Source organism: Arachis stenosperma, chromosome 8 (assembly GCF_014773155.1).
Source record: "Arachis stenosperma cultivar V10309 chromosome 8, arast.V10309.gnm1.PFL2, whole genome shotgun sequence".
NCBI lineage: Eukaryota > Viridiplantae > Streptophyta > Magnoliopsida > Fabales > Fabaceae > Arachis > Arachis stenosperma.
The window spans coordinates 12,496,084-12,640,262 of record NC_080384.1 but is presented as its reverse complement, the minus strand read 5'-3'; the positions used below and the strand labels follow the sequence as shown (position 1 = coordinate 12,640,262).

At 33.8% G+C, this 144,179-nt stretch overlaps 10 protein-coding genes across 11 annotated transcripts in view; 6 read left to right on the top strand and 4 right to left on the bottom strand.

Moving 5' to 3' along the window:
- Window positions 1–7,274: 7,274 nt before the first annotated feature.
- Window positions 7,275–9,939, top strand: LOC130943906 (BTB/POZ domain-containing protein At1g21780). The gene is made up of 4 exons (XM_057871992.1): window positions 7,275–7,520; window positions 7,605–7,750; window positions 8,567–8,682; window positions 9,159–9,939. The coding sequence occupies exons 1-4, from the start codon at window positions 7,402–7,404 to the stop codon at window positions 9,762–9,764; spliced, it is 987 nt and encodes a 328-aa protein (XP_057727975.1). The 5' UTR covers window positions 7,275–7,401; the 3' UTR covers window positions 9,765–9,939.
- A 14,547-nt stretch (window positions 9,940–24,486) lies between these two features.
- LOC130945408 (probable indole-3-pyruvate monooxygenase YUCCA11) lies at window positions 24,487–27,259 on the top strand. The gene is made up of 5 exons (XM_057874128.1): window positions 24,487–25,104; window positions 25,352–25,585; window positions 25,855–25,980; window positions 26,259–26,429; window positions 27,074–27,259. The coding sequence occupies exons 1-5, from the start codon at window positions 24,487–24,489 to the stop codon at window positions 27,257–27,259; spliced, it is 1,335 nt and encodes a 444-aa protein (XP_057730111.1).
- Window positions 27,260–46,460: 19,201 nt separating this feature from the next.
- Window positions 46,461–46,700, top strand: LOC130945079 (uncharacterized). The gene has a single exon (XM_057873746.1). It carries the CDS (start codon window positions 46,467–46,469, stop codon window positions 46,698–46,700), a length of 234 nt encoding a protein of 77 aa, XP_057729729.1. The 5' UTR covers window positions 46,461–46,466.
- A 3,238-nt stretch (window positions 46,701–49,938) lies between these two features.
- On the top strand, window positions 49,939–58,138 carry LOC130945407 (beta-galactosidase 16-like). Its single transcript, XM_057874126.1, has 18 exons — window positions 49,939–50,115; window positions 51,905–52,000; window positions 52,446–52,558; window positions 52,731–52,797; window positions 53,146–53,238; window positions 53,343–53,486; window positions 53,747–53,841; window positions 53,977–54,082; window positions 54,159–54,243; window positions 54,503–54,621; window positions 54,826–54,987; window positions 55,221–55,408; window positions 55,505–55,596; window positions 55,871–55,977; window positions 56,082–56,174; window positions 56,258–56,362; window positions 56,611–56,756; window positions 57,879–58,138. Exons 1-18 carry the CDS (start codon window positions 49,939–49,941, stop codon window positions 57,988–57,990), a joined length of 2,100 nt encoding a protein of 699 aa, XP_057730109.1. The 3' UTR covers window positions 57,991–58,138.
- Window positions 58,139–76,850: 18,712 nt separating this feature from the next.
- LOC130943773 (SWI/SNF complex subunit SWI3C) lies at window positions 76,851–81,582 on the top strand. The gene is made up of 9 exons (XM_057871790.1): window positions 76,851–77,123; window positions 77,235–77,792; window positions 78,167–78,702; window positions 79,050–79,413; window positions 79,489–79,566; window positions 79,937–80,060; window positions 80,406–80,470; window positions 80,574–80,758; window positions 80,938–81,582. Exons 1-9 carry the CDS (start codon window positions 77,102–77,104, stop codon window positions 81,391–81,393), a joined length of 2,388 nt encoding a protein of 795 aa, XP_057727773.1. The 5' UTR covers window positions 76,851–77,101; the 3' UTR covers window positions 81,394–81,582.
- A 443-nt stretch (window positions 81,583–82,025) lies between these two features.
- On the bottom strand, window positions 82,026–88,509 carry LOC130943774 (metal transporter Nramp7.2-like). Its single transcript, XM_057871791.1, has 13 exons — window positions 88,350–88,509; window positions 87,778–87,856; window positions 87,649–87,689; window positions 87,447–87,525; window positions 87,212–87,316; window positions 87,026–87,135; window positions 86,721–86,902; window positions 84,453–84,522; window positions 84,165–84,338; window positions 83,287–83,391; window positions 83,022–83,153; window positions 82,848–82,943; window positions 82,026–82,707 (listed from the first exon to the last, which is right to left on the bottom strand). The coding sequence occupies exons 1-13, from the start codon at window positions 88,476–88,478 to the stop codon at window positions 82,372–82,374; spliced, it is 1,638 nt and encodes a 545-aa protein (XP_057727774.1). The 5' UTR covers window positions 88,479–88,509; the 3' UTR covers window positions 82,026–82,371.
- A 16,076-nt stretch (window positions 88,510–104,585) lies between these two features.
- Window positions 104,586–105,553, bottom strand: LOC130946535 (uncharacterized). Its single transcript, XM_057875303.1, has one exon. It carries the CDS (start codon window positions 105,361–105,363, stop codon window positions 104,827–104,829), a length of 537 nt encoding a protein of 178 aa, XP_057731286.1. The 5' UTR covers window positions 105,364–105,553; the 3' UTR covers window positions 104,586–104,826.
- Window positions 105,554–106,281: 728 nt separating this feature from the next.
- LOC130946519 (replication factor C subunit 2) lies at window positions 106,282–114,120 on the bottom strand. Its single transcript, XM_057875284.1, has 14 exons — window positions 113,810–114,120; window positions 113,205–113,310; window positions 109,994–110,220; window positions 109,817–109,895; window positions 109,625–109,704; window positions 109,293–109,415; window positions 109,105–109,174; window positions 108,920–108,993; window positions 108,488–108,608; window positions 108,335–108,397; window positions 107,471–107,530; window positions 106,912–107,037; window positions 106,727–106,807; window positions 106,282–106,569 (listed from the first exon to the last, which is right to left on the bottom strand). The coding sequence occupies exons 3-14, from the start codon at window positions 110,035–110,037 to the stop codon at window positions 106,465–106,467; spliced, it is 1,026 nt and encodes a 341-aa protein (XP_057731267.1). The 5' UTR covers window positions 110,038–110,220; window positions 113,205–113,310; window positions 113,810–114,120; the 3' UTR covers window positions 106,282–106,464.
- A 24,452-nt stretch (window positions 114,121–138,572) lies between these two features.
- Window positions 138,573–142,060, top strand: LOC130944576 (cyclin-A1-1-like). Of its 2 annotated transcripts, XM_057872945.1 has the most exons (12): window positions 138,573–138,867; window positions 138,966–139,134; window positions 139,225–139,395; window positions 139,568–139,704; window positions 140,165–140,257; window positions 140,417–140,550; window positions 140,664–140,739; window positions 140,839–140,915; window positions 141,018–141,051; window positions 141,177–141,326; window positions 141,431–141,565; window positions 141,673–142,060. In XM_057872945.1, the coding sequence occupies exons 1-12, from the start codon at window positions 138,700–138,702 to the stop codon at window positions 141,733–141,735; spliced, it is 1,407 nt and encodes a 468-aa protein (XP_057728928.1). In that variant the 5' UTR covers window positions 138,573–138,699; the 3' UTR covers window positions 141,736–142,060. The 2 variants fall into 2 exon arrangements, with proteins under 2 accessions (XP_057728928.1, XP_057728927.1); XM_057872944.1 differs by having other exon boundaries at window positions 138,966–139,395.
- Window positions 142,061–142,129: 69 nt separating this feature from the next.
- LOC130944575 (uncharacterized) overlaps window positions 142,130–144,179 on the bottom strand; it is a 2,356-nt gene continuing 306 nt past the window's right edge. The window contains exon 1 of the mRNA XM_057872943.1: window positions 142,130–144,179. This exon is cut by the window's right edge and continues 306 nt beyond it. Coding sequence (XP_057728926.1) covers window positions 142,298–144,179 — 1,882 coding nt within the window. The 3' untranslated portion in view covers window positions 142,130–142,297.

Below are 144,179 nucleotides of genomic sequence, written 5' to 3'. Positions count from 1 at the left end.
AACCTTGTCAAGAAAAATCCAATGAAAAAAAATCTGACCAAAGAAAAAAGAGTACAGTCTCCCCCTTTTGTCGACATCATTTAATGTCTCGAAATCGGCACATCCCAATCTCATGTACCAATCTTTTAAAGGAGGATTTTGGGAGTGACTTTGTAAATAAATCTGCCAAATTGTCACTTGAACGGATCTGTTGGACATCAATTGTCCCTTGATTTTGAAGATCATGAGTGAAGAAGAATTTGGGAGAAATATGCTTTGTTCTATCACCTTTGATGTATCCGCCTTTAAGCTGAGCAATGCATGCTGTATTATCTTCAAACAGGATAGTTGGAGCTATCTTATGATCAATCAATCCACATGATGACAGAATATATTGAATCAAACTCCTGAGCCAAAAACACTCGCGACTAGCTTCATGTATCGCTAGTATTTCGGCATGATTAGAGAATGTTGCAACAATCGTCTGTTTCGTGGATCTCCATGATATAGCTGTACCACCATATGTGAACAGGTATCCTGTTTGAGATCTCCCTTTGTGTGGATCAGACAAGTATCCAGCATCTACATAGCCAACTAGAGTTGACTTGGATCCATATAGATAAAACAATCCCATATCAACCGTTCCATGAAGATATCGAAAGATTTGCTTGATTCCACTCCAATGTCTTCTAGTTGGAGAGGAATTATACCTTGATATTAAATTCACCGCGAATGATATGTCAGGTCGCATATTATTAGCAAGATACATTAGCACTCCAATGGCACTAAGATATGGTACTTCAGGACCAAGGATATCTTCATTTTCTTCTTTAGGACGGAATTGATCCTTTTCCACATCCAAAGACCTTACGATCATTGGGGTACTTAATGGATGTGACTTATCCATATAAAATCTCTTCGAGATATTTTCTGTGTAAGTTGTTTGATGAATAAAGATCCCTTTTTTGTATGCTCAATCTACAGGCCGAGACAAAATTTAGTCTTTCCAAGATCTTTCATCTCAAACTCTTCTTTTAGAGTTTTATAATTGTTGGAATCTCTTCAAGAGTTCCAATGATATTTAAATCATCAACGTACACAGCAATTATAATAAACTCAGATGCAGATTTCTTTATGAAAACATATGGGCAGATATCATCATTCTTGAATCCTTTTTTGGCCAGATACTCAGTAAGATGATTATACCACATTCGTTCATATTGCTTTAAATCATATAAAGATCTTTGCAATTTAACTGAGTATAACCCTTGTGACTATTCATTGGATAGTTTAGATATCTTTAGTCCTTCAGGAACTTTCATATAGATATCCCGATCTAATGAGCCGTATAAGTAGGCTGTTACCACATCCATTAAATGCATATGCAGTTTATGATATGCAGATAAAGTGACCAAATAACGTAATGTTATCACATCCACTACAGAGGAATACGTTTCTTCATAATCTATACCGGGTGCCTCTGTGAAAAACCTTGTGCTACAAGTCTAGCTTTGTAATGTACAACTTCATTTTTCTTATTTCGTTTTCTCACAAATACCCATCAGTATCCAACAGGTTTTACATCTTCTGGTGTACGGACTACAGGTCCAAAAATTTCACGTTTTGCAAATGAGTCTAATTCAGCCTTTATGGCTTCTTCCTATTTTGGCCAATCATTTCTTTGTCGATATTTTTCGACTGATCTTGGCTCAAGATCCTTACTTTCATGCATGATATTTAATGTCACATTATATACAAATATTTCATTGACAATTGTTTTATTTCGGTCCCATTTCTCTCCTGTAAAGACATAATTTATCGAGATCTCGTCATTTTCACAATTTTCAGGTACCTGAACGTCTTCTGGCGTTAAAACTATATCAGAATTTTGGACAACTGCAGGTGTCTCTACTATGTCTTTTTCAACAGGAATCGTATTTACCTCTTTTCTTTTTCGATGATTTTTGTCTTTGGAACCGACATGCCTGCCACGCTTCTGGCGTGAATTTGCTTTAGTGGCTACTTGTCCTACTAGGACATCAATTCGAATTGGGGCATTTTCCACTGGTATATAAGATTTGGTTATCCTCTTTGTATTAAAAAATGCATCAGGCAATTCATTTGCTATTCTTTGCAAATGTATAATCTTTTGAACTTCTAGTTCACATTGCCTTGATCGAGGATCTAAATACATCAATGATGATGCATTCCAATTAAGTTCCTTTTAAGGAAGCTTATTCTCTCCCCCTAATGTTGGAAATTTTGATTCATCAAAATGATAATCCGCAAACCGGGATTTAAATACATCCCCAATTTGTATCTCAAGATACCTTACTATAGATGGAGAATCATATCCAACATATATCCCCAATTTTTTTTGGGTCCCATTTTGGTGCGATTAGGTGGTGCAATGGGAACATATATCGCACACCCGAATATTCTTAAATGGAAAACATTTGGCTGCTGGCCAAATGCTATTTGTATAGGAGAGAACTGATGGTAACTCGTTGGCCTCAAACGAATAAGTGCTACGGGCATTTAAAATAGCATGCCCCAAACCGAAGTTGGGAGATTTTTTCTCATAAGCAAGGGTCTAGCAATTAATTGGAGGCGCTTAATAAGTGATTCTGCTAACCCATTTTGTGTGTGAACATGAGCTACTGGATGTTCAACACTTATTTCATTAGCCATACAATAAGCATCAAAAGCTTGAGAAGTAAATTCAGCAGCATTATCAAGACGAATTGCTTTAATTGAATTTTCTGGAAATTGTTCTTTTAATCGAATAATTTGAGCCAGTAATCTCGCAAACGCCAAGTTGCGAGAAAATAATAAGCACCCATGTGACCATCTCGAAGATGTGTCTATTAGGACCATAAAATATCTAAAAGATCTACATGGTAGATGAATAGGTCCACATATATCACCTTGAATCCTTTCTAGGAATTCAGGGGACTCAAATCCAATCTTTACTGGTGATGGCCTTAAAATTAACTTTCCCTGAAAACATGTAGCACAACAAAATTCACTAGTTTTAAGAATCTTCTGGTTCTTTAGTGAATGTCCATGGGAGCTTTCAATAATTTTTCTCATCATGATTGTTCCCAGATGACCCAATCTATCATGCCAAGTTATGAATTCATTTGAGCTAGTAAACTTCTGGTTTACAATGGCATGTGATTCAATTGCACTAATCTTGATATAATATAACCCAGATGAAAGTGAGTGCAACTTTTCTAATATAACATTTTTATTTAAATCATGAGTTATGATACATAAATACTCATAATTTCCATCATTCATTGTCTCAACATGATATCCATTTCGGCGAATATCTTTGAAACTCAACAAGTTCCTCAGAGACTTGGTAGATAATAGTGCATTATTTATTATAAATTTTGTTCCTCCAGAAAACAAAATTATAGCTCTTCCGGAGCCTTCAATCACATTGCCTGAGCCAATAATAGTATTGACATATTCTTCTTTTGGCACAAGATGGGTAAAATATATATCACTTTTGAGAATAGTGTGCGAACTTGCACTATCCGCAAGGCATACATCTTCATTACATATCATTGCCATTCTCTTCAAAGACAAATAATAATAAAATGAGTAATATGCACAGTTAAATTAAATACTTGATCGGAATAATTTTTTTAAGAAACACTGTACATAAAAATAATGTCATATACTAAAATTTTATTTTAAAACATGACACATTTAATGATTTCAAGATTCATAAACATTAATATTTCATTATTTATATACATCATATTTGAAACTTAAATACATGAAAATAAAACTTAACAATAAGTTCTTTACATTATTTATTTACATGGATACTTAACGATCCCACATATTAAACTATTCCATCATTGATCAAATGACCAATATTTTCTTCAGGATCCTCAAAGAAATCAGATACATCATAATGAGAGGTGGAATTTTTAGCATCATTTGAAACAAAATTTGTTTCCTTTCCTTTGTCATCCTTTTTCAAAGATGTTTGGTAAAGATCGACTAGGTATCTTGGGGTACGACAGGTACGTGACCAATGACCCTTTCCACCACAACGGAAATACTTATCCTCTGTTGATTTATTTTGCCTAATATTTCTTTCTTTATCCCACTTTTGGTGAGATCCTCTCTTTTAAACATAATTCATTTTCCTTCCATAATTTTTCTTGTTATTAAAACCTTGCCATTTACCTCTTTTGGGGTAATGATTTACCGCATTTACTTCAGGAAATGGGGCGACGCCAGCATGGCGCGCTTCATGATTCTTCAAAAGCAACTTATTGTTGCTTCAACAACAAGAAGGCAAGAAATTAACTCAAAATATTTTTTAAACTCTTTTTCTCGATACTGCTGCTGTAGGAGCACATTCGAGGCATGGAAGGTTGAGAAAGTTTTCTCCAACATATCATGATGAGTTATCTTTTCCCCACATAATTTCATTCGTGAGGTAATTCGAAACATTGCAGAATTATATTCATTTATGGATTTAAAATCCTATAGACACAAGTGCGTCCATTCATATCGGGCTTGAGAAAGTATCACCGTTTTTTTATGATTGTACCTTTTTTCAAGGTCTTTCCAAAGATCTGCAGGATCTTTTAATATGAGATATTCATTTTTCAATCCTTCGTCAAGATGACGACGAAGAAAAATCATGGCTTTGGTTTTATCCTTCTGGGATACATTATTTTCAGCCTTAATGGTATTTCCAAGATCCATTGAATCAAGATGGATTTCAGCATCTAATATCCATAATAAATAATTATTCCAGATATATCAAGAGCATTGAATTCAAGATGAGAGTATTTCGACATAATGGAAATTTGTTACCTGAGTCTTCCTAACAATTTGATCAGAGTTTCGTGTTGATAACGTGTTGTAAAATAAATAAATAAGGAAGATGTAATAAATATAAAAGTATAATTATATAACTCTAATAGTAACAGGGACGGACCCATGCATTGGAAAGAGGGGGCATTTGCCCCCACAAAAGTTTTTCAAAAAAACTAATACTTACACTTATATATATATATAATTTATTATATTATATTTGTTCTAAAATAAAATATAAATAATTTTTTTGTATTTTATATTTAAAAAATATTTTATTCAATTTAATTTAGTATAAAAAATAAATAATAAATAAATTCAAAAAATATTGATAATTAATTTTATTATATTAATTAATTAATTGATAATTAAATACAACTTAAATTATTAGTAATTTTTTAAAAATTATTTAAGATAAAAAATATATTATTTATATGTTAATATATTGTAATTATTTTGGTTAAAAAATTTATTTATACTATGCATAAAGATTATAATAAGTAGATTTGACAATTAAATATGAGATAATAAAAAGTAAAATAATTGTTTAAAAAATATATAAAAAATAATATTTAGTCATGTTAAAAATAAAAATAAAAAGTCATTATAAATTATTTTTTTATTATTTTGAATATTCTACTATGTGTATGAAATTATATTTTGATTATTTTAAATATTATAATAAGTGATTGTATATATATTTTTAGTTCCTATTAATATGTATAGATAATTTTTATTTAAACTTTTAAATATATCTAAACCAATTTGGATTAGTTAAGTGATAGCTTAGTCGTTCGCTTAAGTAAATATTGGGGGTTTGACTTTTATTTCGTATGTGTAGTAATTCATTACCAGCCAATTGTAGACTGTTAAATGGAACTCAAATTCATGATGAATTAGTCCTTAATTTATTGGGTATTGTAGAAAGTAAAAAAAGTCTATACCAAAATTTTATTATATTTTTGCCCCCACTACTAAATTTTTCTGGGTCCGTCACTGAATAGTAATATTCACCACAATTATTATCACAATATAATAAATATGATTAGTATATTTACTAATATTATGATAAGATATATAAATAGAGAATAAAAATTAGTAATATGAAAGAGAAAGAAGAAAGATTATTATTGCTTATGTATAAAGAGAGAGAATAGTATTTATTGTTGTATAACATCAACGGAGGCTTAACCTCCTATTTATAGGCATACAGAAGAAATATTTTCAACCTTCGTTAATTTTATTCTCCCTTAAGAATATAAGCCTCATATAGAAAATGCACATCCACGTCCTATTCTTATCACAACAAAAATATAATAGAGATACAAAAATTAAAAAAAGTTAGTAAACACTTTCATTCTTAAAATATTTTATTTTAATTTTAATATACTACCAAATTAAAAATTTTATGCATCTATTTAATTATGTATTGTAATTAAAAAAATTACATTTTACATTTCATCACATAAAATAATTATTTAAAAAATATATATATTTTAATATATCAAAACCAACTTCTATGCTTTTAATAATTGTTCTACTACTCATTATAATTTTTAAATATTAATTACATCTCATTCAATTAAAAAATTTATTTATTATAATATTTATGACATAAAATATTTTTAATATAAAATAATTATTACAAACAAATTTATTTAATAGATACAATTAAAAAGTATTATATAATATTAAAATAAAAATATTAATTAATAGATAGATATTTTTTATTTATTATAATTAATTTTTAAAGACAAAATAAGATACTAATAATTTTATTTATATTTAGAGAACTGAGATTTAGTTTGATTAATTAGTTGATTAGTTTTTAAAATTATATTATTATTGGTCGTTAATTTTTTATTGAGTTAATAAAAAATAAATTTTAACATAAATCTCAAAATAAAATTTTATAAATTTTTGTGAGAATAAAAATATAATTACATTAAAATAAATATATTAATTTATATAATATTATTACTTTTTTTTTACTTAGTGGAGGCAAATGCCCCTCCTCCTTAAACCTGGGTCCATCTCTCCCAACAATCACATAATAATTTTTAATAATATTTTAAAAAATTAATAATAATATAATAATAAAAATTAATTAAAATAAATAAATAAAAATTATTTTAAACAAAAAATATATATTAAATAATAATAATATATAAATAATATAAAAATATATAATAAATTAAATATATTATAAATAAAATTATAAACATAATAAAATAATATTATTGTATAAATTTGATTAAATTAGATTTTGAAAATAAATCTAAAATTTGATTAGTTCTATATAATTTATAAAAATAAAATAAAATAAAATAAAATTTAAATTAATGCAATTTTAATTAATTTTTAATTTAAATTAAATAATTTAATTTAAAATCGGTCCGTATATATATGAGGCACGTAGGCCATTCAGGTGACTCAGGACTCAGGAGAGTGAAACAGTATTTGTGTCTCTTTCAATTCATCATCATACACAGAGATAGGGATAGGTAAACCAACATAGCACCCCAAGTCAAACTGCTCTAGACTCAGTCTTCTTCTTCGTCTTCTCCTTTTGCCATGGCCATGGGGGATTCAAGGGTTGACACAATTGCACGCTTAGCTCAATGGAAAATCGATAACTTCGGACCCTGTTCCTACAAGAAATCTGACCCTTTCAAGGTCGGAATCTGGAACTGGTATCTAATTCTAACCTAACCTAATCACCATTTATGTTCTCTCTGTGATTATCGTAATCATCAGTTCATCCATTTGCTGATCAGGTACTTATCCATAGAGAGAAACAGGTACCTCTACATACACCTGTTTCCAGAACCTTCTCGTGTCTCCAAGGAGCAGCCACCCGTTGCTCGTTTCATTCTTCGAGTTTCCAATGCTGGCTCTTCCCGAAGGTTCTATATTTCCCCTGGTACGTACTCACTCGGTAACACAGTTTCCAAGTAATTGACTTGACTTCAGCCTCTTAATTATGTGGCTCATATGATATCTGTTCCTCTTGTTTTGTGAAAATGGTATAAAGAAAAAAGGGCTAAACTTTTTTGGTTATTTGCATGGAGATATAGATAGGGCAAATTGATTAAACTGTAGGTTCCAGGGAGTAGTATAAATTTGTAAAGTGAAGTAGGTGCAATAAACTTTGATTTTGTTCTTGGAGCAGGACATGTTTGGCAGTGAGCTTGGAAGATAATATATCCAGATCATCACCCTCCGTTGAAGCAACTATTCCTTTATTACTTTATTTGTGTGTTATAAATAAAAGGTTCCTGATTTTTGTATTCTAATATTCCACAAATTTCAGTAGAGGCAGTAATTTGTTGCATTTGACCCCAAATTGGAACTGCTTTATTGTTAATGCGACTGGAAAGTCAGAAACACATAGACAAACAGTGTTTAATTCAGTCCTATTCTGGCCCATAAATGAAGTTAGCAATGCATGACTAAAATTTTGTCGGTATCGGAATTGAGTCGGCCTAAGCCAAACCCAAAATTCTCCCAAGCCCTTATCTATGCCACATGTTATTAGTGTTGTCCTCTGGCTTAGTTTTGTTTGCATTTGATTTTGATGTCTTTCTTATTCTCTACCACTTTATTTTCCAAGAAGAAATAGGGTAATTTCATATTGCAACTCAAAAGTGTTTTTGAGATTGTAATAGCAGTTTTAGCATTGCACAATGAAGTTGAAACATAGCTTGATTCTTATTTCTTTTTGCTTTTGATGCTGCAGTCCATGAAAGGATACTTAGGACATATGATGACTTTGTCTGGCCTGTTGATACTTCATTCGTTGGTCGCTTCATTATTGATGTTGAATTTCTTGACTTGAAGATATGCCCTCTGAATGTGAGTTCCTATCCCTGAATGAATAGTTTAACAATATTTGATATTGGAGTACCTAAACAATTATATTTTCTCTTTAGAAGTACAATGGTTTCCCTTTAGGTGGTGTTTTGAAACAACTTTTAAGATAATACCTGTAATTCTATAATAGAGATACAAGTCTTGAGAATTGATTTTTAAACTAATTTTTGTACCTGCAAAAACAACACATGCTAGAGGCACAACTTTCCACTATCTTCATCCTTTCTGTCATGAGACAAGAGCCAAACACTACCTTAATATATAAGTAGCAGATGGTTTCCCTAAGATATATATATCAATGACATTCTAAATTTTGAAATCAGTAGCAACCCCTGAAGTTAGTTTGAGTTGCTTGCATAGCATATCATCCAATTCTCTATTGCTTGAATTGATCTTAACCTTTGATCTAGTTCTGGACGATTGCTGCTTAACCACTGTCCTTTTTCTTTTAAACTCAGGGTGGGGAAGCTAGTTCTATATGGCCATCCGAGGGAAAATTGCAATCCATTGCATCTCAAAGTACTCTTAGTTGCCTCTCACGCATGCTTGATGATGCTATTCATGCTGACCTAACCATTATTACAGCTGATGGTACATTGAGAGCCCACAAGGCAATCTTGTCTGCAAGTTCGCCGGTGTTCCAGAGTATGTTTCATCACAACCTGAGGGAGAAAGAGTCATCTACTATCCATATAGAAGACATGTCGCTAGAATCTTGCACGGCTCTTCTAAGATACTTGTATGGAACAATCAAGCAAGATGATTTCTGGAAACACCGGCTTGCATTGCTTGGAGCAGCCAATAAATATGACATCACCGGTCTCAAAGACGTGTGCGAAGACAGTCTGCTGGAAGATCTTAACTCCGGAAATGTTCTCGAAAGGCTCAACGAAGCTTGGCTTTATCAATTACACAAGTTAAAGAAAGGATGCTTGACCTTCTTATTTGACTTCGGAAAGATATATGATGTTAGAGATGAAGTAAACAACTTTTTTCAGCATGCTGATAGGGAGCTAATGATGGAGATGTTTCAGGAAGTGCTCACAGTTTGGAGACCGGTATAAACTAACATGGGAAATCTATTTGCCCCATGAATCTTTGTGAATATGGTAGATTATTCATTATTGTGATACAATAATCATATTTGCTCTTTACCTTAACTTTATCATTTAATAGTTGGTGTTTTTCATATAAATTGTTGATTATCACTACTTTTCTTTAATTACTCTGAAAGTTCCTATGGCCATCATTGTTCACATTCAAATATTTTCAAGTTTTCAAAATATTTACTAAATTTTTAATTGAGAACAAGTCAAGAGATCTGCTTAGCAGAAATGATGATCAAATTAACCTAATTTTAAGTTGAAACTAATGGTAAAAATAAAATGCTTAAATGAAACAGTTCTATCGCACGCGTAGTTGGCAATTCTCTTAAAAAAATGTTGGTTATTCAAATACTAATATTCTAATTACAGTTATGCTATTTGTATGTTAAAGGTTAACTACTAAATTAGTTATCCTACATATAATTAATATATAAGAAGGTATTTAAAGAAATAAAAAATAACACACCAACATAAAAGCTTATTGCACGTATTGTGGAATTATATATATATATATATATATATATATATATATATATATGTATAAATAAGAAAATATTTAGAATTATTAAACAAAATTAATATATATGTATACATAAATAAAGAAACGACTATAATTTATGAAGATTCAAATGAATTTATTCTAATTATATTACAATTAGCTCATGAATAATGTATAATGATATTATTTTAAGAAAATATCTTTATTATAATTATATCAAATCAATATTTAATGTTATTAAACTAATTATCAATCATCAATATTTTTATTCATTCTAATTATATTAATTGATATAGTTCTTGTTCATACCCTGGCCCAATAATAAAGGCACAGGATCAAGCAAAAGACCTAATCCAAAGGGTTGGACCTCACCAGTACCAGTCTTTATCCTAGGAAGTCGGTACTCACTACGACTTGTTCTAAAGAAGTCGGGCACGAGGGTTAGCTGGCAGATAAACACTCATTCAAATGAGTAACTGCCCCTAGAATCTCTCTAACCTCTTCCACGAGTCATATCCTAACCTCCCTAAGATAATGAGACGGTTAACACCCTAAAAATATGGCACTACTTCAACGGTGGTTATTGGTTCACCACTATAAATACACTGACACCCCTCAGGTATTTCTAAGTCCAATACTCTCTAGACCTGCTCACACTCTTGCTAACTTAGGCATCGGAGTGTCTTTGCAGGTACCACCCCCTCTCCTCACACGAACAAGTCGGACGGAGACCCCCGAGCTGCAGACCCATTCGGAATCCTCCTCCTTCACACATTTGGGCTAACCAACGCCATTTAGCCCATCAATCTCCGGTTACCCACCGTAACAGTTCTAATTCTCATTCATGTGCAATAATTTTATTAGTAGATTGTTGTATCTACAATAATTTATTCTATGCACAATTTTATTAGTAGATAGTTATATTTACAATAATTCATACTATAATTCTCACACATTTTAATAATGGTTCGTTAATTATATGGTTCTTTATCTTCTACTTTAATTAGTGAATAATAATAATAATAATAATAATAATAATAATAATAATAATAATAATAATAATAATATTGTATAGACACAAGATTAATTAGTTAACAAATTGAATTTTAAATATTATATTTTATTTTCTACTCATTTTATTCATTAGTTATTTTACTTTTTTACAGTAAATATTGAATGTTAAAAAAAATATTAATTACTATCTATTTTATTTATTTAGATTTATAATTAAATTTGATATAATTGTATCAAGTATCTATAATTAATAGTAACATGATACTATAACTTTAAGTTGTATAATAATATAATAAAAAAGAACATAGCAATTTATATTTGCTTCCTATATAGCAATAATATTATATATATTTATATATCTCTTCTTTTAGCTCTTTCCTAAAAATATTGACACATAATTAATGTAGATATATAATATATATACTGAGCAATTATCTCCATTAAATTAATCATAAAGGTTAATAAAAAATAATAACAAAATTTTTACTTAATTGTAGTAAGTATCTCCAGTAAAAATTAAAATGGCTCTATTAAAAAAATTATATATAGTTTGCGTATGAATGAGGTTGGGATTGGAGACTATATATTAATATCAAATATAAAAACTTATTGCATGCATTGTGTAATTAATATATATATATATATATATATATATATATATATAAGAAAATAATTATAACAAAAAAATATTTAATATATGTGATTTAAATATTTTTATGTATAATTAATATATATGTATGTATAAATAAAAAAATATTTAGAATTATTTAATAAAATTAATACATATGTAGACATAAATAAAGAAATTACTGTAATTTATGAAAATTACACATGAATTTTTTTTCAAATGAATTTATTTTAATTATATTACAATTAGCTCATGAATAATGTATAATTATATTAATTTATAAAAATATCTTTATTATAATTATATCAAATCAATATTCAATGCATCATTAAACTAATTATCAATCATCGATATTTTTATTCATTCTAATTATATTAATTGATATAGTTCTAATTCTCATTCATATGCAATAATTTTATTAGTAGATAGTTGTATCTACAATAATTAGTTGTATCCACAATTTTATTAGTAAATAGTTGTATCCATAATAATTCATGCTATAATTCTCACTCATTCTAATAATGGTTTGTTAATTATATAGCTCTTTATCTTCTGTTTCAATTAATGGATAATAATAATAATAATAATAATAATAATAATAATAATAATAATAATAATAATGTATGGACACAAGATTAATTAGTTAACAAATTGAATTTTAATTATTATGTTTTATTTTTTACTCATATTTTTATTCATTAGTTATTTTATTTTTTATATTTACAGTAAATATTGAATATAAAAAAATAATATTGATTGTTATCTATTTTATTTATTTAGAGTCATAATTAAATTTGATATAATTGTATCAAGTATTTATAATTAATAATAACATGATACTATAACTTTAAGTTGTATAATATAATAAAAAAGAATGTAGCAATTTATATCTGCTTCCTATAGAACAACAATATTATATATATTTATATATCTCTTTTTTTAGTTTTTTTCTAAAAATATTGGCACATAATTAATGTAGATAACATATATACTGAGCAATAGTATCTCTATTGAATTAATCATAAAGATTAATAAAAGATAATGGCATAACTTTTACCTAATTGTAACAAATATTTTCATTAAAAATATTAGCTAATTATTATTGTGTATAATGAGTATATATATATATATATATATATATATATATATAAGGAGTAATAGTGAATTATAACAATTATTTATTATCTAAAAAATTCATACCTCAAACATAGTTTTTTTTTATTTATTATTTTTTCAGGTGAATTCTATAGTGTAAAAAAAAAATTTTCTACACATATAAATTTGTATTGGCTTAGTAAATAATTGACAAGTGTCCTTCAAATAAAAAGACAAGGTCTATCATAGGGGTGCACATGGGCCGGGTGAAGCCGGGTTTGATAGGACCAAGACCCGACCCGAAATATGTACCGGGTCTATTTATTAGACCCGAACCCGACCCTAGACCCGATGAAACCAATACACTTTCGGGTCACAATTATACCGGGTAAAAACCGGGTGAAACCGGGCCGTTAATATTACATTACGTTAATACCTTATTGTAAGCTAACATGTAAAAATATCCAAATTTCCAAGACTCCAACCATTATTTAACATGGTAAAATTCACTTAGAAAAATATAATAAGAACCAACCCTTCTTTAAAATTAAAGCATAACCACAATCAATATTAAAGCAAAACCACAATCAATACTAATATTGTCTAATAATACCAAATATTTAAATCAATACAAATAACACAATATTATGCATTAGTCTAAAGTCTTATGCATTCTAAACATAAAACATTAACTTATAGTCTTATAATGACTAATAACACAAAATATTAAGGTTTACAATACTTAAATTCCACATAAGAATAGTCATGATTCATCACTAATAACACAAAATATTAATTGTGTATGATGACCGGGCCATCGGGCCGACTTCGGGTGACCCGAGCTATGGCCCGGACCCGACCCGAAATAATGACCGGGTCTATTTTTGAGACCCTTACCCGGCCCTAAACCCGATGAAATCACACCAAATTAGCCCCTAAAATGTTCGGGACCGGGCCGGGTCTGTGCACCCCTAGTCTATCATTTTAAATGTGAGATGCAGCTTTACCGGATGTTTTCTCTGTTGCACGTGAGAATTTTAGTATGTGTTTGGATTGATGTTGGCTAAACCAGAGTTTGAATGAAAGTGATTTTATAGAATTGATTTTGAATAAAAGTAAGTTTGTGCCAATATAATTTATGTTTGGCAATTTTTATTAAAATTTATTTTAATGAAATAAATATTGTTTGGATAATATTAGGTAAAATCACTTTTAGATAAATAATTAATTAATTATAAAAAAAATATAATATTAAATTATAATATTATTTTTTAAGTATATTTAATTTTTTTAATATTTTTTAGTATTTTTTTATATAATATTTTTGTATAGTACTCTATTTTAGTATATTATAATTTTTTACTATTATAATAAAAATTAATATTTATTTATAAAATAAAAAATAATATATAAAAATAAACAATTTTATAAGTATTTTTATAATAAAGTTAATATTTATTTATTAAATTAAAAATAATATACAAAATAACATATTTTAGTATTTTTTTTAAGTATTCTTAATTATCTTATTTTTATTATTATTTTAGGTTTTAAATTTTTATTAGTTATATTTTTATTATTATTTATAATTAATTTTTTATTTAATTTATCATTTTTAATAGAAATAATAATACATATTATAAAAAATTAGAATAATAAATATTGTACAAAAATTAGAATAATTGTTTTAATGCTCTTAGTATTCTGTTATTTTAAAAAAATTAATGAGAAAACCAATAATGACTAGCAACAAAACTAAACGTATGTTGAATGAACGCATAAGTTATAATTTTTGGCTTTAAGTGAACGGTTTTTGGATGCAAAATCACGACTGCATTCAGAGAAGAAAAATTGTCAAACATCAAAGAATAGGTGTTCAAAACACTTAAACATACTTTTATTATCTCCGACGTATTTGTCGAACACACCCTTAATAATTTGGCTGATTAATTATATTTAAAATGGTTAATTATTTTAACATGATAGTGTTGTGTACTATTTGTTTTCGTATTTGGATGATTTTACAAGGAGAAATATAAAATGAAAGCTTGAGTTTATAAGTTTATGAATTTATAATACTATGCATACTATTCACTCATTTAACACGTAACATTCATTATTATTGCAGTGGAAAATAAAATTGAATCTTCTCTATTTTTTTCTATTGATATTATTAATTGTTAATTATATTTTTTATTTCATAATATATTTTTTTTTATATTTTTTCAGTTTTATTTAAAATTGTATAATAAAAAATTATACTTTATCATATTTATTTAAAAAAATAAAAAATTTATTCCTCAAGTATAATTACTATTTTTACTAGTGATCCTTCTATGATCATTAACTCCCATATATTTTTTATTTTTATAAAAATTATTTAAGTAGATGGGTTGATTTTATTAATTATTCTCTTTAAAAAGAGTAATTTTTATTATCTTAGATTTTATAAATTTGGAAAAAAAAAAACTGAAAACTAATTTTGATTAGCTACTATTCGTTTAACTTTATTATAAAATAAAGTTAAAGAATAAATTTCCCTTTATTTGAAACAAATTATAGAGAAAAAAATGATTGTATTACTATTATGGACAAATCACTTAATTAAGCTATGGTGAGAAAAATTTTACACAAATTCACCAAACCAAAATCTGGTTCATGAATCAACCAATGCACGTTTATATGTAGTTCGAATCAGCTCAATTTGAATTCCATTTACATATCATTCGAATCACCTTGATTCGAATTATACACACACGCACACACACTAATTCGAATCAACCTGATTCGAATTACACATAATAATTCGAATCAGGGTGATTCGAACTACACTCACGCAGGCGTTTTCAAGTAATTTGAATTTGACTGATTCGAATTATTCATGGTATAATTCGAATTACGCTGTTAAAAAATTAATAATTTGTTAAAAAAATTTATTAAAAATTAATAATTTAAAAATTAAAAAATATATATATTTTATTTCATACATTAAAAAAAATGCTAACAAAATATTTAATTACAAGACTTCCTTAAAATATTAATGAGTTATCAATTTAAATTCCATACAATACTCTTTTGTCCATTTTTAATAGCTCATGAATATTTTTTAAATAAATTTATTTAAATTATACTATAAAAAAATATGTTATCCTATGCAAAAAAATTTAAACAAAATGGCTTAAAAAATGTTAGGAGTACTATAAAAATTTGTAATGTTCTAATGACTTAGGTAAATACATGCATGTACTCAAATTTTAAATAAAATACTCTACATAGTCAATAATAATTTAGAAATGAAAGAAAATATTTTATTCTATACAAAACAATTAAAAAATATATTTTATTCTATACAAAATAATTTAAAAAAATTGTTTAAAAGATATTATGAGTACTATAAAAATTTGTAAATTCTAGTGATTTAGGTAAATACATGATAAAAATATATTTTCTTTAATTTCTAAATTATTATTGACTATGTAGAGTATTTCTTTAATGTCCTAAGTCATTAGGACATTACAAATTTTTATAGTACTCTTAACATCTTTTAAGCCATTTTTAAATTATTTTGCATAGAATAAAATATTTTTTTGTGGTATAATTTAAATAAAAATTTAAAAAAATATTCATAATAATTTTTTAATAAAATTATTTAAATTATATGGTGAGATATTACATGATTCGAATTACGCATGGGAAGTTCGAATCACTCTAATTCAAATTATATGGTGAGCAATTCGAATTCTATACAATACTCTTCTGCCCATTCTTGATAGCTCATGAATATTTTTTAATAAATTTATTAAGATTATACTACAAAAAATATTTTATTTTATACAAAATAATTTAAAAAATGGCTTAAAAGATGTTAGAAGTACTATAAAAAAACTCGAGAAGTTTGCGTTTGCCTTAATAGTGGCATCTCAAAGGCTACGACCTTACTTTCAAGCTCATACAATAAGAGTTAGAACAAACCAACCCATGAAGCAAATTCTTCAAAAAATAGACATTGCGGGTAGAATGGTTCAATGGGCTATAGAACAATCCGAGTTCGACCTAAGGTATGAAACTCGGACAGCAATTAAAGCCCAAAGCCTAACCGACTTCATGGCAGAATACACAGGAGATCAAGAGGAGGCCTCCAAAACTTGGGAATTGTATGTGGATGGTTCTTCCAACAAAATCGTAAGCGGGACAGGCATAATACTAGTCAACCAAGAGGAAAACCAAATAGAAGTCTCCCTGAAGTTTGAATTCCCGGTCTCCAATAACCAGGCAGAATATGAAGCCTTGATTGCCGGGTTGAAGTTAGCCGAAGAAGTTGGTGCAACCAAAGTAGTGGTCTTCAGCGAATCTCAAGTAGTGACTTCTCAAATCAATGGAGAGTATCAGACTAAAGACCCAAATATGAAAAGGTACTTAGAAAAAATTTTGGAGTATCTTAGGCGATTCTCAGAAATCGAGGTCAGATATATAACTCGGGATCTTAACAGCAGAGCAGACGCCCTCTCCAAATTAACAAGTACTAAGCCAGGAGGGAATAATAGAAGCCTAATCCAGAAAACTCTCTAAGATACCCTCTGTCACAAAAACAGAGGCTAAACAAGATGTCCTGGAGGTATCTGGGTTGGAACTCGGGTGGATGACCCTTTTTATCGAATACATAAAATTTGACATCCTACCCAAAGAGAAAAAAAAGGCCAAGAAAATTCAGAGGGAGGCACAAAACTACACCTTGGTGAAAAATATCCTCTATAAAAGAGGAAATATCCACACCATTGTTGAAGTGCATCCTGACCTCAAAGACAACAGAAGTTTTAGAGGAGGTGCACAATGGTATCTGCGAGAACCATCTCGGAGCAAGGTCTTTGGCCAGAAAAGTCATCCGAGCCGGGTTCTATTGGCCGACCTTGCAGAAGAATGACACCGAGTTTGTGAAGAAGTGTCAACCATGTCAAATGCATGCTAACTTCCATGTCGCTCCCCCTGAGGAACTCATTAGCATAACTTCTCCATGGCCTTTTGCAAAATGGGGATTAGATCTACTCGGACCTTTTCCCCAAGCGTCTGGAAAAGTAAAATACCTCATAGTGGGAGTAGACTACTTCACAAAATGGATTGAAGCAGAACCTTTGGCCACCATTACAGCTCAGAGAAGTCGAAAATTCCTCTACAAGAATATCATTACCAAGTATGGAATTCCCCACTCCATCACCACAGATAATGGTACCCAGTTCACCGACTCTACATTCAGAAACTTGGTAGCCAGTATGAAGATCAAGCATCAGTTCACCTTAGTTGAACACCCACAAACAAATGGGCAAGCTGAGACAGCCAACAGAGTCATACTAGCTGGATTAAAGAAAAGACTACAAGATGCAAAGTGGGCTTGGGCCGAAGGACTCCCCCAAGTATTATGGGCATATCGAACTACACCTCAGTTTGCCACGGGAGAAACACCCTTTCGACTTGCTTATGGCTTAGAAACCATGATACCAGTTGAAGTCAACGAGCAAAGTCCAAGGGTGAGGTTCTATGATGAGGTCGGGAATCTCCAAGCATATAAAGAAGAACTCAAACTACTCCCTGAAGTCCAAGAACAGGCCCAAATAAGGGAAGCAACGCTAAAACAAAGGATGACAAACAGATACAACAAGAAAGTCATTTGAAGAAGCTTCACCTCCGACGACTTGGTCCTAGTTAGGAATGATATCGGCGTTAACAAGTCGGGTGAGAGAAAACTCGCTGCTAATTGGAAAGGGCCATATAAGATAAGTGAAGTTCTCGGAAAGGGGTATTACAAGGTATCCAACTTAAGCGAAGCCGAGCTCCCACGATCGTGGCATGCTTGCAACATGAGGAGGTATTATAGCTAGAAGCGAACTCCACTCCTTGATGTACTTTTTTTCCCGACTTCATGGTTTTTTCCCAAAGAGGATTTTCCTGAAGGGGGTTTTAACGAGGCATCAAAGTGGGGACTAAGGGCTAATAGTCTTAAAAATCCCTTAGTAGCTAAGTCAACTTTTATAAAAGTTACCTCCATCAATCAATAAAGATTTTATTCTATCTCTTTATAATTCCATTATTACCATCCTCATTCTACGAAACACACCGATTTAAGCTCGAAAAATTGTGAAAATTCCATGACCGACCTAGGTGGTCGGCAGAATGAAATGATGAGGTACAAGTCGGTGTAAAGAGGTTATGTAAGACGATCATGATAAACTCGGAAACAAGTGACGCACTAGTCGGAAAACCCAAGAAAAAGAGAAATGCATCGCAAAAACAACCTAAGTTACGAAAACAATTCAATAAGCAAAAAATGAATATGTAAGAAATACAAAAGAGATAGGAAAAGCCCCCAAGGGCAGAAGCGAAGGCTTTCTCAAAATTTCAAAAAAGATTTTTTCAGCAAACGAAATCGTCTAAATTAGACAAAACCGCCTAAACGACAAAAGCTTTTTTTCCACAAACGGTTTTAAAACCTCGAAAAGACAAAAGCGTCAAAATAATTCACAAAACATGCATAATCAAAATATTTTGTTAATGACCCTATAAAGGATCAAAATGTCAGAAACCGACACCACACAAGCAAATAAAATAAATTGTTCAAAAAGGGCCCACAAGCTGGGCCCTAATAGCTGAAGTCACTGAGAAGGAAGATTGGAGTCATCAAGGGGAATAGAGCTCAGATCTGCTACAGATGTCGGAGGGGTCGGAGCGATCTCTTCAGCAGCGGAAGTTGGAGCTTCAGAAGAACTCGGTAGGATTCCCTCCTGCTGCTCCTCACAAGGAGGAGACTCAACAATCCTTTGCCCATGAGTCTTCAGCTCGAAATCAGTCTCAGGGCGAGGAGGAGAAACAATCACCCCATCAACAACCACCTTATCAGGATGGAGAGGTGAAAGGTCTAAATCGAGAGCAATGACTCTGATATGTTCCTTAAACACCCTCCAAGCCTCCTCCGAGCTCTCAACAATTGAATCCTCCAGCTCCTGATAGGCCTCCCGATTCAACTCCAGCTGCCTTTGAAGATCAATATTTTCATAAAAAATCCTAACATAATTTTGCTCCACCTTTTTCTTCAAACCCTCCGCCATGGCACACTGACCATTAGCTTCTTCTCTTTCTCCTGAAGCTGGGCCAACTCCTCCTTTAGCTAGGCATTCTCCCCTTGAATCCTCTTCTCTTCTTCTTGATACAGGACAATTCTCCCTTGAAGGTCCTCTACAGGACAATCCATAGCAATTTGGCTATGAGGAAAGATATGCTTCTGAACGAACTTCAGACCATCAAAGTTGGCTTCCCTAAAAAGGGAAGAACCCGTCTCCGAGGTGATACGTTTCTTTTTCTCGAGTTCGGAAGGAGGTCAGACTGGGGGGACAGGGGGAGGAGGAGGAAGAGGAGAAGCAGAGGCAGAGGTTACCAAAATTAGGCGAGAGGAGGTCCCCGAGTCATGAAGGGGAGGAGGAACGCCAGTAGCTCCGACCTTTGCAGCGTCAGCTCGAGCACGAGGCTTCCTCTTGGCCTCCTGAACCTTTTGATGGGTAGCGCTATATCCACTCTTCACTATTTCTGAAAGAAGGAAATAAAAATTTGCTTACAAATCGGAAAGGAAAACATTACAAGTTGGAATTCTTCAAAAACAACCACAAAAGAAACCAAAACTACCTAGCTCGGATTGGATGAAACTCGGAGGACCAAGGAGAAATTTCTTGGTATCTAGGTTGGGAGCTCTCCCTCAAACCTCTCAGAAAAACCCCACAATGGCCTCCTCAACCTCGTCCAAATCATCCAGGCTATACTTTTAAACAGGGGAAGCCTCCAACTAGTACAAAGAAAATCGAGGATAATTGTTCTCATCTAGGAAAAAGGGATGGTGGCCCTCTACAGCTTGGAACTTGAAGAAAACATTTTTGAAGTCGTGGAAGGATTCGTCAAAGATGGAAAAAACTTTCTGACCTTGAATGGCCCGGAAAGACACCCACTGCTGTTTGTTTTGTTTGTTAGAAGCACTAAAAGGTTTGGTCAAATGGAAGAGGGTAGAAAAAGATTTTCAAAGAGATCAGAAAATTGAGCTCTTGCTTGAGAAGTTGATAGATTCTCATAAAACTCCAAGAGTTGGGGTGAAGCTGGGTAGGTGCAACTCGGCAATGAGACAAAACGTCCATTTCAAACTTAGAAAAAGGGAAAGAAACCCCTAAGCGGGTGAAAAGACAGTCGTACATAAAGAAAAAATGGGAACCAGAATCAACAACCTTCCCACAATAAACTCGGTCCTCAGGATCTGGGACCACTAACTCATACTTAGGCTCATCAGCATCAAGACTACAAATCCTATGATGGGTGCAAAGCTCAGTAATGAAATCGGTATCTACTAAAGGCTTCTCAATGAGCACAGAATCATTTACCCATTTCAAAAGGGTCTCAGGAATACGAGAAGACATTTTTTTCGATAAAAAGGAAGTAGGTATAAAAGCAATAAGACCTACAAAGAAAAATAAAATCATCAAAAACATGGCTCTCAAAGACAAGGGAGTCTCTTTCAAAAGCAAACAAGAAAAAAAGAGCCACCAAGCAGCAGCAACAATATCTAACAAACATGCAAAAATCCTAAAGCCTCGCATCACAAACAAAGGAGTGGTAAAGGCATGAAATTTGCCACAAACTCACAAACGTACCAAACAGAAATAAAGAAAGCACTACACAAATGACAGAGAAAAGATAGATAAGAACTAACCTTTCCTGTAAAATCAAAGAGAGACAGTCGCGACGGCAGAAAACAACGAAGCACCCGAGCACGAAAAGACCAAAAGGGTTTTTTTTAGAAAGAATGAGGGTGTAGGCAAGAAACTTCAAAGAGAAGATGAAAGAAAACAAAGAAAGAAGATGGAAAAGTATTTATAAACATGTCAGGGGAACAACGGTAAAATAACGCAATCATTAAAGAAATGCATCGTTACCAATGTAACTGCTCCCGCGCATAAATACGAAACCCCAAACAGACGCGATGTTTGATTAGACACAACGGTAGAGAAAATTGAAAACACGTCGGTTTTTAAAATCACATCAGTTTCTGACTTGATCGAACCCAAGTTCAATTAATACTCGAATCCCACTCATGGCCAAGAGATCGGACTCGAGTAGGGGCATTGTTCATACCCTGGCCCAATACTGTAGTCCAGGATCCAAGTAAGCCAAAAAGGCCCAACCTAGAGATGGGCCTTCACCACTTACCCGACCTCATCGAAAGAGGTCGGGCTCGACATAGGCTCCTCCCCAAAGAGGTCGGGCTCGACATGAGCTGGCAGATAACACTTATTCAAATAAGTAACTGCCCCCCTAAAATCTCTCATCCACTTTCAGAAGTAATATCTCAACAACCCTAAGATAAAGAGATGGTTATCCATCTTTAGAAGTGGAACTACTCCAACGGTGGTTATTGGATCACCACTATAAATACACTGATACACTCAGGTAACACTAAGTTCCAATACTCTAAAAACCTGCTTACCCCCTTGCTAACTTAGGCATCGGAGTCTCTTTGTAGGTACCACCCCCTACTCTTTTATATACTCAACTCGGACGGCGGCTCCCAGGTGCAAACCAAGTCGGAGACCCCCTTTCATTAATGTTTGGGCCAACCCTTCAAGTCCAATCCAGCTATTTCGGTTACCCACGTAACAATAATCATATATGGGTAAAATTAGATGTGAAATATGATGATACGACACATTATGATATATTTAATCTTTCAAATGGTTTAGCTTAAAATGAATATTAATGAATGAATATAGATAAATGAAAGAGAATTGAGGGTGAAACAGTGTCATGGAAATTTGAGTAAAGAAGAATAAAAAAAAATTAAAACAGTGAAAAAGAAACAGAAATTAAAAAAAGTCAATATGAATTACCCTTATCCTAATAAAAAAATTATAAAATAAAAAAAAAGACGCTAGGGGGAGGGGAGAAAGGGAAAGGACGCGAGGGAGGGGGGAAGGGGAAGGGGGAAGGGGGACGGCGCCGGCGAAGTTTGGAGCCACCGTCGCCATCGTCGTCGCGAGCCAGGGAGAGAGCTTTTACTTTTGCACTGTCACGTTCTCGCCGCTGCACCTCCCCGCTTCTACTTCTTGCTTCGGCCTCTGTTTCTGCTTCAGCCTCTGCTTCTTGCTTTGGCTTCTGCTTCTTGTTTTGGCATCTTCTTTTTGCTTCTGCTTGAGCTTTTACTTGAGCTTCTACTTCTACTTCTTCTGCTTTTGGGTCTGCTTCTGCTTCTACTTCTGATCTAATTTTGATTTGTTATTTTGTGATTTCATTGTTGATGTGTGTTGATTTGGTTGTTGAATTTGATATTGTTGTTTTTGGATTTGTATAATGTGTTATTGTTGGTGTTCTTGAATGTGATTATTAGTATTTGATAGGAGTAAGGGAGGTGGTGGTGGTAGAGTAAGAGAGGTGGTGGTGGTGGTGGAGGGTATTTTCTTCTGTAAAAAGTTAAAATGACGATTTTAATACGAAATAAAACGTTAAGGACGATTCTAAATAAAAAATTATGTTGGGAACGGTTTCGATTCTGACCCTAAACATTAGGGACCAAAATAATACTTATCCCTTAAATATACATACATTAAAAAATGATATTGACATTCTCAAATTTAATATTAATTATCACTCCTCTTTAGTCCAAAGAACAATCAATGCTGCCAACGAGTTATAGCTCAAATGACATAATCTCTTCATTTTCACTTAAAAATCTCGAATTCGAATCTCACTCCTAATTAAAAAAAAAAATCAATGCTTTCCCTTCCTTTAGTAGGCATCAAGGAGGGGACGGAAAAAAGGTATTTGAGAGGGGATAAACAAATAGCTAGGTGTTTCGGATAGAAATGTTGCATGGTTAAGTATTTTTTTAAGGTTTAAGTCTAAAAATATATATTAAATTATTAATTAATTTTTTTATGAAAAAATAAAATTTAAGCTCTTAAATATTTGTGTAACATTTTTTAAAGTTAAAAAAATTAATTTTTTATTAATAATAACTTTAAAATGTATAACCTTAAAACACATATTAATTAAATCATCTTAAATTATATATTACTTTTATTGTATAGAATGTTATGTATAAAAATTAAAAAATATTATATATATTACCTATATATAATGTTTCATATATTTTAAATATATATTTTATATTTTAATTTTAATTTTATAACTGATTTTTAATTTTAGATAATAAAAATAATTCTTATCCAAAAATTACTTGACTAACCAATAATCAGTTACACTGTCTCCAAAATATACGCATTGCCCCATAATTAATTACAACAAAATAGACAAAAAACTATAAAAAGATCATAATAACTCATGGATGTTTTCAATAATAATAGAACTTTATAAAACTATAAAAACACCAAGAGTAAATTAATTATTAACTATAACAATCAAGCATGCAGATTATTGAAGTACCAGTTGTGATTGTAGGTGCAGGACCTGCTGGAATAGCAACCGCAGGGTGCCTCAACAAACTCAGAATCTCTAATATTGTTCTTGAAAGAGATGATTGTCCTGCTTCTCTTTGGAGAAAAAGAGCCTATGATCGTTTGAAACTACACTTAGGAAAAGAATTTTGTAGCCTTCCACATTATCCTTTTCCTTCTGACTTTCCCAAATTTATCCCTAGAATTGATTTCTTGCGCTACATTGACTCTTACATCGTGCATTTCGGCATTGCCATCAACTACAACTGCTCTGTTGACTCTGCTTTCATTGACCAAAGCAGTGGAAAGTGGAGGCTCCTTGTTACCAACAACTCTTCTAGTGCCAGTGAGATCTATGAGGCAGAGTTTCTGGTGGTTGCGAGCGGAGAGAATAGTGAAGAGTACATCCCAAACATTAAAGGGCTTGAGAGCTATCAAGGAGAGTCCATGCATTGTAGCAAGTATTTGAATGGAAGAGAAATGTACAAGAAGAATGTTTTGGTTGTTGGATGTGGCAATTCTGGCATGGAAATTGCTTATGATCTTTCAATTTGGGGTGCATATACCTCTATTGTCATCAGAAGTCAGGTAAATTGATTTTCTGCCGATAGATATATAACTATTTATATGTCTAGTTCTCTAAAAAAGATAGTTTTATAATTCTTGCAAATTAGAGTGTTAATAAATCAAATCAAAATATACATGAGCTACTTAATTATGTAAATTCTTGTGCTTGCAATCAAATTACATGCATTGTATCTGTTCTAATATATGAATCCTATATAGTTCAAAATAACCAACAAAATTTAATAATGAGTGTATGCTATTCATTCAGGTACATTATTTTACTAAAGAAATGGTGTATGCGGGTATGTTGATGCTGAAACACTTTATGGTGGAAAAAGTGGACAAGATGATGGTTCTTATGAGCAAATTGAAGTATGGGAATATGTTTAAGTATGGTTTGACGAGGCCAAATGAGGGACCTTTTGCACTCAAAATAAAAGGTGGTACTACTCCTACCATTGATGTTGGTTGTGTAGAAAAAATTAAGAAGGAAAAAGTGAAGGTAATAAATACATATATACTTGTTTAATGCTAGATAATCAACTTTTTAACATCAGTCAATTTTTTAAAATTATTTTATTTATCTAAAATTTTAGACTTCAAATTATAAATATTTAATCTTAAATATTAAGTTATAATCTAAACATTAAAGTCAGTTAATGTTGTTTAAGTAAAATTTAATTTTTTATACTTTTTAATTAATTAATTATAATTTATAAATTGATTTGCTAATTAACAATATTAGTTATTCTTGTCTTGAATTAAATTTAGGTTTATCCTGGTATTTCAAGTATCAAAGAAGGTAAGGTCGTTAAATTTGTTGATGGACAACATGCTCATTTTGATGTAATCATCTTTGCTATTGGATACAAAACCAATGTGCTGAAGTGGCTTAAGGTGCGTATATTTGTATTTTTATTTCGGAAAAAATATAGTATTTCTTAAAGAAACAAATCTATTCAATGGATAGTCGGTATAGTAGTCTCAAATTCAATTTTAAATTACCAAAATATTTTATAACAGAAAAAAACAAAATAAAATCAATTAGAATTTTTTTATTTAATATTTATTAAAAATAAATTTTGACTTTATTTTTTGTCTTTCTAACATTATTGTTTGGATTAATGTATTTAATAAATATATTTGTGTAATTAATTGTGTTACATTTTTGGCAGGATTACAAGAATCTATTCAATGAGAACGGAATGCCAAAACCAAATTACCCAAATCATTGGAAAGGAGAACATGGAATTTACAGTGCTGGATTTTCAAAAAGAGGATTAGAAGGTATCTCATTTGATGCGATGAAAATAGCAAATGATATCAACTTCATTTTGACTTCAAGGGTCAATCAAATTACATTTTAGTGCTATTTTACAGTGATACATGCAAGTTGATCGATTGATTGAAATAAGGTGAAAACTCAGCTGCAGTCGATTTCATGTGAACTTGATAGTTGAGAGCAGTTAAATGATTTAATTGATTTGACTAAATTTTCATCTAACGATTCTTAGTTATTATTTTGTCAATTTTTAGCAAATCGAAAGTGGTTCGGTATCTAATGGTCTGGGGGCGAAACCTACTCCTCTTTGGGAGTACCAATTTTTCAAAGTGCATCAAAGACCTTTCGATCGGACAAAAACTTATGAAAATATGAAAACAAAAAATAAGACTTTGAAAATAAATTGACTGAATTTAAAATGATTTACATTGAAATTAAATAAAGCAATAAAATTCCTTCGTTTAGATTAAAGGACTTTTAAAACTAAAATTAAAGTACTGAAACATAAAATTGAACAAGGAAAATAAATGTTTCTTGAAAGATAAATTTGTAAGGAAAGTAAAGTTTGCAAAAAATGTAAATAAAAAGTAAAAATAAGTGGAAGGAATCCTACAGAAAATTGACTCAGAGCAGACTCAGAAATTCGCTGGGATGTGAGTGTGTATGAGTAATTTCTAAAGTGTAACTCCTACATTCATTAATTCAAAGGTAACTGTTTCCGCTTCTTTTGCTGGACAAAAGGCAACATTCAAATGCAACCCTCAAACCTTGGGACCTTCGATTCAGCCCATTGATAAGCTTGTTGACTGGTCATTACAAAGTCTTGCTCGATCTTCTTTGCCCAAAGGGCTCTCTTTCGATGTTGACTTTTCTTCGAAGACATATGCTTATTGACTCTTCGAATGCTCCCTTTTTCGAAACAAATTATTTTCGACTAACAAATTGCCTCCTAGGATTAATGCGTTATTTTCGATATCATCTTAGAATAATAACGCTTAATCCTAACATGCTCTTATTATATCATCATAAGGCATTAATCAATCATAAATGAAATTCACTTTCCTTCATTTACTCGCACCCATCTGACACATTTCCCACTATTCTTAATTTCTCTCTCCATTACTTCGCCTTTTCTAGAAAGTTACCCAATTTCAAATTTTCAACTTCCTCATATGAAACGGTAAAACACCTTTTTTGATACGTGCTTCAAATGTTCGTGATATGAAGAGTTCAAGCGTTATTTAGAAGATATTAGTTTATATTTTTAGAGTGTTTTACTTTAATTTGATATATTTTAATTTTGTTTATTTAATTACTAGATTGGGCCTTATGCTTATGGGCTTTAGATTTTCTCTGTTTTAAATAATAAAAGGTTATAAATACCTCCTTAGCTATTGTAGTCATAATACATAATGATTTAGAGGTTTGAACATCCCTTTTTTGGTTTCGTGATGAAACCATGGTGTGGACAATTGAGGTTGATGAGTCCATCTCTTGTTGCATCGGGAAATTGAGTAGAACATTGAGGAGTCCCTTCGATTCAATTCCCAAACTATGGCGTTGACAAGTTAGGTTGAAGAGTCCCTTTCTTGTTACGTCAAAAAATTAGATAGAAAGTAGAGTGATTCTCTTTCTATTCAATTTCAGTCTAACCTTTTTGTTTCTATTCAATTTTGATGTATCTTTTTTACTCAGTTTGAATCTTTATCTTCTAGTTTATTTTTTATTCTTTATCATTTGGTATCAATTATAAAGAAATAAAAGGATAAACAAGACAAGAATTGAAATTGAATAGAAAAGATAAATTGCAATTGAAATAAAAACAAAAAAGATAGGTTGAAATTGAATAGAAAGAGAATCACTCTACTTTCTATCCAATTTCTTGATGCAGCATGAAAGGGACTCTTCAACCTAACTTGTCAATGCCATAGTTTGGGAATTGAATCGAAGGGACTCCTCAACATTCTACTCAATTCCCCGATTCAACAAGAGAGGGACTCCACAACCTCAATTGTCCACACCATGGTTTATCACGAAACCAAAAAAGGGTGGGTTTTCAAACCTCTAAATCATTCTGTATTATGACTACAATAGCTAAGGAGGTATTTATAACCTCTTATTAGTTAAAACAAAGAAAACCTAAAGCCCATAAGCATAAGGCACAATCTAATAATTAAATAAACAAAATCAAAATATATCAAACTAAATTAAAACATTCTAAAAATGTAAACTAATATCTTCTAAATTATGCTTGAACTCTTCATATCATGAACATTTGAAGCACGTATCATGAACAAGTCGAGGCATACTCTGCCTTGGATAGTGAAAGGGTTCAACTCTATTCTGAACCTCAAGAACTTTTAGCACCTTTCCTTCCATCAATCACTTGAAAATGTCCTTCCCAATTACGGGACCATTTGCCAAGAAATTTTAATTTTTTTTCAATTGGCAATATAAATTTTAACACCAGATCTCCCATACTAAAAGACTTCTCTTTCATTCGACGATTATAATTTTAAGCAATGTTATCCCTCTGACGAACCATATTCTCAAGTGCTAGAATACGTTCTTGACTAAATCATTTAGTTCATCATACATTGCGTTCCAATAATCTTTGATTGGCAAATCATCTTGCCTCAATATCCTTATCGTACTAAGATTAATTTCTACTGGCAAAATTGCATCATGACCATATACTAACTTATAAGGAGAAGTACCTGTTGTACCTCTTGGTGAATTTCAATAAGTCCACCATACCTAACTCAATGTTTCATGTCAAGTTCGAGGTTTACGACCAATTTTCTTCTTAATCAAATTGATCAATATTTTGTTTGCTGCCTCGACTTGCCCATTAGCTTGTGCATAATATGGAGTTGAAGTAACCATATTAATATTTCTCAAAGCTACAAAATTATTAATACGTTGACCAGTAAACATAGTTCCCTGATCAGTGCTTAGAGTTTGGGGAATCCCAAATCGATGAATTATATACTCCTCGATGAAGTCCATAATTTCATTTTGCCCAGCCTCCACTAAAGGAACAGCTTCAACCCACTTCGTGAAATAATCAATTGCCACATTACTCCAATCAGATCCAAATCCCAACCTCAAAAAGGCCATGGCTTAATAATAGAATGTAATTCAGAAGTTGGGATCTGTTGTATCACTCCATGTCGTTGACATTCTTGACATGCTCTCGCATAATCGATGCAGTCTTTAATCATAGATGGCCAATAAATATGATTTCTTCGAAGTACCCACTTCATTTTTATTCCAACCTGATGGGCACCACACATACCTCTATGAACCTCTTCCAAAGCGATATCTTTATCTGATTGACTTAAACATCTAGAAAAACTTCCATTAATGCCTTTTCTATACAACTCATAAGCCATTAATACAAAATTTATTGCTTTTAACTTTACTTTCCTATCAAATCGAATACTAGGATATTTTAAAAATTCAGTAATCAACTTTCTCCAATCATCATCATCATCCCATTTATCTAAGGTCAAAGCCTCTCTTTCATCAATGGGCACCAAAATTTGACGAACCCTTGCCAACCTTTCTAGCATTTCCGAGAATACTTTGTATCTTGATGCAATTTGGGTCAACTCATTAGTGATTTAATTATGAATCCTTGGAATATGAACCAATGATACTCTCCAAAAACATGCGAGCAACTCCCATGCTATCGATACATACTTTTGTAAATTCTCATTATTGCATTTGAATTCTTTTGATAACTGCTTTAAAACCAATTGGGAATCTCCAAATATTTGAATATCTAAAGCCCCTTTACCAACCAAAAATTCGAGACCCAAAACTAAAGCCTCATATTCAGCCATGTTATTCGAACAAGGATATTTCAATTCGAAGAAAAACTCTAATGAAATACCTTCCGGTGAGATAATTAAAATTCCTATTCCAATACCTTCCTTATGCTTCGAGCCATCGAAATATAACTTCCAACAATAAACTAGCATATCGATCATATTTGCCCCTTAGTCATTGGGATTATTCGAATGTTTCACTAAAATTCACAATGACCTGGCCTTTTATAGCCCTAGCTGGAATATATTGTAAATCAACTTCTGTCAAAGTCAACATCAATTTCCCTAATCGGCCTTTTAGCATAGGATATGATAACATGTATTTAACTAAGTCAATTTGTGCAATCACATTCACGATTTTTGCAACCATATAGCACTTTAATTTCGTGCAAGCATAATATAGAGATAAACACAATTTTTCAATGGGTGAATATCTTATTTCGATATCAGTTAAACACCCTACTAAGGTAATAAATAGCTCGTTCATGTCCTTCCTCATCATCCTGAGCCAACATACATCCAATAGTATTCATTGATGCCGCAATATATAATTTCAAAGGCTTACAAGGACGAACAGTCGCCATTACTAGCGCGTTGGACAAATAAGCTTTAATTGACTCGAAAGCCTCCTGGTGCTCCTCTGTCCATATAAACTGTGTTTCATCTTTAAGTTTTACTAGAGGTGCAAAAAGTTCGTGTTCGATTTGAAAGGTTTGATATAAACCTTCTAAGATAATTAACCTTTCCAAGAAAAGATTGCACTTCCTTTTTTGAAGTAGCATTGTTCAAATCTCAAAAATCAATACATACTCTCAATTTTTCATTCTTCTTCATTACTGGAACAATGTTCGAGACCCATTTCACGTAACGTGTGTAAGAACTCGCGTTTTCACGTAAAACCGTTTTAATAAAATAATTTTAGTGTCCGGAGTAGATTCAAAAATTTAGAAGTTTTAATTTGAAAATAAAAATGTGAAATTTAATTTCAGTGACTTTTTTTGAGTTGGCCAAAAAATGTACCTTTTCGAAAAGATTTTTGTAAAAATGCGTACTAGCGCTTAAGCTGACAGTACCGGCTCTAGACTGTCAAGTACCACGTATTTTGGAAAATAATATTTTGAAAATTGATTTATTATTTTGAAAGGAGAAAAATAATTTAGAATCGAAGACCGGATGCTAATCTTAAAGGTTTTGGCCCAAAGTGGGCCAAACGGACTAAAAACGCTAACAAATTGAACCGGACCCAAATCGGGCCCAAGGTCCAACATATATAAGCTCACTTAATGAGTTTTTCAGCTCATTCATGTCCTCATTTGATGAGAGGGGCGCTGATGAGAAGAGAGAAGAGAGGAGAGGGATGACACTATTCACCTCCATCTTCCGGGAGCCATAACTTTTGATCCGGAGTTTCGATTGACGAGCCGTTTGTGACCACGCGAAGCTCTTGATGAGCTCTACATTTCTATCTAAGAAAATCTAGTAAGATTTCTCTCTTCATATCCCAGTTTCCAGCCCTAGATTCTGCGCATTTTCATGTATAGTTTATGAGTAGATTTTGTGATTTTGGTTGTTTAGGTGATCTCTAGTAGCGAGTAAATATTCAATTTTACCCCAAATCACGTTGGGTAAGGTAAGGTTTCGCTAAACCCTTGTGTTTAGTTGTTTTGTGTACCTTAGGTTTTGATTTTGGTGATGTATGTGTTGTTAGTTTGAGCTTTGGTATTGGTTGAAATTGGTTGAGGCTTTGGATTAAGGTTGGTGGCTTCATTTTGGTGTTTGGTGCATTTGAAAATCGGCCAAGGTATGGTTTCGGTTTTCTTTATGTAATATGTAATGTTTATGGACACGTAGGCTTGTTGACCCTGAGATAGGATTAAATGTTGTTGGTGTATAAATAAATATATGTGGACTAATGTTAATTATTGGTAATATTTGGATTATTGTGGTTGATGATGATTATTGGGTGTTGTTGGTATTTAATGATTATAAAGGTTGATGAGGAATGTGTGATTTATTGGTGTTGATGAAGGATTGATGATTATTGAGATTGATGAGGATTTGTAGTGATTATTCATATTGTTGATGGTTGATATTGATTATGAGTGTTATGATGGTTGTTGATGTTGAGAAAATTGAGGATGAATGTTGATATTTGTTATGGTTGTTGAGAGTAGTTGGTATAGTTGATGATTATTGATGAGTTGTGTTGATTATGGTAAATGATGGTGTTGGTGTATGATGTGGGAATTGGGTAATGAGAATTTGTTTTAGTAGTTGAGGTTGTTGTTGATTGATTAGGATTATGAGTGTGGATTTATGATTAAGTAGGAAATTATGGATTTGGTAGTGAGATATGGTATAATGGTTGAGTAATTTAAGTGAAATTGAGGAGAATGATATGAAGAGATAATGTGTTGTGTGTGGTAGTGGTTTATGATGTTTGGGTAGGTTTTGATTTGGTTTTGAATGGAAAGTTGGTTAAAATTGAGGTTATGTGATTTTTGGGTAAAAGTGGATTTTTGGTGAACTTTTTCTGATAATAACTTTTGCCTCGATTTTCAAAATTGATTGAAATTTGTTTTAAATGAAAGATTATTTTAAGAGCTTTAAAACGATTTAAAATTTGAGGAAAATGGATTTTTGTAGAGGGAGTTATGATCATTCAAAGTTGGTATTGAAAATCTGAAATTGTGCAAAGTTGCAGAATTTCAGGATTTTCTAATATGTGCGCACGTACAGCCTTGTGCGCACGCACAACCCTGCGAAAAATTTAATATGTGCGGATGCACAGACCTATGCATACGCACAGACAGGGGAAAAGGCTCTGGTAGCAGCGCTAACACAGCTTGTGCGCGCACACATCAATGAAGAATTACGACCTGTGCGGACGCACAGCCCTGTGCACACGCACAAGTCGGGAAGGGACGTCTGTTAGGGGGCGCTCGCACAGTTTGTACGAGTGAACAGACTTTATAAATTTTAGTACCGGTGCGTACGCACACCCCTGTGCGTAGGGGTGTTCGCGGTGCGGTTTGGTTTGGTTTTTGAGGGAAAAGTCATCCGATTCGATCGTCTAATTAAACTGCGGTTCGGTTTGGTTCGGTTTTTTTGTCAAGGCCATCTGAACCAAACTAAACCAATTAAAATTGGTTTGGTTTAGTTTGGTTTGTTCAGTTTTTTCAATCAATTAAAAAAATACTACCATACTATTTCGCAAAGTCATAACATTGAAATCGACAAACACAAATACACAATAGCTAACAAAGTCTTGATCTAATGAAATTTAACGACAAAAGAATTCAAATACGACAATTAAAGAAGTTTAATAGTTCAACAGTCAATGCAATTAAAAATAAAAAAAATTGTCATTAAAAGATAACAAAGTTATGATGTCTTCTTCAACAAAACAGCTAAACTTCTTAATGCAAACCAAGCTGAAATAAAAAAAACAGTTACATAATAGATAGCATCTTCTTAACCAGGAAAAGAAAAGAAAGACAAAAGTGGAAAGCATTGTTGATTATAGAGGGAAGAAGAAAGCAAAGCATAACCACATAAGAAAACATATAAAAATAAATAAATAAGCACCTTTTTTTGTTCTAGTCCTTTAATTTTGCACACCAGTTCATATAGTTCCCTTATGTTCGTGAGAGAACAGAAAAGCAATAATCAGAACTACGTTGGTCTAACATTTCAATTATCACATTATGCCAAGTTAGAACCAAAGTAGATGGCCTTGAAAAACATGCTAATAAGAAAGAATAGAAGAACTTTATATATAATAGCAAATCGTGTTCTTTACTTGCAATAGGCTATCAAGTAATGTGAGTGTTCCAATGTCTTCCTCACATAAAAATACTCAATAGTATTTTTTCTTTTTAGATAAAAGATGAATATCATTGACATAGTAATGCCAATGTGTATTACATATGCTTTTAAAATTGAATAGGTGTCATACTTTAATAGATTCGATACTCATCTGTACTTACTACTCAGTGCAGCATAACCACAAAACCAACAAGACAACCCCATATGAAATCAATTGGTACCTTTTTCCTTAATTTTACAGTTGACACACTGTTATCTCTGGCATCAGTCAACTTTAAAATGAGTGGGTAAACCTCAACACTATATTGCTTATGTGTAGCATCCTGCGAGATCAACTTCCTCGGTAATGCTGGTCCACCTTTATACCTAGACCATGGTAGATAGAAATCTGTTACATATTCTACAAATCAAACAGTAGTGACCATCAGATGACACAATTGAAATATAACCTTAACCATCCAAGTTCCAGTACTTTTCCATTTATATGTTACCTTCAATCTAACATTATCAAGATCTAGAACCTCCAACACTTGATAAATCATACTAAATCACTTCAAAACTCAAAAGTAATTCAGTAATTCAACAAAACAGCAAAACAAAACAAGACTCAAACTTTCATCAATTCAACAGAACAACACAAACCAGAAGCAGTTTCAGTAATTCAACAAAACAAACAAAACACCAATTTCAGTAAAGTTACATACCTGACTCGGTGGCTCAGGCTCCATATCTGACTTGATACGGTGCTCTGTGTCCACTGGTTGGTCCTGGCCTACTGGTGCGATTTGTAAGTTGCGAGGGACTGAGGGTGGTGGTGGGTGCGACTTACAAGGGTGGTGCCGACCTGCTGGGCACTGGGCGCTGGCTGTGTGTTGCAGTGCTGGGCTGCTCTGTCTGCGAGGATGTCCTGGGTGGGAGCAGCGGAAGGGCTGCGCTGGGAGGAAGGTGACGGTGGCTGCGAGGTGGTGGAAGGAGGTCTCTCACCGACGATGGGAGTTGCAGAGAGCGAGGCTGTGAGACCTAGGGAGTAGGGAGAGAGGGGCTAGGGTTCGTTTGGGAGTGGGGCTTGGGGGAATGGCCAAATGGGGGTTACTGGATTGGGTTTAGGTTTCGTGCATTTTGGGGGAGGGGGGTTTGTTTTTTTTTTTTTTTACCTTACCGGTTCGGTTCGGTTCGGTTGGAGTTTTCATTATCAAAACCGAAAACCGAACCGAACCGAACTAAAAATAGCAAAACATGTTTTTTTTTTCAGTTTTTCGATTATCGGTTTGTTTGGTTTTCGGTTTTTTCGGTTCGGTTGATCGGTTTAGTTCGGTCCGGATCGGTTTTGAACACCCCTATCTGTGCGCACACACACTTTCAAAATCTTCCTGGGCGTGCGCACGCACACCCCTGTGCGGACACACACGCCATGTTTCATAATTTTAAACTTTGTTTTCAACTATTTCGCCTTTCCAACAAGGTTGTAAACTTCTATAACACCATTTTAAGGCTTTTGGGCTTAGAATTGAGTATGGGAATAAAGGAAATAGGCTAAGAGTTTTAGTTGATGATTATATTAAAAAGTTAGAGAACGGAGGTTTAGGTTTTTGATGTATTGATGTTGACTTTGGTTGAAGAGAAGGAAGAGTAGTGAACTTGGTGATCACTGATGACGAATTGCGAATCTAAGGAACTAATGAGTTCGGAATGGAAATGGTGAATGGCTAAGGTTGATGAAATGAGTATGAGTGGAAGTGTGTTATGAGGAGTGGCCTCTGAGATTGAATATGTAATTATGCTATGCATTGTTCTCCGTCGTACGGGTTGTGACAGAATCCCGCTTACATTCGGATGTGAGAGTTGAAGTTGGGCTTCTCACTCATACTTTTCGCAACCAGAAAAAGGTGGTAGGGCACATCCCCTCGAAATATTTCCCTCTGAAAGGAGAATGTGGTAGGGCACTTATCCCTCGGAATTATTCCTCCTGGAAATGCGACTTCTCTCTGATTGCAAGGTGGTAGGGCACTAACACACGGAATCATGCGACAACCAGAGGAAGGTGGTAGGACACGTTCCCTCGGAATATTTCCTTCTGAAAAGAGAAGGTGGTAGGGCACTCTCCCGCAGAATTTTCCTCCTTATGCGCAATAGAGAGACTGGTCCGGGAGTTTTCGACCGGATTTGCCATCGAGTTTGGCATAATAACTGACATGTGATATCACAGCTAATAGGGCAGACATTCATCATGTGCATCTTCTATCTGCTTGCTTTCTTTATTTACTTGAGTTTGTTTAATTGTATAACATGCTTACTTGCTTCTTGAATTACTTGTTGTATATGAATATTATCTATGTTTTACTTGCTTGCACTAATTGTGATTGTCTGGTGCTGAGGAGGTTAGGTAGGCGGTGGCGATGAGATCACACGGAGGGTAGGTTGGCGAGGACTGTGGGATACAGCGGTGTGACTAGGTTAGTTAGAATTCTCCTAAGTTTAGATAACCCGGCTTATGGTTTAAGTTCTTTATTTATTTATTTTTGTTCTAAGCTTGAAAATTAGTATGTGATGTGAAGTTCTAGGATTGTCTTTGGCGTCTCGGCGCCTTACATCTTACATCATTGGGCACTGTTACCATACTGAGAACCTCCGGTTCTCATTCCATACTTTGTTGTTGTTTTTCAGATGCAGGTTGTAATCTACTTCGGTGAGATTGCGAACATAGTGACAGAGCGGAGTATGGTTCTTCCTTGGTTTAATTTATTTTACTTTGATATAGTTACTCTCAAATCTTTTGTATTTTATCTTAATGGCCTTAGAGGTTTACTTGAGAGATAGGTTGTATAAGCTATTTTAATTCTAAACTCTGTATCTATCTAATTATAATTAGTCAGCTTAAACTCCGCAAGCTGCGGCTTGTTCTCTATGATTATTTATTCTTATATTTATATATGTTTTATTATCTTATACTTATACCTTGTATCTTATGCGTTAGTTTCGTGTGAATGTCTCACGCTTTTGTAATTCTGTAATTTGAGCTTAATCCTTCATCAGGCTTCTAGATTATACTATTCTTTCTATATATATATGTATGTATGTATAAGCCTTAGAACTGTCGTAACCTCTGATTAACCGTTGCTTTACGGCTAGAGGTAAAGCTTAGGGTAGTTGGGGTGTTACAACGTGCAGTTCAAATAAACTTTGCTTTAATCAAACACTCGATTTCTTCTTTAATCTTTTGATTAATTTTAAGAGCAAATCATCGAGGCGATTGCTTTACTAGTCGAGCAAATGGTTTTAGTGCTAATCGATGTTGAACAAGAGAACTATAACAATCTCACTATCAGAATGTCACTCTTCCGACTGCGCCACTCTGATAGCTCGGATATTACGACGACTCAAAATATATTTAATAGTAAGATAGGAGCTTGGCTAAAACTTAAAACCATATAACCTTTCGAAAGTCTTTTAGTTGAAAACATAAATACATACTTACCAAACCATATACAACACTTAACAAGAATATGTATATATATTTATATAATATTGACTTACAAGCATTACATAATACAAATCATATCCCTCTTACAAAAAGTGTAAAGATAAAGGCGAGGGAAAAACATAATATCTAAAATAATACAATACATCATATAAACAAAAACGAAATAAACTCTTCGTGACTTCTTCGTCCATACCCTGAAAAGGAAACACCTGTAGGGGAGTGAGAACATCGTCCTCGCTGGTTCTCACTATACGGTTACAGAATTGCTATAATAAGATACGTAAAATAAAATTATTTTCATAATACAGTGGCCGTTGTTTGCCTTATGTATCGTTTCAAAAACCAAAGATTTACATTCAAAACTCAAAAATCCTTTTTAAAAGAGAAAATCTGTTTATTCTTCAAAATCCAAAACTTTTTCTTGTTGTATCAAATATTAAAAGTTTCCAATATAGTATGAATAAGCAAATTGCTCCAAGTATAGGTTCATTAAGTCTATGCTGAACCAATTTGATCTTTCATACAAGACTAGACTTCAAACATAAACCAATTATGGCCTCGGGCCCAGCACATAACCAAACACAACCTCAGGCCCAAACAACACAATCAATATCCAATCCACCATAATTCAACCAATTTCAGTCACAAACACAAGTAGAGAGGTTCAAACACAATCAAAGCAGTTACATCAAGTATAGCAATTAGCAGTTAAATATAATTATTCACATAAGCAAACCACTTACAATATGCATGCCCAAATAATGTCAAATAGTTTCATATGATGAATGTTTATCCTATTGGCTGTGATATCACATTGTTGGTTCAATTTCCAACCCGACACATCCTTTCGGATGTAGCCCTTCCTGCCATGCCAGGGATATAGTGCCCTGCACACTATCATATCATGCGCATCTCAGGGATATAGTGCCCAGCTTACTCTTGCGGCAGAGAATCTGCCACGCCAGGGATATAGTGCCCTGCACACTCATGCGATAGGAAAGGTTATCAATCATAATTTCATCCCATAGATACAGTGCCCAGCACACTCCTACCGCAGAGAATCTGCCACGTCAGGGATATAGTGCCCTGCATACTCTTGTGCCTTACAGATCGCACCTCAATCAAAACCAAGTTCATCTTTATCCAATTTCAAAATCATTCTTGGCTCATTTTCTTTCAAAAACAAAACGTACTCAGTTCACATCTTGCCAAGAGTCACCTTTTCTCGAATCAATTTTGTTTAAAACTAAACCACTTTTGGTAATATTCTCCGAAACTCCAAACAACTTCAAAATCATATCAAATGTAAATCTCTTCCAAAAGTCATCAAAGTCATTCATTCTAAATCAGGATTTGGTAATCAAATTTAACACCAGAGTCTCAAAACTTTAGGGGAGAACAACCTATCTCAATTCCTTAAAATTTATTGAAAACCCTTAAAATTATAGCTTTTTGGTTTAAGTAAATAAAAATAGAATTTAATTTAAAACCGAATCATATAAATCACAAATCCTAAACCCAATTCAAAACTAATCATTTAAAACAAAACCAATCCATTTAAATCAAATCACTTTCAGGTTCTCTCTTAAAACCAATTTTCCGACTTCTTCTAAAACGTCACAAACGGAAATTATTCACTCAAAGTATTATTTCCTTTAAATAATTCAATTCAAAACATAATTCATTATTTTCTTAAATAATTAAAGTGAAATAATATAATTCTTAAATTCTTAATTTTCTAAATAACAGTTTAAACAAAGTCTCAGATTTTATAGAAATTTCGACAGCATCTCCCCTAAAACTTAGACTTTGCCACCCTTTTCGGGTCTGATGAGCGGATACTTTATACGCTTTTTGATATCATTTTCATATAGTTTTTGTTATGTTTTATTTAAGTTTTATTATATTTTCATAGTTTTTAGTGTAAAATTTAGATTTTTGGATTCTACTATGAGTTGTTATATTTTATGGTGATTTCAGGTATTTTCTGGCTGAAATTTGAGAGTTTTGACAAAGTCTTATTCAGAGGCAAGGAAAGCGTAGCAGATGCTGTCAGGATCTGACCTCTGTGCATTCAAGCAAGCATTTCTGGAGCGACAGATATTCAAATGGAGCGTTCTCAATGGCTATAGAAAGCTAACATCCAGGGCTTTTCATTAATATATAATAGTCAATACTTGTCTTTAGAGATGAAGGCCTAAAACTGGCGTTCAACGCCAGCCATTTACCCTCCTTCTTGGTGTTGGACGCCCAAAAGGGAGCAGCTAGCGTCCAACGCCCAAAGGGGAGTCCAAAGGGGGCGTTCAACGCCCAAGTGCCCTACTAGCACGAGAAGACACCCTTAGCTCAGCCCAAACACTCACCAAGTGGGTTCCAAAAGTGGATTTTCGTACTGCAAGCTTAAGCCTATCATATTTCTGTAATCCTTAGTTATTAGATTAGTATATAAAGGAGAATATCACTTTTGTTTTAGAATCTTCAACCACCATAGAATATTTTTTCATATTTTCGAGTTTCATTGTACAGTATGAGCCACTAAACCTCTTAAGTTAAGCTTAGGAGCTCTGCTGAGTTTTATGGATTAATAAAAGCACTATTGTTCTATTTCAATTCGTGTTTGATTCTCTCCTAAGATGTATCTTCATTCTTCAACCTTATGAATAAGTTGAACCATCACAAGTTATCTCTATTCTACATGGGTTCAGCGAGCGTCTTTCATTGGATATCAATGAACCACTAGCTTGAGGATACATCTCTTAGACGGCTAATCCATGACTTCGTTGGGGTCTTCTCGAGATATCAGTTCAGCAGAGGTATGGGGAGATTAGGGTCTTTGTAGTAAATGCTAGAACCAAGGCGCAACATTCTCTGATTTGGAAGATTCGACCTTGTCTGTGGTGTTTTGAGTAAGATCACCAAGGGGGTGAACTGCAGGAGCTTCACCCTCATTCAGAATGGATGCGGACTAAACCTGGTGTTTAGCCTGGAGGAAGATTGGCGGCCTCTCAACCGGCGTTGATCACATACAGCTTGCCATAGAAAAAATCATTCACAATTGGAGTAGACAGTAAGAAAGTTTTGATCCAGAAAAACAAAGCATCTTCGAAACATTAACCATCTTCTTATTATTAGATTCACAATTACTGAGTAACGTTATCTTTATTTTACTTTTATGCATTTAAACAACTACACAATTTTTCTATCCGCCTAACTAAGATTCACAAGATAACCACTGTTTGATCTAAGCTGACAATCTTCATGGGATTGACCCTGACTCACCTCAGGTATTACTTTGACGACCCAGTGCACTTGCTGGTTCAGTTGTGCGAAGTTAAATTCCGCGCATCAAGTTTATGGCGCCGTTGCCAGGGATTGTTCGTGTTTGAACAAACTAACGGATTATCTTGTTGCTTATATTAGGTATTATTTTAAATTTTATTTGAGTATTTTATTTTCTTTTTAAAAAAATGAAAAATTTTTCAAAAATCTTTTCCTCTCTTTATTAATTTTTATCTTTTGTTTGAGTCTTTTGTTCTTGTTCTTGTTAGAGTTCAAACTTTCTTGAGTCTTTTTCCAAAAATTTTCAAAAATAGTGTCTTTTGTTTGAGTCTAGTGTCAAATCTTAAGTTTGGTGTCCATTGTGTGTTCTTTAATTGCTTTGAATTTTTCGAGTTTGTTTTTGGTGTTCTTCTTAGTCTTCAAGTTGTTCTAGTTTTTCTTCTTGTTTTAATCTTTAAAATTTTAAGTTTGGTGTCTTTAGGTGTTTTTCTTTAAAATTTTCAAAACTTAGTGTCTTTAGATCTAAAAATTTTAAGTTTGGTGTCATTTAGTTGTTTTTCTCTTTCTTCATTAATTCAAAAAAATCATAAAAATATCTTTTCTATTTTTAATCATTTTCAAAAATTTCAAAAGATTTCAAATTTTAATTTCAAAATAATTATCTTATCTTATCTTAGTTTCAAAGATATGGATTGCCTTCGTCGTTCTCCTCTGGTCGCGTTCATCTTCTCATTTTTTCTTTTAATCTGGTTACGTTACATTTATCTTCTTCCAATTCTTCTTCATTTTCTCCTTCGATCTGCACTTCTAAATCAAAACAATGAATGACTCAACTTCAAATAAGTTGAATGAGAGCGATTTGGATTATTCTTCTTAAACAAATCAAACTGACGAAGTTTGAATTATTCAATTTTGAATCGAATTGAATGGAATGCAATTTCTAATTTGAATTTATTTGAATAGACGGAGGTGTACTGAATTGAATAATTGAAGTGAATTGATAATCTGTAAACTATAGACAGGACTGTTTGAATTTGATTTTATATAATAGATTATGTTTCGTTCACTCAGTACTATACAATTATTTCACCATGAGTACGATGTTCGGTTCATTATGCAGAAAGCTGTTTGAATTTGATTTTATATAATGGATTATGTTTCGTTCACTCAATACTATACAATTATTTCACCATGAGTACATGTTTGGTTCATTATGCAGAAAGATGTTCGAATTTGAATTTATATAGTGGAAAATGTTCCATTTATTTAGTACTATACAATTGTTTCACTATAATAACATGTTCGGTTCATTTCTGTTCTGCACAATTCAAAACTCTTTCTCCTCACCTTCTACTGCTTCTTCACCATAGAGAGAAGGAGGACAAGATAAAAAAATACAACAGCAACAACAATAAAAGAATGACGATAATGAGAAAACACGTGAAGAAGAAGGAATGTAAAAAAGAAGGAGGAGAATGAGGAGGAGGAGGAACACGAAGAAGAAGACGAAGAAGAAGACGCTCCGTGCGTAAACGAGCATGAGAAAAAGTAAGAGAAGAAGCGTTGGGTAAGAGCGGTTTCACATGTGTTGGTCGCGTGTATTATTTCACATTTTATTTAATGGTATTGGATTTTTTTAGTGTTAGACCAACTTAGATGAACTAGAATACAAAATTACATGGATGTATAGCATGATATATATATATATATATATATATATATATATATATATATATATATATATATATAATATACACACACACACACACACACAACTAGAAAATTAGTTATTACAGACAGATATTTCCGACGGATTTTATCCCACGGAAATACAGATGGAATTTCAGAGGGATTTTTTTTGTTGAAAAACAAAAAAAAATGAATTAGCATAAATTACAGACAGAAAACAAAATCCATCGATAATTCTGTCGGTAAAATTAATTTTTTTCATAGAAAATGATTACAGATGAAAAATCCGTCTATAATTAAATAAACAAAACGCTGTCCTTTAGTAAATTATTATAGACAGAAAAATCTGCCTGTAATTTAAAATTTTGCCATCGAAAACATGGAGCTAACCCTAACTTACACCCTAGTCTCTCGAGCTCCATTCACCCTCCACACAAGTGAAGAACTTCTTCCTCTCTCCGTCCACGCTCTCTCCGTCCATGCTCTCTCACCGTCCACGAGCTTCTTTCACCGCTGCCGCCGCCGCTTGCGTCACACAATCTCATCACTGACCTCAGCAACGGCCATTTGCTGGTTATCCTCATCCACCGGTTCAGGAATCACTGCACTGATCCTTCAGGGAAGATCTCTGCCTCTGGTGGTCGCAGAGGTAGTCGCGTCGTCGTCGTTCTCACCGCTCTGGGCCCATCCGCCTCCTTCATGCACGGTGTCATCTCCCTCCAACTTTGCCGACGGCGATTCAACCCCTCCGCTGCTACTCCACCGCCCTGGATGGCAACTTCCTCCTCAGCTCGGCCCGAGCCGTTTCCTTCAAATGCGCCAAATATAGATCTAGGTGTTCTTCTCTTGTGTGTTCTGGAATGAGAGGTAATTTTGATTGCAGTTTTTGGAATTGAATTTTGGAATCCTGCTCGAACTGAAATTGCTCTTGATTATACTGGTTGAAATTCAAAATTGAAAACTAATTCTTCTTCTTCAACCAAATCTGTTGCTTCTTCTTCGTTTTCTGCATAAATAGACAAAGATGAATGCTGAATTATTGCTCGATCTGCCAGCTCTGTTGATTTTGTTTGTTGTTGAGGTTAAAATGTAAAATTGAAATCTGATGAGTCTCTTTCTTCTCCTTTGATGTGAACTTCTTCTGTAAGTTTTGGATTCCTTGCTGATTCTGAAGCTTTTGCTGTTGTAGACTCTAATTTTGCAATTTTATATTCTGAATCTGAATTCCAAAATTGGAGATGTGATTATTGAATTTTTTGCTGCTAGCTTTGCTAAATTGTTGCTGAGTAGTGAAAATTCTGCATTTGATTTGGCCTGAATCTGGAAAATTGGAGGCTCCTGGAGTCGTTAATGATCGTTGATTTGGCTGTGGTTACTGTTCTAAGGTCGTATAATGAGACTGCATTTTTGGTTAGTCAAAATTATCCTATCACCATCTTCAATTAAGCTCTGTCATATAAGCTCTGGCCCTGTTATTGTTTCTAGACTAGTATGATTTTCCCTTTAATTCATGAAACAAGTTTGGGAAGGACATGAATTTCAGTACCAAGATGAACTTGCCAAATTGGCGGTGTCTCTAGAATGTTTCTTTAGGTTCATGTGCTGGCTCAAACTTCAAGAGATACCAAAGAGACCTTGCTCAAAGTCACAAGGATACTTAGTGCTGTTAGGAAGCTGCCCTTAGCTAGAACTGAAAGCACAACTGGTTCGGCTTCTGACTTGGATTCTATGCCTCTAGAATCAGATGTGTGTGGCACTCTACCACTGTAGCTGAATGATGAAAAGGAGAGGAAACTTGATTCTATTGAGGAATCCACCGAATTAGAGTGCCTTGCTAAGCCAATCTTGGAAGATATTGCCAGCCTTGTGCAGAAGGGTAGCCAAGTAAGTTTCTATATTCTTCTGCCATTTATCTTCAAGTGAACAATCAATTTAATTAAAAGCCACAGCTGAATTTGATATCATGTCCCTCAAATTGAAGCTCACAAAGCTTTAAGTTTGCAAGTTCTGACAAATTAAACCTTTAACAATGACAAACATGAGTGGATGAATGGCAGGGCAAAATGATTTTGTTTAGCTGAGCTTTTGAAGACGAGCAGTGGAATAATGTTCATAGCCACTGAACTTAAAAACTAATTTAACTAGAAGAAAGCTAAGGGACTTCTGTTTTGTAGGATTTGATAAATATATATGTTTCTTATACACATTTCTTTTATGATCCTTTTTAAATTGACAAGTTAAAATACAGGAAGGGACCAAAATAATATATATATATATATATATATATATATATATATATATATTATATATATATATATATATATATATATGACTGACTTTTGAGAAAGTTCTCTTATGAAGGGACCAATATATATGCAGGCAGAGGCAGAAATACATAAAGGGCATCAAGACTTGCAAAGCAAGCATGAAGGAAGTGGGAGACTGAAAAGCATCATTGAGTTTTTTGGCAGTAGAATGGACTTTACAGTTAGTGATTCCATTGTATTCAATGAAAATAATTTGATTGCTGAAGATATCTCTAAACTAGAAGATGCGTTTAAGCAGCTATTGTCATTTTTCAGGTTTGTATATTTTTAGCTTTATCTTGTTCATGTTGAGCCAAAGATTCATTGCTGTGTTGTCACTTGAAAGATTTTTTTTCAGTACCACCCCACTGCCTCAGAAGGGCCCTACTTAATTGAATTGCTACTCATTTTTCATTATGTTACTCATCACTTGATTTTATTTGTATATGATGGTAAACGAAGTTGTTTAAGTCCAGAAATCTGTCTAGAAATTTGAAATGTTTTGATGGTGTCCTTCTTTCATTTTTTTAACACTTCATTTTTGTTCTAATGAGTCTTGTACTTTATAATCACAACGCTTTCATAGTTCTATGGTTCTTAATTGGTAGTTGCCTGATGGTTTCCTTGATTATATATATTGGTGCTTTGTAATTCCTAAGGGGAAATTATACAGGAGAACTAAAATATATATTATTGCCATTTGTGTTGGTAATAAGCTACATAAATATTTGATCATAATGAATCTGAGATATTTACAATTTGAGGCTACTGCTTCATCACCAGTCTGCAGTTGATGCTGATCAATTGGAAGGGTCTGTGACATCTCTATCAAATTTGGATGATTCTGATTCTTCTAAATATCTAGTTCGGAATAAGAAGGTTCAAGAATCCTTGGAAAACTTAAAGGAGGAGGCAGTTGTTCCTAAAAGGTTATTTCAAGAGATTTCCGATGTCACATTCACTTTTGTTCGTTGCATTTGTTAGCAGATCTCTAATGGAGCTTGTAGCTTATAGCCTTTAGCTTTATCTTTGTGTTATTTGATCGGTGTTCCTTTTGCTGTGTTGTGTTATGTGTGAACTCTGATCTACATGACTTAACATATTTTAGTTGATTATCGTGTTTTAGTTGATTTCCTTTGTTATGATGAATTATGGTTCCTTTTTGTCCATGTATATATATCAGTTGCATTAATTGCCATTTTAGGTTAATAGAGACAATGCAATTGAAAGAACTGCTAATGTCAGAGTAGTTATATGCTGTAGAAATAGAATCAATGCTTTACAATGGCGTGGTCTTCATTTTTAGTTGCTAGAGCATAGTTTTTCAATGATTTGTCAAGCTGAAGCATCAACTACTCATTGTTCTTCTGACTTTCACATCCTTAATGATTTATTATCAATTGTTTGTTCTATTTGTGTTTCGATAGTTTTGGTCTAATTTAAGAATAATATGGATCCCTTGTCTTTCGGAACTTACTAGGACCCTTATACTGAGACAGTTTATGTGAAGGAACTTGAGGGGTGGTCAATACTAGCCTCTGCAAGAAAGCTTTGTATGATAGAAGTTGTCTAAGTCATTTATCATTTCACACTTGTGGCAATAGTTAAGCCACACATGAAAGAGCTAGTGCAAATGATTTGAAGTTATTTCTAAGTTTCTTATGATTTCTTTGCAGTGCAGGGAAATGGGTTTGTGGACATTACTTGAGGGGTTCCTGCTTCTTGCAAATGCACTAGCGATACTAAATGAGGACCGATTTCTGGCACCTAGAGGATGGGGCTTATCTGATTTTTCAAGTGGCAGGACAAAATCTTTCAAAGGCCAGCTCATAGGTCTTATTTACGCAACTCAGTACCTAAGAGTTCCTCTCATACTTCTCAACTCCATCTGCATCATTTTGAAATTTATTTCTGGATAATAAGATCTTTATATGGTAAATCTTTAAGATAATAAGATCTTTATATGGTAAATCTTTAAAATGGATTAAGCTTATGCGATATCTACTGTCTATTCTATATCAATGCTCTACACAGTGGAATAAAACTTGATTGTGCTTGTTCATATTGCATCAAATCAATAATTTTTAAATATATTGTTTTTTTCATTAGGACATTATGCGTGACTGAAACTTAATGCTCTATGATCACTGACGGAAATGCAACATCATTTTCAGCTATCAAGAAGAGGATGGAGAAGGATATTGATGAAGTTGGAAAGATTGCACATGGTGTCAAAACAAAAATAGAAGCTATAAACAGAGATGTAATGAGACAAAGATAATGACTTGATGTTTTAGTAGATTTTAGTCCTGAAATTTCAAACATGAGGAATTTTTTATATGGTCTTGTTATTTGCATAACTTAGTATAGTTGAACAATACATTGAGTTTATGTTTTGAATTATAGTTGATGTATCAACACACTTTGATGTATGGTTGTTACTTATTATTATAGTTGATGATCAATACATTTTGTTTATGTTTTGAATTATATTGACTTGCTTGTTTATAGTACTTTTCTTTTAGTTTGATAATACGATAAATTTATTTATTTTTTGAAATATTATAAATATTCGAATACAAATTAGATAAGAAATTTGTATTAAATTTATATTTATTTTGTATGAAAACAAGCTTATTTTGTAATTAGAAAAATAAAAAAAAATTATTTTACCTTACTGACGGATTTACAGATGGATTTTCTGTCTGTAATCAGAGTATGAGATGATTTTCCAAAGTTCAAATTACAGACGGAAAATCTGTCTAAAAATCCGTCTGAAAATCTGTCTGTAATTACAGATGAAAAATCTGTCTAAAAATCCGTCTGTAATTACAGATGAAAAATCTGTCGAAAAGTTCGTCGCCTTCGAAAAATGGATAGAGAATTTACAGAGAAAAAATCCGTCGGTAACTAGTAAAAATCCATCGGTAATTTTTCGACGGAAAAAAATCCGTCGGTAAATAATTTTCGACGGGACTTTTACAGAGAGACAAAATCCGTCGGTAATTTCATCGATAACCAAAAACCCATCTGTAATAAAGACTAAATCTGTCTGTATTAAATCATTTTTTAGTTGTGATATATGAGAACCTAGTCAAGATATAATGGAAATTAAATTATGAAAATTGAGATTTTGAATAATAAATAGGGTTGTAAGAAAAATGTAATAGTGATTTCGAATTAATTTATTTAGATTTGTCCATTTAAGAGAATAATAATATAGGTGTTTATCTGATTTAATTTACAATATCTCTATTTTAGCCATTTTATCTATAATTACACCATTGCATATTATTTGCATTATAACACGTCAATTTTTATTAATCACATATGAATATGTAATATAACGTAACTATGAGTTTGTATTTTTTTAGTAATTATTAAAAAATATTTATAAAAAAATATAGTATAGAATAATAAAATATGAGTAATGATTAGGATGCCTAATTTATCATCTTAATACTTAAATGAATAAGAATTTAAATATATATGTTATTTTCATAAAATATTAAAAAGATAAAAAATAAAAAATTATTTATTTATAAATTAGGAAAATAACTAGAAGGATGAATTAAGATTTTTAATGATTTTTATATAAATTAAATAAATTAGTAAAAAATATAAACTTAAAAAATACTAATAAAAATATAAATTGAATAGATATTTTTTATACATCACATAGTAGGTGTATATACTAGTATATAATAAAAAATAATTTCGCCTAATAGTAGTCAAGTTGTTCCCAATTTAAAAAAAAAATCAGTTGTCACCTTAACCCAAAAAACAAAAGGACAATCGGATAATGTCTCGATTCTCGAAAGAGTGATAATTTGATAAATAATTTTCAAAATATTGATATTTCAATGAAAAAGCTAAATAAGAGATATAAAAAAAATAATACTACACGTCTAAGTCTTTTTATTAATTAAGTCTAACTAAATTGGTTTAATATAATAAAAATTAGTTATGATTAATGAGCATAACGGCCCTATTGTTCCGATGGGGAGAAGAACCTATGATTAGCTTTTCCGGAAATTTCCAAACGAACAATTTCAACGAAATCTTTTAATTTCTTATTTTACTATGTTCAACTCTATGTATTCCTCTATCCGTAGAGTACATCAAATGTACAGAAATGGCTCTAACAGAGTTTCTGTTAGGCTGTTATCAGCAGATCGATTAAACATATGCAAATTGTATACCACTTAATTACCTTATTTCCTCGATGAGGAAATAAGAATATTAAGGAACCCCCGGCTATTGGTAAAAGTACAACTATTGTTAACCAAGGAAAAATGTGGTATTTTCTCAGATTTTGCACGTGTGATACATGTTCCCTCTATTTCTCCAAGCAAAACTCTTCGCATCGCAATGTCTATTGTATCAGCTTGGCCTTTCATAAGTGGAGACAGAATAAAGCGTCCATAATTAACATCATTTTAAATCTTATTTAGTTCATAAAAAACCTTAAATGTTTAGTATTACTTTATAAAAAAAGATCAAACCAATAAATATATCAATTTTTTAATATATGTTTTATACATGTATAATTTAATTTTTTTAATATATATTTTACAATTTTGATTACTCATTATTTTCATATACACATGAGATAGATATCTGATTTTCGAAATCATTTAAGTTTCAAAAGGAATAATGCATTTATAGTTGAATATTGAATAAATGATTGATCAGCATTAATTTCAATTTTGAATGTTAATCGCGTGATTATTGAGGTTTTCTTTTTAAAAGGAGAAAAAAAGGTTCACTTTCAAAACAAAAGGATTAAAATTTGGATCCAAAAATTAAATGTCCTCTAAGCAGCAATTAAATTCATGAATCTTTTTCATTAAGATCTATATAACATAGTAACGTAACCTTATTATCTATGTATATATATAGTAGTAAAATATTTTTTTATTGTTCACATCTCACAGTATCCTCCAATTCGATAATTCTATCGCGAATCTGAACTCTATTTAATTAAGAAAATGAAATACAGAAAGAAATAATAAAGAAATGGATACGTAAATCTAGGCATGGATGAAGAACAAGTAACATAGAACAAGTGTTGATAATATAAGAGTGATATATAGAGAGTCTCTCTCCGAATATTTTGTATACTCTTTGACTCTCATACAATACATAACACTCAGCATGATGTTGAACCCATCGTCGTGCTTCTTCTTCTCCTCTCTTCTCCTCCTTCTAACGGCGGCAGCGTTTGTCACCGTCCTCGCCACCGTCACCTATGATGGCAGATCCTTAATCATTGATGGCCAACATAGAATCTTATTCTCCGGTTCTATTCACTATCCTCGCAGCACTCCTGAGGTACCTACACATACCTTCATTCTTTTTGTTATTTAGATTATTTTTCATTAGCAATAATGTAGACTCAATTCTTTTGAATACGTATTTACATTATGTTTATAACTTTATATACATAGACAAATGATATTTATACGTTTAAATAAGTTTTCATTTTGTATTGCTGTGTGTTTTTCAAAGAAAGCATTGATTTACATTTTGTTCTTGCAAGCCTTATTAATATGTTCGATCTTGTCTAAATAATGTGAGATTCTAATACATTAATAATTATTATTCTTCTATGTTATCATCGTATTATTAAAATTTATTAATTTAATAGATTTGATTTTACTCTAAGAAAGAAAAATTGAGTTGCGAAATACTTATATAGAGTATGATTATTGATCATATATTTTCAACTAGTATGATACATCAAATAAACTAAGATTATACATTTATCTTTAGGCTATTTGAGATTGTAATAGAACATTATATCACTTATTATAAGTTTAGTATATATATCTACTAGTATAAGACATTTATGTATGTAAATACTTAATTTCTTAACTACAATAATATATATAGTGGCATCTGTTGTATATTATGTGCATAGTTTTCACATGGGGTTGGTGGCCCATGAGAAAGAGGTTGATCTCCATAAAATTATTCTGAACTTTGATCTTTGATCCACACTATTAAGCTTTATTTTTTTAATTCAATAATATTTAAAAGATAATAAAAAAATAATTTAAATAGTCTAAAATTATTTTATTTAATATTTATTAGATATCGCTAAAATAATTACATAATTTTAGATATAATTAATATATAATTACGAATATTATTATGTCTATAAAATTATAATTATTATGTTACATAAAATAATTTTAGATATTTTCTACTCCTTATCATTAATTATCATTTTTAATTTAGTTGACCACTATGATGTGAGTTATTAATTGTGAGTTATTTTCTACATGTTTACATTTATATCTCCAGCCATTTTAATGTTTGAGTCAAGCTTATATTGTTAACAATTGCTTGTTCAAATAAAAGTGACATACTAGACAAGAGCTTGATATCATGTTCCTCTTTTTTATTTATATTTATATTTACTTATTTTTGGTTGGGTGAGAACCTAGCTTTTAAATAACTATTTTAATTAAAATATATTTAATTAATTTTTCATTCTTTTTACTCTATTTATTTCAAAATAATTATCGACTAATTTGGTATAAAAAAAACTAATTAATGTCTTTAAATATCAATCGTACTCTTATATACACTGATTTATTTTTTTAAAATAAATCAAGTTAATCAAAGTGATAATATTTTAAAATAAATAGAAGAACTTAAACTGAATATGGATATCTTTAAATGTGTTTAGTTATTCAAATTATTATTGATATTAATTAATTTTTTAACTAGAAACGTCCAATGAAATCCATGTGTTTGCGATAAAATACATGTATCAATACAGCTCATATCACTAATCATGTTTTAATCATTACAACTAAAAAGGAGACAATTCAGACAAATGTCTTTCATACTTTGTACCAATTTTGATTATGTTCAGATTTTTTTGACAATATCAATCAATTTTTTAATTTTAAATTCTAAACTCTTAAATTTTAAATTCTAAATTTTAAATATTAAAATTCTCTAAAAATGAAAGTTAAAAAAAATTACAATAAAAAATTGCCTAATTAAACAAACTAAAAGATAGTTCTTTATATTCTTTTTTAGAAAAAAAATTGATTGGATGTTGTGCAAGAGCACACAAAAATTGTTAATTTGTTGTCAATTTTAATAGATGTGGCCTGATTTAATCACAAAAGCTAAAGAAGGAGGGTTAGATGTCATACAAACTTACGTCTTTTGGAACCTTCATGAGCCTCAACAAGGACAGGTAACCTATAAGGCTATAACTAATAACTAAACTAGTGTTCATTATATTTACATATAGAATTAATTATGGTATAATTATTCTTTCGGTTCTTATAGTTTTATTAAATTTTCAATTAGGTCTTTATATATTTTTTCTTTTCGATTGATTTTCTATACTATATCAGATTTTGTAATTAAATCTCTACTGTGATAAAAGTGTTAGAATTAATAGAATATTCTATTAAATAAAACAAATATGTCTAACACTTGACTGAATATTCTATATAGTTTAACAGAATATTTTATTAATTTTAACGTTTTTGTCACGGTAGGAACTTAGTTACAAAATCTAATGTGATATAGAAATTTAATTGAAAATTCAATGAAACTATAAGAACTCATAAAGTAATTAAACCATTAATTATTTATTTTATTTTATGACTTTGTTTTGGCACTTGAATTTGCAGTACAACTTTAGTGGAAGACGTGACTTAGTGAGATTCATTAAGGAAATTCAAGCACAAGGCTTATATGTAACCCTTCGAATTGGACCCTACATTGAGAGTGAATGGACTTATGGGTTAGACCCCTTTTCAAGCTAATATTACTTACCAACAAATTATATTTTTTTAAAATATATATTAACTGGATCTAATGAACTCTTAGCAAAATAATAATCATAATAATAAGTACTTGTAATAATTAAGCATATTAAAGAAATTGCTTAATTACTTCTGATTTTGTGGCTGCAGGGGTCTACCATTGTGGTTACATGACATTCCGGGTATTACTTTTAGAACTGATAACAATCAATATAAGGTATTATATATAGTTCTTTAGTTTTTATGAATTATAATGGTAAAAATTTAGGTGCAATTAATTTCATGTAAAGTTAATAATGGAGAGTTGTTAGATAATAAAAATTTAGTCAAATATATTAAATCATTTAACAATTTTTGTTATCAATTTCATATAAAGTCAACTGTAATTGAGTTTTTACCGTTATACGAGTGGTGGTTTATATCTTCAATATTTAACTGATAATAACTTTTTTATTTAAACTTCATATTGGTGTTGACTGTTGACTTAATGCATAGAACATTTTTGTTATAGTAATAGAAGCACTACTCTGACATTCATAATAAGTATTTAAATTGGGAATGACAGTTTCACATGCAAAGGTTCGCTGCCAAAATAGTCAACCTGATGAAATCAGCCAATCTTTATGCTTCTCAAGGAGGGCCTATAATACTTTCTCAGGTTCAAATCATTCTAAGTCAACTACAACAACTTCTTGCTAATTATAAACACATACTTTAGTAGTATTATACTATTGTTAATCCAAATTGTTGATATAATTGTAGATTGAAAATGAATATGGGAATGTTGAAAAGGCTTTTCATGAGCAAGGAAGCTCCTATATTCGTTGGGCTGCTCAAATGGCCGTTGGACTCAATACTGGGGTGCCTTGGGTTATGTGCAAACAAGATGATGCCCCTGATCCAATGGTTAGTACTCTATTTAAAAGACTATTTAATTTGGTAAAAATTCGCATCCACTTGTTTTTATATGAAGCTAATATTTGAGAATTATTAGATAATTTGACAAGTTTAACTAAATTATCATCTAACAGCATTTAACTATGAACTTCACATAAAAACCAGTTAATTTTTTAAAACAAATTCGACACAAATGCTATAGGCACAAGAGTTTCCTTTTTTTTTGGGATTATTATAAACATTTATTAATTAAGTACATTTATCCGCAGATAAATGCTTGCAATGGCATGAAGTGTGGGACAACATTTAAGGGTCCAAACTCTCCTAACAAGCCTTCTATATGGACAGAGAATTGGACTAGTTTGTATGTTTCTCTTGCTGAATTCTTCATTGTAATTCACATATCATTTTTGTTTTTATTTTTTTTATGGAAGTAAATTTGATACTATCCAAGTCTCTAACTAGATTAATGCTATTAATTTCATATCGAAATTTGAAGTTATCAAGCCTTTGGAGAAAAGCCATATCTAAGATCAGCAGAAGACATTGCATATAATGTTGCTCTGTTCATTGCTAAGAAAGGAAGCTATGTCAATTACTACATGGTATCCCACTTGTTACCACTAATACCTTTGCTGCAAATTTTTGTTTACTCAAGCAACATGTATGAATTTCATGCAGTACCATGGAGGAACCAATTTTGACAGAACGGCATCTGCTTATATAATAACGGCTTATTATGATGAAGCTCCATTGGATGAATATGGTAAGTGCAAAACTCTTTTCACCAATGGCAAGTTAAGCTTTGTCATGTCGACGAAAGCTATTGTTAGAGATATAACTATTAATGTTGTCTTCTCCTATCAGCTTAAACTTTTGGAATGACTGATTTCATAATATAGTATCAGAGCTCTATGTCCGAAAGGTCTAGAGTTCGATTCTTGGTGAATTCAAAAATAAAAAAAATAGCATAAGACAAATAAAAGAGAAAATCGGTTAACTTCCATGCCTACTATGTTATGCAGGATTGGTTAGGCAACCAAAGTGGGGTCATCTAAAGGAGCTACATGCTGCAATCAAGTCATGTTCAGACACTTTACTAAATGGAACTCAAAGCATAATCACTTTGGGTTCCCAGCAACAAGTAGGGAATTTAATACTACAATTCCTGTGTATATTTTAGACTTCTACTCTCTTGGTTATTTTTTATCTATCACTGTCACATTTTGCTACATCATTGAATCAATATCTTTGAATATAAATAACATGGAACAAAAAGAATGCATGACATACCTTTGAAAGCTTGAATCTTTCAAACAAAATCATTTATTATACCCTTCCTTTTCAGGCTTATGTTTTCAGAAGGAGCTCAAAGGAATGTGCTTCCTTCCTGGAAAATAGTGGTGGAAAGGAATCCACAGTCAAATTTCAGAACATTCCATATGTATTGCCCCCAAGATCAATCAGCATTCTACCAGATTGCAAGAAAGTAACCTTCAATTCAGGCAAGGTAAAGAAAATAGTGCTCAACAATGAACTAATCCATGTGATCTCTTTTTATTTGTCACTGTGAGAATGACAAATAAAACTGACTGATGAAAGAGAACAAAAGAAGTATCAATTCCAGTTATTTTAAGAAAGTGCTTCTACTAGTTCATTTCTATCTTACCTTTGACCATTGTTCTTTGCATTAATTCAATGAAGTGAGAGAAATTTCTCATTCTTTCTATGTTGCTTTTGAAGGTAAGCACACAAAACAATGCCAGAGTGAGAGCAATGATACCACAGTTAAAGTTCAATACAGCTGAAAGATGGAAAGTATATACAGAAGCCATCCCTAACTTTGATGATACAAAATTAAGAGCAAATAAACTATTAGACCAAATCAGCACAGTGAAAGATACATCTGATTACTTGTGGTACACTTTTAGGTAAATAGCAACATAATAGTAAGTGATAAATGCTTGCAATTAAACATGTCTACAATGTTCTCTACTAAGATGTTTGTTCACTCCTTGTTTGTGTAGGTTTAATGACAAAGCTCCTATTGTTCAATCCTTGCTTAGAGTATTAAGTCAAGGGCATGTTTTGCATGCATTCATCAATGGAGTTTTAGTAGGTAAGCTCTAAACAGCGAATGTTATTGTTTCTTTTATTGACTAATTCACCGTGGATCGGAACTCTATTTAAAAGTTTGTCGTTGGCCAATGGGTTGATACATATACAAGGCGGGATTCGAACCCCCGAGACTTGCTTAAGCATACTAGTGAACTAACCACTAGACCCAAATACAAAGACTAAAATGCCCCTATCGTCATCAATTGTCATTGTCAGCTGCTAGTACAAGCGATTTTATGAGACTAACCTTTTGTAATCTATGTAATCATCTCTAGGCTCTGGACATGGGACACTTGACAGTAGATCTTTCGTCACAGAATGCAAAGTAAATCTGACAAATGGGATGAACGTCTCCTTACTAAGTGCAACTGTTGGAATGCCTGTAACTGTCTTAACTTTTTCATACTTCTGTTCTATACATTCATCATCATCAACCAAGAAAGATGTTTGATTGACATGAAAATGTGCATTCATTTCTGCATGAAGGCTTCAGGAGCATATCTAGAGAGCAAGGTTGCTGGTTTGCGTTCAGTAAAAGTTCAAGGCAGAGATTTCACTAATCAAGCATGGGGATATCAGGTGATTATCCATATGCTACTATAAAGATGTTGAGTTAAATTTCTCCACATGGTGCATGCTAATGTTAAGTATTTTCAATGAAGGTTGGCCTGCAAGGAGAGAAACTGCAAATTTATACAGATATTGGATCAAGTAAAGTTCAGTGGGAAAATTTTCAAAGTTCTGTGAAACCACTGACATGGTACCAGGTATAGTTTAATAATTTTTTAAACTAAAGGGTTCGCTAAATTTTTACTCAACTTCCAAAGAGCATAACTGCTCGGCATTAAGCTATAAATATTCCACTTATTTTACATAAGACATAGTACAGACTCATTTATCATCTACTGAAACCGATCTATCAGTAGATGATGAATGAGTTTGCACATTGTCTAATGTAAAATGAGTGCACATAGCATAACATAACATAACTAATTTTATTTTTTCCCTGGTGCAGACTACATTTGATGCACCAGCAGGCAAAGATCCTGTAGTGCTTAACCTTGGTTCTATGGGAAAGGGATTAGCTTGGGTTAATGGCCAAGGTATTGGTCGATATTGGTTATCTTTTCACACAGAAAACGGGGATCCTTCACAAACATGGTAAGCTGCTATGCCACACTTCTTTATTTTTCCCTCCTCATGTTCCTATATTCCAATATTACTTGTTACATAAATGCATATATATAAAAGGAGGGATTACAATAGAACATAATTGTTTTATTTATTCAAAGCACAAAAGATGACACCATCTCAATTCATCAAACATGTAGATTTTTCTATAAGTGCCCTCTGTCTACTGTCTAGTATTTAACTTTCCGCTCTCCATCTCAATTTATGGAGAAAGATATTCAAAAGTCGGGAAAATTGTAAACTGATAAAGTAATAAGTTAATCATAGTTGAATTTGTAATTTTTATCACGTGTGAATCCCATTATTTTAATTTAAGGGGATTAGCCGCTCCCTTCACGTTAATTTGGTAAAGTTTTTACGAGAAAATACTCATTTTAGTCTTTAATGTTACATTTGAGGCTCAATTTAGTTATTAAAATTTTAATTGGCTCAATTTAGTCCTTAAATTTTTCAAATTTTAATCACATTAGTCCCTGCGGATAGTTTCCGTGACAGAGTCAATTGAAAACTTTAGGGACTAAATTAAGGCAATAAAAACTTCAAAGACTAAATTGAAGCTTGAGTGTAATTTCAGGGACTAAATTGAGTATTTTCTCTATTTTTACTTTTCAATAGTAATTTATAAAAGCTAGCTTTTAAAAGATAATTTTTTAAAAGTTGTATCATCTATGTTTGGTAAGTTAAATTGAAGATAATTTTCAATAAATACAAGCAACAACAAGTGTGTTTGGTAAAATAACTTTTAAAATTAAAAAATACTATAATAAACAGTAATGTATGAATTAAATTTGAATATTAATTAATGGATAAAATTATATTAGATTTTTTAATTTTAATAAGCATAAACTATCTTTAAAAAGTTTTACTTTATGTGCTTCTCCTATCTTTTAAAACTATAAACACAAGCATATAGTACTTTTGATTTATCAAATATAAAATAAAAATTTTGTATTTTTAAAACTTTACTAAACCAAGCCTTTCTCATTTTAAGGAGCTTGATCCACTATTTATAAAGGTATTTGTAAAATTATATAACATAATTAGCCCATTTATTGGATGTTAAGCTTGTATTTACTAACTTTTTTCATTCAGGTATCATATACCACGATCCCTCCTAAAATCTACTGGGAATCTACTAGTTCTATTTGAAGAAGAAACTGGGAACCCACTGGAAATTAGTCTAGACACAGTTATATATAAGTGAAAGATCACACAGCATGAGAAAAAGAGGAATGGTCTTCCTTTAATCATAGTTATTATATAGGAAACAGCAGATATCATAGGATGTCCTACTTCAGGGAGAGTGCAAATACGGATATAGATATAATTATATATAATATATATACATTTGCGTGGCCCAAATTTAGATATTTATCCCACAAATTTGATTATGTGAAAATGCAACCATTCTCTTGCAAGCTGAAACACTTGAAATTCTTAAATAGTTTAGCATAAATGAGAGCTATAAAAAAAAGCTAAGGTTTTACACATAAGATTAAAATGTATTTAGTACTTGATAATGATTAAAATAATACAATTAGTAAGTAGTCATGAGAGAATATCAGAATTCAAGAATAGCAATTTACGATACATGAAGCATGGTCTTACTTGTAGCACTATTTGAAGCACAATATATGTGCTGAAGAAAACATAATAGTTCCTATTACTTATCCCATACCAAGCAACAATGAAAAAAGTTTTACTACCGCTTAAACTTCGTTTGGTAAAATTTTTACTTTTAAAAAATAATTTATAAAAATTAATTTTTAAAAAAGAATTTTTTAAAAATTATAACATCTATGTTTCATAAATAAATTAAAATGACTTTTAATAAGTACAAATAATAATAAGTATATTTGATAAAATAACTTTTAAAATTTAAAAATATTATAATAGACATGAATGTAAAAATTAAATTTAAATATTAATTAATGAATGAGATTATATTAGATTTTTTAATTTTAATAAGAGTAATGCTAAATAACCAAAATATTATAGACAATAAATAAAAATACATGATCAATAATATTTACACCTATAAGAGAATGTGAATCACTCTCTGAATTTAATTGACACAATTAATTACTTTCTATAACTATCTTTTCTCATTTAATTACACTAAAAGTCAATTCTAAATTTAATATGAATTAAATCTCAAAATTTCATTATTATTACATTCATAATTCTATAAATTTTTCAAATAAAAATTTTAAATTTTGATATTTTTAATCCTAAAAAAAGTTCAAATCACCTCAACACATTTTATAAAAAATAAAAATAGCTTATATTTGATAGGTCTCTATTTATTAAAAACATCCAAAATTATTAGTTTTTAACCTACAAAATAAAATAATAAATTAACACAAATTCATTAATTATAGATATTATGTGTTTAAAATTATAGATGTTATACATATAAAATTATTATGGATTTTAAATTAGAAAATTTTAATAATTTCTACTATACAACTTATATTTTACATATAGACTATTAGAAAATAATAATTGAAATATAAAGAAAAATTAAGAAATAAATTTTTAAAAATAATTATTAACTCATTATATTAAAATCAATAAATAAGCATACATATAAATATTAAATAAAAATATTAAAATAATTAAATTATGATTTATTAGTGCACATATGAAATAATAATTTAAAAAATACAATAAGATACATAGTCTGAAATTTGGTAATATTAATTATAAAAATTTATTAATTATAGACATCATATGTATGAAATTATGAATGTTATGAGTATGAAATTATGGATGTTATTAATATGAAATTATGGATATTATATGTATGAATTTATGGATGTTATAGGTAAATTTGTCAATTGAATAAATTAATTTAAATATTTGATATTTTTTAAATCCAATTATGATAAAAATTTGAAAAATTAATATGAAATTATGGATGTTATGTGTGTGAACTTATGGATGTTATAAGTAAATTTGTCAATTGAATAAATTAATTTAAGTATTTGATATTTTTTAAATCCATTTATGATAAAATTTGAAAACATTTATATTAAAAAATCAGAATAAATTATTATTCCACTTTGAAAAATACGAAACAAATATTATGTAAGTGAGACAATAAATTAGTGATTACAAAAAAATTAATTAAAATTAATAATAATTAAAATTTAGATTACTCCAATCTCTACAATATTAGGTAGATGTAGTGAAACAATATAAAAAAAATAAATTAGTGGTTACAAGTAAAAATTAATTAACATTAATGACATTCAAAATATATTATTATGATAAGTCTTTAATGCAATAGTATATATAAAAACCAAAGGATTAATCTCTATATACAAGTGTTTGGTATTTACAAGTTTTACAAGTCTGAACGAAACCCACCCATTAAACGCGCTGTTTGTTACGTGTCTTTTTAACAGAATTTTAAATCAATTCAAATCAATTGACGCACAAATATATAACTTCCATTTTTTAAAAGATTTTATTTCTTTTTTCGAGTTTCTTGCCAAATTTGTTGGATCTCTTTCATGCGTTCTCTCTTTGCTTCGTTTTTTTCGATTTTCATGGTTTCTGAAATCAAGCTTTGAAATCGTTTTGAAGATAATGGAACTTCAGAAATACACCTAAATGATTACATAAATGCACCCAAACGATTACAGAAATACACCCAAACGGTTACAGAAATACACCCAAACAGTTACAGAAAAGATTACAGAAATACACCCAAATGGTTACAGAAATACACCCAAAAGATTACAGAAATATACCCAAAAAATTTAAGAAATACACCCAAAACAGGGGGAGACAGTATATTTCTTCTTGAAATCTTTTCATGTTTTGTTAGTTAAGGATGAGGCACATGACAGAGACAATTTAGAAAAAAAAAACCTAGAAGAACAGTAAAACAGTACCTTAAATAATAATGTTTCTTCTTTATTTTGGTGATTTTTTATGGAGATTTGTATCTTTTTTTCTTGATTTCTTCTACTCTTCGCGAGAAGTTGGAATGTTTCTACAGAATCGTAGTAGTTTGTTTTGAATGTCCCTTGAATCTTGATGGTTTGTGTTTTGATTGAGGAAGAAGAGGAAGAGTGAACGTGTTGCAGAAGGGGCGCGTATTTTTTTTCTTGATGGTTTGCGTTTTGATTGAGGAAGAAGACGAAGAGTGAACGTGTTGTTGAAGGACCGCGTGTTTTTTTCTTGGACTTGGAGCAACTTGTATAGCTTGTAAGCCAAAAAGGCTTGTATGTATAGCAGGCCTCAAAACCAAATTATAAAAGGTCTCATTAATATATAATATATTTAATTAAGTCTTAAAGTAGTCCCTAAAGTTACATTTTAGGCTCAAAGTAGTCCCTAAAGTTAATAATTACCCATTTTTGTCCCTAAAATTGCACTCCGGGACCCAGAATCGTCTTTCAGGCACATTCCATCTATTTGGTGCCACCGGAAAGCTGATTTGGACTCCTCTATGACACGCTAGACACATAATGGCTAGCTGATGTGGATTAGTAAACTTTTTTGGTACAATTTGGTCCCTATATCAAAATTAAAAACCCTAATCCCCAAATTCAAAAATCACTATTTACAGTACCTTCTCTCTTCTATTCTCTTCTCTTCTCTTCTAACCTCCATTCCAAGAGTTACAAAAAGAGTCCCACGTGCTTCTAAGCTCATTAATACATGAGCTGTGATTGTACCAAAATCCATTGAGACCTATACAAAAGGTAAAAGATACATGATAAATGTAATGTTAAAAATTGGGGTCATACTACCCTCATGAAATGTAGAAGTAGGACAGCAGTAGACAAACTTACCAATACTCCTTTTCTAACATTGCCAAGAGGTTCTTAAAAGTTTTCATATGCTGCAACATAACAATGATACAAACATAAATAAGCCAGATACTAAACTAGGCTGCATGATAAGCATATAAATTCTCAAAAACAAAAAAAAGGGGTATAAAAGAGTTAGCAAGATAATCAAACATATGGAGAATGCTTACAAAGAAAAACTCAATGCATGAATCTGGTTCCACAAATGCCACTATTGAACACACTTCTGTAACCAACCAAGCCCCTGAACAAACAACAATGAAGAAGTTACTTGTTAGACTTGTTGAATGCTGTACATGATTTGATTTCATTATAAGTGTGTCGTGAAAAAAACTTATGTCTCAATTGATCACAATGTAAAAATATTTTATTACCAACCATGGGCTAAACTCCATAAGTTCAAATTACTCAGTTATATTCATAGGCTGTGATAAAGTTCTAACCCTCTACCAAAAATATGAACTTCGTTAGTAAGATACGACCAAATCTTATTTGAATCAGGCTTTATTTTTTATTCCTCCAATCTGTCAAAATTCTTCACCCTTCATTTTCTCAAAACGATGCAGCGCTTTTTCACCAAATTCATTCTGGACATGCCCAGCAGTCATTAAATTCCAAATCTCCACCTTGCATTATGGAATGCATTCGAAAATCACCCTAGCCTCCTCAACACTGCCCTTCTTGCAATAACCACAAATCATAGATGACCACACAAAATAGTTTCTTATTGGCATATGTTCAAAGATCTTCCTGTCAACTTCCATATCCCCATTCCTAGTATACCCATCAACCATCACAATCCATGTCACGCATTTTTCACCTCTTTTGGAACCTTATTGAACAACCTCCTAGTAAAGAAAAGAGAAGAGGAGAGAAGAGAGGGGTAGTGCAGAGAGTGATTTTTAAATTTGGAGATTAGGATTTTTAATTTTAATTTAAGGACTAAATTGCACCAAAAAAGTTTACTAATCCACATTAGTTAGTCGTTACATGTCCAGCGTGTTACAGAGGAATCCACATCAGCTTTCCGATAGCGCCAGATGGACGGAATGTGGAGTCCTGGAATGCAACTTCAAGGAAAAAAATGGGTAACTATTAACTTTAGGGACTACTTTAAGTATCGAGTGTAATTTCAGAGACCACTTTGAGACTTAACTTATGATATGTTACATCCTAATAGTTAGGGATATAATCTGATAAGTTAAGTGATGATAAGAGAGTGAGATAAAAAATAAAAATATAAAGAAGTTATATAAATGAAGTCAAATTAAGAAATTTTTTACTAGTTATGAATGAATTATTTTGGGATGAATTATGGTGAATATGAAATTTTTAATAAAAGTGAGAACTATTTCCATAGGAGTTGGAACTAGTTAACCAGCTTCATAAGATTTTACAACAAGTCAAATTAATAACAGAATGGATCAAGTTGCATGAAAATTTGATAAAAGAAAGACATGTACTCTACTAATTCGTTTGTACAAGTATTGTAGGAAGAAACTCTTCCCGAAGACATAACTAGTTACTGCTTCATTAAAGCTATATGGAAAGGATTGATGTCACCAAGGGTTGAATTTTTACATAATTTGACTTGATGGGAAGGTAAATACTAAAATTGTATAAACCATGTGTTATGGAATATTGATATGGACACGAGACATGACACGATACAGAATACACTGACACATGATTTTTAAAATTTATAAGACACAGGACATAAAACATAAATTAATTTTTTAATTATTTTTAATGTCTTATTTCAATTACATAAAGTATTTAAAATATTTTTTGTTTTAATAAATAATAACATATACTATTTCCAAATTTATTTCAAAAATACATGTTAAGAATAAAACCGGTCACACTAATATGTGCTGGTATTTAGATATGTCTAAGCATGTTGGAGAAATTTTTTATTTTTTGTTAAGACATGGTTGGACACAATAGACACGCGTGTCGAACGAGTGTCATGTTTGAAATATGTTCGACACACAAATATGACAACTCAACGAAGTGTCCGTGATGATTAAAATATTATACCTATTGGCAATAGAAAGGCTACAATAATTTATGTATGTGACAAATTATAATTGTTGTTTGCAATATATATAAATAAACCCTTGTCTACTGATATGACAATTATACATCAGTTATAGAGCTATAACTCGGCCACAAACATTACAGATCGGCCATTAAAAACCGCACCAAAACGTCATATATGGTTTTACTTCCTAATCAAAATACAATTACTCGGAATCACAACAGTCATTCCTCACCTCTTAATAAAAGGGAATGGTAAGAAGTTTATGAGATATAACATTTTTTGAAGAAAGAACTTATTACTCACTTGAGCGTCAGAGTGCCTTTTGCAGGTACACACCCCCTTGTTTTTGTCATTTTCAACGTATACCTCAACTTTACAAAAGAGCTTACAAACGTTCATCGGAGGACGAGCTATACATCGGCAGAACCAGGCAAGAACAATTGGCGCCCACCGTGGGGCCACGAGATAACAACCTTTTTTTCTATTGGCCCCATAATTCCCTTTTTGACCATAGTTGACCAACCTCCTCCCTCACCCTCTGAACTTCTTCGAATGGTGATCGAGCTGCAACAGGCCAATTGGCGCATGACGGAAGAAAATCAGCAAATGGCAAACTAAATAGCCGAGCTAACCAATGCTCAGATTGAGCATAATGACGGTCACACTGAACGACAAGAGGATAAAGAGGACAACTCTGATCCAACGCATGTAGGATGAGGACTTTTTATGGCACAATGATGATGAGGATGAGCTAGACAATGCTTTAGGCCCCTTTACGGCCAATGTTATGAATTTCAGACTGCCCAAAAAACTTCACCTTGCCACTCACCCTGACTCCCTACGATGGTATGAAAGATCCAAAAAATCACATCAAGAAATTTCGATCTATGATGATTGTTAACGGTGCCTCTGATCCTATTTTATGTCGTTGTTTCCCTACCTTTCTGGATGGTCCTACACTTAATTGGTTTTCTTCTTTGCATGCAGATTCCATTTCGCACTTTCAGGAGCTTGCCAAGCAATTCAAAGATTAGTTCACTACGTCTTCAATCTATCTCCACGATTCCAACTATTTGAACACTATTAAGCAAGGACAACATGAAAGTCTGAAAGACTATATTACTCATTTCACCAAAGTTGCAATGACTATTCCAGACCTCCACCCCAAGGTACATTTACATGCCATAAAAAGCGAACTATGTCCCAGAAAATTCCAAGAAACGATCACAGTTGCCAAAATAAAAACCTTGGCCGAGTTTCAAGAGAAGGCTAAAGGCCAAATGGAAATTGAGGAATTAAGACGAACAAGAAAATCTAACAGAAATTCAACCAATATAGAAGATGACAAAGGTCAAGACAATAAGAGGCCTTCTCGATTAGTGCCGCGGTATGATTCATATACACAGTTCAACACTAAACGGGAGGACATCATCAAGAAAATATTGAACTCAAAATTAATTAAACCTCCTCGGAAGGCCGAAATCTACCAAGATACAAAAAAAGATGACAAAACCAAGTACTGTACTTTCCACCAGAAGCACGGACATACATCTGACGAGTGTGTCATAGCCAAAGATTTGCTCGAATGCTTAGCTCGGCAGGGATATTTGGATAAATACATTGTAGGCTACATTCAAAAGCGAAACACCCATAACTTTGACTTATCTTCTGTAGGTCAATCTTCTCGGGACAAAGACAAAGCTCATATAGCTCAGCCTAATCAACCGTGCGGAGTGATCAACTACATCTCTGGAGGCTTCACTGTAGGCGGACAAACAAGCTCTGCTCGCATACGGAGCCATGCTCGCAGTGGAAAGCACACCTAGTGATCATCAAGCAGTACCGAACTTACCAGAAATGATTTTCCAACCATTCGATTTTAACTCAACCGAGCTTAATTTAGACGACCCAGTTGTTATCTCCCTTCAAATGGGAGATCTAATAGTTCGGAAGGTGCTACTAGACCCCAGAAGCAGTGTCGATGTCCTGTTTTATTCTACATTTCAGAAGATGAAGTTAAGCAACAACAAACTCCAACCATCAACTGGCGACCTCGTCCTTCTTCCTTAGTGTCTCTACGTCTTTATTATGTCCGCTCTTCTTCGACTTCAGATCCTCCTCTTTAGTGGCCAATTTCTTCCTCAAATCCTCTATCACTATCTCTTTCAAGTCAAGCTACTCCTTCAAACTGAACAATTCTCCACTCTTGTCCAAAAGCTTCTTATGTTGAACTTCTCGGGTACGCCCAATACTAGCCAACCACAAACTCATAACCTACAAACAAAGCTTTATATCAAAAAACTGATCAGTTTTTCAAAAACAAAACAACAAAATAAATCCTCTATACCTACAAATACTGGTCGACAGCAACATCCCCGACCTCCTCAACAAGAGCTCAGTCAAAAGGAGACTGCAGAACTTCATTAGCTACCACCATGAAAGGGAATTTTTTATCCCAAACAGAAGAACCATCATCGTCCTCGGCGAATCCATGTAGTTTCTCCTGATTCATAAAAAAAGCCGAGAGTTCCTCCAAAGGAATTCCCCCGTCCTTCTTAATAACATCATCACTGAGGTTAACCAGAGTAGTTTTTCTTCACGCGGCTGGTCGATCAACCCTCCCCCCCTCGCGTCAACCTTTTCTGGATTCGAATACGACCTTTCCTTATCCAAATTCTTCGTCTTCAACTGAGCCCTCAAGTTTGAGGCAGAAACACCAAGATACTTACCACCTGCAAATAAAACCACTAAACGTCAAACAAAAGACCAAATCTACAAGCGAAAACAGCAAATAATCACATTCTCACCAATATAGTTAATCATCGATGCCTTATCTTCTTCCCAGGGAAGCAACTCAAAAACAAATATCAGATCCCCTCTGTCAACAAATTCAATGAGATATGCTATTATGCACTCATCTTGAGGAGAAATATACTCCAGATCTAATAACTATTGTGGTTGAGAACACCAATACAAAGGAATTTTCTCACCTAAGTGCTCGTCCAAATAAAAAAGAAAATCCTCATCAACAACTTTCACTTTCAAAAATAGCTCTTTAAAGTCTTTAAACGAAGACTTATAGAGCTTAAAAACCCCAAACCCAGGAAAACTGTTCAAGTTCACCCACACTCTTTTCCAAACCGTCTTAGCTTGAAAAAGAGAGAAAAACAGTTTCAGAGATGGTTAATCTCCAAAAATTCTATCAAAATCTTAAAGCTTCTAAGGAAAGCCCATCCATTCGGATAGAGTTGAGATGGAGCACAATTAAGCTGCTTCAAAACATCACACTTGAAGCCTGTAAAGGAGAACTTCACACGCAACTCTTACCTACCTATACATATAAAAATATTCAAAATATCTTTTTCTATGAAACACTCGTTCAACCCTCGTGCATGGAAGTAACTCTACACGACACCCAACCTTCACTATCTTAGACACATCAATTTCGCCTACACTCCCCTTATCAATAAACAATGAGCCATGAATTTTAACATCCTCATTAACCTAGTCATATGAATCATCATCCTCAATTTCGGAAACACCATTTCCCTTCTTATCCCCCATTGTTACCCAAAGCAAAAAGAAAGATGGCGAAACAGCAAGTTAAACGCAAATGAAAAGAAAGCTAACCTCTTTTACTCATCATTGGCTCTTCAAATCCACGTTTTCAATAAAACCCAAAAAGCCTTAATTAAGACTTACAAGTTCCCAAAATATTTAATAAACCCACTTTCTCTTTTCAGTTCCAAAGAAATCTCAACCGTTGTTTACAAACAACAACCAACGGTAATAAAGCCACATTGAAAATCACCAATAGCTTTTAATGACAAGACACTTCATTTTCTTTTGAAAAAATTAAAACAATCACATTTATTGACAACCCCTTTTTTAATAAAACATGTTGATCTGGGGGCTCCTTACCATCATCGAAACACCGAGTTATAACTCATTCCTGAAAAGCTCAACCTGTTTCATAAAAAATACTACCAGGTGAAGCTTGGGGGCTATGATATGACCGTTATACATCGGTTATAAAGGTATAACTTGGACATGAAAGCTATAACTCGGCCACAAACATTACAGATCAGCCATTAAAAACCGCACCAAAACATCAGGTATGGTTTTACTCCCCAACCAAAATACAATTACTTGGAATCACAATGGTCATTCCTCACCTCTTAAAGGGAATGGTAAGAAGTTTATGAGATATAACACTTTTTGAAGAAAGAACTTATTACTCACTTACTTACTTGAGCGTTGGAGTGCCTTTTGTAGGTATTTACCCCCTTTTTTTCATTTCCAACGTATACCTCATCTTGACAAAAGAGCTTACAAACATTCCTCGGAGGACGAGCTATACATCGGCAGAACCAGGCAAGAATAATTGGCGCCCACCGTGGGGTCACGAGATAACAATCCTTTTTCCTATTGGGCCCAGAATTTCCTTTCTTGACCATGGCTAACCAACCTCCTCCCTCACCTTCTGAACTTCTTTGAATGGTGACCGAGCTGCAACAGGCCAATCAGCGCATGGCGGAAGAAAATCAGCAAATGAAAAACTAAATAGCCGAGCTAACCAATGCTCGGATTGAGCATAATAACGGTCACACTGAATGACAAGAGGATGAAGAGGACAACTCTGACCCAACACATATTTCTGAAACCCATCATCCAGAAGAAAACCCGCGCAATGATGACGAGGGCGAGCTGGACAATGTTGTAGGCCCCTTTATGGCCAATGTTATGAATTTTAGATTGCCCAAAAACTTCACCTTGCCACTCACCCTGACTCCCTACGATGGCATGGGATATCCGAAAAAATACATCAAGAAATTATAATATATGATGATCGTTAACGGTGCCTTTGATCCTATTTTATGCGGTTGTTTCCCTACCTTTTTAGATTGTCCTGCACTTGATTGATTTTCTTCTTTGCCTGCAGATTCCATTTCGCACTTTCAGGAGCTCGCCAAGCAATTCGAAGATCAGTTCGCTACGTCTTCAATCTATCTCCACGATTCCGACTATTTGAATACCATTAAGTAAGGGCAGCATGAAAGTCTAAAAGACTATATTACTCGCTTCACCAAAGTTGTGATGACTATTCCAGACCTCCACCCCGAGGTATATCTACATGCCATAAAAAGTGGACTACGTCCTAAAAAATTCCAAGAAACGATCCTAGTTGCCAAACTAAAAACTTTGGCCGAGTTTCGAAAGAAAGTTAAAGGCCAAATAGAAATTGAGGAATTAAGACAAGTCAGAAAATCCAACAAAAATTCAACCAATAAAAAAGATGACAAAAGTCGAGACAGCAAGAGGCCTTTTCGATTAGTTCCCTCAGTTTTAAATTTACCCGTCAATTTTCATATTTATTTTAAACTAAATATAATACTAAGACATAATTCAGTCTAATATATTTTAAACCAAATACAATATAAAAATTTAATTTAATCTCTACTTTTCAATACTTGTCTCCCAACCTCAGTTTCTCTATTTTTGTATCCTTTTCAAATGTGTTTATAAGTTTAAGACCACATATTACTGGGAAAAGTTCTATCTTATCTTAGATAACTTAAAAAAAAACAATTCTTTAAAAGCTAATAAAAAATAAATATTTTTAATAAATTTTAAAAACACTAATCATTCTTATATATTTTATATTTTAGAAAATAGTAAAGCGAGGGGAGCGCATTGGTTTTTCATTTTTCTTTTTAAGATAGATGTATTCAATTCTTTTTAATTATGAAATTTGCAAAAAAAAAAAAAATTTGGGGAGACGAATTATGACTTTTTTTTTTTAGTAACGGAGTATGAGCTGGTGTTATGCAAAGTTATGAAGTTGTAGTATGTTTCTTATTAATATGAATGCTTTATATCGGAACTTTAGATTTGGCTGGGATGAAAAAATGGACCTCTCATGACACAATGAATTCAAACTCAACAGAGAACAAATCTGAATTTCCGATTTTAGTGAGGTTAATTTTTTTATTTTCAACGTGGAACAAATCTGAATTTCCGATTTTTGTATGTGAGGTTAATTTTTTTATTTTCAATGCGAAACAAATTGATGGGTTAGTTTTGTGAGAAAAAAATAAAAAATATCAAAAAGCTCAAATCGATGAATTAAAATTGTAAAATAAAAAAATTTAAAATTTTGAAAATACAAGTACGAGGGTTCGGTTTATATATATACTCTATCGGTGGTTAGTTACTTAAATTTCATTTTCTTCAATTCACTTTCTTTTTTTTTTTTTTAGTTACCGTTTTCAGTTTGTTTTTCTCACTTTTTCTAATATGAACTACTACTCTAGTGAGGAGAAGAGCAATATTAGTTTAAAAAAATAGAAAATAGAATTATATTAAAATTATACTATAATAATCAGATTTTATTACAAACATCCAAAAAAGTAAGATTTATATGTAAAAATTTTTGTGATTTTATTATTTTTTTATATTGCCATTTGACAAACTTAAATGTATTATTTGTGAAAGAATAGATAATTACATATCAAAGAGAATATCGAGTATTTTGTATCGGTATCTGTGTCAGTTTTTGGTGAGTTCGTTCATTTTTAAACAAAGTATGTTATCAACCAGATGAGCATGCAAGGGTTATTTTTATTCTATTATAAAACTCGATTACAGGTGTCGTTTATCGAGCTGTACATTGAGTTTGAATAATTTGAAACCGATCGAAATATAGAATAGAGAGATTACAATAGTAACAATAAGGATGAGTTCGAAAACAATTAACTATGAGATTGTTGATCTAAATAAAAATGACGACGAATATGAAGATACCATAGAGACAGACGTCGCGAAGATAGCAAATACACTAACAAAGCAATATCCGTTCGAAAAGTCATTTTTCATGCGCGCGTTGGATCTGGAGGCTATGTATGCACCAAAATTTCCTAAATACATGAATACATGTATGTGATTTAGATCATTATATGATAGTTTTATAGCATAAAAATAGTTAAGTTTAGTATAAAATAGCATAATTGTTATTAAGTTCTTTATGCAATTAGTAATGACCTATTATTTTTTAGATATCTAATATAAATAGTATTATTTTGCATAGTTTACGTATTTGTTTATTTTTTGTATGTGTGATTTTCAAATTTCAAATTATATTTATATATTTAAATTCATGTATATATATATATATATATATATATATATATATATATATATATATATATATTATTTATATTATATGTTTATATATTTAGATAAATATATATTATATACTATAACTTATACATTTATATAAAACACTCATAATTAACATTAAATTAACATGACATTAAAAAAATTAATTTAACCTCTACAATAAACTAATCTCTATACTAAACTAATTAGTATAATTAATAAAATTATTTACTAAATTAATTTTAACTTAATTATCGTTATAACTAATTTTGTTACCAACAATATTCAGACAAATTATATATCTTATTTCTAAAAACACATATATAGTAAAAAATATAATTAATTAATAAGTTTACCCTGCACACATACATACATAAAAATAAAATAATTAATTATATTTTAAAATAAAATTTAATAATAATTATTTTCATGGCTTAATTATTAACATTGTGGCAATAATTAGTTCTAGTCTCTAACAAATAACATTAAAATAACTAAAAAATATAACTATTTATTTTCATTAGCATTTTAACTTTATCATTAATCTTAACGTTATCAAAAAGTTGAAATTCAAATTACTATCTATTCTATTACATATAAGTATAGTTAATAAATTAAACTAACAATTCTAATTTATATTCTCATACCAAATCTAAAATAATTAATCAAATTATCCACAAACTCTAAATTAAATTCTATTAATTTTAATTTAAAAACATTACTTAATTAAATTGTTATGACACTAACACTAAACAAAAATGAGCAAATATTCTAATATAAAATATTATCAGTAAAATTCACCAACAAACTAAATTCTAATTGCCATCATGCTCTAACGAATACAATTAATAATCAACTACCCCCACAGATTATTGTTAATAACATAAACTAACTACATATATATAATTAATATTTATCTACACACAATACATTTTAATATTATCATTTAACTATTAAAAATAACATTAAATGTATAATATTATTATTTTAATATTTATACTGAAAAAATAAAAAATATTTATATAATTAGATTAACTAAAATAATTAATAATGTAAAATTTAAGATTATCAATTTTTTAACTTTTTTGCTTCTTAGACATTGTGATTTTAATAAGGTAAGATCTGAAGTTTGGTTCAGGGAGGTTGTTTTGTTGAGGTTTATGGTGAGAGTGAAAGGAATGAGAGTGAAGAGTGAAGAGTGAAGGGATCGGGAGGGAAAGAAAAAAGAGAGAAGTCTCGTACTCCATACACTCTACAACAACCAATTACATGCGCGACACCTGGTAAATGGCACAAATCTGAGGCTCAGATTTACGAACCACTTTTTGACCGTTCGATCTTCTCTAATTCAATCCTGTTTCTTGGATTCTCGTGGCTATAACAAATATGAGGCTTAGATTTTAGAACATAATTTTGTTCGTCTGATCTCTAAAATCCTAAATCTGGCCGTCTGATTGTCGCACGCGTGTTTCCATCATATGCAAATCTGAGGGTCTGATTTAATGCAATACTGCCCTTTCGATTTGTGCTGATTTAAATTGGATCATTTAATTTGTCTTCCGTCATTTTTTACATTCACGAATAACACGCTAAATCCCAATAATAGTTAAAAGTTCCACTATTAGTGGGATTTTTTATTTAGATAAATAAAATAAATGTAATAATTATCGAAATAAATAATTTAAAAAATATTTACCGTTTTGCATTCCCAAGTCATATCTCGTTTACAGTGTAAACGAGATCTCGTTTACATTGTAAACGAGATATATAGAAGACAACCACCACAGTTATAAAAGGATGTGTAACCCTTGGTATTCCTCACAAACTTTTCCTATCCTTTTTGTGTCTCATATTTGTCACGAATACAAGGCATTAATGGGTAGTAAAAGTCCATACATAGTTGTGCTTGTTTATTCTAATTATCATATGAGAAATGGCAACAACGAGGGTGACATTTGAGTGTGAGGATTCGATATTGTTTCGCACTCAGTGTGTGAAAACGTTGTCGGATTTGAAGAATTTGATATTGAGCAAGCTCGGCGGTACACAAGCGAGGGAAATCGAAAGGGTGGCGTATAGGTTGTTGGCACCCAATGGTTAACGGAGTCTTCCGGTTTTGACTATTTCAACTTCAAGGGGACGAGCATGTGCGACTGATGTTCGACATCCATGGGAGGCTCATGGTGGAGCAGGTAATGGAGCTTTCCACAGAGGTGGGACACAGTGGTGGTGAGAGTTCTGTACACTCGATCTATGTACAGGACGACTGACCTCTCGCACCACCGCCCATTCATGTCATCATTCCAGTGAATGAGGCAGAGGAAGGCGAGGAGGAGTCGGACGAGGATTACATGGCGGACAATGTGGACAGCGACTCGTTCGATGGTGGGGATGAGGATGAGTGTGTTCCGGAGATACCTGTCCAGACTGTGGCATACCATGTCCTGCCTCCACCTCACCCAATTCCGCCGTTATCGACAGTGCCAACTCACTATCACAGTCTAGATCTGGACGCCATGCATGAGAGGACTCTGTTTCCTAGCACGGGTGAAGAGGATTACAACTTAGACGGCAGTGTAGAATTTCGGGTTCGGCCACAAGTTTAGAAGCCGAGAGGCAGTGCTTCAGGGTGTGAAGAACTACAGTATTCGTAGGAGTGCGGAGTACCAGGCGATCGAATCAGACCGGTTAAAGTACCATGTGCTGTACCGTCAAGTTGCTTCAGGCACTACAGAGCTGTTTTCCTGGTACCGTTTGTGACCTACGCATCAAACCATTCTACGATGGACACCTCCTAGTACGTGACTGCAGTATGTTCGACAAGGTATTTTGGGCTTTCCCGTCATGTGTCGAGGCCTTCAAGCATTGCAAGCCCTTTGTCTCTGTGGATGGTACGCATCTGTATGGCAGGTACGGTGGAGTGTTGCTTACTGCAGTGGCGCAAGATGGGAATAGCAACATCCTGCCTATTGCTTTTGCCATTGTGGAGTCCAAGAGCACCGAGTCATGGCCGTTCTTCCTTACTAATCTGAGACGCCACGTCACCCGACAAGACGACCTGCTGGTTATCTCCGACAGATCTCAGGCCATCAAGTCTGCGCTAAGCTTCGATGATAGTGGTTGGCATCTCCCAAGAGCCTTCCATGCTTACTGCATCAGACACATGGCTGCAAATTTCATGACTCGGTTCAAGTCAACCGAGGACAAGAGATACCTCATTAATGCTGCTTATAGTCCAAGCAAGGCTAGGTATGAGTGGTACATGGATGCCTTGAGAGGAGTCTCCCCGTCGATGGTGGACTAGTTGGGTCGTTTCAGGAAGGAGATTGGACTACAACATTGCGACAGCGGGTGGCGGTTTGGTCACATAACCACAAATCTGTCCGAGTGCATCAATGCAGTATTGAAGGGGACCCGATACTTGCTGATTTCTGTCATTGTACGCATCACGTACGAAAGATTGCAGAAGTGCCTGGCACCTGCTGCTCCCCATTGAACTGCCGTTTCACCCGATCAACGTGGTAAAACCGGACAATGTTGAAACAGACCAGTAGGACGACTAACAACCAGGTACCCCGCTCCTCCTCCTCATGGAACTAGTGCGGGCACAGGGCCTGCATCGCAGGGTCATCGTAGACTCTCCATGCAAACTGAATTAAAAATATGTCCGACATCAGTAACTATACGCTATCTATCTAACTGTCGAAAAATATATCGTAATACAATACATCAGGTATTTAAAATCACAATATAATTTATTTCATGACTAACCTCATCGAACCATAACCAGTCGATTGAAACCCTCCAATGCAGGATCCTGGCCTGATGCTGATCCTTACTCTGCTGCTGTAATCCAACCAATCTGACAGTAACAGAGATATATACGATTCGTTTAGTAACAAACCATATGAATTGACAACAATATTTAATGCAAATTCAAAAATAATATTTGGTTACCTCGCAGCTAGTGGATACTGGTAGATTCCTCTATTTGGTGGACACCACTGAAAAAATATCTGATAAATCCAACTCATAAAAAACGGAGTGTAATTGGCGATGTCCGTGACGCCACGCTGTGCCGCCAAACAGAGTGACTGGTACGTCCAGGCCCACACAAGCGAGCCCCAGGATAACGCCCTACACTCCACGAAGTCCTGGAGAAGCGATAGCCAACGTATGTGCATCAGGTTGTTGGACCTGTCTGTCAACAGATACCTTCCGATCAGTAACATAATATAGCACTTGGCGTACTATCGGAGGGTCTCCGGATCGTCGATCGGGGGCATCTGGCAGACACAATCACGCAACCACACCAGCTTCAGCGTGAAGGACTCTTTCCTCTGCGCAGCCTGCTATGCCGCCACCGGAGGCCTGGCACCAAGCAGCTGCTCCACAATGGCCCACGTCTCCGTCTGCTACCACCTACCGAAGTCACGAAGGCACCCCCAACAGGGTTCCTGTGTGCGCATAGGCCTAGGTGGTACGCCATGTCCTGCAGGGTGATAGTGATCTCACCCCACGGGAGATGAAACGTGTGCGTCTCCGGACGCCATCGCTCCACGAGTGCCGAAATAAGGGAAATTGTAAAAGTGAAGTCCTTGAGGAGCACCGCGTTGCCGAATCTGGCCTCAGTCAAATACGGGATGATGGCGTCCGATGGAGGAAGGGTATGGTTGACTCGCCAGGACAGTAGAAGGTGAGGCCTCTGCGGAATAAAAAAATTTTTAACTTATAAAGAGATAATCACAAATTTTTTTGTCTACTTAAGAACATAAAGCTACATCTACTTAAGAACATACTTCCATATTTCTAGTCTACACATGTCTCTAAATTACATACGCCAGTAGGCAAATCTTAATTAAGTCATAACAATCTTACACAAGCAAATACAGTTTTAAATTCATCCTATAGACCAATCCATAAAGCATTTTACTCAGTGCTTGTCACTACAGGACTACCCTAACAATGTCCACATACTTAGATTAACCAAACAGAACGCAATTAACCTCAAAGTTGGCCGCCCCAGCGTAATGCGACATCTCGTTCAGTCGGTTGATGTCTCCGTCGTTCCCCGCCTGGCATGCTATCACTGGGGAGAAAGAAATTGACTAAGTCAAAATAAAGCCCAGACACACGCTGTAAACGACTTATATTTATAGGCGCGGTCAGGTCTTATCTCGTTTACAGATAGCCGCGGTACAGCTGACGTGCCTTATATCGTTTACACTATAAACAAGATAAGACTAAAATATTTAATTCAGTAAATATTTTTAAATTATTTATTTTGATAATTATTATATTTATTTTATTTATTTAAATAAAAAATCCCTATTGGTGTCATATGAAAATTAAAATGGACGAATTACGAGTCCGCGGGGGTCGTTTTGTAATTTTGCAGGATCATTTTGTAATTTTCTGATGTGAATATATAACATGAAGATAAAAAGTGTATCTTCTTCATTGTTCATGGAATTTGTTCTTTGTAGCTCTAGTTCATTAGGACAAAATATTTTGCTCAATTGAGAGAAGAAAATAAAGGTTATTGTTAAATGAAATAAAAATGCAGACAATGATAGTAGTTAGAAGCAAGTTGCAAGTGTTAATTCATACTTCATTATATTTATTTATTTTTTGGTCATGATACTTCATTATATTTCTAAATCAAACCAATGAAAATGTATTTATTTTTAAATGCAATAAATAATATATTTTTATTTAAATAAAAAAGCCATAAATTTTTGTGATAGGAAAAGGGTAAAAATGAAGTAAGATGATCAATTTTTCTCAAATTCACAAAGTAAATAAATAAATATACGCAAGGAGATATTTTCCTTTGAAGAAAAAAGGAAAAAGAAGGTGACAGAAAATGAGAAGTAGCAGCATCACGTGAATGACACCCCCGAATAGGAATGCAGCGTGTACGTCACGCGTCGACGAAAACCAGACCCACCCAAAGTTAAAACAGATCCCTTCCATCGTGCTTCTTACTACATCCTTCCATCCATCATTCCATCGTCAACACTCAACACACACAAACACACTTCTCATTTTTTTTAAAACAAAAAAAACCCAAAAACCAAACAGCCCCTAAGCACTCAAAGCAGCACCGCACCCACCCTCTCTTCTCCTCTCAGCTGAAAGAGAGAGAAGAACGCGCGATCCCGTTCAATCTCTCCATACTCTTTGCGCCAATCAACGACCCCACACTCAAATTTTTTTCCCCCTCAAACAAACACTCCCTTTCTCTCTCTCCTCTCCCCATCTCTTTCTCTCTCTTCTTTCTTGCCATGCCAGCTTCTTCTCCTTCAGGTCCCCTAAATACTCTTAAACCCTCACTTCTCTCCTCTCTCCCTCTAATTCCTCTAATTTCTATTATTATTGCAATTATTAATTTTTTCTAAATTATTTTGGTTGTTGTAGAGAACCGCACAAAATGGAGGAAGCGGAAGAGGGAATCGCAAATCAGTCGCCGCCACCAGAAGCACCAGCACCACCACGAAGACGACGACGACGAAGAAGAAGAAAACCCCAATGCCGACAACAACGAAGACCACGACGACGATTCTGAGGACCAAACCCCTAATCCCCAATCTGCTTCCCCTCACCACCACGAGATCGAGGTGCTCTCCGATCACGCCGTCCAGATTTCGCATTTCCCCACTGTTCTCAAGCGCTCCGTTAACCGCCCACACTCCTCCGTCGCCACCGTCATCGCTCTCGAGCGCGCCGCACTCGCCGGCGACTCCAAGGCCCACCAACAGCTCCACAACAGCGGCAGCATTCCGTTCCTCGAGAATGTTTCTCACGGCCAGCTCCAGGCCCTCTCCACCGTCCCGGCTGACAGCCCCTCCCTCGATCATGACCGCGATGGCGGCAGCAGCAGCTCCTCTTTTGTTATCACTCCTCCGCCAGTTTTGGAAGGACGTGGTGTTGTTAAGCGCTTTGGAAATAGGGTTCTTGTTGTTCCAATGCATTCAGGTTCTTCTCTTTCTCTATCTGTTGTTCTGCTTGCAAGCTTTATTTTTTGTATGTGTCTAAATGAAATTGGCGTTATTATAAGTTTGTAGTACTGTTTAGGGTTACCATAACTGTGCGTCACTTTACATTAATGCGTGAAGTTGGGCATGTTTTTGAGTTAATTGGCATTCTTTAAATTCTGGGTTGTATTCAAAAAGGTCAATTACTTGGTTTTGAAATGGAAAGAAATCATTTTTAGGGGCCCCCAACAGTGTTATTGCTTTTTAGCTTTTGGAGGTTTTAATCAGGTGTAGTGCTGTCCGAAAGATTATAGGACTTCCTTTTTGAAATTCGAGCACTTCTGCCTGATGTTCAATTCGGATTTCTCTGAGCAGATTGGTTTTCACCAGCCACAGTGCATCGACTAGAGAGACAAGCAGTGCCGCATTTCTTTTCTGGAAAATCACCAGGTCATAGTCCGGAGAAGTATATGGAGTGCAGGAACTATATTGTTGGGCTCTACATGGAGGACCCTGGGAAGAGGATTACTGTCTCTGATTGTCAGGGATTGTTGGTTGCAGTTGACAAAGAAGATTTAGCTCGGATTGTCCGGTTCCTTGATCATTGGGGAATCATCAATTACTGTGCTTTGGAGTCATGTCATGCGCCATTTAATGATGCATCCTTCCTGAAGGAGGAGACAAGTGGAGAAGTCCGCGTGCCCTCAGAGTTTCTAAAATCCATAGATAGTCTGATAAGTTTTGACAAGCCCAAGTGTAAGGTCAAAGCAGAAGAAATTTATTCATCATTCACAATGCACAATGCTGATGTCACTGATCTGGACAACAGGATACGGGAACATCTATCCGAAAATCATTGCCATTGTTGTTCTCGTCCTCTTCCTGCTGTACACTATCAGTCACAAAAAGAGGTAGGCTTATTGATTTAATTATGCCATAAATGTATGAAGGTCATCTGGCTCTGTCTATTGCCCCTGTCATACAGAAACATAATGGACAAAAAGAGAATAGATAAGAAGTCCATCAGTAATTTAATAAAATACTATATGATTGTGCATGAGTGTGGAAGCGTTACCATAACATCCAATTCTCGGTGCATATAGCTGCCAGAGCTAAATCCTCTGGATAAACTGAAAGTTTGTGAATTACATGTTCATTTTGGTAACCTCGTCTAAAGTCAAATCTCTAAACTAAATAGCATGCAGAGTAACTTAAACTGCACGAATCATTTGTGTGTAATTCGCATCTCATGTTACAGGTTGATATTTTACTTTGTACTGGCTGCTTTCATGATGGGAGATTTGTCGTTGGACATTCAAGTATAGATTTTGTTAGGGTGGATTCGTCCAGGGATTATGGTGAGGGAGATGGGGATAGTTGGACTGATCAAGAAACTTTGTTGCTGCTTGAAGCAATGGAGATTTACAATGAGAATTGGAATGAAATTGCCGAACATGTTGGGACCAAGTCAAAAGCACAATGCATTCTTCATTTTCTTCGTCTACCAATGGAAGATGGAAAATTGGAAAATATCAACATTCCAAGTGTGTCTTTGCCATCCAATGTGATGAATAGAAATGATAGTGGAAGAATGCACGGCTACGTAAACGGAGATTCTGCAGGTCTGTCTTATACCTTCTTTAACCTATTTTAGTGAATGATACGTGTTTGATCATTCCGTTGCTGTATTCACACAGGAACTGTCCGCCAAAGCAGAGATTCTGACAGCAGGTTTCCTTTTGCCAATTCTGGAAATCCTGTTATGGCTTTGGTAGGTGAATTCTGATTGTATGCCTAAGTTTGTTGTTTAATTAAGATGCACTTAAACATATTTACCGATTACCAACAAGACTAGGATGTGGTGTTTGTACCTCGCCTAACATCATATTTGTAACTTCTTCATCAAGTTGATTTGTAAGAGGATATTGAAGAAATGCATTGCTTCAAGTTTGCATCCTTCTCTTTGAGGGAGCAACCTGTTGATTACAGCACTTGCTTAACAAAAGTTTAAGTGGATGATGTTCTAAACTTAGTATCTATATCTGGTTAATATACCAGTATTTCACTGCAAACTACCATGTCATATATTTTGGGTTCTTTAGCTGTGACTTACACTAAGTTTTGTTGGATGCATTATATAGGTAGCCTTTTTAGCCTCTGCCGTTGGACCAAGAGTAGCTGCTGCTTGTGCTCATGCAGCATTAGCAGTATTATCAGAGGATACTTCTGGCAGCACATCGCAAATGGAAGTACAAGGACATGATAATAGGTGGATATTACTATTACAGCACATGCAATTCTGTTACATGAAGTTTTCTTGTTTGTTTTCTGTTGCATATCTTATTAATGCTTTTGTACTCTACACTGTTTTTCTTCTGTTAATATTTTTTCCCTTTTATACAACATCGTATACAGTTGAACTGAACCTTCGTAAAAAAATTTCCCGTGTAAAGGAAAGACAACTTTTTTATTAAAGTGTGTCTTCCCTGCTCAAGTACTCATGTTGTAGAGTTGTATGTGGGTAGAGGAAAACTAGTTTAAGTTGAACTATTGCTCATGGTTGCTAGTTTATGAACTGTGTACTAATGTTTTAAATATTCATTCATTCATGAAGGTCAAATTCAGAAAGTGCACATAGTAGAGATCGTGGAGAAACTGCAATTTCAAATAATCATAATGGTCGGTTATCATTGCTGCTTTTGTTTGTTGGCTTTTATGCCCCAGCACAAATTAGATTCATTAGTGTAATTTTCTTCTTGAGGAGTGCTTCTATTGATTTCAGAGGACAAGGCAAAACTTGTTGGTTCACGAGGTCAAAATGAAGGCGGGACAACACCACTATCTGTTGAGAAAGTTCAAGATGCAGCAAAGGCAGGCCTCTCTGCTGCAGCCATGAAATCTAAATTGTTTGCTGATCATGAAGAACGAGAAATCCAGAGGCTATGTGCTAGTATCGTTAGTCATCAGGTATAGCTGTTTGTTTTGACTATAGTTGGTTGACTTGGTTCAACCAAAATATCAATTTACTTGTTTGTGCATTTCTTTGAATGGCATACATCTATGTTTATGCCCTCCAGTTGTTTTATTTGTCTGAACTAGTATCTTTAGATGTTTAACCTGTGATGGTGGCTTGGTTTTATATGCAGTTGAAAAGATTGGAATTGAAGCTGAAGCAGTTTGCTGAAATTGAAACATTATTGATGAAAGAATGTGAACAAGTTGAGAGGACAAGGCAGAGATTTGCTGCTGAGCGGTCCCGTATTATATCTGCTCGTCTTGGAACTGGAGGAGCCACACCTCCACCATCAGGTGTTGGTCCTTCCATGTCTAACAGTAATGGCAACAGTAGGCCACAAATGATCTCTGCGTCTCCCTCGCAGCCCAGCATCTCGGGGTATGGCAACAACCAACCAGTTCATCCACACATGTCCTTTGCCCCGAGACCTTCTATGTTTGGTTTGGGACAAAGACTGCCCCTATCTATGATACAACAATCTCAATCACCTTCAAATGCCATGTTCAATGCCCCTAGTAATGTGCAACCCACTTCCAATCATCCATTGTTGAGGCCTGTATCAGGGACTAACTCTGGTTTAGGTTAATTAGGAGAGTAGGCATAAGTTTTGGGACCTCAGTGTTGCAATTCTATTTTGTCATTGATCTCAGCAGTGAAGAGGAAATAGGTGGATGTGTCCAAAAAAAGAAAAATAGTTATCTAAGTTCTAGATACTGTAATTGGTTGCAGTTGATTGTGAAAGTGTTGTTTAAAGAAAATAAGTAGCATTTTGATATTCCACTGTGTTTCTGCATTACAGGTACCATGAAGTTTTTATTGTCATCGGTAACATCTTTTTTGTTAGATTTTGGAAAAAAAGAAAACTACTAATTACTTGGATGAATAATTACCAGACCATGGCTCCCTGTGCTGTTGCACAATCTAGTTTCAGACTTTCAGGGACACAAGTGGTTATTTATTGTGCGGTTGTCTCAGGTACACTGTAATCTGTTATATAATTCTTGTAAATGTTCAGAATCTGTCTGCAGTTAAGTTGTAGAGAATTTAAAGCTTATCTATAATGTAGTTTGAAAATAGAAAAGCAGTTTCAAGCTACATGTTCGGGAGAGAGAAAACTAATGAAAAGAGACAATTAATGTAGTCGTACAGAGAATGCTTGTAACCAAAAGAAAAACGCAATTAAGATATTCATACAGAAAACAGTTGCAACACTAGAAGTACACAATGTAAGAACATCAGTTTTTCCTTGATCTTCAAAGGAGAAATTGTCACTACAACAGTATCACACCAGTAACTAGTTTTCTTGTATAGTTCAGCAATAACATGTAAACAATAAACTTGTAACTTAGTACTGAAGTACATATAGTTTGCACACGATGGATAAATGGGGAAGAGGGCTCTCTAATGTCTTATTGTTACAATAACCTTCAACTATGTATTTTGAGAATCCAACATTTAGATTCTCTTTCCCCATAAATGGCCTAAAAAGCAGTGTGAAGTGGTGAAGTTCTTATTGGTTGTGAATTGTGTTGCACTTGACTCATACATACATAGCTCAAGTCACTTATTCCGGTAGTGGGATATCAGCTAAATCTTCTCTGATAGGGCCATGGTTCAACTCTAACTCACCATTAGAATTCATGAACCCCTTTTCCACATGGGTTTGCATTGCTGTGTTATCCTTGGTCTCAATATATGTCTGAACAGTGTCTTTTCTGAATGTTAGGTATATAACTGAGCCGACATAGATTGCCATCAGAGGAAACACTATGATCCCAATGAACACATTTCCCACCTTTGGCAAACTATTATGAATTAGCCAATCCACGAAGGCAGTGATGAGGTAGTACACATTGATGCCTATGATTCCCAATCCTAGGATCCATGAGATGACAATTATCTGCACTAAAATTTTGTTACAAGATTTTCTTTGAAATGTTTATTAGAAATGTATTTTTTTTATTATTTCTGTCCTATATATTTAGTTGACACATCTACTATTGAAATGGTTATATTTATTAAGGGAAGAGTAAAACTCACTATCATAGAGTTCTTGTGAGGTCCCATCTTGGTACTGCTGCTACTAAACTTAAGGAGTGGAATTAAAGCAAACGGAAGCTCAAAAGAAAGTATCATCTGCAAATTTTTATGGGGGTGATGAGTGTACTGTACAATTTAAAAATTAAAAAAATAATAAGAACAAAATATACAAACCGATGCGATGACGATTAGTCGACCGGCGCCGGAGGAGCCACCAATAATGGAGACAACAAGGCTTGGTGCTATGGCAATGGTCCTAGTCATCAAGTTCCTAATCCATCTTTTCATCTTCAAGTCTAAGAAACCCTGTTGTACCACCAACAAAACAACAAAACATAATTCAGTATTATTATTCTTCTTAAAAAATTTATAAATAAGAAAAACAAAAATGAAAGTAATGATTGTTGGTATTTATTCACAAATGATTAAATTGACCCACCTGCATAATGTACTGTCCTGCATAGGTTCCAGTAATAGCGGAACTTTGTCCTGAGGCTAATAGTGCTATTGCATAAATCGTTGAGCTAGACCTTCCCAACACATTCTACATCAAATGTTCATCACACATTAATAATAATTACTGTACTTGCAGATTTTGAATTAAGGTTCTGAAAATTGATCTGGTAATTGAATCAATAAATTTGAAAGTTCAAATATTTAAAATTTTAATCAAGTTTTAATTTTGTTGAATTAATATATATTTATATTTTAAATTAGTTAATCACTAAAAAATAAAATCGGTTCAACTAATTTATTAGATTGCGTTTGTTTAAAGGTACAGAACACTAAAATAGGGAGACAGAGATACAAAATTGTATTTGGCAGATGAGATATAAATAGAAATATTGTATTTAAAGATACTGAATTAATGTATTTTGTGTTTATTTTGACAAGAAAGACTCAAAAAAGACACAGACATTAACAAGATACATACTTTATTTTTTATTTTTTCTTTTATTATTTTTGTTAATTTTTCATAATTATATTTTTTATTATTATATTTTTCGTTTCAAATTTTTTAATGAAAAAAATAGAATAAATTAGACTTTTATAATTTATTTTAATCTATCATCAAACAAAATATAAGAACACTCATTTTTATATTTCTATGTTTTGTGTCTTGTCTTATCCTATTCTCATAATTAAACACAATTTCTACTAATTATTTATTATTTTCTAATTTTAATTAGTTCGCCAACAATTGTTTGTTATCTTGAACCAAATCGGTTTAATAATAATTTGTTTTCGCTTAATCAAGTCGAACCGGCCGATTCATAGTTATTATTAAATAAAAGTAGTAAATATATAAAAAAGAACCTTGAGAAGAAAGGAAGCAGAGTTAAGGGTGAGATCGGTGCAATGATCAGTGTTTGCCGAAGAAAGATTTGAAGCTGAGCAAACAGTGCCAGACACAGAAATAACTGCAACGTTGATCAGAAATGCCACAAACAGTGCGAACCCACTCTCTATCAGAAAATATTTACACGCGTCCTACATAATAATAATAATAATATATGAGAATTAGTGTTAATGACATTTAAGTGTAACTAATTAAGTTCAATAACCTTAATATGGTTATTAGATTATTCGATCTTATTGGCTTACATTGATGCCACGAACTGTATTAGGTACTTTCCTAGACAGCACCAGAGCAGAGTGGAGGAAGAGGTTGTGCCTGCATTTTTATCACAAAAAGATAAATAAAATAAAACAATGTAAAATTGTGACTAATTTTTTTTATATAAAAAAATATTAGTATTTTTTTTATTAAAAATAGGATTATTTAGTGTAATTATATATAAGTGAATTTTGTAGGTGGATAATCAATACGTAAGATACATGTAGTGTTATTATCTTAGCAACACACAGAATATGTGTTGGACATTTTTTTTTATACTTTTATAATACTGTAATACAGTATATTCAACTAAAACACCATCTTCATCTTCATATTAAAAATAATTTCTGTAAAATTTTACTAGTAAATACTAGACGAGTTTTCAATCACTTTTCAATGTTATTTGGTTTTATAACTTATAACATCCAAAACAAAGTTTTCATCTTTATGATTGATTTTGACTTTATATCAATTACAAAATTAGGTCTGTTATAATTAATTGAAAATTTGTACTGTTAAGATTACTAATATTAAAAACTTTGTTGAAAAATAAAAATTTAAATTTTTAATGTATTTATTTTTTAAAAGCTATTATTTGATACTCTAAGTCTTTTGACAATATATGTGTGCGCTTTGAAACGAGACTACAAGTAAAGTAAAATAATGCAAAATTAAAAAATAATGGAAATTAAAAGAAGATAATAATTTAAGTTAGATAAATTATTAAAATGGTGTCTAAAGTTTATATTACTGATAAAAAAATTTTAAAAGATAATAACAATAAATAAGTTCTCGAAAAATTTAAAAACACGACGAAAAAATTAAATATTAAATATATATTGTAAAAAAAATTTAGAGATTAAATTTTGATATATTTTTTTATAATCATTAATAGAAAGTTAAGATCTTTTCATCTTTAAAATTTAGTAATTTTATGTAAAGTGATTTTTAATTTTTTTTTATTATGAATTACCACTTTTTTTAAAATAAAAAATATAGAGATTAAATTTTGTTTCAAATTTTTTTATATATCTTTTAAATATTTATTTAAATATTACTAGTGAATAAGTCGTTTGCTAAATAAATAAATAAAAGTTGGAAAGGAGATGTAATATTGCATGAACTTGTTTAGAATACTATCTTATTATTAAAGAAATATTTTTTGAATTTGCATTGATACATAAAAATATGTCACTTGTTAAAATAATTCAAATATAGTCTGCTGTATTATATATATATATATATATATATATATATTGAGTTATTATAATAAGTGTTTTTATAGTATTTATTAAATAGAAAAAAAACAATGTTATACTATCACTAAATATTATTATTTTTTATTAGTATATAATCAGGAACGGATCCAGAAATAGTATTATAGGGGGCCGATAACATATATAATATTTAAAAATTATGCAAAAATTATATAATGTAAAATTCATTACAAAAATACACTGATAAAGAATATATTTTAAAGTACAAAAAATATATATGTACTTTTTATTAACGAAGTGGTCAATTTCTCGTTTCATAAAATTCATCGATAATAGAATTTGTGTCAAATTTTTTTGCAATTTTCTTTTCAATATAATTAAAAGACAATTAGCAAGAAATTTATCTTTCATTTTGTTTCTGAATTATTCTTCACAATATTCATAGCTGAAAAAGAACTCTCAGTTGTAGTAGTTGAAACAGAGAAAATTAATACTAAATGAATCAAAAAGGACGCTCACAAAAAGAAAAAAATTTACTTTATGAAAATTGAAAAATTTTATTTAATTAAAAAATATTAATAATAATATCTTTTTATATTTTTTTAATATTGTTACTTACTTTTTAGATATTAGAAATCATTAATTTTTAAGTTAGACTGGATTTTTATTTATATTAGACTAAATACTAAATAAATTTTTAAAAAAATTAAATCATATTTAATAACTTATTACTATTAATCTTTTTTTAAAAAAGCTGGGGGCCGAGGCCTCCACTCGCCCCCTAAGTCCGTCCCTGTATATAATTAATAATAATTTATATTTATATTTATAAAAATTTTATACATAAAAATATTTATTAAAATTTTATACACATAAATTAATATAATTTATACTTATATTTTTTAAAATTTATATATATAAATTAGCAAAATTTATCTAATAAAAATAATTTAATATTTATACTAATTAAAAGATGGCTAAAAATATTAAAATTTATTGGTCCTAAGAATTTTTCGTCCTAAAACATGATGTACTTACGGCATGACAAGGGCACCTAAAAGGGCAATGGCGTCGGCAGTGGCACCTTGACCACTGAGTTTGGGAATAAACATGCCCTTTATGACACCAGACGCTGGTGGTTTCACGTAACTCATTTCTCCAAAGAAACATGCTGCCATCACAAATACCAGCGTTGATATCAGCAATTCCAACTTCCTTACCTGCCCCAATGCCCCACCAATAAAATTAAATTATGTTAGACTATAATAACTGTTATTACAATAATAATAATAATAATAATAATAATAATAATAATAAAACTATATGTATGTACGATTCATTACCCCAAATCTCTGGAGACCAAGAAGCAACAGAGTGCTGCACCCAGTCACTAGAACTCCTCCCCATACTGGGATGTGGAATAGTATGTTCAGTGCAAACGCCGTTCCAATCACTGCCACATTTATTTAATTAAGGGGAATAATTCTTCATTATAAATATTTTCAATTTTCTTGTTAATGAGTTCATACCTTCTGGAATGTCTGCGGCTATGACAGCAAGCTCAGCTAGTAACCATAAGCAGTACCTCACGAGTCTTGGATACTCCGCTTTGCATATCTCTGAAAGGTGTTTCCCTGCCCAAAATTATACTATTCAATTAAAAAACTAACTAGAGAGATCAAGACAAAGACTAATATTTAATACTAATTATGTATAATTAAACAATTTTCGTGTTAGGGACGTATGCTTATTGAATGTTGTTACCTGTGCTTACGCCAAGATTTGCAGCTAATGACTGAATAATAAGAGCAAATATCAATCCGATAAGTATCACCCACAGCAGCTGATCCAATACCACAACAAAATTTTTTTTAGCATTTTTAGTTTGTCAGTTCGTCACTTTATTCTTTTATTAGTTTTAATTAAACAAAAACAAAAGGTCATACTCCATAGGGTGTGTATATACCTCATATCGGTGATTAGCTCCAGCTTGGAGATCAGTTTCCACTGCAGAAATGAAAAAAAAAATAAATAATTAATTAATACGTACATACATACATAGATGTATGAGTTTTGGAGAGAGAAAGGAACATACAGTTTCCAGGATCAAGGTAAGCGAGAGAGACTAGAAAACCAGGCCCTATAAATGACAGAAACTTCTTCCACCCTTTTTTCTGCTTCCATGCAGTAAGTAGTTATCATCATGTAAAATTTATAGTAAAAAACTAGTAGATAATAATTTTTCTAAACAGTATAATTAGGTATTTTTTAAAGGAAAAATTCAGATGTAGCCAAAGAATCGTTAAATAATTTGACTGATTTGACTAAATTTTTATTTAACGGCTCTTAATTATTAATTTTACGTAAAATTGACTGCACTTAAATTTTTACTATTTTTTAAATATTGTCTTTTATTCGGTCTTTAAAAAAAATTAATAATTTTCTTAAAATTTTGAATAATTAGTATAAAAAAATGGATATTTAAATTAATTAAATAATTATAAATCTTTAAAAAAATCAATCAAATGCCGAATTTTAAAAAATATGTAACATCCATTTAATAATTTTTAACTATTAAGTTCACATAAAGATAATTATACATAAGTCTTCGTCAATAAATATACATGGAAAGAAATGTATGTAGTGATGTAGAGAAGGAGAACATACCTCGTGATTTGAGAAGGCATCAGCATGAATATGGAGGATATTATTGGGAGGTGTGGCATTCACGGCAACCACGCGGTTGTTACCACCACTCCCTGCTGGCTGTTGCTGCTGTCTAAGAACGCTTGCCATGACGGTCAATCCAAGTGATGAGTGAATGAAGCGGTGAATCGTATTATTTATTTATAGCTACAAACAGAATGGTTTTTAGGTGTTTTGGGTTTTACGCACACGTCAGCTTAGAGCACCCATGCATCCATCTTCATGCCTTTTTACATGCACGCCCACGTCACTTTCTTTTTTTTTTTAATTTCGTTTTCTTTAGCACCCAACTTTTCTAACACCAAGAAATATTAAAAGATCCAGATTATTATTATAAAAAAATTTAGCTCATTATTAATTAAAAAATTAGTTCTTAATCTTACACTATTCACGTAATACCGTTAAGAAACATAAAAATTAATCACAAAATGTTCTTTATTTACAAGAGTAAATATTCACATTATATTCCTAAATCACACACATCATATGGTTATAAGCACACTGCTGTCTAACTTCTCTTTTATATTTCTTATCAACTTTTCAAATGTAATCCCGATTATGTAGTATTGTAGTGTGCCCTATACACAAAATATTTAAAGTAATGTTATTTCTATTATTTTTGTGTATATTTTTTTTATATTTTTATTAATAAAAAAGATTAAAAATTATTGAACAAAAGTAAAAAAAAATTAAAAATTTTATTATTGTAAAGAAAAAATTCTATACACCGCTTATTTTTAATTTTAAAATGATTACAATACTATATTTTATGATACATTTTCTTTTTGCTTTTATAATTTTTTTGCAGTTGAGAATAATATAGAAGTAAAAATAATATATACACCAAAAAGTATTTTAAAAGTTCTCTAAAATCATTTTAATTATTCCATGTGATTAATTTTTATAACAAATTATGAATTAATTATTATTTTTAGTAAATATTAAAAATTAATTTATTTAATATTTTTAAAATTCAAAAATTAATTTATTGACTTTCTGTTCAAATTAAACAAAAATTATTAAAAAAATTAATTTAAAATATTATTCTGTAAGAAACTTAAACCTACTTTTTTATTAGTCATGAATATATATATATATATATATATATATATATATATATATATAATTTTTGATATAAAATTATATTAAATATTTTATATTTTAAAAAATATAATTTACGATTCTAATAAATTAGAATTATAATTTTTTATTTTAATAAAAATATACATAAAAATATTTTTAGAATATTATATTTATATTTAAATTATAAAAATGTTATTAATATAAAATTTTTATGTATGTCTAAATTATTTATTAATATATCTTTATTATCTGACTAAACTGTGTATCTGCGTGCGGTGCGGTGCGGTGTCTGACAGTGGTTCTTGGAGGTGGAATTTACACAATTTTTTTTCCCTGAAATCTAATATATATACTAATTTTCTTATTCCTTTATTTTTGGCTTTGCCGATTAATTTGGATACAGTTTAATTTGTTTCGGATTCTCTTTCATTCTAGATTTTGGCTCTGTATGAGTACTAGTATGATAGAATATTGTTTTGGTTTTTGTTTGTGTTTTCGATCATTTAACGTTTGCTTTCAATTTTATGTATTATTCATATATCAAAGCTCCGATTTTGATTTTTGTCTATATTTGGTTTGATGTTTATTTATATTTTTGCTTTTGTTTTATTTAAAAGTTTAATATTAATATACTGTGAATATAAAATAATTATATATATATATATATATATATATATATATATATATATATATATAAAGTTATATAATGATATGTCAATAAAAATAATTTGTTCATATTAATTACATGAATGATCGTTTAAAAAATAGATATAATTGAACGATTATTGTGTAAGTTATATTAGGATATTAAAATTATTTTTTTTATTTAAGCGTGTTGCTATCATTATTACTTTGGGTTTAAAATTAGGTAGGTTCAATTAGAGGTGTATATAGTTCCGTCTAGTTCAAAGATCAAGCATGGACTCAAATATTTTAGAGATTAGTTTAGTGTAATTTCATAGATTTAGGGTCAGATATAGGTTTTAAAATAGATCCAATCATTATTTAGAGTTGGATTTGAGTTAAGGTGAATCCAACTTCAACCGACTCATGTGTACGCTAAGAAAATTAAAAAAATATATATTTTAAATTAATTCTAATATTATGTTATATTAGTTATAAATTTATTGTTTTATTTTTTATCACACTTGTAAAATTAGAAAATAGATAAAAAAAATGTCAAATTAAAATTTATAGATAAATTCAAGTTTTAATATAAATATTAACTTTTTGATAATAATTTTTTTTTATAAATGAGTGTATTATAAATAATTTTTTTTTAATAAATTATTATTAAAGATTTAAAGGTTCCATTTTCATTTGGTTTAAATCCGGTATAATAATAATCCAAAAATATTTAAGTTTTATTGAATTTAAGACTAAATTAGAATCTAAAACATAAATTTAATATATATTTAAAATCAAATCTGAATTAAAATAAATTCGATTTTACCTTAGTCATGGACACCTCTAAATTCAATGATTCTTTCATTTATCCTGTCTAAACTGCAATTGTTTTTTGACATTTTATGATGAGAAAGCTACACTTGCATATGTTGACCACAGGAGAGAAAACCTTGTTCTGGTACTGTGATTGTGATTTCCATTCATAAAAATGTATGAAAAATAGGAATCCACAAGAAAGAATAAGTGGAAGATACCCAAGTGGTGACTAATAAACAGCATTTCTAGTTTTCTACAAGTTTTTCTATTGAGTGATTAAATTAAATTAATTAAATTAAAGAGTATATACTTAAATAGCTCTTAAGAAATTTTATATCCAATATTTTCACTTTTAAAAAAATTTTGTTACACTGAAATTTTTGAATTTTACAAAAATAATATACGTAAATTTTTACTTTAGTTAGATTTATTAATTTTATTTGGATAAATAAATCTTTAAAAATATTATGTAAGAATCTATATATCTTATTTTTAAAAAATTTAAAGACTTTAACGTATTAAAATCTTTTTAAAAACAAAAATATTTGATGCAAAATTTGTTAGTAACTTATTTAAATATATATTCTAAATTAAATGAATACAAGCAAATATTACAAAATGGAATCCACAAAAAATAAGAAGGCGGAAATACTTAAACCATGAGCAAACAATATTATTACTTTATTAGCACAAGTTATATTAAATTGAACTATTAGATTTTAAATTAAATTAAATTAAATTAAGTGGATACAAGCTAAGCATACATTACAAAATGGAATCCACAAGAAAGAACAGGTGGGAAAATTAAACTAAATCACGTGTCACATTTATATATAATTGAGTCACTCCCTGATGATACAAAAATAGCATGGATCATGTCTGAGGATCTTATTCGCTACTTTGAATTGATGAAGACACCTTTGCCGGTTACTGAATACTATTATGTCCTCACCTCCTCTTCTAAAATTAAAAAAATTATTCAAATTAATTTCTAAAATTTTTAAAATTAAATATTTTAGTTTTTTTTTTTATTTTAAAATATACAGTCTCTAATATTTATGAATACAATCTCCTTCTAATTTAATTCAAAAAAATAATATAAAATAATTTCTAAAAATATTTTAAAAATAATCTCTAAAAAATTTTTAATATTTCAAAATAATTATTTCAATTAAACATACTGTTCATATCCGGACCCAAAACTCAAGACAGGTTTAAAGCAGAGAAAGCTCAGAAGGTAATTACAGAGTATTCGGCCTCCTAAGAGGTCGGACAGAACGCTACCAAATGATTATTTTTTTTTAAAGGAGTTAAAATTAATCTCTACTATCTCTTACTTCTAAAATAAAGGTCTCAACAACCTCTGAATAAAGGGGGATGGTTATCCGTCAATAATGGTGGAACTACTCCAATGGTAATTTTTGGTTCATCACCTATAAATACACTAATACGCGTCAGGTATACTTAAGATCCAATCTAATATAAACATGCTGGAACCCTTGCTAACTTAAGCATCGGAGTGTCTTGCAGGTACCACCTCCCACCTCCTCACGAGGAATTCGGACGGCAACGTCTCAGCACAAGACAAGTTGGCCACAGCCTCACTTGGAGTCTGGACCTCACGTCCAGGCCCAAATACAACTTAGTTTCAGGTAACCCTCAAAACATTGGTGCCGTTGCCAAGGACTTGGAAGTTAACACCCCATGGTGGACAATCACTTTGAAGACGGACGTACAGCGTCCGAATCAAAACCAAAGTACCGAGAGGAAGGCAATGATGACCAAGCCATAGTGATACCCCCTAGAGAACAGAAGAATCACATGGTGAAAGCACCTCAAAAAACCTCCTCGTAGAAGAATTCATTCTGAAATTCACTACCCCGAGGATGAAAATTAAACCCATTCTACTGAACTTATGGAACTACTACACGGACATCAAAACTGACTTGAACAACTCAAACAGGAGATAGAGCAACAAAGCAAGGCAGAAAAAAATTTGAGGAAAGAAATCAAGCGACGAAGAGAGCTGGAAGAAAAGCTCTTAAAACTGGAATCCAACCTTCGAAGTAGGAATCTACGTACAGCTCGGGAAGATACCCCACTAGGAGGAGAAGACCCTTTCATTGAAGACATCATGCGGACAAAGGTTTCTAGGAACTTTAAAAATCCCGACATAAGCCTTTATGATGGAACGACCAACCCAAAACACCATTTAAGCAATTTCAAGAGTCGAATGTATTTAGATGATGCCTCAGATGCGACTCATTGCAAGGCCTTCCCAACAACCCTTACCAAGTCGGCCATGAAATGGTTTGATGGTCAACCACCTAGGTTGGTCACCAGCTTCGACGACCTCGCAAGAAAATTTCTCACCCGATTTTCAATCTAAAAAGACAAGGTCAAACATGCACCTAGTCTGCTAGGAGTCAAACAAAAATCAGATAATCCCTCAATGACTACAGGGAGAGATTCAACAAGGCGTGCCTAGAGATCCAAAATGTGCCCACTGAAACAGTAATAATGGGGCTAGTCAATAGTCTTTGAGAGCGGTCTTACTCCCAAATCATCTCAAAGCGGTATCCGACCTCTTTAAATGAAGTACAAGAGCAAGCTAAAAAGTACATTAACATGGATGAGAATGACAGGCTACAAGAACTTAGTTTTTGACAAACACAACCTTATCAAACTCGATAAAAGGAGAAAGAGCCCAAGAAGAAGGAATAACACAACTCAGAGAAACCAAGGAGGTACCACAATCACACTCTGCTGCGAGTTTCTCTTGTCGATATCTATAGGAAAATTTGCCATATCGAGAAGCTTATCCCCTCGTCCAACTAAAAATAAAAAGGGCGTGAAAGTCGCACAGAATATTATGAGTACCATAAGCTATACGGATATTCTACAAATGATTGTTATGACCTAAAAAATGTGATAGAAGAACTGGCTAGGTAAGGTCGGTTGGATAAGTATCTCATAGAAAGGTCGAACAGTAAGGGAGAAAGAAAAAGGGATGAAGAAGATACCGATCGAAGAGATCGGTCCACCTGAACTTTAGAAAGACATATCCACATGATAGCAGGTGGATTTGCCGGAGGAGGGCTCGCTAAGCCATCTCGAAAGAGACACCTAAAGGAAGTCTACTAAGTGGAGGAAGAAATCCCTGACTCACTAACCATCTCTTTCACAAAAGAAGATGCGCAGAGTATAATACCCGGGCATAACGACCCCGTGGTAATTACCATGCTACTTGCTAACGCAAATTTTCATAGGACCTTGGTGGATCAAGGATGTTCAACTGACATTCTATTCAAGCATGCTTTCGACAAATTAGGGTTGGAAGAGAAAGAACTAAAGCCCAGACACCCTTTTTGGGCTAGGAGATACGCCTATCAGACCATTGGGTTTCATTTTCCTACATAATACCTTTGGAAAAGGTATGAGATCCAAAATCTTGAACATTGACTACATCGTTGTTGATGTAGCTTCAGCCTACAACGCCCTGATAGGTTGGACAACCCTAAACTGACTAGGAGCCGTTGTCTTTACCACATGCCTCTGCATGAAATTTTTGACACAGGAAGGGATTGCTACTATCAGAGGGGATCAAAAGTTATCAAAAGTTAGCAAGAAAATGCTACAATGAAAGCTTAAATCTGCGGGATAAATGCAAAGAAGTTAACTCAATTGAACTCGGTAGAGTCCGAAGTAGAGACGACATAAGACCACAACCTGAAGGAAAGACAAAGGAAGTGCAGATCGGGGATGAAGTCAGAAAAACCACTAACATAGGGGTAAACCTAGGGACAGATTTGAAGGAAGAACTCATCAAAATTCTACATGAAAATTCCGACCTCTTCGCCTGGAAAGCGTCTGATATTTTGGAAATTGATCCTAAACTCATGACTCACAAGCTCGCAGTGTATCTTGGATCCTGACCTGTTCAGCAAAAAAGATGTAAACTCGGGCCTAAACGAACTCAAGTGGTCGAAGAACAAGTTCAAGCATTACTAGAAGCCAGGTTCATCAGGGAAGTCAAATATCCGCTATGTTTGGCAAATGTTGTGTTAGTAAAAAAGCAAAATGGGAAGTGGAGAATGTGCATCGACTACACCGAACTCGATAAAATATGTCCAAAGAATCCATACCGTCTTTCCAACATCGATGCTTTAGTAGATTCATCCTCAGGATACCAATACTTATCTTTTATGAACGCATACTTGGGATATAATCAAATCCCGATGTTCAAGTTGGATCACGAGAAGACATCGTTCGTCACTCCAAGAGCGAATTACTGTTACGTAGTCAAGCTATTTGTTCTAAAAAATGCAGGCGCCATATATCAGAGATTGATGAACAAAATGTTTGTACCTCACCTCGAAAAATTAATAGAGATATATGTAGATGACATGCTGGTGAAAACCAAAGAAGAAGCAAATCTCCTGTCTGATCTCTTACAAGTGTTTTATACGATAAGGAAGCACGTAATGAGATTGAATCCCATAAAGTGCACATTTGTAGTAGAAGCAAAAAAATTTTTGGGGTTCATGCTCACACAAAGGGGAATTGATGCCAATCCCAACAAGTGCAGAGTTATCTTAGGTATGAAAAGTACGACCTGTTTAAAAGAAGTCCAACAGTTGAATGGCCGACTTGCAGTCCTATCCAGATTTTTGGCTGGATCAACTTTAAAATCCCTACCCATTTTTTCAGTACTCAAAAAAGGATGCCAATTTGAATGGAGTCCTGAATGCAAAGATGCTTTTCAAGAGTTCAAAAACTTATTAAGTCAATCGCCTATCTTTACCCGGCCAAAAATAGGAGAAGAACTTGTATTATATTTAGCCGTCACTGATAAGGCGGTAGCTTCAACTCTGGTACAAAAAGATGAAGCCGGACAACATCCCATCTCTTTTACCAGTAAAGTCTTACAAGGACCATATTTGAGGTACCAAAGAATAGAAAAATTTGCATATGCCTTAATTTTGGAATCTAGAAGGCTCTGACCTTACTTCCAAGTACACACCATAAAGGTCCGAACTAATCACCTATGAAGCAGATCCTTCAGAAAACAGACATAGCAGGTCGGATGGTACAATGGGCCATAGAGTTGTCTGAGTTTGACCTGAAATATGAAATTTCGACAGCCGTTAAGACCCAATACCTCACCGATTTTGTGGCTGAATACACTAGTGACAAGTCTGGGACCTCCACAACCTGGAGCCTATATGTAGACGGATCATTCAATAAAATCGAGAGTGGTGCGGGCATTATCTTGGTCAACGAGGAAGGAACCCAGATAGAGCTGAACCACTAGCTACTATCATAGTCCAAAAAAAGTCAAAAATTCCTGTATAGGAATATTATTACTTGGTTTGGGGTCCCACATTCGATCACCACAGATAATGGTACTCAGTTTACCAACTCTACTTTCAGGAGCTTAGTGGTGAGTATGAAGATCAAACACCAGTTCACATTGGTAGAGCATGCCCAAGCTAATGGGCCAGTGAAGGTAGCAAATTAAGTCATATTAGTTGGTTTAAAGAAAAGGTTACAAGATGCAAAAGGAGCATGGACAGAAGAACTTTCACAAGTTCTGTGGGCTTATCAAACAACTCCTCATTTGACAACTGGGAAGACACCATTTCGACTTGTATACGGGATAGAAGCCATAATCCCCATTGAAGTCAATGAACAAAGCCCGAGGGTAAGATTTTATGATGAGATAGAAAACATCCAAGCCTAGAAAGAGGAATTCGAGCTCCTCCATGAAGTCCAAGAATAAGTTCAGATAAGAGAAGCCGCGCTAAAATAAAGAATATCGGCCAAATATAACAAGAAGGTCATTCAAAAAAGCTTCACAACAAGCGACTTGGTCTTGATAAGAAATGACATTAGGGTAACCAAGTCGGGTGAAGGGAAGCTCGCTGTTAATTGGAAAGGACCTTTCAAGATAGCTGAAGTCCTAGGAAAAGGCTACTACAAGGTGTTTGACCTAAATGGAACCAGGCTCCCAAGGTCGTGGCACGCATGCAACATGAAGAGATACTATAGCTAGAAGCGTACCTTGCTCTCTGGTGTACTCTTTTTCCTGATTTCATAGTTTTTTTTTTTTCCGAAAAGAATTTTTCTGGAAGGGGTTTTAACGAGGCATCAAAGTGAGGGCTAACGGCAAGAAAAATTATCACCCTTATTAGCAGAAGCATTTTTGTAAATTACTCTTCATTAATGATAAAGTATCTTTAAAATTTCATTGTTTATTCTATGGCATGCACCGATTTAAGCTCGAAAAAATACAAAAATCAGTTGCCTGACCTAAATGGTCGGCAAGATAAAGCGACGAGGTACAATTCGATGTAAAGAGGTTATACACGCCGATCATAAAAGCCCGTGTTTTAGGACTTCAAATCCAACTCGTCATATTCATCCCTAAGTCGGTTCACCTCCTCCTTCAAATCCAAGTTTTCTAAAAAAAAATGGGTATAACTTTCTTCTTCAAACCCTCAGCCATCGCACCTTTTCATTTTCCCGAGTTAAGGAAGTCGGATTCCAACCTAAATTTCTCTTTTCCCACTCTTTTTTTTTGTTCATAAAGAGAGGTCACCTCGGCTTGTAAAGTGGTGCATGTGCATCATGTTGTGTTTTTTTATGCTTTTTCATATCAAAAATTTAATTCATTATGCTTAATTATTGGGTATTTTTGTGATTAAGTTGTATATTTCTTTGATTTCTTTGATTTGATAAATTTTGTAGAAAATGGTGGAAAAAGAAGCATAAAGCACAAAGAAACCTTCAAGAGGTTTGTAACCTTGACCTCTTCATACTCCAACAAGAATTGCTTGAGCTACAAAGCTCCAAATGAGATGATTTCAATACCATTAGAAAATAGACTTTCAAAGCTTTCCAACCATATATGCCACTACATGATGGACACTAAATTTGAGGAAGAAAGATTATCCGAAAGTGCAAAGAGGAAGAACCCAGTGCTGGAATTAGCGCTGGAAGTGGTGCTGGGTAAACCAACGCCAATAGAAACCCTGGAGCTAGCCCTAGCATTGAGTTGGGCACTTAGTTGGGCGCTGAATAAACCAGTGCCCAGAAATGAAGCCTAGAACAAGTCCTGGCACTGGTTTGGGCGCTGATTTGGCGCTCATTTAAGCCAACGCTAGCAACCCTGCCAGGATGACCTTATCCTCTTCAAAGGAGCATAATTGAGCTATATAGGTTTAAATGATACGTTTTTGGTTGCGTTAGAAAGTAGACATTCAAATCTTTCCAAAAATATATAATAGTATGGGGTGGACATTCTATTTGGGCTTCAGAAACGGGCATTGAAATAAAAGTTGGAGTTGTCCTGGCGTTGGAAGTGGCGCTGGAAAAACCAGAACCCAAAAACCAAACGAGCGCCCAAACATAACCAGCGCCCAAATCAGCACCCATGCATGCCAAATGACCCTTGGAGCATCATTTTGGTTCAATTAAATTCATTCAAGGTCCACTACAAAATCATGCAAGCAAGCCCACAAATATCACTCAATCAAGGCCACAAGAATCATCTAGAAGTAGTTAATTTTCTGTTGATTGTAATTTATTTTCAATTTCATTTGGTAATTTAGGATAGCTATAAATAGGACCATCACACACACACACCCAAGGAAGGATTGGGGGCGGATACACACACACCATCTTGGGCACACACCACTGAGAGTGGGTCTTCGGACCCCTCCCTTCCACACTTCTCTTCTCTTCCATTTCTTTCATATCACTCTTGTAAATTTTGTGAATCTTTAATCCACATTCGAAAAAGGAGCTCTGCTGCAATTTTAATTGAATTGATATTTATTTTCTTCTCTTCTTGATTCTATCTTCATACATAGGAGAGAGTTTCGTTCTTCAAAGATCCAATTGGATCTATTAGAATTCTATGTGAACCTTGACCAAGGAATCATAGCAATTCAGTTTGACCTCTCTCCTCATAAGGAATTTGATCTTGATTTAGAGTTGATATTGTGACATGTAATTTCTCTAATATTGGGGTCTTTGAAGTAATGTGTATGAGATTAGAAATTTTGTTTTGTTTATCTAAGAGAGAGTTTCCGTTCTTCAAAGATTTAACTCCATTGGAAGAGAAATTGAATCTATTAGAATTCTATGTGAACCGAGGCCAAGGAATCATAGAAATTTAGTTTGAAACTCTCTTCTCACAATAAATTTGATTTTGGTTTGGAGTTGATACGTGACATATAATCTCTCCAAAATTGGAGTCTTATGAGTTGTGTGGCTTTGGTTTAGAAATTAAGTTTCACCTCTTTTTATGAGCATTAGATCAAGGACTTGGCATGATCATGACTAGAGAAGTTGAGTAACCAAGACCTTGGAGCTCAACTACTTATGATCCGCCATAGATCTAAATATTGCATGAACAAGAGGAAGAACAGGTTCATTGATTCAAGAGAGATCAACATCTCCAATTTCTAATGTCTTTTATCTTTAATTTCTAGCACTTTATATTTTCTGCACTTTACTTTCTTGTACTTTACATTCATGTCATTTACTTTCTACTACTTTATTGCTTTCTTTTAATTTCATGTCATTTACATTTCCTGTTTACTTATCATTCAACTATGATTGTCTAACTAGAATGATCAACTGACTATTGATTGCTTAATCATTTAATCCTCGTGGGATTGACCTCACTCTTGTGAGTTTTATTACTTGATACGACCTGATATACTTGCCGATAGTTATGTGGAATAATTTTTCTGTATCATAAAGCCTCCAAAGAATGCTAAGTAGCACCCAAAGGAGTTTTTTTCAACTCCTTCAGTAAAGCAGAGCATACCCCTGCTATCTAAATTCTCCCTCGGATCAAGACCTAGAGATGGTTTTTGATAGAAATATCATCCATGGCAATTAAGCTATGAGGAAGAATATGTCTCTCACAAAAATTCACCCCATCAAAACCAATATCATGAATACTGATACTTCCAAATTCTAAAGTTTTTTGTTTTTTGGAACTAGGTCCGAGAAGAGAGGGACAGGAGGGGTAACAACAAAAGAGGAGGAGGAGGAGGAGGAGGATGGGATACCGACTTAGATTGAGAAGAAGTATCCAAATCTAACTCGGTCAGAGAAGGAGTATCCGACCTCCCTAAATTGTGAAGTTGTAGGGCTAGAGCTCTAGTGTTCATCTTGGCCTTTTGAACTTTCTAGTAGGCCTTCGAACTACTCTTCATTTTTTCTGCACAAGAACATTGAGAGTTAGAAACAACTCGGATCAACAAACAAGTATCTACAAATAATAGCAATAACTACCTAATTTAGTACGAACATAACTCGGCTTTTCAAGATGAAACTTCTTCGTATCAAGGTTTGGAGCCCGTCCCCAAACCTCTCGGAAGAATTCTATAATAGTCTCCTCAACCTCATCAAAATCTACCAAGTTATACTTATCGACAGGAGTGGACTCTACCCAATATAATTGAAAGCGAGATTCATTATTTTCATTAAAGAAAAGCGGATGGTGACACTCAACAACCCGAACATTAAAAAAGAAGCTTTTAAAATTATGGAATGACTCGTCGAAAATAGAGAATACTTTCCGACCTTGTATAGCTCAGAAAGAAACCCATTGTTGTTTATTGGTGGAACTGAAAGGTTTTGTGAGCTAAAATAAGAAGAAAAAGATATTCAAAGAGATCGAAAAATCAAGCTCACGACTCACAAACTAATAGGTTTTCATAAAACTCCAGGAATTTGGGTGAAGTTGGGTGGGAGCCACTTCACAGAAAGAGAAGACATCGATTTCAAAATCGAAAAACGGAAAAACCACCCCAACTCGGGTAAAAAGGTAGTCATACATGAAGAGAAATTGGGGTTCCAATGTGGTAACTCAGTTAAAACATACTTGGTCTTCCGGGTTAGGAGCTTCTATTTCATACTTCTCCTAGTCATCCTTAGAGCTACAAACCCTATGGTGTCTACGAAATTCATCTACAAACACATTATCTACTACTGAAACTACAGAAAGGACCGAAATATCTATCCATTTTTACAACTTCTCGGAAATCTTGGACTACATTCTCGAGACAATTGAACGAGACATATAAAAGAGATATACCTACATTATAAAACAAAAATCATCACTACAAGTCGGAAACTCTTAACTACAATTCGAAAATAAGTAGAAGGCCTTTTTTCAGACAAAAATCAACAACAAACACAGAAGGGGCATCCTCGAAAAAAAAAAGAGTGACATTGTTTCCAAAAGCCAGACAATTTCATTTAGGGGCATCACAACACACAAAAGAGACAACAATAGTATCACAGCGGTGTAATAAACTAGAAAAAAAAAACGCAAAAGAACCAATTTCTATGAAAATGTGAAGGCCAAAAAGCTACCAAAATAGCAAGTCCAAACACAGAAATAGTAAGATCCACAAATAAGATTTTACATTTATGCAAGATTTTTTAGTTTCTAATCTAAAAAACCAGATGCAAGAAGCAGTATACAAGACAAAGAACTAACCTTTTTTCGAAGAAAGCAAGAGAAGATAAAACACAGCAAAGCAACAGATGATTCCCTTCAAAAATAAACACTCGTTCTTCAAAAGAGGAATGGAACTTCAATGTAAGAAGAGAAGATAAAAGCTTGAGAGAGAAAAGAAGTGAGTAAATCTCAGAAGAAGAGGAAACGAAAAAGAAGAATGAGAAAGAGAGAGAGGTATTTATAAGACCCAGGGGGCAAAAATGTAAAATTCCCTCCCTCATTTAAAGATATACACCGTTACCAATGTAACCACACCCAACGTGTCAAAACTGAAAGCCAACAGACGCAACGGTTGACATTTCAAAATTATGTCGGGTTTCCGACTCAAAAACGGAAACCTAAAAAAATCCGACGTGATAATCCTACTTACTAACACTTGTCCGATTTCTCACATGTTTGAGTACGACCTGAGTAAAAGATCAGACTCAAGCAGGGACACTATTCATACCCTCACCCAAAACTCAAACTAGGCCCAAAGTAGAAAAAGCCTAGAAGGCAATTACCGAGTAGCCGACCTCCTAAGAGTTGAACAGAATGCTACCAAGTGATAACTCCCTCCTGAAGGAGTTAAAACTAACCCCTACTATCTCTCACTTACTTCTAGAAGAGAGACCTCAATAACCCCTGAATAAAGGGGACGGTTATCTGCCAATAATGGTGGAACTATTCCAACGGTGGTTTTTGTTTCATCATCGATAAATATACTAACACTCCTCAGATATACTTAAGATCCAATCTAATATAAACCTGTTAGAATTCTTACTAACTTAAACATCAGAGTATCTTGCAAGTACCACCCCTAACTCCTCACGAGGAACTCGGACGGTGGTACCTCGGCGGAAGACAAGTCAGGTGCAGCCTCACTCGAAGTCTGAATCTCACGTCCAGACCCAAATACAACCCAATTTCAAATAATTCTCGAAACGCATACTAAATTTAAAAAAAAATATATATTGTGATTATTATTTAATGAAAATAAACATTAAAATTTTTTTATTTATTTTAAAATTTAAAAAACTAAAATATTTAATATTAAAAAACTCAAAATTAATTTAGATAATTACTCATAAATAAATAAACACAAACGCACACCATAGAGAATAAAATAAATTATTCAATTTTTTATATCCACGTATAAAAGGTCATTCAGGTAAACATTTATGTGCAACTGTTTTTATATAAAATTGATAGTAAAAAATCGTTAAATAACAATTTAATTAAATATGTTAAATTATCTAACAATTTTTAACTAATAATTTTACATAAAAATAACTCCATATCAATTTTCACGGGTTATTTAATTTGTATAACACACTAACTAATTCGTCACGTACAGTAATAAGTACGTATTCTGTTTTGAGAGTCACTTTCATGAGCAAAATAAAAAAACAAATCGATCTGATCAAAGATCCCATTCCCAACTGCAATGTCATTTAAATTTTATCAGTTCGATTTATAAATCCATCCATTTGTCACATATACGAAAGCAAAGTAGCAAATAATGACACTAAGAATATGATAATAATGCATGATCAGGTTGGTTGAATGTTCCCATGTCTTTGGCGATAAGTTTAATTAATGTTGATTTAGTTCATATTAAATCAGGCTTATATCATATGTATATATATGGTAACGGCCTGCAAAATGCATGTTTTTGGGTTTGGAATGACTGCTACGTTACAACTTTGTGGAGGTGCCATATTCTTAATTAAATCTCAAGCATTTTGCAGGGGGTAATGCATTATTTTATATAGTAATAATCATAATTTTATGTATTGGATATGGATATATTTACATGATGTTTTAATGGTTGACTATAACATTTCTACTCTACTACAAGTGTGTGATATCCACGGTTGTTGCAGCAAAGAAGTTGTACGACATTTACATTTTTTTTTTCTTTCTCATCAGTTTAATTTTTCTATGTTTCAATTTGTTTTGAATTTAATTTTTTTATATATTTGTCTATACTTTTTATTTTTTATTTTCTACTGATAAGTAGATGCCCAAGAGGTCAACGATCAAAAAGTCGGGTTGTTTCTTTCTATATTTTGAGTTAATTTTGACGTGATTCCATAGTTATTAAATTACCTTTTTTTTTTTCACTTGAATCCGAAAGTTTTGAGATTCCATTGATAACTAAACTCAGAAATGATTCTAAATTATTCTAAAGTCATTACATATATAACTCATACAGCTTATAGATGTGAAATTGACATTAGATTAGATCCAAATGCAACTCGTTAGTTGGTTAATGTGGGTAGTTAGAAGCCACTTATTTAAATCTACTCAAATTTTTACAAAATTATTATTCTATTTTAAGTAAGGAGATAGAATGCAGACCATCTATGGCAATTTGGTATATAAACTACTTTCAATCTCACCAATTAAGACACAACACATACATTTAGTATTTTTTTTTTCATTTAATTTTAATCTTAAATTTTCATCATCATCATATTGAGTGTGACCACACCAGTCTTTCACAACCTTACCTTTGCCAACAACTCCGCCACATACGTTAAAAAAGATGAGGCTCATTCCAAATTTATTTGGAGATTAAGATTACTACAAATTATTAAAATAGTTGACACATTTCATGTTTTAACTAGACGGAAAGGAAGATATGAATTGTGATACGTGATCTCTATTATTCAAAGAGAATATTTATACTATATATACAAAAAAATTTTATTATTTGTATAAAATATATATTAAAAATAAATTAAACACTACATATATTTATATATAAATATATAATAATTAATTTAATAGTTAATTTTTTGTGTGTATATAATATTCTTATAAAATGATATATGTTTATCATAAAAAAAAAATTTAATAATAAAATGGAATAATCAGTTAATTAACTATAATTCAAATAACAATTTTTTTATATTCATTTAAAAATCACAAATTCAAATATCATTCCTAACTTAAAAAAAAAAAAGATAATTAGAGCAACACACAAATATTACAATCTATCAAGAAGAGTTGATTTATCACTTATGAAGAGTATAAGTATAGTACTTTGAAAAAGATACACTCAATACTCATACAAGCAAAAACAAGAAAACTCTCCATCAAGTTACTATTTTTTTCCCTCTATCCAATATTATACATTTATACTTAAAAAATTGACACATCGTTTTCCTTTTTTACTTTTTTTTTTTCATATGTATTTTTTTATTCACATTATTTTTTAGTTTGACAAGCTAAATACTAATTCGTTACGAATCTAAGCTCATTTAAAAATTTATCATTGGCTAATAGATTTTACATATATAAGACAATAGGATTTAAACTCCCAACACTTGCTTAAGTAAACTAATGAATTTATCACTTGATTAAAAGGCCAAATCATTCTCAGAAAAGCCCAAACCCGGCCCATTCAGCATCGCCAACGAGTCGGGGCGAAGATGCAACCGAAGACGACGACGTCGAAACCCGAAACGGCGATAACGACTTTCTCGACGATAACGACCACCGCGAAAGCGTCTCGAGCTCCGAAACACTTTGAGATTCCTTATCGGGTTTCGCAAACCGTTTCGAACCCGCCTTCTTGCTCGACAATCTCCTTAGCAATGGCGAGAAGAAGCAACCCGCCGACACGGTTTCCGGTCGGGTAATAAGCGGCTGGTCGAACCTCCACTGTTCGGACCGTACTCTCGGACTCGACCGAAATGATCTGGTCCGCGGCTCAGCCAGGGAACATGGATATAACCCTGCCGGAGGTGGCCTGAGCTTTGGCGATGGCGGTTCCGGTGACATAACCTGTGGTTCTTGGTGGTCGTGGTGGTTATGGTAGTTATGATGGTTGTGGTGTACTGGTACACCAGGTTTTATCTCCCACTTGAATGGAACTGCACCTGGCTTTCTAAATGAACCATCTTCCACACCCATTCTATTCCAAAGAGTAAAAGAAACTTGGGATTTGTTTTTGTTTAGTGTGAGTGAGGTGCATATTTATATGGTGGACAACTAAGTTACAAGTGAGGGGCATGAGTGTGATTATTGTGTTTGTGCGAGATTGAAGGCATGGATTAGTGTGGGACTTGTTGCGGGTCCATTTTGATTTTGAGTTTGTTGACCTCCTTATGTTAACAAGGCAGCTATGTTAGAACATTACCATGTGAGTAAGCTTTATGTTCTTAGACTTTTTGCTACACATTGTAAAGGTTCTCATGGTCATGGACGTGGGTTCTTATCATGATTTCAAATGTATGGAAAAATGACGTTTCCTACTTTAAAGGACGTAATTTTCTCCGAGTTTTAGTTATTGTTTTTGTCTCTTATAAGCTAATTAAAGAGTTCATTACTAATTTGAAGGTTCAATTCAAGGTTATATGATTTCCGTCTTAGCAGCCTTAAAGGGTGGTATAGTTCATTATACTAATTTGCCTTAAAGGGTGGTATAGTTCATTATACTAATTTGCATGGGACACGATTCAAATTGGTCAACAAGAATAGACATTAAGTGGTATTAATGGAAAAGTTGGACCATGTTTAATCATTTACTGCAATAGTACAATGGGTCGCTAAGCTAAGCTAACAGTTGCAGGCGCTATTAATGTTTGAAAGTGGGGAGAACAGGAATAAATAGCAGCATCACAATTCACAATTACCTTCATTGCTGGTTAGGAGCACTAGAGCAGGCTACTAATAATATTGCCATGCAATAATCTTAGGCGTGCCCACTAATACTATGTTGAGTCCGTTCAATTGATTAGAATTTAAAAGTGTTGTAGACTTGTAGTACACTTATTCATCTCTTCCTATTATGCTAGTTGTTTAATAAACCATTTGTATGATTCAAGATACTGCATTGCAATCATTAATTTCACCAGCTGTAGCCTTAATTTTGTACACAAGGGATATCATATAATAAATGTTAGGAATGAACTATTCAAAACAAGTAAAAAACCGAGTCCAAATCTAGTTTAGTTTCATAATATAGATCCTCTAATTGACCCTTCTAGATTTAACCAGCTATCTATCATATATCTAACTCCCATAAGCAAATCCTTCCGGCACGTTACAAAAAGCTTGCATTGTAGTGCTGACTGTGTCAAGAAGCTGCAAGTATTCATCAGCACCATCAACCAGACACTGCAATTCCACGAGCAACTAGTGAGGAATCGTAAGTATCACACAATAACAATGATGCATCTGAGTAAAATTTTGAAGTTCTTACAAAGGTAACAGAAAAATATTATGTGGTATTAGTGTATAATTTCTGAAAGCAAAAGGTAATTTTGTAAGTAACCTTATCTGCTTCTCCCAGCTTCTTGGCGATTCTTGCTTTCTGTTCATCTGATATGTCATCTTCAAGAATGGCCTCAAATAACTGAGAATCAAATTGATTCGTCGAGTTAGGATTTACTGGAATAGTTAACAGTAATTAGAGTTATTGACAAAAGAGTTGTCAAAATAAACTGGCAGAAACAAGACCTGAGTTAGTATCTGAGAGGCTGGATATCCCTCTGCAATGAAATTGTTTACTTCCTTGTTGGCTGAATCAAAATTTCCACTTTTGCATGCTTTCAGAATTGCCTCCACTACCTCTGCTGGAACAACCTGATAGATTGGAATTTTAGAAATAACACAAACATCATGTTGAAATTTGAAAATTAGTTACTCCTATAGAATAGTAAACACAACAAAATATATATACACAGGAAGGCACTTCAAGCAATAGACGTAGATAACCTATGTTTCAAAAAAATGGCATGAATTGCAATTTCAGAGATGTTTGATATCAATATCAAGTCATAATCCTATTCATTTTATCCATGCTATAAAAAGAGCAAGGAAATCATTTGCTAAAAGGATCAAATCCCTTGCCCTTCGGCAAATAATTATGACAATATTAAATATCAAGGTGCATGATCAAGCTTCCATATACTATACGAAATAATACATGTAGACAACTTCAAATTAATATCTATATTTTCTTTGTATACAGAGACAGAACAAGCCAAATGAAATTAGGGCCTCTGCCACAACATACCCCAGATACTGAAATCAGGTCCTCTGAAGAAATGGAAGATCCGAATAATCGAGCCGCTGACTGCAAAATTAATAATGGGTTATTTGAGAAATAGATGCTATTTACTCAATCATGGTCATTAACGTTTCAGAGATTGATCATCACAAGAAAGCAGGAAAAAGAATGTAAAATCTTAGAACAAACAACACATCTACTTTCAAGACAGCCTTGATCTGAGAAACAAATTATCATAGCAACATTTCTGTACAGCTACATTGCATAAGAGAATTCCATTTTATTCAACAAAATTTGTTGAAGCAGGGGGAAGAAAAAAGTGGAAGAGAAACCTACAAGGAACCAATTGGAGACTCCTTTGAAAATTAGTGTTCAACAGATGAACATGGCTTCAAAGAAATGCTCATAAAACTCTCCTCTATTATCAGCCTGGTACTTGCAGTCTTTTGGACTCTCCTTATTATATCTTACCACTAAATCCTCTTATTGAGGATTATAAGTTATTATTATATAAAAACAAACATACCCATGTTTAAAATGATCTTTCATTGTAAATTACCAAAAATAATAATCTTATTTAATAATAGTTATCTATTAAATTCATGAATAATTTGATGGTTACAAGTCAGTGGTAGTGTCAAGATTGAACCATAACAAATTAAGATATAGAGATGTATACATACACAACTTATTCTGAGAAACTGGTTCCATTAAACAAATAATGAATAAAAATTAGAATAAAAACAAACATTATGGAAAATAATTAAAATAAGTGAAAAATGTTTTAATTGATTGAAGAAAATGGGAAGAGAAAAACTTACATGACTAAAGAGTAAACACAAGCTATAATAATAGGGGAACATCTCTCACCTGCAAGTATGTGATAGCCCGACGAAGATCTCCTTGAGAGATAGAACTCAAGGTTGAAAGAGCCTATGGAAGCAAATGCACATAAAGTACTTCAATAAATTTCAACATAAACTCTACGAAATCTATCACAATGAGACTACTTAGGTTCCCCACCTTAGCATCAAGATTGAGTCCTTCTTCATTGCAAATGTACAGTATTCGGTTGCTCATGATCTCTTCTGACAATGGCTTGAACCTGAATTTTGCACACCTTGAAGCCAGTGGTTCTATGATCCTACAAAAAATTTACAGTTTTTTATTATACACAATCAATGGGTCACGCATTCTAGATCAAGACACAAATTACAAAGAAGAAATATCTTAGTTTTTATGAAAGATACATTATCTAAACGGTGCATACCAACAAGAAAAAAGATCCTTGTATCATTTGAATGAAATGGGGAAAAAAGTTGATTTAAACAATAGCAGTTATGTTAAATTATATATTAATCATGGCCACATTAAGTCTCCTTGGTTCCTTGATGATGTTACATATAAAAAACCAACAAGATTAATCAGAAAATGGTAACATGGAAGATAATATACCTGCTGATGTAGTTGCATATGAAAAAGAACCGAGTAACTTTAGAGTAAGTTTCCATCGTTCGTCTCAGGGCATTCTGTGCAGCAAATTATAGGTGATGTGAAAAGTGAAACCAGTAACCACAGACACTTATGTGACAATTAAAGTTAGAAAATAAAAAAATAAAAATGTACATATGCAAACATGCCTGAGCATCTTCAGTCATTGAATCTGCCTCATCCAAGACAATAATCTTATATGGTGGACAAGGATAACCACTGAAATATCGAAACACCAAGGAAGAGTGAGGAAGGCATACACACCAAACCGACAAAATTTACCATTGTAAGAACAAGACAGCCTCAAATCTAAAGAACAAAATCAGGTATAGCATACCCCTTGCGCTGATTAGTACCAACGGCGACGGCTGCAAAATCCTTTATCTTGGTGCGAACAACATTAATCCCACGGTCATCACTTGCATTGAGCTCCAGCACCCTAGACTTGTAAAGCTCAGGCCTGTGGAAAACAAGCAATACATTACACAACATAGTTGTCACTTATCACACATTAAAGATACTGCCTTTAAACATACCAATTGACAGAACAAACAAGACCGAAATATTTTCAACAATAAAAGTTCCCTCTTCTCAGAACATAAAACCCTAAGTAACAAAACAGCAAGTACAAATAAGAAGAGCTGCTATTAGAGTAAGATAAGAGCATACCCGAAAAGCTGGTGAGCTATTGCAAGAGCAGTGGTTGTTTTTCCGGTGCCGGGGGGTCCATAGAAGAGCATGTGGGGGCACTGCAATGCAAAAATGAAAAAAAAAATAATCATAACCAATAAATGGAATTACCAGGGGTTTGACTACGTAGAAAAAAAGGGCAAATAAAAAGAAGAGGAAGAAAAGGATTACGCTTCCAGTTTCAAGAGTGTTGGTGAGGACACGAACAACTTCGTCTTGGTGAGCTACGTCTTTCACTTGTTTTGGTCGGCTGATACAAAACAAATTGAGTTTAAACAGATCAAAGTCCAATTTTTCTTTTTCTCCCACAAATTGTGGAAAAGAAGAAGAAGAAGAAGAAGTTAGTACTATTTTTCGACCCAAGGCTGAGAGGATTGCATGATTGGCGCCATTTTTTTTTTTCTCTTTCAGTGTTCTCTTCGCAGTTGGCACTCCACTCCACGGCACTCTGCTTGTTTAGCTGCTATATGTAGAGCTCTTTTCCCGCTACTTTGTCACGCGTATAAACGCACGGTTTCGTCTGCGAAACCCAACTTACTACGAATTAGCCCAAGCAAAATGGGCCACTAGCCCCTCTGAAAAACAAAAAGAAAGAACGAGAGTTATGACCAAAAAAACAAAATACACGAGAGGCCAATATTGTTTCAGTCTCTCTATTTTTTTTTTTGGTGATTATTTCAGTCTCTTTATTTAAAAATAAATAAATATATAATGACCACAATAAATAAATATACAAAATTGAAAATTCAACTCTTTTGTCCAAAAAATATAAATAACAAAAAATTATTAAATTTGGATTTATGAGTTGAATCTTAACTTTGTTTTGGAGAGAAATATTATTATTAAATCCAAATAATTAACTTTCTTTTTGGAGAGAGAGATTATTCTTGTAATGTTAATAAAAAATTATGTGCAAATAAAAAATCAGTCGTCAAATATTCTGTATATGTTTAACTCATTTTTAATATACAACTAATATAGTTGAATTTTAATGGATCAAGTATTCAATGTTAATTTAGAATGTATTTGTTATACTTCGAATATGTATATTCATCTTTATAAGGGGCAAAATTATTGTTCAAACGTTCAGTCGTCCCAATAATTACGCAAAATTGGCAAAATATGAGCGCCAAATTGGACTAATACTTGCAATCCCAGGTTTTAGTGGGAAAGGTTCGAATCCTCCACCTTTCATTTTATATTGATAATTTGTGATATGATCATGGATAAGTGCAACTGGAATTTCTATAAAGTGTAAATTACAAAATATAAATGATTACCTATACCAATTGATTCTGGAGATGATTTTGTTGAAGCAAATTAAATAAAGACAACAACAACAACAAAGTCTTGTCCCACTAAATGGGGTCGGCAAATTAAATAGAGATTAGAAAAAAAATCAAAAAGGTAAGAGAAAACACTTCTAGCATTTTACCAAAAAAAAAAAAAAAAACTTCCAGCAATAGCCAAATAAGCAATAAAAAGAGCAACATCATGATATTTGCTTATAGAAGTAATAGTGTTCGTGTGTTATGATTTACCATAATAACTCAACTACATTCTAGAGAATAACTTTAGAAATATATAAACAAGGTGGGTAACTTTTCAAAACAGTCACAATAAGAAACTCAACAAAGATAACCCTAACCTTCCTTTTAAGGAAATAATTTGTGTTATCGTTTGAGTTAAAAAATGTTCTCTTATCAAATTATAATTGATCATTGGTTTAATGTCCTAAATCATAATTAACAAAAAAAAAAACCTTGTTTTCTTGATTTAAATGTCACAGGAGATCAAGAAATAATGTTACAATTGACAATACATGAATCTTCTAGGCATTGGTTTTATGTCATCTTTTTCTTGAAGTACAATCTTTTTTGCCCAAAGGTAAAAAACCTATGAAAGACACTGAAAAATAACGCACAAACCTAGCTAGCAATCATTTGATGGGGGCATAAGAAAACTCATTCCCTTCATAGTGAAACATGGAGTTGAGCAACAACTGTTCGCTTGGGAGTTGGGTATGTTGATAAGAACCCTTGCACTCTAAAACCTAAAGTGATAGAATTTACTAATCTGGGGTGCTACATAATTATTCAGCACTAAAACATAATCCCTATCTGAACTAAAAAGTAGAGGAACCAAGAAATCAAAGAACAAGAAGCTACCAGCAAAGCAAAGGCCCTAACCCAGCCCTAAACCGATGAAATCTTATCATTTCCGGGCCACAACTATGAGACCTGACAATTTTCTTCATATAATGACAATTCTGAATTATGTTATTAAGGTCCAAATTTAGTACAACAACTGATCAAAGGAAAGCAAGCAATTTCAAGGGAAATAGCCTATAAAGATGCAGCAAATCCTTTTATACAGTGCACTTATTACAAATTGTTAGGCATTTGAAATGCTGTATGCCCAAGATCCAAAAAGGATCAAAAGATAAACCAAGAACATTACATTGTGTTTAATGAAGCTGGATCAGCGAGCCTAAATGACAAGCAAAACAGAAGCAAACTATAAGGCCTTCCTCCTTCCATTTGTCTTTTAATTACGCTCAAATGACAAGCAAATCAGAAACATACTAAGGCTCCAACATGCTAATTAGTTCATTCTTAGTAACAAGGTTTAATCACACACAAGCAAATTAAGGTTCTATTTGGGCAGAATAGAGCACAAACATAAAAGAGATATAATAGCGTTGAATTTAATTAGTTTAATCACACAATGTATCTTCATCTCAAAGAGGCAAAACCAGAACTACTCTAATAAAATCAAGGTTCTGAGAACCGGACCATCCATTGAACCGCTCTAGTCACTAGTTCACTGGTCCAACCGGTCTAACCGTGGTTCAACCGAAAAAATCATTTTAAAATAAAATAATAAATAAACATCCTAGAATATAGAAGCAGCTTGTGAGTGACTATTGAAAGAAATGCCAATTCAAATAGTACAAAGTGTGAAGATATCAGATAATACCATGATATATTGAAAGAAACCCAATAAACAACACTATAATCGCTGTTCCAAGAAGTCCTAAGAGAATGCAAAGCTAAATTAAAATAGTAAATACAGAAAGTAACATTTTAAAGAGAGATAACAAGTATATCAATACTCAATACTCTTAATTGTTATTATCCTATTCCGCAACATATGCAAGCTATAATGTACAAATACTTCATTTCTACTCAAATATCTGTACCATAGGCGTATCTGCATCATATACTATTAAATTAAACATCCTAATTGTGACTATAGTTTTGATAAAATGGCCATATTTACATATTCCTATTAGTGCAAAACAGAAGGCAAGACTAGCTAGCTTTAATTCTCTTACAAGAAACTAGTATAACTTGATAAACAACAATGATAAAGCCATGAAGAGATTCTATTAGTTCCTACTAAACAACCCAATTAGATCAAAACTAAGGGTGAATTTTCAGTATTAAGAAATCAACTGTGTGTCTTGAATCTCCAATTCAATTATGCCAGTAATCCAAAGAGTTGACTTACTATACAATGAATGAGTGCAGAAATAGATGGAAAGATGAAGAGGTACCAGAGGGCAGAAAAAGAGTTAGTTTTCTTGATCCTGCGAGTGTGAGCAGGTGCTGACGCTGCGGAAATCCTTTTGCTGGTTCAGATTGCCATTTTGCTTCTCAGCTCTGATAAAGAACATTAACAATTGAGAAAGATGATCAACACAGCAGAGCCACAAAACACAGAACAGCACACCAGAACCCAGAACCCACAGAAGCAGCACCACAGCCAGAAAATTAATAGCAGCACAAAATTAATACTACCAACAGCATTCATCATTTAGCATTCAGCAACAAAAATCATCATTCAGCAACAAACAGCATTAGATTTGATTTCCATTTTAGCATTCAGCAACAAACATTACAAAACAGAAACAAGTAATCCCTAATCACACTAAACCTGAAATCAATAAAGCTAAACAAAAATTTCAATAATGATTTGATTTCCATTTTTAGAAGCAGCAAGAAAATTTTAACAAAAATTTCAGGAATTGAAAAAAGAGCAGCAACACAAAATCAATTATTTGATTTTCCATTAATCCATTCACAATTTCACATTAAAAAATCAGCAAACAGAGCATAAAAGAAAAAGAAGAACCGAAGAAGTGAAAGCAGTGCCACTAACCTTCGACGGAGACAGGGACGGCGACTGGCGATACGACGGCGACCGTCGAGACAACGGCGACCGGCAACACAGCGGCGAGCTACTCCAACCTCGAACAGAGAAGCCAGGGAGGACGGGGACAGAGAGAGGGAGGACGCCGAGCTACAAGAGAGGGCCTGGGCTACAAGAGAGGACGCGGAGGCGCCGACAGCACGGACGGCGGCGGTACTGCGGTGGAACCGTTGCAGGGAGAATCTAGGGTTTTGGTTGGGTGATTTTGAACTTTGCTTCAGAGGGATGGTAATTCACGAATAGGGGGTGTGTCCAGGGAAGGGGGGCGAGGGAGTGAGGGTTGAACGTTGGGTTTTTTTTTTTAAATCAAAACGGCGCCGGTTATGGTCCGGTCCAACTGGCCGGTTCCGGTCGATTTTCAATAGTTTTTGAATGGTTTTTGAATGGTAACGGATTGGACCGTTTTCATTGTTGATTTTTGGTTAGATCGGTTCGACCGATCGATCCGATCCGATTTTTAAAACCATGAATAAAATAGACAGATGAACAAAGAAAATTAAAAAAATTGAATTAATCCAAATTGTTAATGGATCAAGTCATCAAGATTCAGTAATCAATAATCAATTAATCAGAAGTGAATATCTCGAAAGAGGTAGCTACCGAGACTTGGTGAGTAGAAAGCATAGCAGCAGAAGACCAGAGGAGAGCAGAGTTCAAAGGTTGCAGCCTCGCCGGAGAGAGAACACAAAGCAGCAGTCGCGCGCAGTGAAGATATGGGAGTAAAGCTGGAGAAAAAGTGGCAGCCGTTGGGAAGTTTGAGAGAGAGGTTCGAATGGGTAGAGGGTGTGTGAGACAGAGCGAGAGACAAGGAACTTTGGGAGAAGATTAAGGACTGGGTTGAATAGAGAATGGGGTGAAGAGGACAGAGGCACTCAGGCTGTGAGGCAGAGTGGCTGCGTGGTGGTGGGTGTGGCGGACTGGCAGTGAGCACAAAGAAGGAGATGAATTGGAGTTAATGGGTTGGAGACTAGGTTAAGGGCAAGGTTGCGAGCATAGTTATCAGAGACAAACCGATAATCAAGCCAGTCATATGACCGAATCATTAGGTTACTGGTTTAATCGATGAGTCATTGATTCACCCGGTTGACTCAATTATAATTAAAAATATATAAAATTAAAATCAAAAGTTAAAATACATGTCATTACAAACATATTAATAATAATAATAATAATCAAATATCAACTCTTAAACATAACTAACGATGCAAAAAGAGATAACAAACTAGTGTCTAGTACAAAATACTTTCTCACTTTAAATGAACAAGAGCCAGTGAAATATAACACAATCAGTAAATCAAATCCAAGAGGAGATCTCAAAGTCGACATCTATATCTTCATAGGATAAATTTGGAACTTGATCAACATTTTTTCTCATTTTAATTTGCATCTATATCTTCTATAACGTTGTTATTTAGTCCATTACATTTGTTATTTTTCATAAATCAATATCAAGAATAATTCATAATAGCAACTGAAAATTAAAATGTTCAAGCAATTCAACTCACAGTAATAAAAAAAACAAAAGAGCAGGGCAACAATTCAGCAATTTAGAAACAAAAGAACAGTGATGTTATCCAGCAATAAAAAATTTTCTTAGTGATATATTCAGCAACAATTCAACTCATAGCAACAAATTCAACTCATTGATAATTTACAACAAAAAATTCAACTATGATAATTTTCCAGGTGTAGTAAAAATTTAGAGCAATGAAAGACCATGAACAATGAAGAAATACCATTCCAAATTCCTAGTACTCAGCTTCGACAATTCTAAAAAACCACATATAATAATAAGAACCACCATTATAAAATTCTAATTTCACTGAAAGAACAGGGCCGAAGGAAGCTCACCTAGGACTGACAATGAAGGAAGGCAGGAAGCTGACCAACTGAGCTAACAGCCAACACAAGAAGACGACGACCTCCACCACCCAAGTGACCAGATGCTGTTTTCGTCTACTTCTGCTGCCGACAAAGCAAGCACATGGAAGGTGAAAGTGAGAGACCGAAGACGAGAGATGAGAGTGAGACTGTGAGTGACAGAACTTGAGCTTGAGAGAGAGTAACGAGACTCACGACGAGGGCTTGGAGTGGGGTGATCATCACATTCATCAAGTTAGGACATCAACAGGGAGTTGGGGGATATTAAAACGACGTCGTTTCGGTCTCAAAAAACAAAACCGTGACCCCGTCCGGATTTTGTAAACTACTTTATTGAAAACCAAGTAGGTCAATCCAAATTCCTACAAGTTCGATACTTAGCCGGTTCAATGAGTGATTCGACCGATTTGGATTTCTGGTCGAACTGGCCGGATCAAGCCAGATTTATAACTATAGTTATGAGAACCAAGTCAGTCAAGTGACTGATTTAAAGGTTCAATAGTCCAATTAGAATCAAACCGTAATTAAACAGATTTACTTAAATATAAAATAATTTTTTTCAAAATTCAATATAAAATTTTAAATATTTAAATTCAATGATTTTTAGATAAATAAAATTGAAAATTTCACCCACCAAAAAGAAATCGCATGTGAGGACTCAATTACTATATTCAGGTAAAAGATGAAAGTCTAGTACAATTGAAAATGCTAAAGCACTATTCAAGGATTACTATATTCTGCAAGACACATTTTCATTTATTAAACATTACAAGGCGTGTGACAAAAGAATCTTTATAGATTGAGAGTGTAAATTTATTAGAAATATTTTCTCTAATCTTTACAGCTTGATGTCAACGTCTTTTTTCACGGTCATTTATCTAAGGATGTTTACATATCATTGCCTCCTAGAGTGTCCTTTTCTCTGTCCAACCAGTGTTGCAAGCTATTGAATTTTCTATATGGTTTTCGCTAATCAAGTCGAATGTGGTACAAAAAATTATCCGTTCTTCCACTTTCTTTTTTATTATTATAGTTTGTTTACTAAGTTTATGAGAACTGAAGTATGTATATTCTTAATTTATGTGGATAATATTGTAATTATTGAAAATTTTTTGTCTGAAATAGCTAGCAACAAAAGTGTTTTAGATAAAAATTTTCATATTAAAAACCTGAGCACATTAAAATATTTTTTAGGAATTGAAGTTGCATATTTTATAAAAGAGATCTCTTTATCTTAGCATAAATATTGTTAGTTTATTTGGATGATATTGTAATTACAATTTTTTTTTGTCTAAAATAGCTAACATCAAACATGTTTTACATAAGAATGTTCATATTAAAAACATGAGCACATTAAAATATTTTTTAGGAATAAAAGTTGCATATTTTATAATGATGAGTTTGGAAAACTCTAAATTAATATTTGTGATGACTAAACATTATTAAAATAATTAATTACAAAATTATTAATTTAATTTTCATTTAACATATATTAATTAATAATTTTGTGTTGCAGGTTTTATAATTGGGCCAAAAATGAAATTCTGGTGCAAGCCCAATATGCTTATAAACTTTCAGCCTTGATGTTAAATTATTGTGATCATAGTGGCTGAAACAATGTGTTGTTATTGGGCCAGCAATTGTGATACAAGCCCAAATTAAAAAGTCTTGGTACAAGACCCAAAACCTGCTTGGTCCGAAATCAAAAGGAAATGGGTACAATGCATTTCTTTAACTAAATAAAACTCATTCCTTTAAACATGTTACAAGCTTCCAACGGAATCCATTTCTAATGGAATTCAAATTTCACTAAAGTGAATTTAATACTAGCATTGAAAACATGAGAGAGAATATCATTGATATGATTGATGCCATTGAAAGCTACACGCTACTCAGGGAAGTAAAAGTAACTTTTTCAATTGAATTGTTTAACTTATTTAATTGCTTTCCTTCCAAATTGTTTCTTCTCTCTCATCTCTTTCTTCATCTTGTTTCGGTCATTACCCAGCAACCATGGAAGCTACACCTACTCACCGAAAAGAAGATAGAGCAAGTATCAAGACCATCATGATGATGGCAAGAAAACATAAAAAACATAAAGTATGTTGTGGCTGAGATCTTCAACCATGAATGGTAAGATATGGTGATGAGATCTTGGCTTCTTTATACCAAAAAAAGGTAGAAGAAGATTCGGCTAGCAAGGAAGAGATCGTTGGAGGCATGGCTTGTCTCTGATTCTGCTCAACCACCACAGGAAGTAGCTAGAGTGGCGAAGTGATGGAAGAGGCAGAGATTGGAGCAGATGAAGTCATCATCATCATGAAGTATCAAGGGCCAGAAATCTATCTTAGAGAGCAAGCCAAGGATGGAGAGCTCGGATTGATGAAGAGTGATGACCAAGGAAGAACCAGAGGTATTTGCATGTTGAGTTTTGCATGGGTTACCTCCTCTCTCTTTTTGGCCGAACCGGTTTTGTGTGAAGGAAAAGAAGTTAAGCTTGGTTTCTATTTCAACTGTGAAGGCTTCTCCTCTTCTATAAAAAGGGTGAACAGTTACAGTTTGATTCAAGAAGTTAGAAGTAAGCAGTGAGAGTGCAAGGCACAAGATTCTCATAGCTACCTAAGCTTACAGATTTTCTTCTCCTTTAATGTATTCTGTTTTGTATTTTTCTGTTTAATTTTGTCATGTCTTGAGTCTCATGGAAAAAGGCAAATAGTGAGGTTTATATGAAAAAGTCATAGAGCGGAAAAAGGCAGAGAGTGCAAAATTAAAAGAAAAAGCCATAGATGTCCTTAGAGTTCCTTTGTTCATCTATGTTGTGTTTCATGATTCTGTGGGAATCTCCTTGTAAGTTGGGTTAGCACTTTACAGTTTGTAATCAGAATGATTATAGTGAAATTCCATCATTGTTGTGATGGAGACTGGATGTAGGCTGCACTGTACTTAACAGCTGAACCAGGATATATTTGTGTGTAATTCTCTCTCTCTTCTACTCTATTTCTGTTTCTACTGCACAGGAGCCAAAACCAAAAATATCTCGTGCCAAGTGACGAGACACAAATAAAAGTCTCGTGGCTAGGGACGAGACAAAAATAAAAAAGTCTCCTCAAAGACTAGAAAGTGTAATCAAGAAAAAGGGGGCTAAGATTCAACCCCCCCTTCTCTTAGCCACTGAAACCTTCATATAAAAAGAATCTCTTTATCTTAGCATAAATATTGTTTAGATTTAATACTGGTTTTGTCTATTGGGTGCGAAATCTACTTCTATGCCAATGGATAGTGCTATTAAATTGTATCAAGACAACAACCCTCTTTTGGATGATCCGTTTATTTACCGTCGTCTTGTCAGTCGCCTCATTTTTCTGACCACAACTTGACCTGACATCATGTACACCACACAACAGCTTAGTTAGTTCATGATCTCCCCTACTAAGAATCATTATGATGCTGCCATTCGGTTCCTATATACCTCAAGGTTAGTCCTATAAAGGGCATTTTCTTCCTTAGAAGCACTTCTCTTCATATTTCCGGATTCAGCGATTCTAATTGGGTCGATTGTCCGGACACTCGTCATTCTCTAACTAGTTACCCCTTTTTCGTAGGGGGTTTGTTGGTTAGTTGGAAAGTTGGAAAACCAAGAAAACAAAATACTGTGGTGCGTTCTTCTACTGAAGCAGAATATCGTCCTTTGGCCAACACTACATGTGAGCTGCAACGGATTCTTAATTTATTGGATGCCTTCCACATTACTTGTAAGGGTCCTCCAGTTCTTTATTGTGATAATTGTACACACTTCACATCGCAGCAAACTCGGTCTTCCATGAATGAACCAAATACTTGGAGGTTCATTGTCATATAGTGCGTCAATAAGCCCGGGCCGATATCATGAAACTTCTTCCCATCAATTCTTCTTGTCAATTGGTTGATATACTTACTAAACTCCTATCTCCTTAACTATTTCATCGGAACTTATCCAAGTTAAAAATTATTGACATCTTCCATCCACTAGCTTGTAGGGCATATTAAAACATAAGCAGCATTTGGCCAAATCATTGTACAAAGAATTTTGATCAGGCCAACAACAAATTTCAAAAAACTTGATTTTGTCTACTATTTTCATGGGTTAAGTATGATTTTGTTCCCTAAAGTTTAGGCCAGAAATTTTATTTGTCCCTAACTTTTTTTGCATTCGAATTCGTCCCTAAGGTTCAACTTAGTTTTAAAATCATCATTTTTCTAATTTTTGGACAAAAATACCCTTGCATAGAATCACACTTACTCTCACTTTTTTCATAGATCTACCATTTTTGCACCCTCAAATTTCAGACAATCTTAAATCAAAACAATTTCAGACAAGAACTGAATATCTATTCAATTAACAAGAAGAAGAATAGGAAAAATCAACAACAACAAGAACATTAAAGTACTAACAGAGGCTGAAGAAGAAGAATCAACAACAACAAAAACAACAACTAACAGAGACTAAAGAAGAAGAATCAGCAACAAGTAACAACAAAAAGATGATGACTCAGACCACTACCACGAGCAATGCTAGAGGCAACATGACGAGAAGAGGATGACTTCGACCACTGCTGCCAATGCATCTACCTGTCCGTGTCGCTGCCGCTAGCGTATCTCTGTTGCCAGCATCTCTGTTTCCCCGTATCGCAGCCACCAATGTATCTGTCCTACTTGTGTTGCTGCCTAGCGTCTCTGTCCACCCACGTCACTGCCACCCACTTGTCTACTCGCCTTTCTGCTCTTCTTTCTAGCCACATATTTGCTCTCCTCTTTGCTCCGATCTTTGCCACCTTCTTCTGCCGTGGGTGGTGTATTGAAGGGAGATTTCATTCGCAGGATTTACGAGTAGTAGCGGACTGAACATGCATTGAAAGGGGGAACCACACGCAAGACAATACAATAGGATGGAGTGATGGACAAAACAATATGATGAGGGTGGCACGGTTTTGAGTGCAACAGAGAGGCAAATAGTTCTTGGAGGTTTGCGTTTTTCTAGAGTCAAAGACGGAGAGAGTTTCTTTTTTTTTTTAATTTCAATTGGGGAAGAAGGGTATTTTTATCCAAAAAAAATTAAAACCAAGTTGCACTTTAGGGACAAATTCGAATGCAAAAAAAGATTGAGGACGAATAAAATTTTCAGCCTAAATCTTAGATACTAAAATCGTACTTAACCTTTTTTTGTTGTACATTATTGTCTACACATTCTAGTTGTTAGTTATAATGATTTACCATTATGTTAGCACCAAATTTATATTCCTCAGATTTCATAAATTCTTAAGATTTTAGTGAGCTGTACATTTTATAGGAAATTTTTGTATATATATTAATTAATGCACAGACAATACAATCTCTATTTTCTTTTTAGCAATTGAAACTCTTTTCACTAGATTTGGTCCTAATAACAACCTTTTAATACACAAATTCTAATTTAACTTGAAGATTATGATATAACTATGCATGCAATTTGGCACTTAATTTGAATGAAGGGAGTACGAGGGGAGTACAAAGCTTCAACAACTAGGAAAAAAGATGAACCAATTCACCTAACAGATAACAAAATTAAGAAGTAGAGTTGAGGAAGGGAGAGCTTCCTGCAGCAGAGAAGAATAAGTGATCTGCCGAAGCTGTGGGATGTAAAAATGAATCGATAGGGGAGCGTTCCGCCTTAGAGGAAAGGACCCGCGCGAGCAGTGGTGGTCGAAGCGGAAGCGAGAATGTCGGCTTGAGTAACGCAAACGTTGGTGAGAATCCAATGCCTCAAAAACCTAAGGGTTCCTAAGGGCAATTTCAGAGGGTGAGAGGGTCAGAGCTTACAACTTCCATGCCATTCCCCTGGTGCCTTTCTTCCTATATATTTGTTGTCATTTTCAGGAAGTTTGTTGCCTCCATATTGCTAGTTGAGTTGTTATGCCAGCTGCCCCGTTTCTCTTTTCTTCTATCAACAGTCCCCCCGTTCAAATTGACCTTGCCCTCAAGGTCGAAGTTGGGGTGCAGCTGCTTCATATCTTCATAAACTTCCCAAGTAGCATCCTCCACAGGCAAAGCTTGCCACTTGATCAATATCTCTTCATGCCAGCGGTTATCCTTCTTGACCATACAGTGACCTAAGACCAGTTGAGGCTGCAATTCGAGGCTCTGGCCATGCAGCAACAACGGTGAAGGGATGCTGGATTCTGGGGTTTGCCGGTACACTTCTTAAGCAATGACACATGGAAGACTGAGTGGATTTTAGCAGTTGCCGGGAGCTGCAACTTGTATGCAACTTTACCAATTTTTGCGATCACTGGAAATGGGCCGAAAATAGCGCATGCTAAGTTTTTTATTCCGGCGCAACGCCACCGATTGCTGTCGATACGATTGGAGCTTCACATACACCAAATCACCGGCTTGAAACTCTAATTCGCTGCGCTTCTTATCAGCGTTCAGTTTCATGCGAGCTTGTGCTCGCTGTAAATGGCTCCGAAGGGCTGTCAGTATATGGTCACGCTGCTGGAGGAGTTTTTGTACCGTTGGTGGGTCCGTGGCCTCAATAATGTAACGAATAAGAGGAGGGGGGTCTCTCCCAAATAGGGCCTTGTATGGAGATATACCTGTAGCTGAGTGGATTGCGATATTATAACTAAATGCCGCCCAAGGCAGTAAATTGGTCTAAGCCTTCGGGTTCTGCTGAGTATAGCAGCGTAGATACATCTCGAGACATCCATTGAGGACCTCGGTCTGGCCATCAGTTTGCGGATGCCAGGCTGAGCTTCGAGCCAACTTGATGCCCTGTGCATTGCACATGTGTTCCCAGAATTTGCAAGTAAATACCTTGTCTCGATCGAAGACGATGGACTGGGGAACCCCATGAATGCTAATGATGTGCTTGATGAAAGCATCAGCGACCTTAGAAGCCGAAAAGACTGATGGAAGGGGAATGAAATGAGCAAATTTAGAGAGATGATCGACCACCACTATGATTGTCGCAAAGCCATGAGAAGAGGGAAGATCGGTAATAAAGTCCATGGAGATATCTTGCCACACATGGGAAGGAATGGGGAGTGGCACTAAGAGGCCTGGGGGTTGGGCGGGTGGAGTACTTTGCCTGTTGGCAAATGGCACAAGATGATATGTATTCCTTGATAGAACTTGCCATGTGTTTCCAAAAGAATTGACTTGCAATTCTAGCCAAGGTTTTCCGAATACTCGCATGTCCACTTAACTGTGAATCGTGGAAATGCCGCAAAATGTGTTTCACCAATGGAGAATCGGCTGGGATGATAATGCGGTTGTCCCAATACCAGAACCCTTGCCTATTGTGCAGTCGGTCTGAGGATGCCACTAACTCAGATAATTCTGATTTGGGGTCAAAATCCCTGAGGCCCTGTCGGATTTGAGCCATGAACTCACTCTCCATAGTAGTCAGAGACATAAAGACACGGGATAAGCCGTCTGCTCCCTGATTATCGGACCCTTTCTTATATTCAATTGAAAAATTATAGCCCAACAGCTTCGACATCCACTGTTATTGCTCTGGGGTTTGAATGGTCTGTTGTTGCAGCTCCCGCTAGCTTTTATGATCTGTTCGGATAATAAACCTATTGCCGAGAAGGTAGTGGTGGAACTTGGCCACAGCGAAATGATGGCATGCATCTCCCGAGCGTAAGCTGACCAGTTTTGGTTGGAGGTAGGGAATTTTCGGGAGAGAAATGCAATAGGGTGGTTGTCTTGGCTGAGGATTGCACCAAATCCGGTCCCCGAAGCATCAGTATCCAGCATAAAGGGTTTTGAGAAATTCGGTAGAGCCAGCACTGGCGCTGTTGTATGTGCATATTTAAGGTTGATGAAGGCATCGTTGGTGGCCGCAGACCAAGTGAAGGCGTCCTTCTTCAGTAAGTCTATGAGTGGCGCAGCCAAGGTAGCAAACTGGCGGATGAACTTTCTATAGTAACTAGCAAGGCCCAAGAATGCACGAAGTTGCTTCACCGAGGTCGGCACAGGCCACTCCCTGATAACTGTGACCTTTGAACTGTCCACCTGGACCCCATGTCTGGATACTACATGTCCCAAGTAATCAATGCTCTGCTGCCCAAAGAAACACTTTGACAACTTAGCGAAGAGGGTGTTCTCCTGAAGAATGGAAAAGACATGCTTCAAGTGTTGCAAATGAGAATCCCAATCAGGACTATAGACGAGTATATCATCGAGGAAGACTAGCACAAACTTCCTTAGGACCGCCGTAAAAATGGAATTCATGAGGCTTTGGAAGGTCGCTGGTGCATTAGATAACCCGAATGGCATTACCAGCCATTCGTATAATCCCTGGTGTGTCCGGAAGGCAGTCTTATGACGATCATCTTCACGGACCCTGATTTGGTGATAGCCCGATCGGAGGTCCAATTTGGAGAAGAATTGCGCTCCAAAGAGCTCGTCCAATAACTCGTCGACAGTTGGCATGGGAAAAGAGTCTTTTACAGTCATAACGTTGAGAGCCCGATAATCCATACAAAAATGCCATGTCCCGTCTTTCTTCTTAACTGACAAGACTGGGGACGAAAAAGGGCTGGTGCTGGGCTACACCACGCCTTCTGACACTAACTCAGCCACAATACATTCAATTTTGGCTTTTTGGCTATGTGGATACCAGTATGGGTGCACCTTCACCAGGGAGGAGTTGGGAAATAGGGTGATATTATGGTCATGGGTACGCGGTGGCGGGAGGCTGTGCGGGATCTGAAATACTGCAGCGAAGTCGGTTAGAAGTGAGGCCAGTTTAGGTGGTATGGTGGAGGGAAAATCTAATGGGGGAAGGAACAGGGGTCTCGAGCGACTGGGCTTAAAGAGTGTATAATTCAGCAATAGTAGACACCGAGAAGAGACGCCGGAATTGGCTAAAGTGAACCTGGGTTGGACCTTGCCACTTCTCACCTTGTAGAGTGACCAACTGATCCCCAGCCAAGAATATGATGAATTTATCTTTGTAGTTGACCAAGTGAGTATCTAGTGTCTCTAACCAACTGTCACTCAAAACCAACTCCTTTGAAGCAATTGGCAGTACAAAGGCTGAAATAGAGAGAGTATGACCCTAGATGGTGATTGGAACATTGCGTACTTCGCCTTCACAGTGTAGTAAGGCGTCGTTGCTGACCTCCACTACAAATTTTGGGGCTGGAAAGATGGGGAGAACAAGCATAGTTGAGAGGTCATGGTGGATGAAGTTGTCATAACTGCCGTCATCCATGAGAATCCGAAGTTGTTTCCCTCCAATAGAGCTGGTGCACAAAATTGTGATCATCAACAATGGCGCCAAAAACTTGGTAGCGCTCTCAAACGTGAATCACACTTAGTCACAATTCCGCACAACTAACCAGCAAGTGCACTGGGTCGTCCAAGTAATACCTTACGTGAGTAAGGGTCGATCCCACAGAGATTGTTGGTGTGAAGCAAGCTATGGTCATCTTGTAAATCCCAGTCAGGCGGATTTAACTGGATTAAGAGATTATTGGTTTAAATAAAGATAATAAAATAACCAGAAAATAAAGATAAAGCTACTCATGTAATTCAATGGTGGGAATTTCAGATAGGTGTATGGAGGTGCTGTGTTCCTTCTGAATCTCTGCTTTCCTACTTCTTCCTTCTAGTTTTTCATCACTCCTTTCTATGGCAAGCTGTATGTAGGGCATCACTGTTGTCAATGGCTACATCCCATCCTCTTAGTGAAAATTGTCCAAATGCTCTGTCACAGCACGACTAATCATCTGTCGGTTCTCAATCAGGTTGGAATAGAATCCAGTGATTCTTTTGCGTCTGTCACTAACGCCCAGCCTTCAGGAGTTTGAAGCTCGTCATAGTCATTCAATCCCAGAATCCTACTCGGAATACCACAGATAAGGTTAGACTTTCCAGATTTCCATGAATGCCGCCATCAATTCTAGCTTATACCACGAAGATTCTGATCAAGGAATCCAAGAGATATGCGTCCGGCCTAAGGTAGAACGGAAGTGGTTATCAGTCACGCACGTTCATAGGTGAAAATGATGATGAGTGTCACGGATCATCACATTCATCAAGTTGAAGTGCAACGAATATCTTAGAACAGGAATAAATCGAATTGGATAGAAGATAGTAGTAATTGCATTAAAACTTGAGGTACAGCAGAGCTCCACACCCTTAATCTATGGTGTGTAGAAACTCCACCGTTGAAAATACATAAGTGAAAGGTCCAGGCATGGCCGAATGGCCAGCCCCCAGATCTAAGAACTAAATGTCCAAAGATTGAATAATACAATCAAAGGTATCTAATAGACTAGTAAAAAGTTCTATTTATACTAAACTAGCTACTAGGGTTTACAGAGGTAAGTAATTGATGCATAAATTCACTTCCGGGGCCCACTTGGTGTGTGCTTGGGCTGAGCTTGATCTATCCACGAGCTGAGGCTTCTCTTGGAGATGAACACCAAGTTGTAACGTGTTTTGGGCATTCAACTCTGGTTCGTGACGTGTTTCTGGCGTTTGACTCCAGAATGCAGCATGGAACTGGCGTTGAGTGCCAGTTTACGTCATCTAATTACGAATAAAGTATGGACTATTATATATTGCTGGAAAGCTATGGATGTCTAATTTTCAACGCCGTTTTGAGCGCACCATTTGGAGTTCTGTAGCTCCAGAAAATCCATTTTGAGTGCAGAGAGGTCAGATTCCAACAACATCAGCAGTCCTTTGTGAGCCTCCTATCAGAGTTTTGCTCAGGTCCCTCAATTTCAGCTAGAAAATACCTGAAATCACAGAAAAATACACAAACTCACAGTAAAGTTCAGAAATGTGAATTTAGCATAAAAACTAATGAAAACATCCCTAAAAGTAACTAGATCATACTAAAGACTACCTAAACACAATGCCAAAAAGTGTATAAATTATCCGCTCATCAAGAGCCCGTGAACCGAATCGACTTCCTAGAGGGAACTCCTAACAGAGCATTAAAGGATAAGTGGTGAGGTTCCTCAGTGGTGGAATCCTGATCAGGGGTGGAAACGGGTGGGCTAAGGTGCTCCTCTGGCAAGTCTTGGTCCGGTGCGAGTTCCTCCACTGACTGGATGATGAAGTAGTGTTTGGAAGAGCATTTGTGGGAGGGGGAGAATTTTTCATCGCAAGTAAAGCACAAACCCTTGTCACGACGAAATTGAATCTCAGCAGGGGAGAGTTTACGGAGGGGGTTTGATTTGGGCGGGGCTGGGAGGAGCGGGGGTGCTGAAGGCGTGCGTGGGGTTGGGGTTGGGTGTCCGTGTGGGCTTTGCTTGCCGAAGTAAAAATGGGTTTCTGGGAGTGGGTGAGGAAAGGCATGGTTGGGGTTCGAGATCTGGATGAGGCTGGGAAGAACTTCTCGTCGAATAACTTGGCAAGGGCGACCGCGTGTAGCAATGAATTCGGTGAATGCGATTTGACTTCGCATTTCAGATCTGGGTGTAACCCACCGACAAAGCAGTCAAGAAGAAGAGAATAATCCACACCGTATGCCCTTGCGGCTAGATCGGTGAAGGTGTCAAAGTATGAGTGGAGGATTGTTTCAACTTCAGCAAATCCTCGCGGGGGTTGTCGAACTGGGACGAACTGGATCTGCATCGCAGTGGATAAGGTAAACCAATCTTGGATCGGGCTTGTTCTTTCGAGCAATTGAAACCAGGACAGTGCCTTCCAGGCTCACGGCGGTGAGGTCAACATTCTGGTCCTCCAGGATGTCGTGGATCTTGAAAAAACAGTCGGCTCGATAGATCCACTGGAGCACATCATCACCGCTGGAGAAACGGGAAAACTCAAGCTTTACGTGTCGTGGGGGTGCAAAGATCAAGTGCGGTTGATTTACACTGAACCCTCAGCACGTCGAGCAGCATGAGCTTAAAGTGAAGCCAGGGATTAATTGATGGCAGCAAGTTGTTCCTGATGGGCCTTGGAGTGTTCGAAGAGTTTGTTGATAGCGGCTTGCATTGTTTGCAGCCAAGTATTGTTGGCCATGAAAATGGAAGCAAAATGAAAGCACCAGTTGATATAACTATGCAGGCAATTCGGCACTTAATTTGAATGAAGGGAGTACGAGGAGAGTACAAAGGTTCAACAACTAGGAAAAAAAGATGAACCAATTCACCTAGCAGGTAACAGAATTGAGAAGTAGAGTTGAGGAAGGGAGAGCTTCCCGCAGCAGAGAAGAAGGGGATATTAATCAAAATGGCCGTAAGAATTAACAGAAAAGGACAATTTCAGAGGGTGAGAGGGTCAGAACTTACAACTTCCATGCCATTTCCTTGGTGTCTTTCTTCCTATATATTTGTTATCATTTTCGAAAAGTTTGTTGCCTTCATATTGCTAGTTGAGTTGTTATGCCAGCTACTCCATTTCTCTTTCCTTTTATCAGATTAGTCCTACACCATTAGAAGTCCTTATTCTTTATTTCTTCACCTCTGTTCAATAGTATTTCCAAAGCAGAAGACCATAACATACTAGCCTAATTTAGGATCTAGGTCTAATTAATAAATATTATTTTTTTAAATTCATATACTTTTTAATATGTTGAAAATGTGAAAGAATTGAACTCATGATTGAAGATGTAATATTAAGTCTAATTAATGGAAGGAATGAACACAAAGAAAAACAAGAAACACTACTGAAAGATAATAAACGGATGGTCCCATGGAAACATCACTCAGAGCTTATCAAACTTCTCTGATTCTACTAAAACACTCCCTTCCCTCTCCTTCACGGCTCTCATTCGGACTTTCTTATCACTTTTACTATCAATTAGTTACTTCTTCTTTCTCTATTTTCTCACTATTCAATTACATCTGTTTTTTCTTTATATACCAATTTAAAATTATGTTTACATAGCTGGAGAAAAGTGCTACTATGGACGCAATCTCTATACTCCACAAGGTTCTCCTTTTTTATCCACTTCTTTTTACCGTTACTTTTATTCTCATATCTCAATGTCAAGTGTTACTAATAAATAATACTGGATACTCTAACAAAGATTTTATAATTATTTTTATGTAAAAAAATTTTTTTTACTCTTAAATGATAAATTATAAGATTAGATTTTAATATGTTATAAAAGTATTGTTGTACTTAAAATGTAACTAAATAAATAAATCACATTTTTATATAAAATATCTTTATAAAAAGATATTTTTAACTTTTTTATTTGAGTAACTCCTATAAATAATTATTCCCTGTATAATTTATTAGACACATTGAAGTATATAGTAGTTTGAAGAATGGGGTTTTTATAATAGTTTGAAGAACCTTGAAGATGATAATGAGGCAGAAAAAACGGAGAACTTTAAATGGTGCGAATTGCTCTACAAGTGAAATTAGCATTAAAATTATTTAAAAATTTTAGAAATTAAATTGAGCGAAAAAATCTTTAATTATCACATCACTTGTTAGAGAGATCTGGTAGTCATTAATTCATCTTAATAAGTTATTAATATTTTTATAACAAAAATTGTGTTAGAGACAAATATGAATTCATAGGTCAAATTTAAAGTCGAAATTGAATAAATTAAAACTTCAATTATCAAATTTTAATTTAGATCCTCTAAATTTTGAATTTTTACTTTAGAGGATAAAGTGTGATTTTTCACTATTTAATAATTTCTCTTTCATATTTTTTCTTAGTCTCACCTATGAAATAAATAATGAGATATCACACTTTATCCTTTAAAATAAAATTCAAAATTTAGAAGATCCAAATCCATCAAATTGAGATGCTAATAGAACTTTATGAATCAATATGAATAATTATGAATCTTAACCCTTGTTAGCTCGGCGAGGAATGTAGTATTTAATGTTAACATTTCAGTGGTAACGCCTTGGCCATCCGCATTAGGATATTTGTAATACTATTATATTTAAGGTAATTTTATGGTGGCATTAATTTTGGTGACTAAAAGTGGCATAAATTTAATCATCAAATAAAATATTAATATATGATAAAAAAATTAAATCTAAACCTAAAATGATTCTCTCTTTCTTATAATTTCTTATAATTATTTTTATCAAAATAATTTTTTATAATTTTTTTATAATTATAAAAATAATTTAAAAAATTTATTTAATATTTTTTTAGTTATATTTATAATTATTATTTTATTATTATTTTTATTTTTAAAAAATAATTTCTTATAATTATTTTTATAATTATTTTTATTAAAATGATTTTTTTATTATTATTTTTAATAATTTCTAAAAATAATATCAAAATTATTTTTTAATTATTTTTATTATTATTTTTTATCAAAATAAATTTTTCTATAATTAATTTTTCTTTTTGTAATTTTAGGAAACTAAAACTAAAATAATATTCTCTCTCTTATAATTTTTTATGATTATTTTAAACTAACACAAGAGAGAGAATATCATTTTGGTGTTAGTTTTTTGAAATTACAAAAAAATAATTATAAAAAATTATTTTTTAGAAATAAAATAATTAAAAAATATTTTTGGTGTTATTTTTAGAAATTATTACAAATAATAATAAAAATAATTAAAAAAGAAAAATAATTATAAAAAATCATTTTAGTAAAAATAATTATAAAAATTATTTTTTTAAAAATAAAAATAATAATAAAATAATAATTATAAATATAATTATAAAATTTTTTTGGTGTTATTTTTTATAATTATGAAAATAATTATAAGAAATTATTTTGATAAAAATAATCATAAAAAATTATAAGAAAGAGAAAATTATTTTGATTTTAAATTTAGTTTTTTTTATCATATGTCAATATTTTACTTGTTGATCAAACTTATGCCACTTTTAACCACCAAAATCAATACCACCATAGAACTTCTATTATATTTATTGCTTTGGTTGGCATTTGGCATTATTATTAGGCAAACTTTGTGAGCCGCATACTTTCTCTTTTTATTTTATTAATTATGCATCGTTAAATTTGGTTGTATTCTCTCTAGATTCTACTCTTTAAAATTTGATTCGGGTCAATTTCGAATGAATTTATAAAATTTTACCATTCGTAAGTGGTATAATTTGTTAATAATAGGCACGTTACAAATCCATGTAACCATGTAACCAAGTGGTCCAAGTCTAAATAGAGTTACGCGCATTAATGACGAGTGAAAATACGCGTCTGAAAACCCTTTGTTACTTTGCGCTCGTTATGAAAAAGCATTACTTCTTCCTCAACACGAAACCACTACATGAAACCGCTCCTTCTCTTCGAATCTCTCTCAAAATCACTCAAACTTCAGTCACGTTCTCTGCGAAAACCACTACTGGAGAAGAATCGCGAGAAGATTTAACAAGGAGCAACCAGAAACGAACGAAAACAGCAACAGAGATTCGCCTTCCTCTTCCTCCTCATTCTCCACCTTTTTCGCGTTCCTTCTTCTTCACGTATTTTCTTCTTATCTTCATTCTTTTGTTGTTATTGCTGTTGTATTTTTTTTGTCTTTTTCTCTTTCTCTCCCTGGTGAAGAAGCAGTAGAAGGTGAGGGGAAAGAGTTTTGAATTGTGCAGAACAGAAATGAACCAAAATGGCCAACTTCACTAAACCGAACATCATTCATGTGCTGAATAAAACGTCATAAACATTTAATCATAAAAAAAAAAAAATTTTACATGCACAAGGACTCAATTGAACACACTAACAATCAAGTAAATTAAAATGAGCAACTCCACTGAATCGAGCAACATTCATGTGCTAAATAAAACGTCATAAATATTCAATTATCAAGAATAGTATTTTTTCATGCAAAAGAAGTTAACTAAACACATAACAATCAGGTGAACCGAAATAGTCAACACCACTGAACCGAACACCAATCATGTGCTAAATAAAACATGAGAAGAAGAAGGAGGAGGAGGAGGAAGAGGAGGAGAAATACTATTCTTGTTGATTGAAAGTTGATCACCATTTATTCACCACATAAACATTGTTCGGTTCGGTGGCCTTTGTGATTTTGATTCACCAAATGAATCTTGTTCGGTTCGGTGGCCTCCTTTTACTTTGTTCAGTGTTTAAGATTATTGTAATAGCATGCAGCAATCATTTCCTAGCTGTCTCAACGTAATAACCTCATTGAACTAATTTGAAGTTGAATCATTCATTGTTTCCATTCAGAAGTGTAGATTAAAGAAGAAAATGAAGAAGAAGAAGAACGACAGAGCTTATTATGTTGAATTCAATGCCGATCAATAATGAAGAAGCGAGCATAGAAGAAAAACGCGAATAGAGAAGAACAACAAATTTTATTAGGTTGAAGAAGAAGAACGAAAACGCGAGAAGAGAACAAAGTTTACGTTGAGAAAGGTTTACGTTAAGAAAGGTTTATCACGCATAAGAAAATTTACGTTATATATGTTATATAAGGCATGTGTATAACAAACGTATAAGGGAGTTGAGAAGACGCGTCTGATTGAAATTACTTAAATAGCTTAGATGAAAAAATTATATGGATGTAGAGCTTTACTCGTTAATAATATACTTGCATTTCGAAGATTCATTATATTTGACTAATGATAATGTTAAAAATTTAAAATAACTATTTTATATAATGTGCAACTTTTGCTCCTTAAATTAAAGTAATTGTTTAAAAAATAATAAATAAAATGATGATGAAGTTTAATAAAAATTAATTATTATACTAGTTTATTGTGGGTGTTGTGCATGTAAGTATTTCCTCATCAACCCAAAACTAAGACTATAATTTCGTTTACTATGAGATGTTCTTGAACCATCACGTGATCAGGCACCCATGTTCTACAACGTTAATGTACTGCTTTTGGTGAATTGTGAGATGCTCATGTTCTAACTATTTATAAAATATTTTTTTTTTATAAGACTGAGTTAGAACGTGGTAAAAAATATTATGTATTTTATTAGTGTTAATTTTTAAAAGTTCATGAAATGTGAATCTTTGAAGTGAGAATATCTTTGAAGTGAGAATAAAAAAATATTTATTTAAAAAATATTTAAAAATAGAATAAAATATAATTTTGCTGAAAAATTATTGTAACATAAACCGTTCTAGAAGGAAAGATTCTTGATAGTTGTAGCAGTTTATGAAAAAATGACTTTTATACGTAAATTTTATAAAAATATTTAAATTTTATATCCGAATTTAAATGCATATATAAATTAAAAAAAGTTAAATGTTAAAATCTAAATATTAGAAAAATATATTTAAATTTTAAAAATATAAAGTTCTAAATTAAACGGTAAATAATATATTTTTTAATTTTATTTTATTCAATTGGTTGATATTATTTGAAAAAGTTGTAACCTTTTTTATTCTACATTAAGCTAATTGAGCTTTATTTTATAGTTAATATTATTCATCAATAAACACTACAAACTCATCATGCTATACATATATTCCAACTACTATATACACACAAATTTTATAGTAGTTAGAATGGTTAGAAAGGGTAAAAAAGAACAACAGAAAAAGAATTCGTGTGTATTTAAATTGTTGTGGAATTATACAATATAAAAGGGTATTTATATGTGTTAAGAGAATCAAAATAATAAAGACGTCATATCCTATAATAAATATTCAGATATACTAAATAATTATAATGAATTCTAATAAATGCTAATTGATCCTAATATATTCTAACATCTCCTTCAAACTCAAGTTGTCACTTGAGTTTGAAATTTATTTAAAACAAGGAGATAGAACTTGTAACACCCTACCACACAAAGTCTTATGCTTAAGTCATAAAACTAAGGTGTTGAGGTATTACGACTTCTAAAAGTAAAATTATATATATAATATAGATGGAAAAGGTCTTATCTAGGAGCCTTTGGAGAAAAGTTATTAAACGAATACAAGTAGAATAACACAATACTCACGATCGGATAAAAGTAGAAAGGTGGATAAGATTGAACGGAAAAGATAATATAAATATATAAGATCAGAGTTCCAAAAATGCAATTAACAAACTCTAGGTTCGGCCTGCAAAGCAAAGACCGACCAGAGTATACATATACATATATATACATCCCAAAGTAACTCAAAACAGAAAATCGACAACTTGCTTCTCCGAGTCAACCTTTAAGAGGGACAAACATAAAATACAATCTGCATCTGAATCCTAAGAGTTCTTCGCTTCTTCAGAGTCTCCAGAATACACAAAGTGGTGCTTCTCAACCTGCATTTGAAAAACAATAATATTGTATGAGATGAGAACCAGGGGTTATTAGTATGGTTAAGGTGCCCACATATATAATAAATAAGATCCCGAGAAAGCTAGAGACAATCCTAGAACTCCGACACTCAAATTATAAAATCTTAAAACTATAATTTTAAACCACAAGTAAGATAGGTCGTCTAAGGATCTTAAAGTTCTAACTCATTCATAACTTATCCTCTTGGTCTCCCACCTCCCTCCAAACCTCCTGAATTCCAATCACAGACAAGCAAAACAAACAAGACAAGCACATATAGAAAGCATATATAACAAGTAGGCAATTAGCAATTAACACGAATAAAAAATTAAGCAAGCCAAGACAATGCACACTCGAACAATACATACAAATGCACATGATGCATGCCTGACCTATGCCTGATGATGATATCATCTGTCGGTTACCGACACATCCTGATAGCTAATCATGGACAGAAACACCCATTGTAGAGCAAGTGGGTATGAGCTACAACCCTCTTACTACTACCTGCTTAACCCAGAGTCAGTGGAATAACCACTACTGCAGCTACTACCCAGGCAGGTGTTTGAAAGCTCAATCTGGAGCAAGTGGAATAATCCACTACTACTGCTACTACCCAGACGTCATAATCACTGACCTGGAGCAAATGGGATGAACCACCATCCTAACTACTACCCAAGTATCTCAAACACACATTCATTTAATCTAAATCAATTATCATTATTATTATTATTATCAAATTTTAAACATTGACCTGGAGTAAGCAGGACGAACCACCATCCTTGTTACTGCCCAGGTATCTCAAACATACTTTCATTCATTCTTAATCAATTACCAATTATTATCACATCTCAGACATAGACCCGAAACAAGTGGGACAAACCACAATCTTTGCTACTATCCAGGTATCACATTCAAAGTTTATTGTTATTTTCGTTATCATTTCAATTTTTTCATATTCATTCAAAATTCCAAAATTAAATTCGATGTTCATAATTCTTCTCCCTCATCTCATACTCGGAGCAAGTGGACAATGCCACTGCCTACTGCCCGGTCACATATATCTCATTTAATTACACATCATCCTCATCAAATCAAGTAGCCCCTTCTTCAACTCCAAGTTATTTCTCCTTCCTAATTTCATCTCATTACTAAGCATATCACTAAGGTCTAGGGGCTAAAAGAGTAAAAAATAGAGATTTAGAAGTTCAAAATTAGGTTTTAAAACAAAAAATCTATTTTGCTGTAAACAGGGGGTCACACATACACGTGGGCCACGCATACGCGTGGGTGAGTTTTTTCCCGCTCGTGTACGTAAGTACCCTGCTCGCGTACGCGAGATGCCCAACCCAAAAGGGTTAGTCGCGCCACGTGCAGTGGTCGTGGATGCAAGATCTGCAAATTTGGCAAAAAATGTTGAATGCTGCAAAATTTTCAGCTTTGCACTCCAAACTTCCGACGCACATAACTTTCTCGTTTTAAAACATTTTTCATCCATTCTTCAAACAGCATAAATTTCACAGACCTAATTTTCATATGAAACAAGTTTGAAATAATTTGGGAGTTTGGAAAGCGAGTTATGCCTCGCCGAAGTTTGACAAAAAATCATATTTTCACAAAGCTTATCAAACCTCTATTTTCACCAATCTCATGTCTCAACACCGAAACTCTAAGCCTTTTTGACAATATCTAATCATACCAAGTCACATTTCAATATCCCAAAATATACCTAATCAATTCTCATTATCAATTCTCTTAACCATCTTCAACTCAAGCCATACATAAATCATCATTCATACAAGCATCATTATTATAAATTCAATATCATCGTTATCATTGCTTATACAAGCATCATTCACCTTTCTTACTTTTTTTTTTCGGCTTCCAACCCAATTTTACGGCCTCCGGCCCCAATTCAGGGCCTCCTGCCTAACATTTATCAATTTATTAATATTCATATGTTCACATTCAAAATCCTTATCCATTAGCATCAAAATCATCATTCACCAATCTATTTTACCAACACCAACTACATTCACATCAATGAATCATTAATCTGATCATACCTTATCATTTTAACATACATTGACAACAAATTATTAAATATGCTTCAAACACATATCCAACTTATCCTATAGTCATCTAGCCTAAGTTTTCACGATACCGTACATATTATATACGAGAAACAAAAACCATACATTGGCCGATTTCTCATAAAACCCAGAATGTCACCACTCGTTCCACAAAATCCAAGCTTACAAGGTCACACCAAACGGGTCTTCATCTCCCCAAGATCCAATATCAAGTCTCCAACTCCACCAATTTGTTTCCAAATACATAATTCAATCTAGATTTTCATACAACAACACTAGAATTACCTTAGGATTCACAAATTCAGTAATTTGACAAGGATTAAACGTTTCTCACCTTACCAACGAAAATTTGGGACAAGACCTGGCAAGCCCATAAGGTTAATTTGATCCTAAGGCACCAAAATCACATAATTCTTCAAAATAAATCCTCAAATATTCGAAATTAGAGGAGAGTGACTTAGAAAAAAATACTGAGGTACTTACCAAATTGTTCTGTGAACTTTGCAGAGCTCAACGTAGTGAACATGTGGTCACAAACAGTATGGCGATCGGAGCTCTGGATTAAAAGTTGCAAGGATTTGAAGTTGAATTGAAATTGGAACCTAGGGTTTGCTCCCTCCAATCTCTCTTTCAGCGTGTGTGCATAATGAGAGAAGAAGATGCTGATGGTGGGAGTCCAGAAGTCGAGTTATGTCTCGCCAAAGTTCGGCAAAAAATCAGATTTTCACAAAGTTTGACAAAAGTTTGTCTCTAAAGTTTGATAAAAGTTTCAAAAATATCCTTAAGTTTTATTTTGTTTCAATTTTGTCCCAAAAGTTTTCGATTTGTATCAAATATACCTTTTACGGCTAATTTTTCAAAATATTTAAGACCAATTCAACAATAATTTCATAAGAATAACTCTCAACACAAACAAATCAAGCATCATTTTTATGTATTATTGTTAGATTGGTCTTAAATTTTTTTAATATTTAGCCGGCAGGAGTATATTTAATGTAAATCGAAAATTTTTTGGACAAAATTAAAACAAAATAAAACTTAAGAGTATTTTTAAAACTTTTGCCAAATTTCAAAGACAAAAAATATACTTTACCTTTTAAAAAAAATAAAAAAATCTCTTGTTCATTATAAGAAGGTAAATCCAACAACACCCCAAAGTTTAACACCACACATCTTTATGTTCAAAAATAATATTAAAAAAAAATTCATATCCAAATTTATTTGTTGAAGCACCAAGTTCTGTTATTCTATAAAGTATTTTTATTAATGGACATTGATTTGGAAATTATTTTTTTAGTACATATATTTTGCATTAGACTTTAATTAGTTACTTAGAAGTTTTTTTTATATTTATTTTCAAAGAATAGGATTGTATAAGAAGAGACAAAATCTTTTTTTTTTTCAATTATAGTAGAATGAAAACAAAAAGCCTAAAATTCAAAGACACTAGGGAACTTTGTCCCTCTTATATAATTGTCAACAGCTAAGATTGGTGATAAGCATTTATGTAAGACAAACAAATTTAAGACTTTGCTCTGCAAAAAGAGTTTCATTAAAATTATTTTGATCATAATTCTGTGAGTATCATAACTCATTCATAATATATAATTAAATATAGTTCATAAAAAGACATATTTTTATACCCTATTTTACACATGATTTCGTTATTATTCAAATTAACGAGTTTAACACTAGTAACTACTAACTACACAACATAGTTCTTCTACAAGAAGACAAATTGAATGACTAGATTCACCAAATTGAAGGAGTTTGTTTGCGCTATGCTGAACAAACCTTTATCATGTGTGTTTTAAAAAGTCATTTGAAGTTGAATATTTTCTTCTCTTAATTAGCATAGGTTCCGTAGTGGGGGAGAGCCTCCTCTTTTTTGGTGCAAAGATTTGAATTGGTGTTGTGCATGGCATTAATCAAATACGAAAAACCAAAACATGAATACTAATATTATCAACTTGTTTTGTACAGAAAGGACTATGTTTGGGAATTGGGATCAGTATTTGGCTCCTCAAAGCAGCAGCAAACGACAGATCCAGTGACCGTTTGAAACTTTGAAACAATTCAAATTCAAAATAGAAGCTCCTCCACACTCACGTGCCAACGACAATTCATAATACCATAAGATGCACCTGCATCATGCATGAAGCTGCACTCTCAAACGGCGTCGTTTCGAAACACATTTTTGAAAAATAAGCTCTAGTAGTATAGAACCATGTAGGGGACCACACTCGTAACGAATAATGTGCCAGATCAACGGTCCAGATTGACCCACATTTGAAACCAACCCTTTTCCCCGCCCTCAAAAACCACATTAAATACTACCTTTATCAAAAAGGAAAATTCACAATAAATGATAAACAAATAAATTAAAAAAATAAAACAATAAAATAATCTGATTTAATGCACACTCACGATTTTCTCTCTTGTTTTTTCTCTTAACTCTAAAAAGTTTTCAAATGAAGAAGAAAAAGACCCCTTCTTTTCCCTTTATATGGTAGTAATTGATTTCTCTCTGAAAATCAGAGCAAATAGTGCCACTAACAATCTTTCTTTCTTTCTTTGTTTCTGCGTCTTCGTTTTCTCTCTTTCTTTACTTTGATATATTGTTCTCAAGAAAACAAAGACAAAGTGAAGAAAAGGAGTTTCAACGGTTCAAAATTTGATTGAAATGTCGAACCGTCGTTCATCGTTTTCTTCCTCAACGACGTCGTCTTTGGCAAAACGCCATGCATCGGCGTCGTCAACCGAAAACCACAACGCGGGAAAGGTTTCCCTTGCGAAGAAGCGAGCGCCGCTAACAAACCTCACCAATAACATTTCTCGACGCTCTTCTCTGGTATTTTTTCCACTTCTGTATTCTTTCATTCCTCACGTCTTCAAGCTTTAGGTTTAGGTTTAGGGTTTCATAGATTGATCAATTGTTAATTTTGATAGGTACCTTGTGCTACTAAAGTTGCTAAGACGAAGAAAGAGGCTTCATCATGCAACACTACTACAACTTGTTCTTCAATTTCAAGCAACAAGATACCGATTTTGCAGAGTGCTGTAAAGTGCAATGCTGTTGTTTTTCCGAAGCCTAGTTATGTCTCTGCTAGGGAAGAAGGTGATGCTAAGAAAGTTGTTGTGGCTGTTGCTGCTGCTGCCCCTGTTAGTGTTCATATCTCAAAAATGGATGTTTCTCCTTGTAAATCAGATGGGGCATCTGTTTCCATGTCTGTGGATGAGACCATGTCTTCTTGTGAATCTTTCAAGAGCCCTGACATTGAGTATTTGGACAACAATGATATCGCGCCGGCCGTTGACTCAATTCAGAGGAAGACATTCAGCACCCTCAACATTTCTGATACCCCAGAGCCACCAGCAGGTTGAAATTGATTATGAATATGAATATGAATGTGGATATGAATATGCTATTTGTGTTATTATATTTTGTAAATCATCTTTGTGGGGTTTGATTTTGTTTTATTTTTTTTATCATATTGTCTGTACCAGTGCCTTGTCTTCTAATGCAGTACATGATTGGATATGTTTTGCAGGGAACATATGCAGTAGAGACATACTTGTTGAGTTGGAGAAAGATGACAAAGTTGTGAATGTTGATAACAACTTCATGGATCCCCAGCTTTGTGCAACATTTGCTTGTGATATATACAAGCACCTGCGTGCATCTGAGGTAAAAAATGCATACCTCATATTATGTGTTTGATGTGTTATTAGTTTAGTAATCACTGTAGCTACTGCAACTTTGTAAGACTATTTGAATTTTTTTTGAATAGTAAGTGGATCTTGCTTTGTTAGATTCCCAACTTAAATTTCTGACTGCTTTTCTTTATTCAAAATTTAGTAGAATGCCATTATTCTTTGAATAGTGGTAGAATGACCTTTTTGTCGGATTGCACCTTAGTCCTTCATTTCTGCTTTCTTTCACATTTGGCTTCATAAAGTTGCATTTGAGGGCTTAGTCATCCTCAATAACTATGAGAGTTTATTTTTATTAGTCAGATAGTCCCTCTTATTTTATTTAGTTTTTAACCTTTTCACCATCAATACCTATCTGCTACAAAACATTAAAATTAATACCATTTGATTTGTTTATTCTAAATTCTTTTTCTTTGTTAAATATGGAATCTTAGGCAAAGAAAAGACCTTCCACGGACTTCATGGAGAGTGTTCAGAAGGACATAAATCCAAGCATGCGTGCTATATTGATTGATTGGCTTGTTGAGGTAATCTTGATATTCAACAAAAAAAAATAGTGTTAAAAAATATGAACACACCTAATTTTTGGCACATGATATTGAACTTTTTATCTTACTATATTGCAATTGGAGATCAAGTGCAGGGGGTTTATAGCTGTATGCTAAACTTCTGTATTCGATTTTCAGGTAGCCGAAGAGTATCGATTGGTACCTGATACATTGTATTTGACAGTGAACTACATAGATAGGTATCTTTCAGGGAATCCAATGAACAGGCAAAAACTACAATTACTTGGTGTTGCTTCCATGATGGTTGCCTCGTAAGGGTCCCTCTTATGTCTCTGATTGATGAAATTTCTACCATTTCTTTTTATCTATTTGGATTGACAAAAACACATAATAATAGAATTTGATGTTTGGTTATTATTGACAGTAAATATGAGGAGATTTGTGCACCCCAGGTAGAGGAATTTTGTTACATCACCGACAACACATACTTCAAAGAAGAGGTTTGTGCTTGTACATTTTATTGGCTTAATTTTGCAGCTTCAAGTTACTTGTTTATAGTACATTTAGTGTGCCAATCTAATGCAAATTATTCAATGCAGGTTTTGCAAATGGAATCTGCTGTCTTGAATTATCTGAAGTTTGAAATGACAGCTCCAACAATTAAGTGTTTCTTAAGGTAGTGATTAAAGTGATTGCTATCTTATACTTGATCATTTGAAGTTCTATGGTTTCTCAATTGCCTAATTCAACACCTCTTTTATTTTTCATGTGATATCAGACGGTTCGTTCGTGCAGCTCAAGGAGTCAGTGAGGTATCTTCCTCTCTTAAGCTGGTTATTTCTATTTGTAGTTCTTGTACTGCATTTAATTGTATTGTTTCTTTATAATTAAACTCCACTTCTAACAGAAAAATGATTCCATGTCTTTATTTTTTCAGACCCCTTCGTTGCAACTAGAGTGCTTGACAAACTACATTGCCGAATTGTCTTTGTTGGAGTACAGTATGCTTTGTTATGCTCCGTCACTAATAGCTGCTTCTGCAATTTTTCTAGCCAAGTTTATACTCTCCCCCTCAACCAAACCATGGGTACAGTACTATCAACAAAGCCTATGATCATTTTAAGATTCTTAATGTATTCATTTTAAGGGTATATATGCTTGTGCTTGATATTATTTTTTCTCCTTAAACAGAATGCTACATTGAAGCACTATACACAATACCAGCCTTCTGATTTGTGTAGTTGTGTAAGGGATCTCCATCGACTTTGTTGCAACAATCCTAACTCCAATTTGCCTGCAATTAGGGAAAAGTATAGTCAGCACAAGGTATAAACATAAACATCTTTGCCTCTTGAGTGGTTGCTGCTATGATTTGTTGTTCCCTTGTATAATATTTTCCTCTTAACTCAGATATGTTGAATTTGTGTTTTCAGTACAAAAATGTGGCCAAGAAGTGTTGCCCTTCCTCAATACCTTCAGAATATTTTCAGAATTGAGGAAAAATACAGTTGAATTGCCGTTACTCAAGAGAGAAGGCCATTCTTCTCTTATCATTGTATATGTAGTTACCATTTTTCCCACCTTGATTAGAAGAGTTCTTGTTGTATCTGCTTTTCATTTGATGTGGCATGCTCTGTGGGGGTTCGGCCATAAATTGACAAAAAAAATCAAGCTTCAAAGAATCTACTTGAATCATTGGCTACTACTGCATCTCCATTATTTTTATGGCTACCACATAACTGCCCAATTTTAAATATGTAGTAAGCAGTAAAACAGAAATAGCACATTAGCACATGATTAATTTGTTGAACCTTTTTTACTATGGCCTTTTAATCTAATCAATAGTTACAAAGTATCATTTCCAATGAATTTGAGTTTGCTCTACAAGTATCATGAGAAAGCAACGCCAATCATAACCCATAATAATTATAAAGTATATATAATACATATAACCCAAAGTTCACACTTTACAGTAGCAAGCATCTTATTATGCATCTGCCAAATGATAAAGGCATTTACCAAAAGATAAAAATTGCAATATAAAATGCCATTAAGACCTTATAAACCACACTGAGCATTTGACACAACACTTCCATTACCATTAGGCATATTGCTAAGCCAATGCAAATCCTCAAAGGCACAGTACGGGCCACCCTTGGGCTTCTCAATACTAACGGGCTTCAGAAACTTGGGGGCCCAAGCAGGTGTACCATCCTCATACGAATTATGGGTCAATCTTGTCAAACCCGACCCGTCCAACCCAATGGTGAATATCTCACCATACGGCTGGTACTGATGAGGGTTAGATATTGGCTCAGCAGAAATGCCAGCAAAATCCGAAGTAAACACAATCTTCTTCCCATCGGGGCTAAAGTACGGGTGGTTTGTTCTCCCACCCGACCCGCTTTGAATAAGTTTCCTTAACCCGGTTCCGTTGGGGTGGATCAAGTACAACTCAAAACTTCCATTACCGGGTGCGTGCCGGTCCGAAGCAAAAGCGATCCATTCTCCATCCGGTGACCAGTTACACATTGTGTCTGTCCAGGGCCCCTCCGTCAACCGTCTCAGCCCGTTGCTTTCGCCTTCGGCCGCGTCCATCACGTAGAGGTTCTTGTAACCCGTCCGAGCTGACCGGAACACGATCCATTTCCCATCAGGCGAAACCGAGGGAAATGCGTTGTTGCCTCCGCCGAGTGTCAACCGCTTGATGTTGTTACTCTTTTGGTCAACGTTGATGGAAATGATATCAATACGCGTGCTCTCTGAGGAGAATCCTTCTCCGAGTGCAGTGTAGATTATACCCGGTCGAACCGGGTCCCATGCGGTTGAAAATGTCATCGCGTCAGAAACCTTTCGAAGGTTCGAACCATCACTGTTCACTACGTAGATCCCTGGCATGTCGACGTAAGCGATTCGGTCACCCGAGGGAGAAAAAACCGAGAACGAACCAGTGAACCGGAAGATGGATAGACCGGGAACCGGGCTTTTAACGTTCTCGAGTAATAGCTGAGGGGATTCGTTTGAGTTTGGCTCGCCCCTGCACTTGTGGTATCCGACCTGGGTTGAATCGGGCGAGAGGAACGGGTTAAGGTGGTGAGAATTGGGTGAGACGAAACGAGTCAACTCGGTGAACTCGTTCTTGACTAGGTTGAATAATTCGATTTGGCGATAGGTGGAACCCGGCCTCCTTGTCGCGACGGCGATGAATTCGTGGTTTGCCGGCGAGGTTGCGGGTGTGAACGCGTGGAGACCCGGCGGGGTGACTCGCTCGATTCGGACCGAGTCAACGGATATGGATCCCTTCCCGGCGGGGAGGATAGCACGGTAAACACTCCACCACTGGTCGTCGCCCCTCCGGTGGAAATAGATGGTGCGATCGTCCACCCAGCTTGGCCAGCCACCGTGTTCAACAACCTTGGCTCGTTGAGTCCCATCCCGAGTCAAGAACACATAGATGTCAGTAGTAAGATCCTCCACCTCGCCTTTCCATCCAGATTCGCCGTAGGAGGCGACGGCCGTGAACTCCCCGGAAGGAGACACGGCGGGGCTAAAGTCAGCGACGCCGTAAGGGGTTAGCCTTCGAGTGTTACCAGATTTGAGGTGGGTAGAGTACACGGCTGCCCAGCTGACACGTGGCACGCCGGGGTTCTCGTGTGTGGAGACGTAGATAAGATATTCTCCCGTGAGGGTTGGTTTATCCTTCATGGAGACTTTGTTATCGTTTTGCGAGTGATTGGGTAGCAGAGGGAGTTGGATTCTTTTGGTGATGGTTTGGGATTCGAGAGTGGATCTTCTTGATGAGGTTTGGGGTTGTTGTTGGAGGTAGAGTGCGTCATAGAAGATGGTGGAAAGGCCGTTATTCCGTTCAGTGACGTAAACGAGTTGAAGGGGCGGTGGTGGGTCTGTAGGGAGAAGGAGGGTGGGGGGAGCGAATTGGCCG

Bases quoted from the DNA above. Each gene is read 5' to 3' on its own strand.
- LOC130946535 (XM_057875303.1), bottom strand. From the start codon at position 105,363: ATGGGTGTGGAAGATGGTTCATTTAGAAAGCCAGGTGCAGTTCCATTC.
- LOC130943906 (XM_057871992.1), top strand. From the start codon at position 7,402: ATGGCCATGGGGGATTCAAGGGTTGACACAATTGCACGCTTAGCTCAA. The intron at 7,521-7,604 runs GTATCTAATTCT...TTTGCTGATCAG, and splicing joins AAGGTCGGAATCTGGAACTG to GTACTTATCCATAGAGAGAA. The intron at 8,683-9,158 runs GTGAGTTCCTAT...TTTTAAACTCAG, and splicing joins TGAAGATATGCCCTCTGAAT to GGTGGGGAAGCTAGTTCTAT.
- LOC130946519 (XM_057875284.1), bottom strand. From the start codon at position 110,037: ATGGCGCCAATCATGCAATCCTCTCAGCCTTGGGTCGAAAAATA. The intron at 108,609-108,919 runs GTATATTATCTT...AATTTTTTGTAG, and splicing joins ATATGCAACTACATCAGCAG to GATCATAGAACCACTGGCTT. The intron at 106,808-106,911 runs GTCTTGTTTCTG...TTTGATTCTCAG, and splicing joins CCTCTCAGATACTAACTCAG to TTATTTGAGGCCATTCTTGA.
- LOC130943773 (XM_057871790.1), top strand. From the start codon at position 77,102: ATGCCAGCTTCTTCTCCTTCAG. The intron at 79,414-79,488 runs GTCTGTCTTATA...GTATTCACACAG, and splicing joins CGTAAACGGAGATTCTGCAG to GAACTGTCCGCCAAAGCAGA. The intron at 80,759-80,937 runs GTATAGCTGTTT...TTTTATATGCAG, and splicing joins CTAGTATCGTTAGTCATCAG to TTGAAAAGATTGGAATTGAA.
- LOC130945079 (XM_057873746.1), top strand. From the start codon at position 46,467: ATGGGTTTGTGGACATTACTTGAGGGGTTCCTGCTTCTTGCAAATGCA.
- LOC130945407 (XM_057874126.1), top strand. From the start codon at position 49,939: ATGATGTTGAACCCATCGTCGTGCTTCTTCTTCTCCTCTCTTCTCCTC. The intron at 53,487-53,746 runs GTTAGTACTCTA...ATTTATCCGCAG, and splicing joins ATGATGCCCCTGATCCAATG to ATAAATGCTTGCAATGGCAT. The intron at 54,622-54,825 runs GTAGGGAATTTA...CTTCCTTTTCAG, and splicing joins CTTTGGGTTCCCAGCAACAA to GCTTATGTTTTCAGAAGGAG.
- LOC130943774 (XM_057871791.1), bottom strand. From the start codon at position 88,478: ATGGCAAGCGTTCTTAGACAGCAGCAACAGCCAGCAGGGAGTGGTGGT. The intron at 87,857-88,349 runs GTATGTTCTCCT...GCATGGAAGCAG, and splicing joins ATGCCTTCTCAAATCACGAG to AAAAAAGGGTGGAAGAAGTT. The intron at 83,392-84,164 runs GTTCTTTTTTAT...CATTTGATGTAG, and splicing joins CTGCTTCCTTTCTTCTCAAG to AATGTGTTGGGAAGGTCTAG.
- LOC130944576 (XM_057872944.1), top strand. From the start codon at position 138,700: ATGTCGAACCGTCGTTCATCGTTTTCTTCCTCAACGACGTCGTCTTTG. The intron at 140,740-140,838 runs GTTTGTGCTTGT...TATTCAATGCAG, and splicing joins ACACATACTTCAAAGAAGAG to GTTTTGCAAATGGAATCTGC. The intron at 140,916-141,017 runs GTAGTGATTAAA...ATGTGATATCAG, and splicing joins ACAATTAAGTGTTTCTTAAG to ACGGTTCGTTCGTGCAGCTC.
- LOC130945408 (XM_057874128.1), top strand. From the start codon at position 24,487: ATGCAGATTATTGAAGTACCAGTTGTGATTGTAGGTGCAGGACCTGCT. The intron at 25,105-25,351 runs GTAAATTGATTT...CTATTCATTCAG, and splicing joins CTATTGTCATCAGAAGTCAG to GTACATTATTTTACTAAAGA. The intron at 25,586-25,854 runs GTAATAAATACA...AATTAAATTTAG, and splicing joins TTAAGAAGGAAAAAGTGAAG to GTTTATCCTGGTATTTCAAG.